This window comes from Haliotis rubra, unplaced genomic scaffold (genome assembly GCF_003918875.1).
Source record: "Haliotis rubra isolate DU_JTF1 unplaced genomic scaffold, ASM391887v1 Scf207, whole genome shotgun sequence".
NCBI lineage: Eukaryota > Metazoa > Mollusca > Gastropoda > Lepetellida > Haliotidae > Haliotis > Haliotis rubra.
Genome location: NW_025766081.1, coordinates 430,662 through 574,840, shown reverse-complemented (window position 1 = coordinate 574,840; position 144,179 = coordinate 430,662). Strand labels below are relative to the sequence as shown.

Sequence of the window (144,179 nt, the reverse complement as noted above, 5' to 3'; positions counted from 1 at the left end):
TCAGTCAGTCAATAGTCAGTCAGTCAGTCAGTCAATAGTAAGTAGTCAGTCAGTAGTCAGTCAGTCAGTCAATAGTCAGTCAGTCAGTCAGTCAATAGTCAGTCAGTCAGAAGTCAGTCAGTAGTCAGTCAGTCAATAGTCCGTCAATAGTCAGTCAGTCAGTCAGTCAATACTCAGTCAGTCAGTCAATAGTCAGTCAGTCAGTCAATAGTCAGTCAGTCAGTCAGTCAGTCAATACTCAGTCAGTCAGCCAATAGTCAGTCAGTCAGTCAGTCAGTCAGTCAGTCAATACTCAGTCAATCAGTCAATAGTCAGTCAGTCAGTCAATAGTCAGTCAGTCAGTCAGTCAGTCAATACTCAGTCAGTCAGTCAATAGTCAGTCGGTCAGTCAATAGTCAGTCAGTCAGTCAGTCAGTCAATACTCAGTCAGTCAGAAGTCAGTCAGTAGTCAGTCAGTCAATAGTCCGTCAATAGTCAGTCAGTCAGTCAGTCAGTCAATACTCAGTCAGTCAGTCAATAGCCAGTCAGTCAGTCAATAGTCAGTCAGTCAGTCAGTCAGTCAATACTCAGTCAGTCAGTCAATAGTCAGACAGTCAGTCAGTCAGTCAGTCAGTCAATACTCAGTCAGTCAGTCAATACTCAGTCAGTCAGTCAGTCAATAGTCAGTCAGTCAGTCAGTCAATACTCTGTCGGTCAGTCAATAGTCAGTCAGTCAGTCAATACTCAGTCAGTCAGTCAATAGTCAGTCAGTCAGTCAATACTCAGTCAGTCAGTCAATAGTCAGTCAGTCAGTCAGTCAGTCAATAGTAAGTAGTCAGTCAGTAGTCAGTAAGTCAGTCAGTCAGTCAATAGTCAGTCAATAGTAAGTAGTCAGTCAGTAGTCAGTCAGTCAGTCAGTCAGTCAGTCAGTCAGTCAGTAGTCAGTCAGTCAGTCAGTCAGTCAGTAGTCAGTCAGTCAGTAGTCCGTCAATAGTCAGTCAGTCAGTCAGTCAGTCAGTCAGTCAATACTCAGTCAGTCAGTCAATAGTCAGTCAGTCAGTCAAGTCAGTCAGTCAGTCAGTCAGTCATACTCAGTCAGTCAGTCAATAGTCAGTCAGTCAGTCAGTCAGTCAGTCAGTCAGTCAGTCAGTCAGTAAGTCAATACTCAGTCAGTCAGTCAATAGTCAGTCAGTCAGTCAGTCAGTCAGTCAATAGTAAGTAGTCAGTCAGTAGTCAGTAAGTCAGTCAGTCAGTCAATAGTCAGTCAGTCAGTCAGTCAATAGGCAGTCAGTCAGAAGTCAGTCAATAGTCAGTCAGTCAATAGTCAGTCAGTCAGTAGTCAGTCAGTCAGTCAGTCAGTCAGTCAGTCAATAGTCAGTCAGTCAGTAGTCAGTCAGTCAGTAGTCAGTCAGTCAGTAGTCAGTCAGTCAGTCAGTAGTCAGTCAGTAGTCAGTCAGTCAGTCAGTAGTCAGTTAGTCAGTCAGTCAGTCAATAGTCAGTCAGTCAGTAGTCAGTTAGTCAGAAGTCAGTCAGTCAGTCAGAAGTCAGTCAGTCAGTCAATAGTCAGTCAGTCAGTCAGTCAGTAGTCAGTCAATAGTCAGTCAACCAGTAGTCAGTCAGTCAGAAGTCAGTCAGTCAGTCAGTCAATCAATAGTTAGTCAGTCAGTCAGTCAGTCAGTCAGTAGTAAGTAGTCAGTCAGTCAGTCAATAGTAAGTAGTCAGTCAGTAGTCAGTCAGTCAGTCAGTCAATCGTCAGTCAGTCAATAGTCAGTCAGTCAGTAGTCAGTCAGTCGTCAGTCAGTCAGTCAGTAGTCAGTCAGTCAGTCAGTCAGTCAGTCAGTCAGTCAGTCAGCCAGTCAGTCAGTCAGTCAGTCAGTCAGTCAAGTCAGTCAGTCAATAGTCAGTCAGTAGTCAGTCAGTCAGTCTGTCAATAGTCAGTCTGTCAATAGTCAGTCAGTCAGTAGTCAGTCAGTCAGTCAGTCAGTCAGTCAGTCAGTCAGTCAGTAGTCAGTCAGTCAGTCAATAGTCAGTCAGTCAGTCAGTCAGTCAGTAGTCAGTCAGTCAGTAGTCAGTAGTCAGTAGTCAGTAGTCAGTAAGTCAGTCAGTCAGTCAGTCAGTCAGTCAGTAGACAGTAAGTCAGTCAGTCAGGAGACAGTCAGTCAGTCAATAGTCAGTCAGTCAGTCAGTCAGTAGACAGTCAGTCAGTCAGTCCCCCTCACTGATTTGAGAAATGGTAGTCATTTAGAAACTACACTGTCCATATTAACGAGGGTGAGCTGTAACCGCGGTATCTGTTACAGTGCATATTTGTCCAACGTATTTATACACACGTGACATAGTTACGTGCAGAAACTGTTAGCTGTTATGGCGGAGGCGCTTTGTTCCAAGAACACAAAGCATTTCTCGTTCAAGTGCTTTCTTCCCAGTGTAAACGTGCTCACGTAACAATTCCTATATTTACTGGCAAAACACAATATAAATGCATGTACACAATGACAATATCTGATAGATTTTAACTATTTCAGGAACAGGAACAAATGCTGTGACCTTAGCGAGGTTGTTTAGGTTCCCCATTCAGATAACCTTAAAATCCACCGACTTAAAATGAACACTGACCTTAGCAAGGCTGTTTACTCTCCTATTCAGATAAATCCACCGACTAAAAATGAATGCTGACCTTAGCTAGGCTGTTATTTAGAGCTCATTTAGATAACCTAAATTTACTTCCAGATATTTAAAAAAAGTGCACTTGACATATATAAACGTTATTAACAGAGGATCGATTCTTGTCCTCTCACACACAGGTGTGACTGTTTAACTTTAATTCAAGTGGCTGGGTACACATTGTATCTCTGCAGTATAGATTTCAGCACGTATATTCTATGCATCTCAAGTAATGCTCTGGATCCGTGAAGATCCCGTTAGAATTGGTCTTCAGCAGCCCATGCCTGTCGTAAGAGGCGACTAACGGGATCGGGTGGTCAGACTCGCTGATTTAGTTCACACATGTCATCGTATCACAATTGCGTAGATCGATGCTCATGCTGTTGATCACTGGATTGTCAGGATCGGGAACTTGGTTGATGCATGTGTGCGTAAATCGATGGTCATCATGTCAATCACTGGGTTGTCTGGCCCAGGCTTGCTTATGTACAGGCTGCCATTATATACCTGCGATATGTCTGCGTATAGAGTTAAGCAACACGCAAACAACCAAACACAAATACTTTGAAAAAATGCTCTGAAACATTTGCACGTAATCTGTGATATTCTGCTTCAGACAAACTCTTTTTCAGACCCGTGAAGATCCGGGGTAGAATAGGTCTTCAGCAACCCATGTGCTTGCCATAAAAGGCGACTATGTTTGTCGTAAGAAGCGACTAACGGGATTGGGTGGTCAGGCTCGCTGACTTGGCTGACACATGTCATCGGTTCCCAGTTGCGCAGATCGATGCTCATGCTGTTGATCACTGGATTGTCTGGTCCAGACTCGATTATTTACAGACCGCCGCCATATAGCTGAGTGCAGCGTAAAACTAAACTCACTCACTCACTCACTCAAACTCTTTTTCAAACACGACATGTCTGGAATATCCCCATGAGTATGGGTGTGTCTGGAGGTGATATTTGGCTGCTGGCTAGGACTTTCTTGAGTCATTGTCTCAATAGCAATTCCTTCTGCACCCCCGGTAATCACAAGTCGTAGTCTGTATTCAGCAATTTCATTTACCTATGGCTTGTGTACTAATATAGAATTAGATTAAGAGCTGTTGTTTGAATTCAGGTCAGCGTCAGGTTATATTCACTTTAAGAAAATCTCTCGTCAACTCCATATTTCCCGAGTGAGGTGGAAAGGGGTAGGGGGACTGGCTGATGTCGGTTTGAAGGTGTAATTAATCATAGCATTAAATGAATAAATTAAAGTTGATTTGCCCTATATGAATGCCCAATACGGACACTACACCGAGTTATATCATAACCTAGGGTATACACTAATTCCAACACTCTCAGTACACAGTATGATACCACCACTCACACATTGTACCCATGTGGGGAATCGAACCCTGGTCTTCAGCTTAACGAGCGAACGCTTTAACCACTAAGCTACCCCACCGCCCCATACGAGAGTATACGCAGCACAGAATCTCCAACATATATCACCATCGTCACGACATATTATGAAACGAGTTACAAAATGCACCCATTCGTAGTCGAGTCAGCAGAGGTAGATTATACAGATGGCGTTTCGTATCACAGTTGTTGATCGGCATGTATGACAGATTATATAAGTGTACTGGGTAAACAAATAGGCCCGAGTTTGTACAGCGTTGATTACTGGCAGGATGTCAGCCAAAAAGGGGGCACATTCTCAAGGTATTGATTTCGACCAGGAGCGACACCGATTGGATGAATGCATTACCCAATCAAATACACTCTGGTCGCCGACACAGTTACCCATTATTGTTCGTTTCACGAAAGGCGTCTATTTAAAGATTCTGGTATTTCCAGTTGAGTGCACTATATAAGCAAGTAGCCCTGGAATAGACGACTTTACATCAGAGTAAACCTCAAACGCATGTGGCATTTTGTAACACAATAGATCAGTATAGAGATATGTTGAACAAGGTAGTGTACCCATCATTACCACGGTGACTTGGTGATGACAAGATGGCATTCTATCAATACATTCTCAGAAGAAGGCATGATATTTGTGGAGATTGATGAAACTTAGTGGATTGTTAGTGGTTGATAGAGAGCACTCTTACGTGCGTGTCATTGGATCAGTGCCGTTCTGGACCTGTTATGCTTGAGTCTGGATAGTTAAACTTGGTATTGGAGCACTGGGAAGTGCGGACCAGGCACTGGGGACTGAAGATAACTGGTAGGCAGACGGAAGTAGGAGTGAAGAGTCATTACGTCGTAAATCTGAGCAGCAGTCTGGTGGAATGAATGGATAAGTCGATGAAGGAGAATGGAAAGTTGGATGTGCTGATAGCAATGGAGACTGTGGATAGATGGTTTGGTGAAGACGTTGTTTAAGAATGCTGGTGAGGGTAGATGGAGGTAAAACTAGGGGAAGTGGTTAGGCAGACGTGTTGATACAGGTAAGGATATATGGATAGATAGATAATAGGGGGTGTTGACGGAAGGATTATGCAGGTAAGGACAGATAGATGTAAGGTTATACACCGATTGGTTAATACAGGTAAGGACAGATAGGTGTAAGGTTATACACCGATGGGTTTATACAGGTAAGGACAGATAGGTGTAAGGTTATACATCGATGGGTTAATACAGGTAAGGACAGATAGGTGTAAGGTTGTACACCGATGGGTTAATACAGGTAAGGACAGATAGATGTAAGGTTGTACACCGATGGGTTAATACAGGTAAGGCCAGATAGATGTAAGTTTATACACCGATGGGTTAATACAGGTAAGGACAGATAGGTGTAAGGTTATACACCGATGGGTTAATACAGGTAAGGTACAGATAGGTTAATACAGGTAAGGTCAGATAGATGTAAGGTTATACACAGATGGGATTAATACAGGTAAGGTCAGATAGATGTAAGGTTATACACCGATGGGTTAATACAGGTAAGGCCAGATAGATGTAAGGTTATACACCGATGGGTTAATACAGGTAAGGACAGATAGGTGTAAGGTTATACACCGATGGGTTAATACAGGTAAGGACAGATAGATGTAAGGTTATACACCGATGGGTTAATACAGGTAAGGACAGATAGATGTAAGGTTATACACCGATGGGTTAATACAGGTAAGGACAGATAGCAACTGAATGGTAAGTGACAGGTAAGACACACCGGATGGAATACAGGTAAGACAGACATTAAATGTTATACACAGATGACACAGACAAGGACAGATAGACAAGGTTGGCCACATGAATACAGGTAAGGACAGATAGAGGTAAGGTCATACTGACACAACACAACTGGGTTACACTACACAGGTACACACAGTAAGGTTATACTGATGGCTTAATACAGGTAAGGACAGATAGATGTAAGGTTAGACAGATGGGTTACAATACAGGTGACAGACACCGAGGACAGACAGATAGATGTAAGATAAGCACCGATGGGTTTATACCGGTACGGACAGATGGAGACACAGATGGCTACATGATCAGATAGATTACACAATCGACACACATGACAGATAGATGACATACAATCGACAGACACATGACACAGGTGAGGACACAGGCCTATAGGACAGATAGACAACCTGGACATCACAAGGCCAGACATGGACCATACAACCGATGGGTCACACAGGCAGACAGATAATGGAGGAACACATAGTGACAGACAGGACTGGACAAGACTGACACAATGGACAGATAGATGGAGACAGGATAACTGACCACACAGATAGACAACCAGACCATGACAGCAGAACTGACAGACACAAGGACAGACCGACACAGACAGAGACACAGGACAGACACACAGACAGGACAGAGGTACTGACACACAGGTGACAGACAGACAACCGACAAGGACAGACACACAGACACACACACACCAGGACACACACAGGACAGACACCGACACATGACAGATGGACACTGACACAGGACAGACAATCGACAGAGGACACACAGAGACAGAACTGACCGACAGACAGATAGACACACCGAGACACAGAGAAGATGGACACACACTGACAACACAGACAGACAACTGACACAGACAGACAGACACAGGTGACAGACACACAGACAGACACTGACACACAGGAAGGACAGAGACCGACAGACACACACAGCACAGATGGACCCACACACAGACAGGTAGACACTGAATCGACACACACAGACACACTGATGACAGACTGACAGGACAGATGACAGACAGACACACCGACACACAGGACAGATAGACCGACACATGGACAGAGACACCGGATGACACACACAGGTGACAGAGGATGGAGGGACACCGACACACACAGACAGATAGTGACAGACAGACACTGACACACAAGCACATGATAGACACCGACAGCACATGGACACAACTGACACACACAGGTGAAGAGAGTAGATGCACAGATGGACAAGGACAGAGACAGACACCTGAGACCGGAAGGACAGACAACTGACACAGGACAGACACAGACACATGGACAGACACAGAGACCGACACACAGGACAGACACGGACATGACAGACAGAGACACCAAGCACACACAGACAGACACACACACAGAGGACACAGAAAGACAGACACACTGACACAGACACAGATGGAGACAACCACAGACACACAGACACTGACAGACTGACACCGGACACACAGGCACTGAAAGACATAAGGACAGACACAGGACACACAGGTGGCAGACAGACAGACACACACAGAACACAGCACATAGACAGACATCGGACCACACAAAGACAGAGACAGACAGAGGAAAAAGGACAGACACAAAGACAGACACAGGACATGGAGGGACACACATAAGGTGGTAGATGGACACATGCACAGAGGAAGACAAAAGGATGGAGCACACAGGGTGGACAACAGGTAGGACAGATAGATGTAAGGTTATACACCGATGGGTTAATACAGGTAGGACAGATAGATGTAAGGTTATACACCGATGGGTTAATACAGGTAAGGACAGATAGATGTAAGGTTATACACCGATGGGTTAATACAGGTAAGGACAGATAGATGGAGGTTATACACCGATGGTTAATACAGGTAGGGACAGATAGATGTAAGGTTATACACCGATGGGTTAATACAGGTAAGGACAGATAGTAAGGTTATACACCGATGGGTTAATACAGGTAAGGACAGATAGATGTAAGGTTATACACCGATGGGTTAATACAGGTAAGGACAGATAGATGTAGGTTATACACCGATGGGTACAGGTAAGGACAGATAGATGTAAGGTTATACACCGATGGGTTAATACAGGACAGATAGATGTAAGGTTATACACCGATGGGTTAATACAGGTAAGGACAGATAGATGTAAGGTTATACACCGATGGGTTAATACAGGTAAGGACAGATAGATGTAAGGTTATACACCGATGGGTTAATACAGGTAAGGACAGATAGATGTAAGGTTATACACCGATGGGTTAATACAGGTAAGGACAGATAGATGTAGGTTATACACCGATGGGTTAATACAGGTAAGGACAGATAGATGTAAGGTTATACACCGATGGGTTAATACAGGTAAGGACAGATAGATGTAAGGTTATACACCGATGGGTTAATACAGGTAAGGACAGATAGATGTAAGGTTATACACCGATGGGTTAATACAGGTAAGGACAGATAGATGTAAGGTTATACACCGATGGGTTAATACAGGTAAGGACAGATAGATGTAAGGTTATACCGATGGGTTAATACAGGTAAGGACAGATAGATGTAGGTTAATGACAGATATGCATAATAATCGATGGCTAATACAAGCAAGGCCAGATAGATGGAGGGCCATACAACCAATGGGTCAATACAGGGCAGGTAGACGGGACATACCAATCGAGTTGGCCACACAGGCGACAGATAGATGTGGGCACACACAATCGGATGGGTTAATCACAGGCACAGATATAGGATGTATTATATTAACCGACATCACAGGTATGACAGATAGGTATTATCACACCGACAGAGGTCCGGATGGACAGACAGATAGAATCACACACACACTGATCATCACAGACACAGATAGGTCATACTAACCGATCGGCCAATCACATAGTACCGACAGATAGATACATATACTAACCGGATGGCCATCAGTGACAGATAGACACACACAGATGGCTAACACACATAGACAACTGACACACACCGGACACACAGCACAGACAGATGGAGTGGCCCCTAGGTGGAAGCACTGACAGATCCAGGTAGACACACAGACAGAGACTGGACACAGCACAGAGTATGGACAGATAGACTGACAGACACAGACACTGACACAGATGACAACTGACATGACAGACAACTGAGAAAGAGACACACACACAGACACAAGGAGGATGGACACCACATGGACCGGAAGGACAGATACCGAGACAAGGAGGGAGACCGAGACACTGACACAAGGACAGATAGAGACAACTGACACACACAGGCATGACAGGAGGAAGACACTGACACAGGTGACAGACACAACCGACACAGACAGATAACCGATGGACACACAGTGGTGACAGACACACTGGACAGCACAGCACAGGAGGATGCACACACCAAGCACAGAAAGACACTGAGTGGAAAGAAGGAGGATGCACACTGAGCACAGCAGGCAGAGATGGAAGAAAAGAAGAACACACAGACAGGACAGGAGACACTGACACACATGGCCAGGAGGATGGAGAATCCACACACAGGTGGTAGACACATAACGGAGGAACACACACAGTGGCACAGATAGACACACACAACGGATGGAAGCACAGAAAAGGAGGAATCGACACACAGATAGGACCGACACACACACATGTGACAGACAGATAACTGACAGACAAGGACAAGGATGGATGACCGGACACAAATAGAACTGACACAGGACAGACACACAGATGACATGACAGATAGACACAACTGACACACACAAGGACAGATAGATGGAGGGACACAGACACACATATGACACACACACACAGACAACCGACAAGGACAGACAGAGACCGATGACAGACACAGGACAGATAACTGACACACAGACACGAAAGATGAAGACCGACACAGATAGATGGACAACTGAACAGATCAGACACACTGACACACAGATGGCACAGATAGACCGACACTGACAGATATGCACTGGATGGACACGACATGGACAGATAGGTGGAGACCGACACACACAGAAAGATGGGACAGACAGACACCGATGTACTGAAAAACAGGACAGATAGTGGCACTGGATGCACACAGGGATGGACAGATACACTGAAGAAACATGGATGGACACAAGGACAGATAAACTGGACACTGGATGGACACAGTGAACAGATAGATAGTGGCACTGGATGGAAACACACAGGATAAGGACAGAGTGGATGTAGGAAAGACACTGATGGCACACAGGGACAGATAGGTGTGAAGAAAAGAATGATGGAAACACAGTGGATAAATAGATAAAGACACCATGGAAACACACAGGTGATAGATGTAAAGAAGCAATGAGATGTGAAGAATATATGGAAGACAGAAGAATGGATGGAAACACACAGTGTGGACAGATAGGTGGAGAAAAGAAACATGGATAATATAGTGGATAGATAGATGGAGGGCTATACACTGGATGGGAAAGAAGGATAGATGTAAGAAAATAACTGGATGGTATAGATAGATGGGTGAAGACATAATGGATGGTGAATATAGAGATGCACTGGATGGCACATGGGTGGTGGATAGAGATGGAAGGTGCACCAATGGCATGGCAGGGTGGAGCAAAGAATGGATGGATTAATGGTGGTGGACTGATGGATAGGGAGGATGGTGGACAGAGGTGGTAGAGTGGTGGACAGTGGACATGGTGGACGGATAGATGGATGGAGGTATGACAGATAGGTGTAAGGTTATACACCGATGGGTTAATACAGGTAAGGACAGATAGATGTAAGGTTGTACACCGATTGGGTTGGATACAGGTAAAGACAGATAGGTGTAAGGTTATACAACGATGGGTTAATACAGGTAAGGACAGATAGGTGTAAGGTTATGGATGGTGGACAGATAGATGGAGGGCTATACACCGATGGGTTAATACAGGTAAGGCCAGATAGATGTAAGGTTATACACCGATGGGTTAATATAGGTAAGGCCAGATAGATGTAAGGTTATACACCGATGGGTTAATACAGGTAAGGCCAGATAGATGTAAGGTTATACACCGATGGGTTAATACAAGTAAGGACAGATAGATGGAAGGTTATACACCAATGGGTTAATACAGGTAATACAGGTAAGGACAGATAGGTGTAGGGCTGTATACCGGAGGATTAATGCAGGTAAGGACTGATGGATATGTGGAGGATGGTGACTGACAGATGGCGGTAAGGGCAGATGTATATGTGGAGGTTGGTGACTGACAGATTCATGGAGGTAAGGACACATATATATGTGGAGGGGTTTTGACTGACAGATTGATGGAGGTAAGGACAGATGTATATGTGGGGGAAGTTCACTGACAGATTGCTAGAGGTAAGGACAGATGGATATGTTGAGGGTGGTGACTGACAGATTGATGGAGGTAAGGACAGATGCACATGTGGGGGAAGTTCACTGACAGATTGATGGAGGTAAGGACATATGGATATGTGGAGGGTGGTGACTGACCGATGGATGGAGGTAAGGACATATAATTATACGGATATGGAGGAAGTGGACTGACAAATGGATAGAGGTAAGGGCAGATGTGTATGTGGAGAAATGTTAACTAACAGATGGATGGAAGTAAGGACAGATGGATATGCTGAGGAACTTCATTGACAGATTGATAGATGTAAGGTCAGATATGTGGAGGGTGGTGACTGACAGATTGACGGAGGTAAGGACAGATATACGTGTGGAGGGGCGTTGACTGGCAGATTGATGGAGGTAAGGACAGGTATATATGTGGAGGGTGGTGACTGACAGATTGATGGAGGTAAGGACAGATACATGTTTGGAGGGTGGTGACTGACAGATTGATGGAGGTAAGGACAGATGGATATGTGGAGGGTGGTGACTGACAGATTGATGGAGGTAAGGGCAGATGGATATGTGGAGGATGTTGACTGACAGATTGATGGAGGTAAGGACAGACATATATGTGGAGGGTAGTGACTGACAGATTGATGGAGGTAAGGGCAGATGGATTAGTGGAGGGGTGGTGACTGACAGATTGATGGAGGTGAGTGAGTGAGTGAGTTTAGTTTTACCCCGCACTCAGCAATATCCCAGCTATATGGCGGCGGCCTGTAAATAATCGAGTCTGGACCAGACAATCCAGTGATCAACAGCATGAGCATCGATCTGCGCAATTGGGAACCGATGACATGTGTCAACCAAGTCAGTGAAACTGACCACCCGATCCCGTTAGTCGCCTTTTACGACAAGCATAGTCGCCTTTTATGGCAAGCACATGGGTTGCTGAAGACCTATTCTACCCCGGATCTTCACGGGTCAGATTTATGGAGGTAAGGGCAGATGGATATGTGGAGGATGTTGACTGACAGATTCGTGGAGGTAAGGACAGACATATATGTGGAGGGTAGTGACTGACAGATTGATGGAGGTAAGGGCAGATGGATATGTGGAGGATGTTGACTGACAGATTGATGGAGGTAAGGACAGACATATATGTGGAGGATGGTGACTGACAGGTTGATGGAGGTAAGGACAGACATTTATGTGGAGGGTGGTGCCTGACAGATTATCGCAGTGAGTACAGATGTATATGTGGGGACTGTTCACTGACAGATTCATAGATGTAAGGTCAGATATATATATATTAGGAAGTTCACTGACAGATTTATGGAGGTAAGGACAGATATATATGTGGAGGGTGGTGACTGACAGATTGATGGAGATAAGGACAGATGGATATGTGGAGGATGATGACTGACAGATTGATGGAGGTAAGGACCGAGGTATATGTGGGGGAAGTTCACTGACGGATTGATGGAGGTACGGAAAGATGTATATGTGGAGGGGTCTTTAATGACAGCTTGATGCAGGTAAGGACAGATGGATACGTCGATGGTGGCGACTGACAGATTGATGGAAGTAAGGACAGATGGATATGTGGAGAGGTGTTGACTGTCAGATTAATGGAGGTAAGGACAGATGCATATGTGGAGAGTGGTGACTGACAGATGGATGGCGGTAAAAACATGGATATGTGGAGATATAAATGTGTAGGGGTGTTCACTGAAAAATGGATGGAGATAAAGACAGATATATATGATTGGGTAATTGATCTACAGACCGATCGATGGAGGGGTGTTGACATAGGTGTGAATAGATTAAGGAGAGATTCATAGGTGGTGGGAGATGCACGAGTGTCAATAGATGAACTGAGGGGCAGGAATATTGATGATAGGTGGGTCAGCGGTACAATGGATGAACACTGCTGTTGCACAACACATTCTTGTTTACAACTTTGTTAAAGATCTGGTTCTTTCTTTCTTCACTTTGCAGGTATTCGATGGCGAAACAAGAATGGTTTCAAGTTGATCTTTCCAGAGCCAGCTCAAGTGAAATGAACATATTATCACCCATTCACCATGTAACTAGAAGCATGTTTGAGTATATATTATATATATAAGCAATGATGGCGTTAATGGAACCAGACGATAGCAAAGAGTCGGTCAAACCAGAACTTGGAATGTTTGACGGACCAGGCGAAAAAATGGCATCTGAAGAACAGCGCCACGTCCTGGAGATTTCCATCTCCGTATTGTCTGTCATCGTTGCAGTCTTCGTGATCTGGTGGATCAGACGATGCTGTAAGAAACGTCTCAGCACACCAACACCTGTCCCAGCTATATATGATCCTTACAATCTTCCCGCCCCAGCAACATCTCCTGCCTTGGTCCCCTCGTTTAGAGCCCCATTGGGTTCTATGGAGGTGTTCAACGACTTAATCCCCTTGCTGTTGGTTACGAATCTAGTGACCATGCTTGTCACCTCCACCAAGGAGAACATCATCCAGGAATTCCTGATACAGTTGTGTGTGGTGAGGGCAGACATGGTTTCGAAGACCAAGGGGAGGCCAATGCAAGATATGATAGTGGATATCCTGTGAGTGAACAGAACACAGATCACGATTCTCTTCACATCGATCCACTACTGTTTGAAGCAGGAATACAAGATCTGTTCATTGTAACTGAAAGAAGTATCATGAAAACTGTGGCTGATAAGCTGGTGGTAATGGTAGCCCATCTGGTTGACCACAGAGGGGATGTTCTTATTCTCGACAATATGGGTATATCTCTACGTGTTCCTCCTGGTGCCATCCCCAGAGGTCAGAAGCAGGTAATGACTCTAGTTCTCGTTTGGGACTTGGGAGACAGTCCTGAAATGGAACCATATCAAGCTCTTGTTAGTCCTGTAGTGTATTGCGGGCCTCATGGTCTAAAACTAAATGAGCAATGCATCCTATCGTATAGACACTGTGCGTATGATCCGGCAAGCATCAAAATTATGGTGAGTGAAACCGAGCTGACGCATCAGAAGGAATGGAACGTTTTGTGTGAGGCTAAGGAAGAGGCTGGCAAATGTGTAGTGACTCAAGACGAGTGTCAGGTGAAGCTGGACCACTTCAGTCTGCTGAGCAGCATACAGTGTCGTCCTGATTCACACTTTAGCAAGAAATGGATCCAGATAGCTGTGTTCAGCAGTCCACTGCAACCGGACGTTGACCATTACCAGATCAGGGTATACTTTCTGAACAAAACACCATGTGCGTTGGAGTGGGCAATCAACAATGAGTCTCAGTTTGGTAGTAAAAAGTGCTGTCCTGAGAAAGTGTTCCTATACAGTGGTAATGCTGAGGATATGTTACTGTCAATTGCCTACTTATCTGAAAGGTGGGCATGCATTGACGGATGTGAGACCCAGAGGGTCCCATTTATAAACATTTGGCACGGGAAGTGCCCTCACCTATCTATGTGTTTCAAAAGAATTGGCGACTACAGCCTGAGAGCTGAAGAAATCAACATCCACCTCCTCGCATACCAGGACGGGCGCGACAACGAAAGCGAGAGGTTAATCATCCATATGACTGAAATTCATAAAGGATTATCGGAATCTGGTCTCAAAAACGTCACAATACGGATCCCTGGATCCAACCCATGCAGTACCGGAGCATCGATGGTTCAGGTGAGTAGAAAAAATCACAACGGAACTTCCGTTGATGTCAGGATCGACAACCAAGAACCCCACTTCAGTTTGGACGAAGTACAGGCCTCTATGGCTCAGAGGAACATTTTTTTCCCTGATGACCTGAAACGGGATTTAATGATACTTCTTGACCCACGAAGTCCGTTGGGCAACGACTGGAGGGCTTTAGCATCTCAGCTCTCCCTCGACCAAGTCATCACGTTTCTTGAGTCAATAAGGACAAGTCAAACACTGGCTCTCCTCCAGCACATGGAGCAGAAGGGGGCGTGCATGGTATATCTGCAACGGGTGCTGACTGATATAGGGAGGCTAGACGCATCGAATTTGGTTGCAGAGTACATCAATAACTTGGGAACACAGCAGCAACGTGACACAGTTCCAAAGGTCCCTGTTGAATCGGAGCTCGTGACCTGAAAGTCCTATAATGGTCCAGATGCTGTGACACTATGAATCACAGTTCATTCGTTGGTCATGATCAAATGTCCAGAAACTTAATGAAGCTCGGAAACACAGAGAAACTGTCCTTGGAGTATATTCTTCTCATCAGCAAATATGAAGATCTGTGATCCTCGTGTTGTAGACAAATGACGCAAAATGTTTTTTTCTGAAGAAGACAGACGATTCTGTTCGTCATGGTTATGTGATAGTTGGTTCCTGTGAAACTGAAGGAACGACTATGTACGTATAAGGGAATACGATACAGTAAATAACATGAACACTTACATTTAAACAACTACTGTCGTGACCATGCTGACTACAGGAAAGAGTTGACATTCTTCGAGTTATCAATAGTTCGATACAGCAATTTCAATGTGAATGTTCCTTGCATAATAAAGCGCCTTGAGGTGTGTAGTTAAGAGTGGAGGTTTTTCACTACTGCCTTGTTTGGAGACAGTACCCGCTGAAGCATTACACACAGATGTAGTAATATTAGAGGAAATCTGTTTGTGTCTTTCGAAAAACTGCACCCAAATCAGCTGACACAAATCATGAGATTAGACAGTTAACACTTGGATAACCAAGAAACAGTGTACCGTTAAATTGGACTATATTCTAGTTTCTGCGAAATTCTACTGTTACTAGAAGCTGCGAATTCACTGTTTTATCGTGAATTCAGTTGGTACGGATACATAATCTGAATTGCTACGTGTTATCTATGGTTTTCATGGAGGGCGGATGTGTGTGTTTTTATGTTTGTTTGTTTGGGTTTGTGTTTTGTTGTTGTTGTTGTTGTTGTTTGTTTTGTATTTTGACTTTATTTGTGTTTAGGGATTGTTTTTTGTTTGTTTAAACGCCGAGCTCAGTAATATTTCAGCTGTAATTATGATCGTAGTCATATTTTGAAACTTAATCCAGTCATTACTCTCTTCTACGCATCGTATACGGTGTCGTACATTACCCATGTCAGTGAGCCTAACCAACTGGTCCCAATATTCATCTCCAGCGAGATATGATTTGCTGAAGATCTCTTCCGACACGAATCTCAACGGGCATTTTTCCACATAGTTTTAATTAGGTGTTATAACAGTTCAGTAACTGCCTTGTAAATAAATTAGTATTGAATGTGATACCTAAATAGAACTTGATGTTTGGTGATATCACAAACGTGGAATACAAAGACACTTTTATTTAGACCAAAGCAGTATGTTGACTAATATTCTTAAGAAAAATTTTAACGTAATCCACTGTGGACGTTAAGTAATCCTCTAATCTGAGGTGTTTTCAAGACTCCTGACGGAAAGAAAATATATAAAATTATTAAGAAGAAGAACGTTCGCAATTTAACAGAGAATACTATGGTTTAACAACTCATAGATGCATTTGTTGTACGATTGCATTTCTAAAATCGCAAAGCATTTTTCCTCCAAACCGGCATCCTATTGGGTATCCATATCAGGGAACTGAACAAACAGGGATAAGTATTTATTCTTTACAAACAAATTTTAAATACGGGATATTTATTTGATTAGACTTCAGAAGGACAAATATCATATGACAGCCTGAGGGTATTATCTTTATACCTGTTTTTCCCACAGCAATCCATTTCCACCCGCGCAATACAGGGGGCATGGGAGAGACAGACTGACTGGGGTGTTATTGGTAGTTGGATGTTCAAGTGTTCGCTTTGAGAGCTTCCTTGATTCGTTCTACTTGAATCAATGCGTCGTGATGTTTTGTTGTCTGTGTAAGGGTAAAGTAAATGACCAACGTAAGTCTAAGATGATGAAGTAGCAAGCACACACTCGCAAGCGTCATGTTATTCACAATAAAGAAGTTGACATCCATAAACCTTGCTTTTCTTATGAAATACCCTTCAAAGATTTCAACAACAGTCTATTAACGAACTCTGATTTTCATTAATAATTCAATGAAAGTTTTTACATTAATTTACCTTTCGAGACAAGTGAAATAAGTTTGGATTGATTATTTTTTACGTTGACATCTTATTTTTTATAAATACATTTTGCGTTTGTGCGTCATGTATGGAAAGCTATTTCACATTTGTCTTGTGTGTTGTGCATGTAACATAACAGCTGTTTCGCACTGATTGTTATCGACTGTCACTCAGAAGGGATATTGTCGTAATCACCGTTTGCATCGAAATGTCCATGGCCTCGCTGTTAAATATATGAAAAGGATCCGGGTTAGAATTGATATTCAGTAACCCATGCTCGTCGTAAAAGGCGACTAACAGGATCGGGTGGTCCGGCTCCTTGACTTGGTTGACACATGTCATCGTACCCCAATTGCGTAGATCGATCCGATCACTGGATTGTCTGGTCCAGACTCGATTATTTACATACCGCCTTCATATAATATTGTAATATTGCTGAGTGCGTTAAACAACAAACAAACAAACAAACAAAATATGTGAAAAGCGGAAAGTGTTTACAATAACAAGTGGCGTAAATGGGAATCTTAAAGAGTTATGCATGTTAATCTGAGCTTGACGGTGTGTAATATTACGCTTGCAAATATTTATATGATGTTCAGACACTTTTTAAATATAATAGTGTTTATATATTCACGGGAGTTTATATTTGTCTCTAGACGTATTCATGATTTTGCTAGTCCCAGACAATTATATCGTGTTTATATACTAGTCGCGTGCTTCTACAGATGTTAAATCAGCCCCGTGGTTCGGCACATGACATGGGGAGAGAGAGGGAGATTTATAAGTGCCTCAGATAATGTCTCGTACGTTCAATGCTGAGTGACTGTTTTATAATTGTTTATTTCGATAAATATTTTGTGTGTTTTTGCAGTGATTATGTATATGGCCATAACATGTTTATTGGCAACATAAGGTAGTGATTGGGTGAGTGAGTGAGCGAGCGAGTATGGTTTTACGCCGCTTTTAGCAATATTCCAGCAATATCACGGCGGGAGACACCAGAAATGGGCTTCACACATTGTACCCATGTGGGGAATCGAACCCGGACATAAGGTAGAGATATTAGAGTATGCAAGTGTAAAGTGAACCACGGTTAGACAACGACGTATCACATAAACTGCCTTACACGACAGACCTGACACGTTATAGAATGAGAATCAAACACGAGTTTTAGACGTGACGAACGAATGCAATGTCTGCTAGGCTAACATTAACTAGTTAACTAAGTTAAAAGAATACTCGACGTCTTGTATATAATGACTAAAGTTAATCTTAACTCTATAGATTAACTTCATTTATATGAAACAATCCTCGAATTTCGTAGCACATTGAACATGTATGTGTATTCGGGTAATATGTTAACTCTTTTGACACGAATGGACTCTGTTGTCTCGATGTGAAACAAAATATTCTTTTGTTTCTCTAAATACAGGATTATACCGTCTTATTGAGAATACTGGAAGGCAGTATTGTAAAGGAACTGTTTCCATTTCTTACATAACTCATTTTATTTTTCTAGATAAATCAGATGTGTAGAAGTTTTAACGTGTATGTCAGAGCTTTATTTTAGCTGGTTTTTGTCTCGGTACGTAATTATTCTTGCTTAACTATTTCCTACATATCCCAGTTGCGTAGATCGATGTTGATCACTGGATTGTCTGGTCCAGACTGGATTATTTACAGTCCGCGACCATATAGCTGGAATATTGCTGAGTGCGGCGTAAAACAACCATCGATCAATTAATACCCAGCAAACTCATGTACCGTACACGAGTCAACTCATATTACTAGCTGACCCGTGAAGATCCGGCTTAGAACTGGTCTTCAGCAACCCATGCTTGTCGTTAGAGGCGACTAACGGGATCGGGTGGCCAGGCTCGCTGACTTGATTGACACGTCATCGGTTCCCAATTGCGTAGATCGATGCTCATGCTGTTGATCAATGGATTGTCTGGTTCAGACTCGATTATTTACAGACCGCCGCCATATAGTTGGAATATTGCTGAATGCTGCGTAAAGCTAAACTCACTCACTCACTCACGCACGCATGTTACTATACACCAATACATCGGCTTTGATACAAGAACATACATCTTTGAAAATGATAAAGGTCACACCACTAGATTATCATTCAAGTATTGATATCGTTTTATATCTATGAACAGTGAGACCAAGAGTATTAAACCACTAAATGTACTTTACTTTCTTTTTAACCCTTAGATTATACATTTACATGAGATGTGTTTTTTAAGTTGGTAATTATTGGGTTTGTTGATGTATGTTCTGTTTTTATATGGGTCGACGGTAGAGCTGGTGATGATAGGGTATTTTTTCAGAAAACATTCCATGTGCTTGTTACGATGTTTTAATGATCAGTTTCGCAGAGGTCTTATTAGAGGGCGTGGGCAGTAGCTCCTTGTACTTTTCCTTACGTTCCTAGAATACTGGAATATTTTTGGGTAAAACACGTGTCTGTTACAAAGCATATTGTGATATATTGTGATAGTTACGTTTTTGGCAGAACAGAATTTGAGGTAGCGTTATTAATTCCACTGTGTCAGTTGTTCTGTATTAATGTTCATATTCGAGTAGCCTATAATGCACAACCCCAACTCATTATTCTGATCATGTTTTTCTTTTATGACGTTTTGAATAATGCATGCTGAATTTCAGGGCAGTGGGGTAGGCTAGTGGTTAAAGCGTTCGCTCGTCACGCCGAAGACCCGGGTTCGATTCCCCACATGGGTACAATGTGCAAAGCCTATTTGTGGTGCTCCCGCCGTGATATTGCTGGAATATTGCTAAAAACGGTGTAAAACTAAACGCACTCACTCATCCACTTCATCTCTCAACCCCGTACATGTACAAATGAGTTTTTGATAACCACTGATGTTTTCAATCACCTAACGTGGACACCATTCTATTGTGCGAAAGGGTTATTGTAAAGTGCAGTTATATCTGAAGTTATATGTGTTGGTTGTATTTTCAAATGTATTACATTTAAGTCTGTAGAAACTGCTGGTCAGATTAACTAAACCGCCGGGCAAAAGAAAACATGCGCATTTTTTATGCTGGCTAAACATTAATCTAACACGAAACGGCCATACGATTATGGTGTCTTTGATACGGATAGCATTCTTGTGTCTTGTGTCTTGAATGTTTTGGTCAAGTCAAATTCACAGGTGCATTATTCCTTAACCCGGAGGTTTAGTCCTACAGAATGTGATTTTATTTGAATGTGTTTGATAAAAGATTATAATTATTTTTGATACTACCAAAATATACCCTGAGCGAATATTCGCAATAAAGCCATGGTTGTGATTGTTGCGTTGTGTTTGTGTACAATGTCGTGAATAGTAAAGCTCCCATAAATCCCAACATCCCCTTATATTGCCTGGATTAGTTTTGTTCACACTTCCGATTCGTTTTGTTCGTGGCATTATTCGTATAACTATCTGTCGAACGGTTTGTTGTTTTGTTTTTTCTAACAAATCGAGCCAAACTTCGTTGTGTCAGAGCGGCAGGGACCTGCGTGAACATTCGGGTTATCCGATGTTCGACACAACCGAGAAATTATGATTAAAGAAGGCATACAAAGAGACAAAACTTCTTTTTTTTCGAGAAGTTCGACTCATCAAAGTGTTTCACTGCAGTGTGTTCGACAAGATGAAAACCCTGAATATAATGATTTGCCTTCCTTTCAGACGATACATATGTGGTTTGAGGTATTTACTGCAACCTATTCTGACGAAGAAACTATATCACTCTTATTTGTCCACATAGAATTAGAACGTGTGTTTTTAAATAGTTTTGTAATGAAAGTTGCGATTATATATTTTGGACCATTTTATGAACGCTTCTTTCATTCTGTATTTCTCTGGCACGAGAATTTAACAGCTGAAGAAAGGCGAAGCATAGTCTTAAAATAACCTAAACTTACTGATAATTCTGTCTGGTATGGTATATTTCGAGTCATTGAAACTAAATATAGTGAAAAGAACTAGTTCAGCCTAATTCAGATTTCGTACATGTTTTCTGTGGGTTAAACGTTTTTCTGTCCTTTCTCCCGTCGGTTTACAGCGTCCAAAATAATCCAGTTTGTTCTAAATATAGAGACAAATACTCGTTCAGTCTAATTTATATTTTGTACATGTTTTCTGTGGGTTGAAACATTTTTTCTGCACTCACTCCCTAAGGTTCGTAGTATTCAAAATTATCCAGTTTTTCAATATGTTCATCTTTCCACTTACCCGTGAAGATCCGGGTTAGAATGAACCTTCAGTAACCCATGCTTGTTGTAAGAGGCGACTAACGGGATCGGGTGGTCAGACTCGCTGACTTGGTTGATACATGTCATCGGTTCCCATTTGCGTAGATCGATGCTCATGTTGTTGATCACTGGATTGTCTGGTCTAGACTCGATTATTTACAGACCGCCGCCATATAGCTGGATAATTGCTGAGTGCGGCGTAAAACTAAACTCATTCACTCACTCATCTTTCCACTTGTTTCAATAACATTTGCTCTTGCCAATCTAATGTACGCGGGAATATTAGTTTCCCCTAAATACAGGCTCACTTTGTTCTCCTGGATAGAGATGGCACCAGGGATGAGAAATTATAAAAAGTGCTTTCCTGAATGCACATCCTTTAAAATTGCTCCCGTACTTAACTATATTATACGATTCGTTGTCATTTCCCCAAACCAGTCTTTGACACAGATAAATCTAGTAACAACTGTTTTATCTGATTAAACAAGCCTAAACCGGAGTCACTGCCACGAGAACAGAACATGCGTGACATTGAAATTATACCTACATGTTGAGGGGTCACAGATAAGAATATACTTCACTTCTTTCGGTACGACACCGGGATCATGAAGTGGTGTTTCTTTTTATTCGTGGTCATCGCAGTTGTTGTCGCTGTCGACTCGGTGTTTCTGCAGAATTATGGTAGTGTAGAGGACAGCGCGGTCATTGGTTTGGGGTTGTATTTTCTAGATATGTTTCTGTAAATATAACCATGACGGCTCCTGCTGTTTTAATACGTCGAACGTTTAATACGCGTGGCCTGTTTGTCGCAGTCCTGAAATCACTTCCTTGAAGCCAATTATCCCGATTACGATATCGAAAGGTTTCTGCCCGAATATGTTTCTTGTTCTGTCTTTGTTTGTTGTTTAACGCCACACTCAGCAATATTCCAGCTATATGGCGGCGGTCTGTAAATAATCGAACTTGGACCAGATAATCCAGTGACAGCAGGAGCATCGATCTACGCAATCAGGACGATAATATGTCTCAACCTAGTCAGAGAGCCTGACCACCCGATCCATTAGTTGCCTGTTACGACAAGCATAGGTTGCTGGAAAAAAACATTCCTAGCCCGGATCTTCACGGGTTCTGGTTTGCCAGAACCATAGTTACCCAGACTGGTGGGTTTCACCAAAGTTCTTAGACCGACATCACTCTGGGCTTTCTTCCATAAGGCGCCGTGATGGAACTTCAATACTGTTCAACGTGCGTTATATCCCAACTCGCTCACATTATCTGAACAGCGAAAGGCGACTCTTCCGTTACACAGAGATCCACCGTCACTGACGCCGTCGGTCACTTACACCGTCGGTACCCGTGAAGATCAGGGTAACGATTGGTCTTCAGCAATCAATGCTTGGGGTCAAAAGGCGACTAACGAGATCAGGTGGTCAGGCTCGCTGGCTTCGTTAATGCATGTCCAAATTGCGCACATCGAAGCGCATCATGATAATCACTGGATTATAAGTCCCGGAGACGATTATTTGCCAACCGTCGTCGTCTTATAGCTAAAGCATTGCTGAGTTCGGCGTTAAACAACAAGCAATCGAACACAAGCATACCGTTTGCTTCTTCTTTTGATTATTAGCAACTCATGTTACTATACAAACATAAGCAATAAAACACGAACGAACTATCTATAGTTATTTGAACGATTTAATGAGCGTGCTCATAATGCCCCCTTCATACGTGACTATCGTCATATTAGGCACATTGCTTGAACATGTCCAGGGTATATTGGTGGTATAGTGTACCCATTAAGGACTGATTAATGGTATCAATGAAATCAGACCTTAGGGAATTTATCCATGAAACATTTGACCAGGAACCTGCCAGCATCGTTGTTACACGCCGAGCGACTACATCAAGCCGTGTCAGTGCGACTCCGACTGCGAATCTTTCAACAACTGCTGCAACGACTTCTGGAGACTGTGCAGAGGTGGGTACTTTAGGGCACAAATTGAACCATGCTGTTGATTGTTTACAGATGGTTAGTGCTAGATTCAAGAAGGTCTGTAACCGAAGATCTTCGAGCATATATCTTACAATGACATCTCCCTTTGCGGAGGATTTGCCCTTTCCATACTCTAGAAAGGGAGTAGCTTTGTCAACAACCGAGGTTTTTGGATCATTTATCTGACCATCGTGACAGGTAAGTTTACAGCTGATTTACACTTTCCGAGACTGTGCAAGGGAGTAACGCTTGTCTGCAGCTGCTACTCGTTTTGTCTGACTGAAGCAAGCCAATCTCTTAAAGCCATAGACGAAATTCTTATTTCACTACAATACTTGTTTTATGTCTGTATAAGAAACACCACTTCAAATTCACACAATTGGTACGTAAATTAAATATTTATGTATAATTTAAATAATAATATTTGTTTTTACACCTATATAAAAAGTATGGCTATCCTGCAAGGAACCTGTGGGAAATATAAAAAATCACTTAGTGAGGTAACATACCCTGCAACTAGGGACGCTTAATGTAATATGAATACTACTGAGAAAAGAATGAATATTTTCCAGGATCTGAGATTGGGCTGGTGGTTACCCAAAATGAATTGAACACATTCGCCCAACAGCTGTGGGACAGCGATGACAACAGAATAAACAGCTCCCTCTACACACTCAACTACCAGGGGAATACAACACAAAATGAAGAAACGGACATGGCAACGGACAAGTAAATGCTTTCTGTTTTCAGTGACTGCCCCTTGCTTTGTATCTTAATTTGGATGATAAAATGTGCAAGTTAAAACATTTGAATCATGGTGAATCCAACGACAACTTTTTTGTTCAGTATTAACTAATGGGTTGCGGTTTTTAAATTAAATTACGGATTTGCTATGAACAAGTGAAGTTGTGTCTATCTTACTGGAATATTTTGTTTCTTGAATTCGATTTACCATATAACTGTACATGTTCATAGTATGAAATGTCTCATTATCGAAATTGAATTCAAAAGTTTACGAAAATTTGTTTACTTTCCCATGAAGTGAATGAGTGTGGTTTTACGCCGCTTTTAGCAATATTCCACCAATATCACGGCGGGGACACCAGAAATGCACTTCACACATTGTACCCATGTGGGGAAACGAACCCCGGTCTTCGGTGTGACGAGCGGACACTTTAACCACTAGGCTACCCCACCGCCCCTTCACACATACAGTGTATGTTAAGAATGAGGTCAGATTTTATATATACGTTTCTGGCATGGCAGCGTATACAATAACTGAGAGTATGTTTTGAACAGATTCCTCACGCCTGTCGATGGCCAGCTGGACGCCTTGCTGTCCAAAGCCAATTCTACATATGCGTTGTTTATTCAACTACTGGACAACTACGAACTGAATGTCCATCAGTCTGAACACCGCCCTCTGGTGGAGATTCAAGAGGAGGATGCCTTCTGGGCCGTGGCGTCCCAGACAAGGGTCATGCAGCTTGCCGCTAAGTTTCTCCTTGATAACGGTAAATTTTGTCAGAGTTTATCGATCTTGTAAAATGTCATCTGCAGATTTATCATACGAGTGACATTTAATACACTTTAAAGAGGCATTATGTTCCAGCATCTGGTCACTTTTCATCACAATTCCGTGATATTGTTGGATAATTGCTAAAATCGGCGTTAAACCATACTCACTCACTTTTCAATATAAATCTTGACGTTGTTGTCAATGTTTTGAGTGAAATAGGACACTGTCTCACTGTAATGTAAGTAATTCATTACTTGTTCACTTTGTAACCAACGTTTGAAGTCAACATTCACAAGAGTCGCCTGTTTCCCATCTGTTGTGACTATTAATGTTCCAGACTCTAGTAGGGGCGGTGGGGTAGCCTAGTGGTTAAAGCGTTCGCTCGTCACGCCGAAGACCTGGGTTCGATTCCCCACATGGGCACAATGTGTGAAGCCCATTTCTGGTGTCCCCCGCCGTGATGTTGCTGGAATATTGCTAAAAGTGGCGTAAAACTAAACTCACTCACTCCAGGCTCTAGTCCATGCTTTAAAAAGTATAAATGATCAATCATCCACAGTACCATTGAAACAAAAAACAACATTTTGTTGTTGTTTATTCTTACGCCAAACTTGAAATATAACTTAGCTGATCTAATAGTTGATGGGTTATTTGGTTGCGCTAATTTCGCTGTCACTTCAAATAAATGTCCTCTGATGTACACGTTTCAGGACAGATGGTGTTTTTTTATAATTTTATTATATTTAACGTGTGAATTGTCATAAAAGGTAAGGGGAGGTGGGAGAGGCTAGTGGTTAAAGCGTTCGCTCGTCACCCCGAAGACCCGGGTTCGAGTCCCCACTCACTCATTATATCACGCGGATTTGCTTCAAGAAAACTGCTAAAAGCGGCGTAAAACTAAACTCACTCATAAAAGGTAAACCAAGAATACGCCTTGTTGTTGCAGAGTGAATGAAGCTGGAGTAGGCTGGTTGTAATGTTTTTACGTGGTCTTGTTTGACGTTTCAGGCCACATGCTGTTGTTTTTAAATTTATACTTAAAGTGTGAATTGTCATAAAAAGTAAACCAAGAATACGTCATGACCTGGTTATTGCAGAGCGAATGAATAGATAGAGTGACTGTAATGTTTTAACGTGGACTTGTTTGACAAGTCTCGAGCTCCGATTCTTTCCTTCAGTTACAGAAAAAATATTGCTGAATGAGGAGTAATTTAATTAACATTCAATCATCATGGCCCTGTTGATATATTTATCTCTGACTCTGACATTCTCTTTTGCAATTTCTCAATTAACCTACTAACACCACACATCATCTTATTTGCGAAAAAGTACATCCATATATCAATTATCTAACAGAATAAGTTGTCAATTGAAAGTTTTATCAATATTGTTTATGTTTAAAGTTGAAAAAATCATTGCCTTCATTTCATGCTAAATGGAAACAAACAGCTGAACAATATATGGCACTCCTCAATGTGTCGTCATGTCAATAATATTTTACGTACGCTTCAACTGTTTTATGAGACCAATGACATTGCTGACATTAATGTACACCTGCTGAACAGAAATGAATAATAGAAAATTAAGAACAACAAAAACACATTCAATAACTCATTATGGTCTTGTATACTAATTAATATTCACTCTTCAGGGTTCATCAAAGCAGATCCGCACGCCTTCAGGACGGTTATTAATGAGATGTGGTTCGAGATGTACAGCCACTATTCCGTGCAGCTGAAGAGTCACAAAAACAGCGGCTTTGAGCATATAATGATTGGAGAAAAGTCGCAAAACACGCATCAAAATGCACATAACGTCTCCAATCACATCATGGGGTTGAACAACTGGATACAGTTCTACCTGCTGGAGAAAGCGGAGACTATTGACTACCACGGTTATCTGTCCTACCTACAGGTGGGTGAATGTGGTTGTAGGCCTCCTTTATGAATATTCCCGCTACCGCGTATATCACCGTGGTGGACACCAGAAATATGCGGAATATATTCTGGACATCGACTTGACGCTCGAAAACTAGAAACTCTTGACGATCCCATACCATACATCCCTAGAATTTCTTACATTTCTCTTTATATATGCACGAAAAATAGTATTGGCTTTAAAATGGACTATTTCGTTCTGAATTTGGTATAGAAAATGTATTCTGTCATAATTAGTTACATTTCTCTTTATATATGCATGATAAAAAGTATTGGCTTTAAAATGGACTATTTCATTCTGAATTGGGTATAGAAAATGTATTCTGTCATATATATGATGACGAAAGCTATCTCCTTTTGAATTTGTATTTGGGTAGAATTGACAAATTGTGGATGTGTCACACATTGTATCATTGAACAATTATCGGATGTTTAAATATTTAATGTGATTTTACTGGACGTTTTCATGTGGTCAATCATTGCATTCAGTTTCTGTTTAAATATTCCCTCTGTTGTTGTAAACTTAAGTCCTCGTTTCCATGGTTTCAGGACCCTCCTTTGGTGAGTATCCAGTTCCAGTGGAACGATGCCATGGGAAGGAAGAAAAACTTCTTTGTTGGAACAAGTCCCGAGTTTGACATGGCGCTGTACACTGTGTGCGGGCTCGTCCACCCTAACAAGCCCTGTCACGTGACAATCAATGGACAGAACATCACCATCAAGGCTACGACGTCACGCTACCAATCCACCCTTCAGCTTACAGGAGCTGCCCCTTCCTTTACAGGTAGCGTCTGATCGATGGTGTCAGATCCATATCGCTTTTGATGATAGCGAAATAAATTTTAAAACATGTTGCATTGTTGTGCTTATTTTCGTCGTTTCACTGTTTGTACAATTTATGATACTCTAAACGTTTTAAGTTAAAAGTGTTCCAATGGAGCACTAAAAGAGTCTCTTAACAATCTACATTCATAACAGACCTGGGACAGTTTGGTTTCCTTTGGTGCTCGTAATGCTTCATCTTCAGTAACCCAATGCATTCCATGTTTGCTAGTCTGTCTCACAGTCCCTGAACCACATTAATTTCCCTACTGCCAAGCTTTCTCTGCAGTGCTAAAGCCCTAAAAAAAGCAAGTCTAGATTTCCTCAGGTTCAGGATCTCTGGTCTCCCTAGGGCTCCTTATCAATATAAATGGGTTTGTTTGTTACTATCAAAATTATATATATTCAGAGACTAAGCCTTAGTCTACATGTTTGCTTGCATTGTGTTATTGTCTAACGCCGCACTCAGCAATATTCCAGCTATATGACGGCGGGTGTTGCTGCTTAATTTGTGTCTTATGTATGTCCCTGACGACAGGAATGAGTGGTCCTTGGAACTATTTTACTTTTGTTTATCAAAAACAGCAGTAATCTTCATATCAGCAACACACCCCAACCACTGCAGCTCCACATGTCCCAACCCGTGAAGGTCCGGGTTAGAATATTGATCTTCAGTAACCCATGCTTGTCGTAAGAGGCGACTAACGGGATCGGGTGGTCAGGCTCGCTGACTTGGTTGCCACATGTCATCGGTTCCCATTGCGTAGTTAGATGCTCATGCTGTTGATCACTAGATTGTCTGGTTCAGACTCGATTATTTATAACGATGCCGTTAACGTCAAGTCACGTTGCCCCACTACACGTCAGTTGTACAGTGACGCAACCGACCTGCTAGACATTCCATTTTACGGCATAATGTCAGTGGTTGAATTATTAAAACAGCTTCCCGATGCAAGGGAGGTAACTGGCTGTAATAGTCCAAGTTTCCACCCTTGCAGAACTAGGCTGGAATTATGGAGTTAGGCTTGACTAACTGGTCTGTACATAGTGCAGTCGAAATCACATAACGAATCCGACATCCGACATCCAATACTACCGTAGAGATGTCGGTGGATTGCAGGCTTCGCGGGGCAAGTGTACCGTCAACATGTTTTGGAAATCTTTTCATGATTTAATCAAAGAGGTCAAATTATTCGATGCCTTTCGCAAGGTACGACCCGTTTTATTTCGATAAAGATATTGATTACCTGTCACGTCATCTTGACTGGGCTCCGTCATTTTACTTGAAGCAAATCCTCGTGATACAGTGAGTGAGTGAGTATGGTTTTACGCCACTTTTAGCAATATTCCAGCAATATCACGGCGGGGGACACAAGAAATGGGTTTCACACATTGTACCAATGTAGAAAATCGAACCCGGGCCTTCGGGGTTGCGAGCCAACGCTTTATCCACTACACTAGGCTCACACTAGGTGTGGTGCGGGCAATTTGATGGAATTATATCATGACATGCCGATTAACCCAATACATGATCTGTACGACAGTTCCACATATAACACACACACAAAAAACTTGGAACTGAAAAGCCCACTTTTCGTCTTACTGGAAATAGTCACTTCAAACGGAACGTTGGCAAAGGAATGGACAGTGGCTCAGAATTGTTAAGAGCTCTTTTCTTATACAACCAGATGCAGTTTTCCAACAAGAACATCCCCAAGAACGTAAGTGTAGACGTACATGCCATCTGGCTGATTCAAGAGTATCAATAACAATATAGCATATCAGGATTACAGACATACAGATATGCCGTAGCATTGTAGCGTTCTTGCTGAATTACTTACGTTCACAATCCAAAGTCTGTCTTCACCTGCTCTTTATCAGTCTACCACACAGGCCCTCTTGTCTTTGCGACACATGCACTCCACTGGGAAGCATTTGGAGGTGGGGACCATCACAAATATTGGTTTATCTTTTTATAATTCTTTAATCCTCGCAAAGACACGAGACCTTTGGTCTCCCACAGCTCAGTGTACATGTGTCAGCTCAGTGTACATGTGTCAGCTCAGTGTACATGTGTCAGCTCAGTGTACAAGTGTCAGCTCAGTGTACATGTGTCAGCTCAGTGTACATGTGTCAGCTCAGTGTACATGTGTCAGCTCAGTGTACATGTGTCAGCTCAGTGTACATGTGTCAGCTCAGTGTACATGTGTCAGCTCAGTGTACATGTGTCAGCTCAGTCTACATGTGTCAGCTCAGTGTACATGTGTCAGCTCAGTCTACAAGTGTCAGCTCAGTCTACAAGTGTCAGCTCAGTGTACAAGTGTCAGCTCAGTCTACATGCGTCAGCTCAGTGTACATGCGTCAGCTCAGTGTACATGTGTCAGCTCAGTGTACATGTGTCAGCTCAGTGTACATGTGTCAGCTCAGTGTACATGTGTCAGCTCAGTGTACATGTGTCAGCTCAGTGTACAAGTGTCAGCTTAGTGTACATGCGTCAGCTCAGTGTACAAGTGTCAGCTCAGTGTACAAGTGTCAGCTCAGTGTACATGTGTCTGCTCAGTGTACAAGTATCAGCTCAGTCTACATGTGATTGCTCAGTGTACAAGTATCAGCTCAGTGTACATGTGATTGCTCAGTGTACAAGTATCAGCTCAGTGTACATGTGATTGCTCAGTGTACAAGTATCAGCTCAGTGTACATGTGATTGCTCAGTGTACAAGTATCAGCTCAGTGTACATGTGTTTGCTCAGTGTACAAGTATCAGCTCAGTGTACAAGTGTCAGCTCAGTGTACTGGTGTCAGCTCAGTGTACAAGTGTCAGCTCAGTGTACATATGTCAGCTCAGTGTAGAGGTGTCAGCTCAGTGTACATGTGTCAGCTCAGTGTACAAGTGTCAGCTCAGTGTACAAGTATCAGCTCAGTGTACATGTGTTTGCTCAGTGTACAAGTATCAGCTCAGTGTACATGTGTCAGCTCAATGTACATGTGTTTGCTCAGTGTACAAGTGTCAGCTCAGTGTACAAGTGTCAGCTCAATGTACAAGTGACTGCTCAGTGTACAAGTGTCAGCTCAGTGTACAAGTGTCAGCTCAATGTACATGTGTCAGCTCAGTGTACATGTGTCAGCTCAGTGTACATGTGTCAGCTCAGTGTACAAGTGTCAGCTTAGTGTACATGCGTCAGCTCAGTCTACATGTGTCTGCTCAGTGTACAAGTGTCTGCTTAGTGTACAAGTATCAGCTCAGTCTACATGTGATTGCTCAGTGTACAAGTATCAGCTCAGTCTACATGTGATTGCTCAGTGTACAAGTATCAGCTCAGTCTACATGTGATTGCTCAGTGTACAAGTATCAGCTCAGTCTACATGTGATTGCTCAGTGTACAAGTATCAGCTCAGTGTACATGTGATTGCTCAGTGTACAAGTATCAACTCAGTCTACATGTGATTGCTCAGTGTACAAGTATCAGCTCAGTCTACATGTGATTGCTCAGTGTACAAAGTATCAGCTCAGTGTACATGTGATTGCTCAGTGTACAAGTATCAACTCAGTCTACATGTGATTGCTCAGTGTACAAGTATCAACTCAGTCTACATGTGGATTGCTCAGTGTACAAGTATCAGCTCAGTGTACATGTGATTGCTCAGTGTACAAGTATCAACTCAGTCTACATGTGATTGCTCAGTGTACAAGTATCAGCTCAGTCTACATGTGATTGCTCAGTGTACAAGTATCAGCTCAGTGTACATGTGATTGCTCAGTGTACAAGTATCAACTCAGTCTACATGTGATTGCTCAGTGTACAAGTATCAGCTCAGTCTACATGTGATTGCTCAGTGTACAAGTATCAGCTCAGTGTACATGTGATTGCTCAGTGTACAAGTATCAACTCAGTCTACATGTGATTGCTCAGTGTACAAGTATCAGCTCAGTGTACATGTGATTGCTCAGTGTACAAGTATCAGCTCAGTCTACATGTGATTGCTCAGTGTACAAGTATCAGCTCAGTGTACATGTGATTGCTCAGTGTACAAGTATCAGCTCAGTGTACATGTGATTGCTCAGTGTACAAGTATCAGCTCAGTGTACATGTGTTTGCTCAGTGTACAAGTATCTGCTCAGTGTACAAGTGTCAGCTCAGTGTACTGGTGTCAGCTCAGTGTACATGTGTCAGCTCAGTGTACAAGTGTCAGCTCAGTGTACAAGTGTCAGCTCAGTGTACATGTGTCTGCTCAGTGTACATGTGTTAGCTCAGTGTACATGTGTCAGCTCAGTGTACATGTGTCAGCTCAGTCTACAAGTGTCAGCTCAGTGTACATGTGTCAGCTCAGTGTACATGCGTCAGCTCAGTCTACATGTGTCAGCTCAGTGTACATGTGTCAGCTCAGTCTACAAGTGTCAGCTCAGTCTACAAGTGTCAGCTCAGTGTACAAGTGTCAGCTCAGTCTACATGTGTCAGCTCAGTGTACATGCGTCAGCTCAGTGTACATGTGTCAGCTCAGTGTACATGTGTCAGCTCAGTGTACATGTGTCAGCTCAGTGTACATGTGTCAGCTCAGTGTACATGTGTCAGCTCAGTGTACAAGTGTCAGCTTAGTGTACATGCGTCAGCTCAGTGTACAAGTGTCAGCTCAGTGTACAAGTATCAGCTCAGTCTACATGTGATTGCTCAGTGTACAAGTATCAGCTCAGTGTACATGTGATTGCTCAGTGTACAAGTATCAGCTCAGTCTACATGTGATTGCTCAGTGTACAAGTATCAGCTCAGTGTACATGTGATTGCTCAGTGTACAAGTATCAGCTCAGTGTACATGTGTTTCCTCAGTGTACAAGTATCAGCTCAGTGTACAAGTGTCAGCTCAGTGTACTGGTGTCAGCTCAGTGTACGTGTCAGCTCAGTGTACATATGTCAGCTCAGTGTAGAGGTGTCAGCTCAGTGTACATGTGTCAGCTCAGTGTACAAGTGTCAGCTCAGTGTACAAGTGTCAGCTCAGTGTACATGTGTTTGCTCAGTGTACAAGTATCAGCTCAGTGTACATGTGTCAGCTCAATGTACATGTGTTTTGCTCAGTGTACAAGTGTCAGCTCGGTGTACAAGTGTCAGCTCAATGTACACCAAGTGACTGCTCAGTGTACAAGTGTCAGCTCAGTGTACAAAGTGTCAGCTCAATGTACATGTGTCAGCTCAGTACGTACGTGTCAGCTCAGTGTACATGTGTCAGCTCAGTGTACAAGTATCAGCTTAGTGTACATGCGTCAGCTCAGTCTACATGTGTCTGCTCAGTGTACAAGTGTCTGCTTAGTGTACAAGTATCACCTCAGTCTACATGTGATTGCTCAGTGTACAAGTATCAGCTCAGTCTACATGTGATTGCTCAGTGTACAAGTATCAGCTCAGTGTACATGTGATTGCTCAGTGTACAAGTATCAACTCAGTCTACATGTGATTGCTCAGTGTACAAGTATCAGCTCAGTGTACATGTGATTGCTCAGTGTACAAGTATCAACTCAGTCTACATGTGATTGCTCAGTGTACAAGTATCAGCTCAGTCTACATGTGATTGCTCAGTGTACAAAGTATCAGCTCAGTGTACATGTGATTGCTCCAGTGTACAAGTATCAACTCAGTCTACAATGTGATTGCTCAGTGTACAAGTATCAGCTCAGTGCACATGTGATTGTTCAGTGTACAAGTATCAGCTCAGTGTACATGTGATTGCTCAGTGTACAAGTATCAACTCAGTCTACATGTGATTGCTCAGTGTACAAGTATCAGCTCAGTGTACATGTGATTTGCTCAGTGTACAAGTATCAACTCAGTCTACATGTGATTGCTCAGTGTACAAGTATCAGCTCAGTGTACGTGGGATTGCTCAGTGTACAAGTATCAGCTCAGTGTACATGTGATTGCTCAGTGTACAAGTATCACCTCAGTCTACATGTGATTGCTCAGTGTACAGAAGTATCAGCTCAGTCTACATGTGATTGCTCAGTGTACAAGTATCAGCTCAGTGTACATGTGATTGCTCAGTGTACAAGTATCAGCTCAGTGTACATGTGATTGCTCAGTGTACAAGTATCAGCTCAGTGTACATGTGTTTGCTCAGTGTACAAGTATCAGCTCAGTGTACAAGTGTCGAGCTCAGTGTACTGGTGTCAGCTCTGTGTACAAGTGTCAGCTCATTCCGCACATATGTCAGCTCAGTGTGTAGAAGTGTCAGCTCAGTGTACATGTGTCAGCTCAGTGTACAAGTGTCAGCTCAGTGTACAAGTATCAGCTCAGTGTACATGTGTTTGCTCAGTGTACAAGTATCAGCTCAGTGTACATGTGTCAGCTCAATGTACATGTGTTTCCTCAGTGTACAAGTGTCAGCTCAGTGTACAAGTGTCAGCTCAATGTACAAGTGACTGCTCAGTGTACAAGTGTCAGCTCAGTGTACAAGTGTCAGCTCAATGTACAAGTGTCAGTTCAGTGTACATGTGTCAGCTCAGTGTCCATGTGTTTGCTCAGTGTCCATGTGTTAGCTCAGTGTACAAGTGTCAGCTCAGTGTACAAGTGTCAGCTCAGTGTGCAAGTGTCAGCTCAGTGTACAAGTGTCAGCTCAGTGTACAAGTGTCAGCTCAATGTACAAGTGTCAGCTCAGTGTACATGTGTCAGCTCAGTGTCCATGTGTTAGCTCAGTGTCCATGTGTCAGCTCAGTGTACAAGTGTCAGCTCAGTGTACAAGTGTTAGCTCAGTGTACATGTGTTAGCTCAGTGTACATGTGTCAGCTCAGTGTACAAGTGTCAGCTCAGTGTACAAGTGTCAGCTCAGTGTACAAGTGTCAGCTCAGTGTCGATGTGTTAGCTCAGTGTCCATGTGTTAGCTTAGTGTACATGTGTTAGCTCAGTGTACTGGTGTCAGCTCTGTGTGCAAGTGTCAGCTAAGTGTACATGTGTTAGCTCAGTGTACAGGTGTCAGCTCAGTGTACATGTGTCAGCTCAGTGTACAAGTGTCAGCTCAGTGTACAAGTATCAGCTCAGTTTACATGTGTTTGCTCAGTGTACAAGTATCAGCTCAGTGTACAAGTGTCAGCTCAATGTACATGTTTTTGCTCAGTGTACAAGTGTCAATTTCAGCGTACATGTTTCAGTTTCAGTGTACGAGTGTCAGCTCAGTGTACAAGTGTCAGCTCAGTGTACAAGTGTCAGCTCAGTGTACAAGTGTCAGCTCAATGTACATGTGATTGCTCAGTGTACAAGTATCAGCTCAGTGTACATGTGTTTGCTCAGTGTACAAGTGTCAGCTCAGTGTATAAGTGTCAGCTCAGTGTACTGGTGTCAGCTCTGTGTACAAGTGTCAGCTCAGTGTACATATGTCAGCTCAGTGTAGAGGTGTCAGCTCAGTGTACATGTGTCAGCTCAGTGTACAAGTGTCAGCTCAGTGTACAAGTATCAGCTCAGTGTACATGTGTTTGCTCAGTGTACAAGTATCAGCTCAGTGTACAAGTGTCAGCTCAAAGTACATGTGTTTGCTCAGTGTACAAGTGTCAGCTCAGTGTACAAGTGTCAGCTCAATGTACAAGTGACTGCTCAGTGTACATGTGTCAGCTCAGTGTACAAGTGTCAGCTCAATATACAAGTGTCAGCTCAGTGTACATGTGTCAGCTCAGTGTCCATGTGTTAGCTCAGTGTACATGTGTTAGCTCAGTGTACAAGTGTCAGCTCAGTGTGCAAGTGTCAGCTCAGTGTACAAGTGTCAGCCCAATGTACAAGTGTCAGCTCAGTGAACATGCGTCAGCTCAGTGTCCATGTTTTAGCTCAGTGTACATGTGTTAGCTCAGTGCACAAGTGTCAGCTCAGTGTACAAGTGTTAGCTCAGTGTACATGTGTTAGCTCAGTGTACATGTGTCAGCTCAGTGTACAAGTGTCCGCTCAGTGTACATGTGTCAGTTCAGTGTACAAGTGTCAGCTCAGTGTCCATGTGTCAGTTCAGTGTACAAGTGTTAGCTCAGTGTACATGTGTTAGCTCAGTGTACAAGTGTCAGCTCAGTGTACTGGTGTCAGCTCTGTGTACAAGTGTCAGCTCAGTGTACATGTGTCAGCTCAGTGTACAAGTGTCAGCTCAGTGTACAAGTATCAGCTCAGTGTACATGTGTTTGCTCAGTGTACAAGTATCTGCTCAGTGTACAAGTGTCAGCTCAGTGTACAAGTGTCAGCTCAATGTACAAGTGTCAGCTCAGTGTACATGTGTCAGCTCAGTGTACATGTGTTAGCCCAGTGTACAAGTGTCAGCTCAGTGTACATGTGTCAGCTCAGTGTATAAGTGTCAGCTCAGTGTACATGTGTCAGCTCAATGTACAAGTGTCAGCTCAGTGTACATGTGTCAGCTCAGTGTACATGTGTTAGCTCAGTGTACATGTGTCAGCTCAGTGTACAAGTGTCAGCTCAGTGTACAAGTGTCAGCTCAGTGTACATGTGTCAGCTCAGTGTACATGTGTTAGCTCAGTGTACATGTGTCAGCTCAGTGTACAAGTGTCAGCTCAGTGTCCATGTGTCAGCTCAGAGTACAAGTGTCAGCTCAGTGTACAAGTGTCAGCTCAGTGTAAATGTGTCAGCTCAGTGTACATGTGTCAGCTCAGTATACAAGTGTCAGCTCAGTGTACATGTGTCAGCTCAATGTACAAGTGTCAGCTCAGTGTACATGTGTCAGCTCAGTGTACATGTGTCAGCTCAGTGTCCATGTGTTAGCTCAGTGTCCATGTGTTAGCTCAGTGTACAAGTGTCAGCTCAATGTACAAGTGTCAGCTCAGTGTGCAAGTGTCAGCTCAGTGTACAAGTGTCATCTCAGTGTACAAGTGTCAGCTCAATGTACAAGTGTCAGCTCAGTGTACAAGTGTCAGCTCAGTGTACAAGTGTCAGCTCAATGTACAAGTGTCAGCTCAGTGTACAAGTGTCAGCTCAATGTACATGTGTTTGCTCAGTGTACAAGTGTCAGCTCAGTGTACATGTGTCAGCTCAGTGTACATGTGTCAGCTCAGTGTAAATGTGTCAGCTCAGTGTACATGTGTTAGCTCAGTGTACATGTGTCAGCTCAGTGTACAAGTGTCAGCTCAGTGTACATGTGTCAGCTCAGTGTACATGTGTTAGCTCAGTGTACATGTGTTAGCTCAGTGTACATGTGTCAGCTCAGTGTACAAGTGTCAGCTCAGTGTACATGTGTCAGCTCAGTGTACAAGTGTCAGCTCAGTGTACATGTGTTTGCTCAGTGTACATGTGTTAGTTTCAGTGTACATGTGTCACCTCAGTGTACATGTGTAGCTCAGTGTACATGTGTCAGCTCAGTGTACAAGTGTCAGCTCAGTGTACAAGTGTCAGTTCAGTGTCCATGTGTTAGTTTCAGTGTATATGTCACCTCATGTACATGTGTCAGCTCAGTGTACAAGTGTCAGCTCAGTGTACATGTGTCAGCTCAGTGTACAAGTGTCAGCTCAGTGTACATGTGTCAGCTCAGTGTACAAGTGTCAGCTCAGTGTACATGTGTCAGCTCAGTGTACCAGTGTCAGCTCAGTGTACATGTGTCAGCTCAGTGTACATGTGTCAGCTCAGTGTACATGTGTCAGCTCAGTGTACAAGTGTCAGTTCAGTGTACATGTGTCAGCTCAGTGTACATGTGTCAGCTCAGTGTACATGTGTCAGCTCAGTGTACAAGTGTCAGCTCAGTGTACAAGTGTCAGCTCAGTGTACATGTGTCAGCTCAGTGTACATGTGTCAGCTCAGTGTACATGTGTCAGCTCAGTGTACATGTGTCAGCTCAGTGTACATGTGTCAGCTCAGTGTACATGTGTCAGCTCAGTGTACATGTGTCAGCTCAGTGTACAAGTGTCAGCTCAGTGTACAAGTGTCAGCTCAGTGTACAAGTGTCAGCTCAGTGTACATGTGTCAGCTCAGTGTACAAGTGTCAGCTTAGTGTACAAGTGTCAGCTCAGTGTACAAGTGTCAGCTCAGTGTACATGTGTCAGCTCAGTGTACAAGTGTCAGCTCAGTGTACAAGTGTCAGGTCAGTGTACAAGTGTCAGCTCAGTGTACATGTGTTTGCTCAGTGGACATGTGTTAGTTTCAGTGTACATGTGTCAGGTCAGTGTACAAGTGTCAGCTCTGTATAAAGTGTCCGTTTCAATGTACATGTGTCATTTTAATGTACATATGTGAGTTTCAATGTACTTGTGTCAGCTCATTGTAGCTCATTGTAAATGTGTCAGCTCATTATACAAGTGTCAGCTCCGTGTACGTGTCAGTTTCAGTGTACATGTTTCAGTTTCAGTGTACATGTTTCAGTTTCATTATACATGTGTCAGTTCATTGTACATATATGTGTATATACAACATACTGTATGTCAGTTCATTGTACATATATGTGTATATACAACATACTGTATGTCAGTTCAGTGTACATATATGTGTATATACAACATACTGTATGTCAGTTCATTGTACATATATGTGTATATACAACATACTGTATGTCAGTTCATTGTACATATATGTGTATATACAACATACTGTATGTCAGTTCAGTGTACATATATGTGTATATATAACATACTGTATGTCAGTTCAGTGTACATTTGTCAACCCAGTGAACATGTGACTGCTCCAGTGTGTGAGGCGTAAGGAACGGCGAGCTGATTATGAGGATATATAAAATAAATACATTTCTGCTGATATCAGGTAAACACGGAACAAAATGCATCAATATTCTGCATTTACTTTTGAAAAATGATAAAATTAAAAATTCCAAATTGTCATTCTGCACACTCGTACATAGAAAGATAACCAAACAACGTTGCGTAACCTCATGCATTGCCATGTGTCATATGCATGTGTTACCTATCCTAGTCCTGTAGCTCACCTGGCAAAATCACGTCTTTAAACACATAGTGTTTCATATGGCTATTACAGGTTAGGGGCGGTGGGGTAGTCTAGTGGTTAAAGCGTTGGCTCGTCACGCCGAGGACCCGGGTTCGAATCCCGACATGGGTACAACGTGTGAAGCCCATTTCTGGTGTCCCCCGCCGTGATGTTGCTGGAATATTGCTTAACGCGGCGTAAAGTCAAACTCAGTCAGTCAGTATTACAGGTTAAGTCGCATTATGCCAGATTGTTAATCAACACACAAAAAGGAATGTACTATGACTATCAATACGCAAGACTATCAGCCGGTGCACATATAAAACGCACCGCGATGGCCATATAAATGGTGTATGTGCTGTTGCCCAATAACATATAGTCGTCTACTGTGTATATGGGACAGTGACGACCACCAAGATCAGCAGCTGTGCCGATATCCACTGTTTTTCTGAGATTGTCGCTCAGCTATGATTCTCGGTTTGAGTGAATGAGTGAAGTTTTACGCCGCTTTTAGTAATATCACCGCGGGGAACACTAGTGTGAGTGAGTGCGTTTGGTTTCCTGCAACAACGCCGACCCCGACACCAACGCCAACTCGGAAACCATCAGCTATGACAAAAGGTAAACGAAGACCATGATCATAAATTGGGATAATGCGAGGTTATCCTTTCTAGAAAGTAAAAAAATCCATTTGTATTTTCCTGTGAAACGCAATAAAATCATTAAAATGTAATACGTTTTTTCATATTCTGCTTGAACCAACTACAAACTATATATCGTTGACGAGTTGTTCGTCTTTTTGGGGAGTGAGTGAGTATGGTTTTAGCAATATACCAGCAATATCACGACGGGGGACACCAGAAACGGGCTTCACACATTGTACCCATGTGGGAATCGAACCCGGGTCTTTGGCGCGACGAGCAAACACTTTAACCACTAGTCTACCCCACCTCCCCTCCTCGGATTGAAAACACCATGCCTGAAGCGTTTTACCTTACTCAGTATGCCAGCAGTGATTTTTGGACATGAACGTTCTCATCCCAGTTAAAATACAGGTGAGACCAGTCTCAGTGTGGGGCTTTCGTCCCATGTCAAGTTGACACGCCGTTATATAACAGTTTCTGGAATACTGTTCAAAACGTCTGGTGTTAAAGCAAACTCACTCACTTACTCGACATTCATCCAAGCATCTATTGCTGATGTTACCGCCACTGTAGTACTGTAAAGAACCCATTCAGTCGTCCGGGCTGTCCCTCACTCACTCATCCACCCGTGACGATACAGGTTTGAATTTGTCTTCAGCAGCCCATGCTTGTCGTAAGAGGAGACTGATAGGATCAAGTGTCCACACTTGCTGACTTGGTTGATACATGTCATCGTTTCCTACTTGCGTGGATCGATGCTTATGTGTTGATCACTGGATTGTTTGGACCAGACTCGATTATTTATATACCTGGAATATTGCTGAGCGCGGTGCTAAACAACGACCAACCAGACAAACAAATTATGTGTTGATCAATGGATTGTCTGGTCCAGACCCAATTATTTACAGACCAGCAGGACTTTTGCTGAGTTCTTCTTTAAAAAACAATCAAACCCTCATCCTCGTTTACTCCAGACACGTACCTATATTGCTTCAACAATGATCGCAATCCCACAACTTCTTCCAACCAGGTGAGTTACTCGTCCTGTCTCTTGGCATGTATCTTGCTCTCAAGATAAGATAGTTCTGTGTCGGTCTTCGTCGCCAAGTCGCCAACAATGAAGCTGTGTCTGCTGTTTGTCGTCTTTGTAGTCGGGGCTCAGGGCCAGTTTCTGTTTAAAGGCGGTAACTTACAATTCTATATTTGTTTTGATAACACGTTCTTGATCGTTCGTATAATTACATGGATTATATATTCAAGAAAGTTCTGATATCATAGCGTTTGACATAAGTTTATTGTTAATCAAATGGTATTATAATTGTATGAAAGAAAATGAGTGAGTGCTTGGTCTAGTGGAAACAGCATCTTAACAGAAAGCGGTAAGTGAATGGTTCGATTCCCGGGCGCATCATATGTTATATTTTATGTTACCCTTCCTGGCACACGGCATTAAGGAATAAAACTGGTTATAATAGGACTGGTCGTCTCTGTACACGCACAGGCACGTACACGCACGCGGTCATTCGCAATTAGTCTAAGTGAGCGCCTAAACACCAGATACCTATTCTAATCACCACAGCGCAGAGTGCCAGAACTACTAAATCGAACTTGTACACCTCCATAAAGGTGTTCACTGCATACGAGTGTGTCTTGTTCTTACCTGGCGTCTTGCAGGATCCTGCGCGAACCGATGCTTCACCAGAAACGACTACGCCCAGACGTGCCAGTGTGATTCGGACTGCGAGACCATTGGGAACTGCTGCAGCGACTTCTGGACCAGATGCAGAGGTCAGTTACATCCCCATCCATCTCGATGATGAGGTGGTTGCTATGGCTGTTTTAGGTGTACAGGAAGTTGACTACAGGCATAGATGTGGTGCTTCTGGTAACGGAAGTACCAATGGTATCGGGGTAGCAATGGTCCCTGAAGTTACGGTCATTTCTTTGATCGTTCGTTCGTTCGTTCGTTCGTTCGTTCGTTCGTTTTCGTTTGTTTGTTTGTTTGTTTAACGCCGCAATATATACAAGCTGTATGAAGGCCTTTCCTTTAACAATCGAGATGGGACTAAACAATCCAGTGATTAACATCATGAATCTACTCATCTGGGATGCCACTGACAGCAATGACGACCCAATCACGACAAGCATGGGCTGCTGAAGACAAACTCAAGCCCGTTACTTCTTTAGGAGTGTTATTGGTAGTGTTAATGGTAGTGGCTCTGGTACAGGAAGGTATTGGTATTGGTAGTGATCATGGTTGGTGACTACTGTGGTATAATAATAATAATAATAATTAATCCATTTGTATTGCGCTAAATCCACACCGACAGCATGCTCATAGCGCAGACAAGATAGAATTTAGGAGTCACTTGTAAAACATAGAGAAAAGATATGTCTTTAGGTTTGCTTTGAAACATGTGACTGTTGGGTATAAGGAATACTGGTTGTCTCTATAGTACTGGCAGTTACAGATGTAGTTGTAATGAGAATGGTCGTCGTCGCTATGGTACTAGCAGTTACGAATGCAGTTGACGATAAAATGGTCGTAGTTTGTATGTCGCTAGCAGTTACAGATGTAGTTGTAATGAAAATGGTCGTCGTCGCTATGGTACTAGCAGTTACGAATGCAGTTGACGATAAAATGGTCGTAGTTTGTATGTCGCTAGCAGTTACAGATGTAGTTGTAATGAAAATGGTCGTCGTCGCTATGGTACTAGCAGTTACGAATGCAGTTGACGATAAAATGGTCGTAGTTTGTATGTCGCAAGCAGTTACAAATGTAGTTGTAATGAAAATGGTCGTCGTCGCTATGGTACTAGCAGTTACGAATGCAGTTGACGATAAAATGGTCGTCGTCGCTATGGTACTAGCAGTTACGAATGCAGTTGACGATAAAATGGTCGCAGTTTGTATGTCGTTAGCAGTTACAGATGCAGTTGTAATGAAAATGGTCGTCGCGGCTGTGTTGCTAGTAGTTACCGATGTTGTTGTCATGACAATCACCGCCGCTGCTACGGCACTGTCACATACAGTGGCAATAACTATAGTGACTAATCAAGTGGTATATATCGTTAATAACTAGAGTCTATATAAGCATAAAGTAAGGTGATGGAAAACACACTCCCCTTATCATCAACAGGGTCCGAGTACGGCCTTGTTGTTACACCGAAGGAACTGAACACTTTCGCACAAAGTATCTGGGACAACGACGTCAGCAGAATCGACCCCAGCCTCTATACACTGAGCTACCAAGGACAGAGAATTTCTCCCGATTTTACTGATGGCTCACCGGATAGGTCAGTAAACATACTCTCTCTTCACTGTTCCCAGCTGGAGAAGCGAACACAGGTTTTCGGTGACAAAGGTAACCACTTCAACCATATAGCCAACACAGAAAAAAGTTCCGCGAACACCAGAGATGAGCACGCATATGGCAATTTGAACGTCTTGAACGTGAAATTAAACCCTATTTCATTTCAAACCGTGCATTATCTTGACGAGTTATTGTATATATTTTAAAGGTTATGGTATCACGTAAACAGAAGAAATTCGAAAACAAACTAAAGTGAAAATTGAATTTGAATATGAATATGAATTACCTGTCGTGGGAGGCGTGGAATGAAAACGCATGCTAAGGTTTTTAAAGGTTACGCTGACCGACTTTACCTTACCCTTCAGAAAATTTCACTTCGGAGCATGAAATCAAACATGGTCTTCTACAACTCTTCTGTGAAACTTCTGATCGTTTACAGATCGTTGTCACTGGTTGCCTTGACGTCAACTTTAAATGACGTCACTAGACACGCTACCACTGAAGCTGGTTCGCTGCTGTCTCCACACTTTAGATGCTGGTTACTCTTCATAAACTGAAAACGTTGGCTACGATGGGTGTCCCAAAAGTAGTCGGAGTCACTTTGAAAATTATACAAATGCAGCTGTTTTTATGTTTATTTTTCTACATATTATCTGTCAACCTCAAGCAAATTGCTTTTGCCATGTTCCAGCCTCACGATCCGCATTTTGTTTGACTCTTTTTCTTGGTACCCCAAAAACCCGCAAAATCTGTAATAAATGCATCACAAACTTCAGGAAACAAAATATGCAAGAGACATTTTATGTGTTTGAGACAGGCAGAAGTCCTCTAGAATCAAACGTAGATATTAAAGTGCATAAAAATGCAATTTGCAACTGCAACCGCTTGTTAAAGTGACTTCCCCCATGATGTATACTGAAAGAGTTTGTTTTGAGACACTACCTAACCCCTTTCACATGACGTAATCATAAGGACATCATTTATTCTTATGTTTATACTTACTCATACATGATGCCAAGGGTTCAAACTAACTAGTGAATGGTCACACAAGTGTCAGCTCACAATATATTGTAAACAGTGCCAGCTTGAATATCTGGACACAATGTTTTTGAAAGATTAAATGGGGGTGTCCTTTAAAAACAGCCCCGTCTAAATGTAAATCAAGCAATATAAATCTTTGAATGTTGACTATGACGGGAAGTCATCCAATACTATACTGAACATATTTTATATAATATTATCTGAGGATATACCATTATCCAAGATGTACAAATGACAGATCGCTTTATACTTTTAAAGAAATACTATAACCCAATGTGTTGTGATGACTAATATCTAGTTAAACACATTACCCACATATGTAAACTTTGGGATATGACTTTGCTGATGATTCCTTCAAAATAATATGGAAGCTTTTCTAACATTGGACATCGAGAATATAGTTAGGCCGATTACTTTGGGGACGCCCCTCGTATAATGTCACCAATGTGTCATTTGAACAATTAAAAGTTCATAATTTCTTGGCGATTTATTATGGGGTTTCAGTCACTTACGAAACATTCTTTGTAGTACCCCTCTGATAATTGTAAATCGGCACGGTTCCCACGGCCGAAAGTTATGAATACACATTGCCGTTTAGAAAGAGGTACACAAAGTCCGAGGTCTAGACTACCAGTTGTCCGACTTCCATTTTTGTTGAAGCCGCGGTGGCTGACTGTGTTAAACGGCTGACTTTGTGTGCTGGCGATAGGTGCCTTACTCAAATGGTGTGAGTTCGAATCCCGGATGGGACTCAACCTGACAAAAGTACCAGAATCTGTACAATACTGCGAAAGTGTAATCCCCAAAAGTGGCATTGAGTGTTCAGTGTCTATATAACGCAAAACCTATGACCCGGCGATGTTGCTAACTATTCCTGTCTCTCTATGTCAGTGTGCTTTACACAATCATGTACAGATTCATCCAGCCGGTGGACACACAACTGGACGGCATCCTCAGCTCCTCCAACTCCACCTACGCAACCTTCATAAAACTCCTGGACAACTACGAAGTCAACGTGCAGCACGATGAGCACCGTCCGCTGCATGAGATTAGAGAGGAAGAAAACTTCTGGGACACCATCATCCAATCGCAGGTCATGCAGCTCACCTTCCAGTTCCTGGTAAATAATGGTACGAACACGTTGGGTATATTCCAACATTTTTATGTAGATGTCAGCTCTCCTGTACGCCATATGGTCTTCTAAGGGGCCTTCATCGATAGTTATGCAAGAACTGCTGTATACCAAGGTAACTTCGAGGATCTTAAGCGATACTTGCGTAATATATGTGACTTGAATCGCCTTCGTCGAGAATTGCACTATGACAACCTTTAACGTAAGCGACTTAAAGGATCTTCATCAATCTTTGCACAACGACAACCTTTTAGGTGAGTTACAAAGATGATCTTCAACATTAATTGCGCCACTACAGAACACGTAAGTGACCTGGATTATCTTCAACAATAGTTGCGCCACAACTGTCGTATGCGTATGTTAATTGGAGGATCTTCAACAATAGTTGCGCCACGACTATCGTACACGTAAGTGACCTGAAGGATCTTCAACAATAGTTGTGCCACGACTATCGTATGCGTAAGTTAATTGGAGGATATTCAACAATAGTTGCGCTACGACTATCGAATACGTAAGCTAATTGGAGGTTCTTCATCAGGCGTTTCGCCAAAACTATCGTACACGTAAGTGACCTGGAGGTTCTTCATCAAGCGTTGCGCCAAAACTATCGTACACGTAAGTTACCTGGAGGTTCTTCATCAATAGTTGTGCCAAGACTACCGTACACGTAAGTTACCTGGAGGTTCTTCATCAATAGTTGCGCTACGACTATCGAACACGTAAGTGATCTGGAGTATCTCCATCAATAGTTGCGCTACGACTATCGTACACGTAAGTGACCTGAAGGAACTTCATGAACAGTTGTGCCACGACTATCGTACACGTGAGTGACCTGGAGGAACTTCATCATTAGTTGTGCTACGACTAACGTACACGTAAGTGACCTGGAGGAACTTCATCAGTAGTTGTGCTACTACTGCCGTACACGTAAGTGACCTGGATGATCTTCATCAATAGTTGCGCTACGACTATCGTACACGTAAGTGACCTGGAGAAACTTCATCAATAGTTGCGCTACGACTACCGTACACGTAAGTGACCTGGAGGAACTTCATCAGTAGTTGTGCTACTACTGCCGTACACGTAAGTGACCTGGAGGATCTTCATCAATAGTTGCGCTACGACTATCGTACACGTATGTGACCTGGAGAAACTTCAGCAATAGTTGCGCTACGACTACCGTACACGTAAGTGACCTGGACGAACTTCATCAATAGTTGCGCTACGACTATCGTACACGTGAGTGACCTGGAGGAACTTCATCAATAGTTGCGCTACGACTATTGTACACGTATGTTAACTTGGGGAACTTCATCAACAGTTGTGCCACTGCTACCGTACACGTTAACTTGAGAATCTTAAGCAATAGTTGCGCCACAACTACCGTGCACGTTAGTGACCTGGAAGACCTTCAGCAATATCATTGTATACGGAATTCGTACCTGACGTGGGATATCTTCGCTGCGACACTTCGCTAAATGAGACAGTTTAGTTTTACGCAACTTTTGTCAATATTACAGCAATATCACGGCTGGGGACAGAAGAAATGGGCTTCACCTATTGTGCCCATGTGAGGAATCGAACCCGGGTCTTCGGAGTGACGAGCGAACGCCTTAACCACGAGTCTACCCCACCGCCGTTATATGCAATGAAGCCATGTATATGTCCGGGAGTAATAGCTGCACTATAACCTCGTGGAGGTATTACACTCGGTTTACCAACACAGCCTACATGTCATAATTACTGCTAGACTAAGTAATTCCAGTACTGTTTCAGCTACATCACTTCTTGAAATGATTTTACTTTTACCAAACCCTTTGAACCCTTTAAAAGCAGACACATTCACTAAGTTGTTTGTTTCAGGCTTCATAAAGAGCGACATGCACGCATTCCGCACCGTCATCAATGAACTGTGGTTCGAACTCTATCCAAAGCATCAAGCTGCTGCGAAATCGGACAGTGGATTCGAACACATCATGATAGGCGAGAAGACTGTGCATCATCAACACACCCAACAGAACAAACCGCCACCATCGGCGGCTTCGGCAACTGGCTACAGTTCTACCAGGAAGAGAAGGCTGGGAATCTGGATTACTACGGTTATGTCAAGTATACCCAGGTATGTATGTAGGTATAACGAACTGGTGCCTTAAAGAAAGGAAAGACCATTTAATATTAATGGTTCGGTTCGCACTGGTAATTTGGGATGGAGTCAGGCATTGGTGGGTGAGTTTGTCAAAAAAAACCCATAAAATCAGGGTGGATGTCCTACTAAAAACTGTTATTCGATTCCTGTTTTTATATCGAAACTGTTTTCGAGCTAGTAACGAGACAAAATCCCTATCTGTAACAAACCTTCACAGCACTATTCCCAACATCCCAAACATTATCGACCGCCTCCGTGGTGTAGTGGTTAGAGCGTCCGCCCGGAGAGCGGAAGGTCGCGGGTTCGATCCCCGACCGCGTCATACCAAAAGACGTTAAAATATGGTACTTGTTGGTCCCTGCCTGGCGCTCGGCATTAATGGGTACAACAAGGACTGGTAGGCTCGGAGTCAGTATAATGTGTCTGTGTGGGGTATTCATGCTTCACTGCGGCATGGTATCTCAGTGAGCTAGCACTATAAAACCAGCTTAAGTCTGGGCTAGTACAAGCAGCCGCACTTACACATACACACGCATGCACGTCGTCATATGAGCGAAATATTCTCAAGCACGACGTTAAACCCAATTTCACCTCACCTCACCTTACATTATCAAATGGTGGTTTAGGTATCAAATAACCGGTACCTTAAATGAAACATGTCGTCATAGTCCAAGAATATGCATTTATTGAAGTAGATTGTCGCCATTGTTTGGCAAGTGCCATTACGTATGATTTCATATAATACTGATGCAATCTAGCAACATTGTGTTGGCTTAGTGTAGAAAATATTACTACTTTCCTTCGTCATATCTTCGGAGCTGCTGCCTCTACATTTAATGTTGGTTCGTCTTGGCTCCATTTTGGGTCGCATGTCTTTTTGTGTTCAACATCATCATTAATAAATGACGGCAATGATACTAGTACATGATGGAAACTGACTGACTGACTGATTGAGTTTTGGTTTTACGCCGCTTTTAGCAATATTCCAGCAACATCGCGGCGGGGGACACCAGAAATGGGCTTCACACATTGTGCCCATGTGGGGATTCGAACCCGGGTCCTCGGCGTGACGAGCCAACGCTTTAACCATTAGGCTACCCCACCGCCCCACATGATGGAAACATAAACATATTAGGCTTGGAAAACGATACCACATGCATAAGTGTACATTCTGACTGACGCGACCTTCCCTACCAGCACGGTCAAGGGTAGCGGCAGGACAATGTGAAGGTTACCGTAGGAACAATTATATCTGATACTGAACAGACTAACTTCTAGTTTCAGAGAAAAACTGTTCTTAAGTTATCTAAATAAAAAATAATACAAAAGAGACCAGAGACTAGATACGTACTTCATTACCCGAAACCGAAACTGCAGTAATCTAGACTTGCCAAGTATATTAGGCCATCACGGGCTGTATTGGATATACCCGTCGCATGGTTCGTAGGACAGAATAGTCAGACAGACAGACAGACACTTTATTCGGTAATATACGGCCTTATGGCCCATTTTACAGTTGATATATAATGTGGGGTTTTTTTAATGTCACGTGAGCACAAATTGAAATAGTTATCTAGCAATCAATATATGTTTTAACAATGTTGCAACTGCATGTAAAACAAGAGGATTGTGAGAGTTTAATAAATTTACCATTAACATATTGTTTTTATGGACAATAGTCCCAGACATGATGAATGAATCCAAGGGGGTTATACACGCGTTTAAAATCTGTTCCAGAACCCTCATGTCGTGGACGTTGTCTTCAACTGGAAGGGTGCTCTTGCTAAAGGGAAAGCGTTCTTTGTCGGAACAAGCCCTGAGTTTGATCTAGCCTTGTACACCGTGTGCGGTCTGGCCTTTCCAAACAAGGCTTGCTCTTTTGTCATCAACGGCCAAAACTACAGAGTAACGGCTACCTTGGCGCGACACCAGGAGGTAGAGCAGCTCACGTCAGTGGGTCTGGCTTTCAAAGACCCTTCAGCAGTTACCTCCCCGGCACCGTACTAACTGTAAGAAGTGTATTGAATAAACACTGCGTGTAGTGCTATTTTTTCATTCTTCAGCTCCGCCTTTTATATTATGAACACGTATGAACCGGGATCATCATTACCATAACAGGTATTTAAAACCTCGTTAATCGTACAATATACATTATTGTTAAACCTTGGGAATCTGGACATTTTCTATACGAAAATATTGACGTCGTCCAGATTAGTAGCCAGAAAGCATCACTGATTAACGAAAAAAGAGTTCATAAACCGTATCCTTTAGTTTTGTAGAAAGATTCGAAGATAATGAAGATGAAGACGGTCCGGAAGATGGGTTTCCAGGTTTGCGGGGTTCCGACTGATGAGTTCACTGTATTTTGATTGGTTTGAAGAGAGTTTTCAGAGACCTGGATCTATTCATGATAACGTACACTATTCCGTGTCAATGGACTAATTTGAGAAACGATGACAATCAATTAATATAAATATGAGTTTTATTAAGGACACCAATGAGACCGCTTCATGTGTACATATTTAGATCTGAGTAACTATAAAGATTTAGAGAGATAAAAACTCTCCACAGGGTTGTATGACAAGAGGGGTGGCTTCAGCTTCCATAGTCAACTTTCCCTTTATGCAATATTCCAACACATTCAACCTTTGGAGTTTACATTTCACAACTTTTGGGGTACAATTGAGCACGCTCTATTTATCACGTTTTCAAAGAGCGCAATACGACTTTTGTTCTGTATAACAGATATAGAGAACATTTCGAATCAGTTACAAAAATTCTGTCCTGTTCGCTTCAATATTTTGACTTGTATCATACGCTCCCGTGTTTGTTTTCAGGTGAACAACTGACTATCGTTTGTATTTGTTTATGACGGGTGCTTGGTAATACATACACACACGATCATGATATAGTCGGAATTATACAATCGACTCTGAGATTTTTAAATGGATGTGGGAAGGGTTTTGATGCATTATCTGCAGTACGTTAGAATTACTTTAGGGCGATTGAAGACAATACTATGGGTGCACTTCAAGACTAACGCTTAGTCTCTGAATGTATATAAATGTTTTTAGAAACAAATAATTCCATTTAAATTTAAAAGGAGTCCCAGTGCGATGGAGATTCATCACCCGAGGGAATCTAGACTTGCTTCATTTAGTACTTTAGCATTGCGGTAAGGGCTGACAGGGAAGTACTGTGATACTGTTCAGGGACTGTGAGACAGACTTGTGCACTAGGTCTTCGTATACTCTTAATTCAAATACAGAGAGGAAAATTTATTTAGATACGTTACATTGAAACCAATGGACAGAGCTCAATAAACCAAATATACAAATGTGAAAATAACGCACGTATTGTGTCAGTTGTGTAAGGTTTTCGGGTCACAGACAGGTGTCTGGATATTAATCTAATCTTGTACAGCACAACTGGAAGTACATGTGATCATGACCTAGCTATCAAGCGTTCGTGACATAGGCATAGCATGACATAGGCATAGCATTATTTATATGGCGTATTTATCTGATATTGTTGTGTGTTTGTTTGATGTTTGTTTCACGTCGCACACAACGATATATATATCGGCGATCTTGATCCTTAACCGGACAATTCAATGGCTGACATCGTTGACATCTTACACACAATTGACAAACGCCATCAAACACTCAAAGGCCGGGCTAGACCACTCAACCCATTTATGGACCTCAAACGACAGGCACATGTTGTTGGGGACCAGGAGGTGTGTTTAATGAGTCAATTATTATGAGCCAGTTATTCATGATCTATCAACTTATACTTTTTGTCATAAGTCGTAAGTGACTACATTCTTTTCTAAACAGGCGCCATTTCACATAAAAGGGTAGCCAGACATAATAGGGACGTTCGAACGCCGAACGATTCAGATACAAAATCACAGTTTTTGTAACCCTTTGGAGACAAACTCAGCATCTACCATTAAATCAGCTTGTGCTCTCGGATTAGCAAGAAGCTTTAGTTATAGACAATTCGTATCATTATTTTAGGGAATACCTAAACTGGACGATGTTTCTGAGAAAAGGCCAATTTGTGTGCAATATTTTCAAAGCCATGTTTTTGTAAACATGGTTATTTCCGATGTCGTGGCCCAATAAGAAACAGTAACTTCAGGACTGGGTTTGAGAAATGTATGAGTTAGGATTGAATGTATGTAAAAATAATTGATATGAACCATTCCAAAAGGATGCAAGAGTACGAACATAAACAATCACATTTAACTTCAACCATACATTATGTTCACGTAAGTTTCTTTACAAGAGCAATGAGCGATACTCACACTATATAAGGGCATTCAGTAATCAAGGCATTCCAGTGATTGACATCATGAGCATCGATCTAAGCAACTGGGATACGATGACATACATCAACCAAGTCAGCCAGACCACTCGATCACGTTAGTGGCCTCTTAAGACAAGCGTGGGTTGCTGAAGAAACAGCTAACAAGGATTTTCACGAATTCCTTGGAAGAAAAGGCAGTCGTGCCAAGCCATTGTGTTGTTTAGTTGTTTAGTTGTCAATATGTGCCATCGATCAGCCAGGTATGATACTGCGACAATCTAATCCTCATCTGATGCCTTATAAGGAGATAGTTCTATAAGTAGAGCGGCAAAACTGACAAATAGTCACTTTAATGATAAAAGCATAAAACTTTGCACATTTATTGACCGATGCATAGTGAACATTTTCATGTAACATATGTTATATTTGGGATTACACTTTCTTAGTAAAGTACAAATTCTAGTACTTTTTGAGTTGAGCCCCATCCGGGGTTCGAACTCACACCCTCAGGCACCTAATCGCCAGCACACAAAGTCAGCCGCCTAATCCGCTCAGCTACCGCGACTTCCACAAAAATGTAAGTCGGACAACTGGTAGTCTAGACTGCAGACTTTGTGTACCCCTCTGATAAGTGTTAATGGGCACGGCTCCCACGGCCGAAAGCTATGATTACACAATGCCATTTAGAAAGTGCTGAAATGTAACATATGTTATATTTGGGATTACACTTTCTTAGTAAAGTACAAATTCTAGTACTTTTTGAGTTGAGCCCCATCCGGGATTCGAACTCACACCCTTTTCAGATGTGGAGGCACCCAAAATTATTTGTTGCGCATGCGCAGAAGGTTGTTTGGTGTTAACAAACAGCGATATTCCTGCTTCCTCCTGCTAAATGGAAGCGGTCTGTAGATAATCGACTCTGGACCAGACAATCAAGTGATCGACAACATGATCATCGATCTACGCAGTTGGGATATGATGGCATATGTCAACCAAGTCTGACAAAGTCTGACCACCCGATCCTGTTGTCTAACCTGAATCGTCATGGGTCTAAAAATTGACATCAGCCTCCCACAAACCCTCGAGTTACACAAACGCGCCGTCACACATAGACCCATGGCAAGCCTACAGTAGAATAGTACACTCAACATAAGGAAACGTGCTGTATTCGCTTTAAGAGGATGTGCATTGCTGTGGAGCAGCGTTCTTGTATCGGGCCGGCAGTTTCAAATATTTGTAGGCCCTTGTGGCCTTCAGTAAATTATCTGTCTTTTTTTCCAACAGGAATCTTTCCCTTATTTATTTTCTTTATTAACGTTTGGGAATCATCCATGATTCACCATGTTACGATAACTTACAGTTTCACTTCCTGGTATTTCAGCGCTTTGTGCATAGGAATGTCAACATCAGTTTTTAACAAATAAAAACGTCTCTCTGCGCCATAGGCTTCGCTAACTGATTTTGTAGAAACAGTGTGAAACTGTGTACAGTGTAGTTTATTTTGTTTTTATTGGTTTGACTTTAACAAAATGGGCCTGCAGATTTCATTCAGGGCCTATAGATTTTAAAGCCTGCAGGCGGCAGCAGGCCCTGATGGCCAACCGGCAAAGTAAAGTAGTGCATACACTACTGTGTTAGCGAGAATGACCACCCGATCCCCGTAGTCGCCTCTTACGACAAGCATGGATTCCAGAATACCAATTCAAACTCGCATCTTCACGGGCGTTTGCAGAAGGTAAATAATGCTTTGCCTTTGCTCGCTACTGTTTTAGCTTTGGAAAGGCCATCAATGCATTACAGGGAAAGTTTAACCAAAATAGTAATTGCCCACATATTCTGGTTAAATGACTCCAGTGCATTAAAGTGACGCCTGTTGCTCTTGCATATGTTGTTGCACCCCTTTCTGCAGCCACAAGAGACCATCTCCTGACAAGACATTGATGCTTGGTGAAGTGTTGTCCATTAGGGAACATATTTCCTGCTGTATCCAGAGTTAAGGCTGTGAAAGAAGTGACTTATCCCCTTTATGTCCTGGTAAAGTGTTTATACATGCAGTACAGGAGCTGCATGAGTTGGTGGGGTGACAGTTTTGAGCGTTAATGCAAGGACTACAGCATCTGCAGCTACTGTTCGTAACATAATCTTTTCATGGCCATGTACTATGATGTGAATATCGGTTTCTTGGTGACTGCAAGGACAAATGAAGTCATATTCATCAAATGTTTTGACAGCATCAGGTTTTAACTTTAGAACAGTGACAGTTGGCTCTTTTGATATTGCTGTAACATGTGGTTCTCTATGTGCCAACAGGTCACGTTTCGTACCAGTGCGAAAGCATCCGTTTTCTAATAGGGATGGTGTCACTTGCAGATCAAAATCATCTAAATCTAAATGACTGTCGCCTAGTGTACACTCTGATAAGAGTTCCACGTCACTCTTAATTGTTTCCAGCTCTTCTTTACCCCTTACACGGCCTTTATCAATCAAATTTAAAATAATAGGTACAAGACACATACTGTTACTCGGCTTTTTTCTGTCCACAAACTTTCCTTTGTAAAGGTCTCAAACTGCTCTTTTCCCATGATGCCATGTGGTGCATACATTTCAAAATTGCAGTATGTGCGCTACAATTTCCTGAAATGATTTAAGAGACGGAAGTACTTGACAAGGCAAGACACAGACGTTCTGAAAATACATGATGGCAAGCTATTGGCTTACATGATGCAGGGATGTCCTGTCGTAACATTGGTGCTTTACCACAGCTGTTAGTCCACATACGGATAATCTTGTGGCCCACGAGGAACCAGGTGGCCACCGGTGAAGTAAAGTGTCGTCCAAGTCCTGGCAGACTGAGGAACACCAATGACCATGATAAACGGGTGTAAGTTCGTCTGACAAGACATCAGTATGATAAACCATGTCGAAGAACTGCAGGGAGGAGTGGAAGTCTCTCAGACTCCCCATCATTACCATCAGAAGGAGGATGCGACGTCTGAGTGTACGTCGTCCGATCAGACGTCCCTTTCTCACAGGTGGGAACAGGCAGAAACATCTGGTGTGGTGCAAACTTCAAGAACTGCAACCTGAGGAAATGGCGTAGGGTTCTTTGGTCTCATGAAGGTGGCTTTCTTCCACAAGTTGCCCACGGCCGTTGTCACTATACAGACGTCGTATCATCAGGAGATGCAGCTGAACCCAACAGTGAGGGTGTGGGGTTGCGTTTCGTATGGCAGCCAGTTGGATCTCATTATAGTACCTAAGAAACACAAGGGTCAACTTTTTCAACAGGAAGTACTGATACGGCCATGGGGCCACATTGTTGTTAACTTTGTCAATCGTCAGATATTCATGGATGACAACGCTTGCCATGGCCGTCTCGTGCCCTCATCGCCCTTGTTAGAGAGCATTCCATCGAAAAATGGCCATGGCCCGCAAGGAGCTCCGATATAAACCTCATTGAACATTTTTCGGACTATGTTAGATGCCAAGTTCGAGCTGGACGATATCCTGTTTGAAGTGATAGTGAAGTGAAGAATAGGGAGTGCCTCATACACTGTATCTTGAATGGCAGAGGAATCAGATGCTGAGTCCGAGGGATGGCTACACATGATACTGGTGTGGTCGTCTCTGGTGGTTCATACAATCAGAACAACCATTGTCTAAAAACTGTGCGACAGTCAGATTTCTGGGGTAGTCATGGTGACCATACTTTCAAGCATTGTTGATGTTCACGTTTTGTGTATACTTCTCAGATTGCAGTAATGTGTTATCATGTTTCAATTTCAGTTTTGGTTTTGTTGAAATCAGAGTAAAATGTGTTACAGTTACCATTTTAATCCGTGTAATATAGGCTTTCAAAGCATATGCACCAACATGTGTCTTCGTACTCATGTTAAATAAGTGGGTTATTGCACTATTAATGTTCATGGATATATTTCATTATGCCCTTGAGCTTGAAGTCCAAATTTATTATCGTAACTTGTCATTTGTATAACTGCCACGGGGCCTGTAAGCGAAGACGATTAAATGTGTCACTATGAGTTTTCAATTTCTGATAAAATATTCTATGAATATAAACTTAATGTATTATCATCAACCATCTTGAAAACCAAAACCTCACAACTTAATTATGCTGAAATGGTATTTTCTCAAGGAAACGTATGGAAAATATTTTATCGGACATTTGTAAATTCGAATTAGACAAAATTGTAACTGAATTGCAATAATTCAATTGGTGTTGTTTTTTTAAATATTAAACAATAAAAGTGCGGTTTAGTGATGTTTACTGGAATAAAAAAAATGATAAAATAGTGACTGCTCCCTTGCGAAAGACAAATCTGGCTTTATCTGCCACACTTGCCCTTGAGTCTAATAACTTAAAGAATTTATGATTAAAAATATCCAGAAACTTTAACTTATGAATTATTGTCCTGGAGTTCTTTTGCCAAATAGTACATGCATTTTCAATTAGTATTGATGAGATGAAACCATAACATACTTATCTTTTGTCATGGAGCTCCATATTCGAAAAGCTGTCTGCTACCTGCCATTTTAGATGGAAGGAACATTTGTATTTTCTAGATATTTTTATTTAATGTAAATTAACTAATTCTCTTCTTTTCCAGTACCTTTAAACAATTAATTGTGAAATTATTGGTTTGTAATGATTGCCTATGCTGACTATGTAATAGGAAACAATAAAAACAGTACGACATTTTTTGTCTACTGCACATGCGCACACGGACATAAAAATATGTGCCTCCATATCTGAAATTATTTTCAAATTATGTTCTTGAAAATGATGACCAATATTTGTGCTTTTATCATTAAATGCAAACTTTTAATGGAAACTTGATCTTAGCCGCTTCACTATATGGATATTCTTTGTTATTACAAGGAGTGCGGCGAAACGAAGAGGTTGTATATCCATAGAATTATCTCTTGTTTATCATACCAGTTCCAAATGTTATGTCATTGGTAAGGATGAAAAGATGATGTCTCTTCAAGCATTGGATATCGTCACGATATGGCTGAAATATTGCCGATGTGACGTTAAATAATAACTCACTCACTCACTCAAGCATGGGATGGATAAGTGGAACTTAGTACTGAAACCAAGGGCAAACCGTGCTCGTGACAAGATGCATGATGCTGTTTCACTGTTTTGCAATATTCCAGCAATATCACGGAGGGGGACACCAGAAATGGGTTTCACTCACTGTACCCACGTGGGGAATCGAATCCTGGTCGTTGGCGTGACAAGCGAACGCTTTAACCACTTGGCTACCCCATCGTCCCTCACTATGGAATAGGTATGGAATATGCCTTAATTCCTGACACGTTGCTACGTAGTACAACAAATCAATATATATACCGCGTATGATGAGTGAAGGAGTGAGTGAGTTGGGTTCTATGTCACTCTTTGCAATATTCCAGCAATATCACGGCGAGGGACACCAGGTTTGGGCTTCACATTTTGTGCCATGTGGGGAATCGAAACCGGGTCTTCGTCGTGACGAGCGAACGCCTTAACAACTAGGTTATCTCACAAGGTAAGAGAAAAAACAAATAACTTGTAAGAGATGTAAACGTCTTTGGTAATAGCCTCAAGCAACTGTTTTCGATATCAAATCAAGAATCATTTTGATTCATATCGCAGCAGTGTCCAGTGATACTACATAGCACAGGATGAAGTCCATGTGATGTGATGTTTGAATAGTTTTAAGATGTTTATGTTTCTATTGTATCCATTGTCCGGGTGTGCTGTCAGGTTGCTGTCGTGACGTTAGGCACTATTCACATGGTCACTCATTCTTGTGGCACGTCACAAAGATGCCTGTCGTCAAATCTCAACAAAGTCGCAACCACAAATAACGGCACAAAGTCGAAGTGTACACAGGTTTAATCTTCACTCAGACACACTCATTCTTGTGGCACGTCACAAAAATTCCTGTCGTCAAATCTCAACAAAGTCGCAACCACAAATAACGGCACAAAGTCGAAGTGTACACAGGTTTAATCTTCACTCAGACACAAGCATGGAACTCTTCAGGCGGACTCTAGTCGATTTACCCCCAACAACAGATGATGCACATAGTTGCACCATAGCCTATAGGTATTTTGCAATGTAAAACAATCTTTTTACGTTCAGTCTGCACGTGTACTGTGTCAAGGCCCTGGACGCCTTGTTATTATGGATATGGTGCAGGCTGTGTTCAGAAGCCTTGGCATTAGAAATAAATACATTTTAACATATTTGGTATCAGGTGTTGTTATAGGAAGTACATTCTTACTGCAATGACAAAAACTTCAGTTGACCATTGCAGCATAGCATGTACCGGATACTGCTTTTTTGAGAGTCTTTCTTAGGTGGACCAATAGCTCATAAATATTGATACATAGTTTTTAAATAACTGAATTACCTAAGTCATCGATGGCTTGTTGGACGGGAATTTAACATGACCTATATCATAACCCAGGACACATGGGGCGATAGGTTATCTGACCTGTGCTTGGGAAAGAACACATCAGGTAACCTTTACTACTCCGTCTTAAATGTCTGTACGAATAAACACCTAGTTTACGCAGGTAGTTTGAGTATGTTACTTTCATAATCTGGTTAATAACGCCAGCAATGATCCAAAAAGGCATTCCAAATCAAAAAATGTATTTTCTTATGTTTTTGTTGTTGTTGTTGTTTTGTTTTTGTGAAACAGTTATATGAAATAGTATCTGATGAGACAACCAGTTTCTTTGAACGGAGCAGTATTTGTTGTAGGAATTCTCTTATAAGAGTCCAGATTCTTGTTCTTGATCTGTTTCACACGTCCGTCATGAAGCTTGGTGCGAACCTTTTGGTCGTCGTTGGCATCGTTGCTGGGGCTCAAGGCCTGTTGCTGCAGCGTCAAGGTACATCTACATTGACCATTCCGTACTCATTCAATCCTTCTTCTTATGAACTTGTCACTGACTGATTGATAATGATTGACTATCACTATTTTAAATGCAGAAAACGTGATTGTTTTGTTTATGTATTCTGAACCAGGATTTAGTGTTGTATAATATGTATAATATATTTGTATGAGCGAATGAGTTTAGTTTGACGCCGCTTTTAGCAATATTCCAGCAATATCACGGCGGGGACACCAGAAATGGGCTTCACACAATGTGCCCATGATATATTTGTATTATATCGAACACTGAATGTATTCATTACAGCATGCAAAGCACTTCAAAAAGTCTGGTCAAAGTTTCATTTAATCTTTTTTTTTTTTCCAATTCGAAAAAGGTATAATATATGCAGCAATTCTGCTAGGATCTGCTGATTGTTAAATTTAGTTCAAATCCTTGATTCACATATGGTCAATGGATTAAATGCACCATGTTGAATTAACTAAACTAGTTAACATGTCATCTGTATGGGAAAATTCCAAATAAACACAGGTGGCAGATCTTTACCACATTTATGAAACCGAATATTATACCGAGGCAAACCTGAGACACATACATATACCTATACCATGAATGGATTCGATATAAACCAATGTGCCTATCATTACATCAGGCGTTCGTGTTCATACACTGTCGTCTAACCTTCGAACCATACACACGTGCAATATAAATCTTCACATCTTCTTTATTGTTTCGTATTTCTCTGTATCAGGAACCTGTGCAAATCGTTGTTTTACCTCCAACGACTACACTTTCCCCTGCCAATGCGACTCCGACTGCGAAACCATCGGTAACTGCTGCGGAGATTTCTGGGCCAGATGCAGAGGTTAGTGTCAGATGGTTACCAATATGCTTCATGATCAGAGGTACAGGGTCAGTGTGCGAAATAGCCACTGGCCCGATAGCCCGTGGCTAGTAAACATCCAAGAATGCAAGATTATGGCCTGATAAAAATGTTCATCATATTAGCAGCTGAATGATGAAACCCGTGTCTACATTCAAATTTCGGGCCAGTGAATTATTTTGTGGGCTAGTAACTTACAGGCATAGCTAGCCCTTCTATCTAGCAAAATTTGGAAACTATTTCACACACTGTACAGGATTGGTCTTGTATTACAAGTGAAGTGTAGCAAGTAGTAGTTAGTCTTTATTCAACACTCAAAGGCCACACGTCTAGTGTACAATATATAGTAGTACAATATAGAACAGTTTATATATGATATTGATAATTATTATGTTTTCATACAATTACGGTACTTGTTGGTCCCTGTCTGGCGCTCGGCATTAATGGGTACAATAAGGACTGGTCGGCTCGGAGTCAGTATAATGTGTCTGAGTGGGGTATTCATGCTTCACTGCGGCATGGTATCTCATAGTGGTACAATAGAGCACTATAAAAAACAGCTTCAGAATGGGCTTGTATTACAAGTGAAGCAGCAAGCCGCACATACACATACACACGGATGCACGTCGTCATATGAGCGAAATATTCTCAAGCACGACGTAAAACCCAATTTCACCTCACCTCACCTCACCTCATACAATTACGACGTTCAGACGATGCTCGATGGTGATTATTCGTTTCTGAGTTTCATAGCGTGATGTATAAACATAGCAACATTCTGAATCATATCATGGTTGTTGCAGTTTAATATTAAGGGAAAATAGTATCTATAGATGGATGGACACAATAAAATTATTTAAGGTACTTTCTACGTAGTTTATCATATAATGGACATACGAGTAAAAAGGGTATTCATTTTCTAAGACATTAATATTGCATGATTTACATAATCTATCTTCTCTTTTTATCTTCATAAATCTACCTTTATTAATCCACAAATCACGTGATGAGCAGCGAAAACGTGCTAAACTTATATTTCGTAGAAAAGGGAAGTTTTTCAAGCCAGTTTTGTTGGTATATATCTTTCAGTCTTTGCGTTAATAGACCCGTGAAGGTCCGGGTTAGAATGAATCTTCAGTAACCCATGCTTATCATAAGAGGATCGCTTGCTTGGTTGACACATGTCATCGGTTCCCAATTGCGCAGATCGATGCTCATGCTGTTGATCACTGGATTGTCTGGTCCAGACTAGATTATTTACAGACCACCTCCATATAGCTGGAATATTGCTGAGTGTGGTGTAAAACTAAACTCAATCACTCATTCACTTTGGGTAAATAAACTAAATTTAACAAACGTCGAGGGAAACTCAACAGACTGCTCATACCACATGCGATTAAAACCTGTTGTTAATGTAAGATTCTTTAATTCTGAAGGACCGCCTCTATGGTCTAATGGATAGAGTGTCTGCCCAGATCACGGACGGTCAGTGGTTCGAGTCCGTCAGCCTATAACAAGAAACGTTAAAGACGTTTCCATGCGTGGCGTTCGGCATTAATGTGACCAACCAAGGCCCTGTCGGCTCAGAGTGTACAGTATCTGGCATTAATTCATTAATTCAACCAGTACAAGCAGCCATGCGATTACGCGTTGCTATCTGGGTGCAATAATCGTGACATTAAACCCCAGTTCACATTCACCTCAACTCAACTCAGTTCAACTAAAGTTCAATATAACATCTATCACTTATGTCAAGGTCCTGAGTACGGTCTCGTGGTAACGTCCAAGGAACTGAATACCTTCGCCCAGAGTATATGGGACAGCGACGTAAACAGGGTGAGCGGCTCTCTGTATACGCTCAACTACCAGGGGATGACCACAGGCAAAGATACGGGTGATGGAGCAACCGACAAGTAAGTGTAATGCATTGCTTCACGTTTCAACAAGATTTAACTATCAAAATGTTTGATTTTGTGTATTTACGCCACAGTCACTCATGCTCCAGCTATATCAGCTCTGTCTGTTAAATAATTGACTCACCGTTTAATAATAAATATGAGCATTGTCCTGTGCATTGTGGTCACTGAAAAGGGCGGTGGGGTAGCCTAGTACTTAAAGTGAGTCATGCCGAAGACCTGGGTTCGATTCCCCATATGGGTACAATGTGGGAAGCCCATTTCTTGTTATCCCCATCGTGACATTGCTTGAATATCACTCACTCACTCACTCACTCACTCACTCACTGGTCACTGAACTTGACCACCCGATCTATTTGGTTGCCTCGAACAAAAAGCACTGCAATTATCCAGCAAGGGGGCGATGATATGATACAAATGAAAATATAGATGGACAAAACTTTGAAGAGTAGATAGATATTTAGGCCGCGACAGGAACCAATCTCATGATTAGATGTGACTTTAAAACGGGTCAGTGCTGTGGACAGAGCGTGAAAATGAACTAAAATTCGTTTTTTTTAACACTTAGTGACTTATCTATGACGCGGATCATCAACATATCACATCTGCAAATTTGCAGACAGTTTAATGCTATGGAAGCTTAAAACATCACGTTGTGTTGCCACTCACAGACTGATCAATGCAGTGGACAGTCAGCTGGACAATGTCCTTGCTGACCACAACACCAGCTATCCCTCGTTCATACACCTGCTAGACAACTACGCAACCAACGTCAACCACGCAGAACACCGACCAAGCCACGAAATCCAGGAGGAGAATCGGTTCTGGGACGCCATTTCCCAAACACAGGTCATGCAGATTACCTTCAAGTTCCTGGTAGACAATGGTGGGTCATGTCACAGAATTATCAGTATTTGTCCACCATGTTGTCCAGTGTTTCTTTATGTCAACGTCAAGTACCTAACGTCATTTGACATAGCTTTATGTCGTGTTTCCTTTGCTTAACTGAACTGTATATTTTTTATACTTTAATTTTCATTTATTTGTTTGTTTGTTTGTTTGTGCTTTGAATGGATAAATCCTAAGCAATATCTACCCTCCTCGATTCGAACGTTGCAGTTTGACATTCTATGCCAATACAGCCTGTGATACTAGCTATGTTTCTTAACACTTGTAATATCATGCATGCTTGTAATGGTGTGAGAGATTTTGGAGTGAGTGAGTAAAATATGACATTGCATCGGCACTGTATCAGCCATATAGCGAGGAGAGATTTCAGGAACACAGGCGGATACAGTATCAGCCATTCATGCTTGAATACTTGGCACTGAATGATTGGAATGAATGTGAGTTAAACATACATATATGTATTTCAACTCCTGTGCTTTTATCGATAGGTACAATTTGTAACTCTACGTTCATACAAACATTCCGTCTAAGGGACTCCCATATAGATTCTGTAGAAAGGGATTCTTTTCTTGAATGTATGTTAGTGTATGCATGAAACTCGTTTTTTAAAGAATAACGATGCGCATCAAACGATTTATTTGTGGGTTTTTTTCTTCCAAGAACCAACAACAGAAATTACACTCTTGGTTTTGTTTCAGGCTTTATGAAGAGTGATATGAAAGCCTTCCGCACCATTATCAACGAAATGTGGTTCGAACTTTATCCCGTGAAACATCACGCCTCAGCAGTGTCCGACAGTGGATTTGAACACATTATGGTCGGTGAAACGTTAACACACAAAGCAGGCAACACCACAGTCAGAGGATTTCATAACTGGGTACAGTTCTACCAGGAAGAGAAGGCTGGGAAGCTGGATTATGATGGATTTATCAAGTATGCACAGGTAAGCTACAGTGCCTATAACGATCACAGGTAAGCTACAGTGCCTATAACGAACACAGGTAAGCTACAGTGCCTATAACGAACACAGGTAAGCTACAGTGCCTATAACGAGCACAGGTAAGCTACAGTGCCTATAACGATCACAGGTAAGCTACAGTGCCTATAACGATCACAGGTTAGCTACAGTGCCTATAACGAACACAGGTAAGCTACAGTGCCTATAACGACCACAGGTAAGCTACAGTGCCTATAACGATCACAGGTAAGCTACAGTGCCTATAACGAACACAGGTAAGCTACAGTGCCTATAACGAACACAGGTAAGCTACAGTGCCTATAACGAGCACAGGTTTGCTACAGTGCCTATAACGAGCACAGGTAAGCTACAGTGCCTATAACGACCACAGGTTTGCTACAGTGCCTATAACCAGCACAGGTAAGCTACAGTGCCTATAACGGTCTTCTGGAAACAGACAGGGAGTGGGTGAAATACATGTATGTATGTCGAATAGGGGCGAGTAATGGTTCTGAGCCTGTGGGTTTATATAGTGTATATATAAGGGCTTTTGGGGGAGCGAGTCTCACGTAGTACCTCTGGGCGCGGATGGTGTATCGCAGTTGGTTGGGATAATTGTCTTATCAGGACATGTTTTTGGAGAGTAAAGGGTAAGGGAAAGTTTTGGGCGGGTGATGTATCAGGACCTGTGAGACGGGTGATGTATCAGGAACTGTGGACGGGTGATGTATCAGGACCTGTGGGACGGGTGATGTATCAGGAACTGTGGGACGGGTGATGTATCAGGAACTGTGGGACGGGTGATGTATCAGGACCTGTGGGACGGGTGATGTATCAGGAACTGTGGGACGGGTGATGTATCAGGAACTGTGGGACGGATGATGTATCAGGAACTGTGGGAAGGGTGATGTATCAGAAACTGTGATACGGGTGATGTATTTTTGCTGCCCTTAATCAACCATTTACTTAACAGGATCCCGATCTAGTAGACGTCCGTTTCAATTGGAAGAATGGTATTGCCAAGAGCTCATCTTTCTTCGTTGGAACAAGCCCGGAGTTCGATATGGCTCTGTACACAGTGTGTGCACTTGTTCACCCAAACAAGAATTGTCCCGTCACCATCAACGGCAAACACATCAGCATTATGACAACTACAGCACGGCATCAACAAATTCAACAACTGACATCAGTAAAGCCAAACTTCCACGGCACCAACGCCACTGCAAGCACTCAGTAGAATAGTCAGTCATTAAACTAAATTGTTCCTCTAGTCATCTCTTTGAGAATGTGTATGCCTTCACTGACTTTAAATATAGATTCTTATCTACTGTAAATCACGAAATCTTTGCGTCACGATATTTTGGGGAGTGGCGACCAACAGACGTTTCTGCGTCATGATATTTTTGCGACTTGCCTAATTCTCAAAAACCAATTGCAACTGAAAGTTCTGCCTAAGTAAATACAATCACAAAATATAATTAAAAGCAGCGATGTGGGCTCCATGGTTTATTTTGACATTATAAGTTATTGGCCATTTAGAACTACCTCAGTTTTCCCTTTTCCAGTCAAACGATTATCCTTTCAATAGTCAGTATTTCATCCTTATCAAATCCTTATCATTTGGAAATTGGTGTACAGTGAGGGCGGTGGGGAAGCCCAGTGGTGAAAGCTTTCGCTCCTCTATATCGACAGCCAGTCCTAATGACAATTGTTAAAAGCGGAGTTAATTCGGTTTCTGGTTAAACAAATCCTTACCCGATATTCAAATGAAACATCGTTAACTCGAATCCCTGACCATAAACGCAGATAGGTAATCGTCTTAAACGGTAAATCGAGTCAATGACATTTTATGTATCGGATTTATCAATACTTTGAAATGAGTGTTTTCACTCATTGAACTGAAAGGATCGAGGCCAGTACTATTCGAGACAGACGGAGTTTATTGCATGCCTCAATGGGAAGATTTACTGAGCTTCAGTGTTCTCTAAAGGAAATGTTCTGCGTTCTGGCCTCCGGCCCGTGACGTTGGAAGGAGTTGGATGTAGCGTGGACTTTTTGTCAGTATATGCTGCCTCCAATTTATCTTTTTTGGGGTGTGGTATTTTGTAGACATGAATACACTACTCAAATTACGGAGCACCTACAATTGGAAGGTTTTGCTGCGAAATTCCCATCAACCACGAACCGTCTCCGTGGTGTAGCGGTCAGAGCGCCCGCCCAGAGAGCAGAAGGTGGCAGGTTCGATCCCCGGTCGCGTCATACCAATAGATGTTAAATATGGTACTTCTTCTTCCCTGCCTGGCACTCGGCATTAATGGGTAAAACAATGACTAGGTCGGCCTCGGAGTCAGTATAATGTGGCTGTGTGGGGTATTCATGCTTAACTGCGGCATGGTATCTCAGTGGGCTAGCACTATAAAACCAGCTTCAGTCTGGGCTAGTACAAGCAGCCACACATACACACGCATGCACGTCGTCATATGAGCGAAATATTCTTAAGCACGACCTTAAATCCTATTTCACCTCGCCCATCAACCACGACATTCTTCAACTTCTTTGGATTAGAATAGTTTTAGATCGGATGGTCAAAATGACAAATCATTTCGACTAATGAACCGGATTAAACACCTGGTCCATCTATCATCAGGACCCGTGAAGATCCGAGTTGATCTTCGGTAACCCATGCGTGTCGCAAGAGGCGACTAACGGGATCGGGTGGTCAGGCTTCGCTGACTGTGTTGACACATTCCTTCGTATCCCAATGGCGTAGACCGATATGTTCATGATGTTGATCACTGGATGGTCTGGTCCATATCCGATTATTTACAGACCGCCGCCATATAGCTGGCATATTTCTGAGTGCGGCGTAAAACTAAACTCACTCACTCACTCTATCATCAGATCCATATTGTACCCGAGTCGTGCTCCAGCTCACTTCAAGTGATTCACCCGATCCAGGATCACTTGAAGTCAGGCTGATGTGAATGAATAGCATTTACCCATCGCAACACCGTCCTTCTTTCACTCATTCTTCCAATGTATAACAACAGCTTGATTAAAATAAATAAAATTTATTGCTATCATTTAAAATACATCAGAAAGATTAATACATTATTGATCTGCGATCATAATTCTCTTCAAATCAAAAGGCACATGATAAGTTGTCAACGTTCTCCTCATACGGTTTGACGTACGTACGCAGACAACAGAACGCCAAAGCAGCACGTGGCAGCAGCTATACTTCCACCGCAGTTGACAGTTCGCGCATAATCACGTGACATTCATCATTTGATCGTATGGACATTTTGGTTCCCACAGATTGGTCTTAAAACCATTTCAAAATATGAAAGATGCGACCATAAATAATTTTGATGACGTATGCTTTTGAACTCAATGCTGGATCAATTCTGAAATTCACGTAAGGGGTTTCATCAACCACACTTCAGACAAGAGGCCCAATTATTCATTAGGAATAACGGAACACTTTGGATAATCGTATTTTTTCCAAAAAGGCTAAATATGACTTGAAACTATAGTTACCTGAACACCAAATGGATACTCCACACTGACATGCTTGGTAGGGGCCAAACTATATTTAACAAAAACCCTAACTATGTACACACATAGGCTTACACCACATCTTTTCCCACTTATGTCTTTAACAGAAACAGAAATTTGATTATTTACACATTTTCGGTTAAATCCCCGAGTTAAAAATTAAATAAACACCTCGTATATTTAAAGGTCCCTGATCTAGACCGACACCTAAAATAACGACACCAATTAACATTAGTCCTAAAGGTCTGATATGTCTAAAAATAAACAAAGGGGTGTACTCACACATTGCATTCATGTCAATCCTATGTTAAGGAAGCATTAATTGACGGGTAAAATAATCCAACTACTAATTATTGACACAATGAAACGATCTGTTCACTTTCACCATTAACACAAAACGTTTTACGTTAGGGCATTTTCAACAATACTTATTACAAAATTTCCCTCCCCCATTGAAATGAAATCACAATTCCATGGCCTACATCGAAACACGCGACCTGAACTGGCCGCTATTGAAATATATCCACGAATACTTGCAGACCGTATATATATTGTAGAGGTGTGACGATACAGAAATTTCACGATACCATACGTATAGCTATATCTTACAACGATACGATTCATATCACGATATGCCATCTTTAGTTATTTTCTTTTAAAAAGTATATTTTGATAGCAAGTAACAGTGCAAATTTTTACATAACCGTCAATTTCTAGTGAAAAGTAACAATTTTAAGGTCAACAATTCATATCACGATACGGAAAAAAGTATCGATATATTTATCGTTAAATAAAGTATTACGATTATCGATACTAGGATATATCGTCACAGCTCTAAGATATATGATAGCATGATACTCGTTGATCAGTGGTAGTTAGTTTGCCTGCGAACCAGGCGAAACAACAGAATAAAGTGCAGCCGGTCATCTATCAACACAATGGGACCTTGCGAATCCAGACACCTTTATATTCGGGACAACAGGTGTGAACTGTAACACTTATTTCACAATGTTCTTGTTAATGCGGATACCTTAACATACGGAGTTCCCCTTGATCCTGGTGATTGCGCCCTTCCCCCCGACGATACATCACCCACAAAATCTAATACAGTTAGCAATATTATCTTATCACAAGTCCAACGGGAAGAATCTGATTGCGTCAATTAAACATAGAAGAATATGATATACAAGGCACATTGATATCATTATATCCACTGTGATATCATCCTATCCACATCGACATCATTACATCCACTGTTTATATCACGTTGTAACTATACACAAATATATATCTCAAACAATTCATATTTCTACAAAACCACAATGTTCTGCCATAATAAAAACGTCCCTTTCCGCAAAAAATAGCGCCAAATTTGTGAAAGTGACGTCCCATTTCGGCACGGCCCTGGATACACGAATGCGATGAAATAGCACTATTTGACGTTTATCTGTGTAGTATACAGTTACAAAAACATGCCATTTATTACACATTATGCTGCAAAACATGATAAGGTTATGTTAGTGTTTTAACTGTAAATCCATTTTCAACTATATATGTGCCCATCAATCTGGCTGCCATTGTACATAGCAGCCTTAGCGCTTTACGCCAGCCGTAAGTCTGTGCTAAGGTATGGGAGTTACGATCACCTTAGCGCTATACGCCAGCCGTAACTCTATGCTAAGGTATGGGAGTTATGATTACCTTAGCGCTGAGATCGCTTTGTACAACGGCACCCTGGTAGGATTGTCTGGGTTTTTTTACTAAACCAAATTACATAAAGGGTTTCATTTGGCCACACTGGATTTGTCAAAGGTAAATGACACGAGTCGGTTTACAGTAATAATCAAAGTAAATAACTAAAAGCAAAACATAAGTGCTTAAAAAAATAACCAAGCAGGACGTTATCTGTGAACGAGAAATCCAAGTTTCAGTCCCTATCTATCACAAATAAAGCATAAAGCTTAAATTGTCAAAATCTTTCCAAAATATACTCTAAAAACAATTATAAAACAGATTCGACCCGCATAAAACAGGTAGTTTCTGGTTATTTGAATAGTGTCTGCCTCATTGAATATAACAAGTATAGAATTCTTGACATATGATATCTCGAAGTGTCTGCTATCGCCTGTCAAGAACCGAAGACATATGCTATCGACAGAACCATTACGTTCAAATCAACACGTTCAAGGACACTTCGAAATATCATATGTTTTATATACATCTTTACCAACGTTCCAAAAGAGTTCCAGTCCAACATAACAAACCTGCATTGATATGGCAAGAACTGATATAGAAGAATATCAACAATATGTACAGATGAACACATTCTTTAACAATCTCAGGTACCACATTTACAACATGTAACATTACGTTACCAAAAACAACGATACATATAGATATAGATATATATATATTTATAGATATGACCTTATATGGGCAGTGACAACATGTAATGACATCCACGCATCCGAACCAATCACTCATGCAGTGCTTCTCATTCTCGTGAAAAGGTTATCCATTTTAGGGGCGCTATCACATCCCAGCCAGCCCTGATCATGGACAACAGTCTTAGAGCGTTCTACGTGCAGGTGCACGTGGGGACATTCTACGGACCAAATTACATTGTAGATGATGTGAAAAATTAAGCTTTACTAAGATTAAATAACGTCATGAACACAAAGGACACCAAAACACCCCTGTTGGTGGTGCACTTTCCAACTTTGCCTCGTTACGAATAAAAAAACAAACAAACTCTACCCGTTATAACGCGAAATGAATCTCGCTATAACAGCTGCACTAAACAGAACAGAGTCGGAAACTAGTTGTACAGTGTTTCCTAAATGTACAGTGCTTCTGATATTGACAAATAACACTTCGTTAACTCGAACTCTTTTAACTCGATTTGATGTTTACCACGAGTTCTTTACAGGAAGTGTTATTGCCAACATAGTCTAACATGGACAATGTTGTCTGAGACTATGGCTAACTCGACACATATTCGACCATCCCTATTATCGAGTAAACGAGATAAAGCACACATCAAGTGGCAAAACATAAAACCAATTCAAATGTGCTTTTGCAAAATGTGCTTATCATCATTCAGTGTGAGGACAAGTGCTTTTTGATTTCTAAAAGAATTTAAAAGTATATTTGAGCTCATTCATTTTGCATCGCTCTCACAATATCATATTTTCCCCAAAATAGGATTGTTTGAGGATTAAAAAATAGCGACGTTGAGGTTTGTGTATTGCAAGGGTATATTGGAAGCATTTGCTGAAGAAAATATTAGGTCACTCATATTGCGTATGGTAGGCTTGGAAGACCTTACACGGAACCATAACTTTATAAAAATTTAAATTCATGAAATATATGTCTGAGTTTAAAAATATCGTATCACAAAGTAGAAACGCTTAGCAAACCTCTTGGAGATGAGGGATTCTTATAAAATATCTCAACTTGTCACACTGTTTAGTCTGAAAAAATACCACACAAATAATTGCATGATGATGGATACAAAATACCGTGATGGAAGACTGCATATATAAAAGAAAAGATAATTCTGCATCATTGCTTAGAAATGAAGCAGCTAATGGATGTCCACGTATAACAGCTCACGTTGTTTAAACGTCACTTTAAAAGATGTGTTTATCATCATACTGTCGGTGTGTTGGGGCTGCATATCTCATTCCAACTGCAGATGTTATGTTGAGAAGCTTCGACATTTGACGTAAACATCCACTCCCACAACAGAGGCTTGGTAGAATACTTCAACAGTCGACCTATATATTCCCAAATTCAACAGTATGGCGAAATGCTTCAAAGGTCGAGTGATCGCCTATTCCCACAACAGAGAATTAGGATAAAAAGTTTCAAGGGTCGAGCTATCCATACCATCTAAAGTGTGAAATGTTTCAACAGTCGAGCTATCTATACCATCCCACATCAGCATTAAGGGTGAAATGCTTCAACAGTCGAGCTATCTATTTCATCCCCACAACAGAGAATTGAGACAAAATGCTTCAACAGTCGATCTCTAAATCCCATTCCCAAAGCCGAGAGTGTGGATGCTTCAACTGCCGAGCTATAAATCCCATTCCCAAATCTGAGAGTAGGGATGCTTCAACAGTAAAACTGTACATCCCACCCCCAACAGTAGAGAAGACCGGTAATTCCTACAGCTGATGGTATGACTGACTGACTGAGTTTGGTTTTACGCCGCTTTTAGCAATATTCCAGCAATATCACGGCGGGGGACACCAGAAATGGGCTTCACGCATTGTACCTATGTGGGGATTCGAACCCGGTACGTCGGCGTGACGAGCCAACGGTTTAACCATTAGGCTACCCCACCGCCCCTGATGATAAGAGGAAATATTTCAACATATACCATCCCCAGAGCCTCATTCAAGTTGTAACACTTCCACTAGTAATAACATGTTCCACAGCTTCAACGTGTCACACGTCCCTATTATTCTTCCCAACAGCTGTTCAGCAGTCCCATATAACACGTGTGAGCACACATCCATTTTCTAGCACACCATACCCGCGGTCTTGTACCTTTTCAACTGTCAACAGTTGATGTTTAAACAACCACTTGCTCAGTAAAAGACAATCATTCAACAACCGAGGTTACTCGTAACACTGCAACAGCTTTAACCTTTCTTCTACATCCCCACATTGATGATACAACATTTCAACAAAACACTATACAACGGCATTCAACACTCAAGGATATACAATAATATTCCAATACATAACTGCATACGTATCTCATAACAGAGCAGCATCGTAAACAAGCCAGGCAAAACAATATAAATTCTGTACATCATGATACATTCCAGTAATGAAAACGCATGATACATTCGTATATCCAACAATGATATGAAAAAAATCAACAGCGGTTATCTCCTTTCATCATCACTCCGAGCAATCTCCCTTAACAAAGGTCAGTAAGAGTTGCTTCCCTTTACTATGATTGAACTCCCTTGGGTATGATTGGCTCTCTCACGTCACTTTCAACATCGTCCTTGGCAACAGTTTCTTCTGTTTTTGGCGAGTCCTCGGGTGTGTCTGGGGGTCTGTACAAACGCAGCGCCAAGACGAGGAATATCCCGAAAAGATACATGTTCCTATCATCAACAGGAACAGGTTCCTCGCCATGGTGTTACTGTCGTACACCCAGCAGGAGAGGCGACTGTCGCATTTCTCTCGCCACACAACGCACGACTCGTCAAGCAAACGGCCGTACAATATTGGACCGGGAACTGTACCTGTTGGAAATGAAACACTCGATAATTAAAATAAATTATTATAGTTAACAACACAAATGTACAGTTTAGCCTCCTGACGTCGAACTCAAGCGTACTTGCCATCTATTTGGCTTTGATCGACATTGGATAGTCAGCGTGCACTCAATGACGTCATAATGCATGGCGTATGTCATTACGCAAGCGAATACAAATACGTTGACGACTAAGCGAGTGAAGTTTTGAAGGTCAGTAACAGATTCTAAAAATACCTTAACTGTCGGACAAAAGGAAAGAAACTGGGTTTGGAAACTGGAAATTGGGTTTAGCAAAAATATAACTGAAGTCATCAACACGTTGCTTGGACGAGAGAACTGTTGTCGAAACAGTGTACATTTTCGGCCCAGAAGAAAACTATGACACCGGAAGCAAATACGCCACCATCGACATATCGAATATAGATGTTTGGCAGCCAACAGCACCTTTTTAGACAGAAGACCCATTGCCCCGAACCTCTCAATGCCTCCCCTCCTCCCAACACACAAACACACTTCAACCAAGACAAAAGCCCGAAGCTATACACTTACCTAGCAGTCTCACAATCAGTAGTTTCACGCCCTGGGCAAACGTCTTGTGTTCTTCTGGTACGCACCTGGAGAGACGGAAGCGAATGAGAGAGTTAAAATTTAAGCTGCGATCGGCAAGCATTTAGTCATTCCGACAAATAATGAAATATTGAGACGTACAGATCACATTATGGAATGGCAATTACTTGAGTACGTTTAGTAATATCCTTGTTTGGGTCAGTGCTGATTTTTGTAATGGTAAGTTTTATAATCGTCCATTCAAATGGCTGACAACAAAGGATTTTACATTGTCATGAGGTGTAAAACGTAGCTAGCGAAAGCCCCGACCCCTCAATAAAGAACTAATCCTTAGGATCATCTTCTGTACAGAGTGAGTGATGGAGTAAGTTGGAGTATACCTCCACTAAGGGGCGGTGGGGTCGCTTTGAGGTTAAAGTATTCAGTTGTCGCGCCGATGAACCGGGTTCGATTCCCACATGGGTACAATATGTGAAGCCCATTTCTGGTGTCCCCCGCCGTGATATCGTTGTAATAACTCACTAACTCACTATACTTCCATTGTAATTGGATACCTTGCTCTACAGGCTGACATGATACCATCTCATGACAGAATGATTGCAACATCCAAGGCTGCTGGGTTTACCTGAGCTGCACTGAGTCGCCGGGCGCCACAGGGATGAAGACGAAGAAGATGAGGACGAACATGAGAGCGAGGAAGACATAGAGGATAGAGCACGATTCCCTGCAGCCCTGGCTGGTCACCTGGACACTGGAGTTGGGGAACGTCTGGCCCGCCACGCACCCACACCCACTGTAGTTCTGTAGGACAACACAAAGCCATGAAACCCTCTTGATCATAGCATAGCAACCCTCTTCGAATGAGTGTTTGGTGACAGTTACAAGATAGATACTACTAACACAACTAATAATATATTGAGGGAAACGCAGAAAGGTACACAACTTCATCACTGTGTTCCTTTAATATTCTCAGATTGTCAGCCACATTGCAATACAACGTTTGTAAAGAGGTCTGCAGAAGGATTGAGGAACACTTACACATGCGTGTGTTCCTTAACTCTTTTCCCTGAAGATATTTCACCAAAATAATCATACTAAACTTGAAATATGTGATCACAGAGAGTGCATGTGTGATTTTCGATGTGTGATTTACAACGTGGGGTGAAATAGTTTACTATGATTATACTACAGTGACATTTTTAATACAGGTTACAAATTACAAGTTGAACCAGGGACACGTTGGACTACAGAGGGCAGAATATCATTAAAGGGAGACAATTCAGTGAAATAGTGCTAAGGGGCGTAACTCTGTACAACGCAATATGGAAAAACTGGTCATAATCGCAGGGAGTGTGGGAAAGAAATATCTGATGTACGATCAATATACCTGCAAAAGAAAGCGTAAACTAATAGTAAGTGATCTTTATATAGGTGTCGGCACCAGTATGGCGTAAAACTAAACTCACTCACTACAGAAAGTGACAAGTAAAATTCAAATGTCTATCAGACGGGGTAATTTTACTAATCCTTCAATCCTACATGATTCATTCAACATTTGTTGTCGGCTGATGGTCTTTAAGCAGACTCTGTAACATTGGATATCACATTTGAATATCAGCCTTACCCCATTTCCCAGATCATGTGCACACCCGGCGTGACACGGCGTGAAGTATACGTTCCCTGTGGGGTCGCACACCGGCTCGAAGACGTCAGTGCTGCACCGGCAGTGGGCGTTACAGGCAACAGTCAGCTCTACCGTGTAGGGCGTGTGGTTGAACCTGGTGGACAGGGGGAAAATGTAAATATTGGGGAATGAAGATGAAATTTGGCACGATATGAAAGTCAAATCACAGTTCTTCTCTATGCCACACTAGGAACAGTTGTGAGGAGTCTACAAGACGTCCCTCGAACTAAGGTTCCCAAAGAACCCAGAACATGAGGTCTTGTAAACACTCAAGTGGACAGAATCCAAATATACCAATTTAAGGGTCTTCCTCGTGTTAGTCCTTAAAGTGCTTCTGTTGCTATAGGTACTGAAAATCTATAGAATCCAGCTCGAAATTGGCAGCCTGGCTCCTGAGAATTTCAGCTGCAAAGGTCCTGCTCACTCTGGAGAACATGTAGCGCATGTGGTATCTCCGTAGGCTTGTAATTGTGTTCACCTAGCAATGGATGGGTACCCGGTAGGATGATCTGGTAATGATGGTGGTTACTGTTAATTTTAACGCCTCACTGACAGCTTAAGATGGATACTCCCCAGGAAGAAGAGAATAAAATGTTGAGTCAGAGAGAGAGTACTCATCATGATGTCTCTGAAACTCATACTCTGCGTAGCCGACTGGAATATTGTTCAATTAAACGTTCAGGTATTACTTGGCCATATAGATACTTACCCCGGGTACGATTTGTCTATGCCAGATATGATTTCTTTATCACATTTGAGCCACAAGACGGAGCTGGACACGAGGGCCCCGAACACTCCCACCATGCAGACCTTCATTGCCCCTCTGATGTCCAGCTTCAACCGCCGGGTTATGATGCCCCCTACAAACTGACCACCGGCGGCGCTAGGCACTACTGCTATACCTGGACAACATAGACGTACCATATACAATGTGTCTGTTTTTGTTGCAGGGCAACTGAAACAGGGGCGGATATAGCTTTTTGAGAAAGGGGGGTGCACACTATTGAGAAAAGGGGGGTGCACACTTCATTCAAGTGTCATTTAATGTCGTTTCAATGGTCATTTAATAAACGTTCAGGACAAAACGGGGGGTGCGCACCCACCCCCAACCCCTCCCCCTCTGGATCCGCCTATGTGAAAATATTCTCAAAGCTATAACAACTGCACGTTGCGGGAAGAATTTGAAAAGTGTAATTTTATAACATATTTATCTGGAAGTTGATGGTAAAGATTAGACTAATTATTAGTCTCTGAAAGCAGTTAACTTGGACACAAACGAATAACTATATTTCGAAATGGATCCCCAGTGAGCTCGGTGATTCAGAGCCTGGGGTAATCTAGACTTGCTCTATTTTGGGCTTTTACTTTGCAGAAAGGGTACACGGGAAAGGAAATAATATAGTTCATGGACTTTGAGACAGACTAGAATATATGTTTTTTATTGTGTACCTGTCAACATGGCGGCGAGTGACGCAGAAATTTTGTATTCATTCTCTATAAACTTTGGCAGGAAAGTGGCGCTCCCTGCTATCACGAGTCCCTCCATCAACATGCTCAGCGTCATGAAACAAAACACTGGATTCATCAAGAGGGTGTAGAGCACGCGGAGGAGGTCAGTGAGGGACCCCTTCTCCCCGACCCTGGCTGCAGTGTGGCTGGACGAGATATGAGCCTGGGATCTCCGGGTGGCACTCACGTAACGGGCGGCTGGAAGGTCAAGGACGAAGGTCAATTTTAAATTTGATAATTATGTTAGAGTTCTTCTCTCTTGCTCTTTCAAGGTCGGAAGTAAAATGAATTTTTGACAACTACGGCAATATATGGGTTCCGATGTATGTAATTACATTATTTTGATGAGTCAAACATAACTCATTTATAACTGTTCTATTCGGAAGAATCGTTATATCACAATTAAGCTAAGCGCCTTCGAACGGCGTTTAGAAGTGATGCACATTAAAAAATGAATATTTATCGATGTCTACCTCTTTATTAAGAGGAACAAGACGTTTCGGAGAATATTCATACTCCTTGGTTTTTAAAAAAGACAAAAAGCGCCGTGTTCCTCTTAATAAACAATTTGAACGTTAAACTAATTTATTTTATTTTTTAAATATTATTTGTGTGGCTTTATAAAATTGAAAGATCATACAGTTTGTGAGTGTGGAAGCTGGTAGACTTACAAGGCAATTCTTTTCCATATGCGAACAATGGTAAGGACACGACCAGATTCAAGATGGCGCAGACGAGGAACGTGAACCACCAGGCACCGACCCATCTGGGGTCGTCCGTCGTGATGTTCAGGCTAAACACAAATAAGGCATTAAATCAACGAGGGTTGGTTATTGAACAACAGTGCGAGCACACGTGATTGGGTTTTCTGATGAGACTTGGTGTGTTTAAATGTAGCCTATATTAATATTATGATATTATTGCTATGCCTACTGACCTTGAGGTGTTAACTGTGTCGAAGTCGACGTAGTAGCTGAGGAACTGCCCGCCGATGACGAAGCCGAGCCCAGGGCCCAGTACCGAGCATCCGTACAGAATACCTGTGAAGGAGTGAGTGATGAGTTTAGTTTTACGCCGCACTCAGCAATAGTCCATCTATATGGCGGCGGTCTGTAAATAATCGAGTCTGGACCAGACAATCCAGTGATCAACAGCATGAGCATCGATCTGCAAAATTGGGAACCGATGACATGTGTCAACCAAGCCATCGAGCCTGACCACCCGATCCCGTTAGTAGCCTCTTACACCTGTGAAGGAAGAATATGTGTCAAGTATATTGGACATTGTTATTAAAGAACATGGGGACGGGGTAAATGTCGTCGCTTTCGTCGCGAGGTAGGGTAACAACAAAGAGCATTATATAACGTCTGGGAATTGAACTGCTGAACTTCTGCTCTCCGGTATACGGCCTTCACGCTGTGTACAGAGAAAGGTGAGGTGAGGTGAAATTGGGTTTACGTCGCGCTTGAGAGTATTTCGCTCATATGACGACGTGCATGCGTGTGTATGTGTATGTGCGGCTGCTTGTACTAGCCCAGACTTAAGCTGGTTTTATAGTGCTAGCCCACTGAGATACCATGCCGCAGTGAAGCATGAATACCCCACTCAGACACATTATACTGACTCCGAGCCGACCAGTCCTTGTTGTAGCCATTAATGCCGAGCGCCTGGCAGGGACCAACAAGTACCATATTTTAACGACTTTTGGCATGACGCGGTCGGGGATCGAACCCGCGACCTTCCGCTCTCCGGGCGGACGCTTTAACCACTACACCACGGAGGCTGTCTACAGAGAAAGGAATGTGATACAGATGAGTGTAGGAATGTCGAGATTCACCAATGTCTACACCGCACATCACCGATCTGTGATCCAGTGGTCAGCATTTCTGGTGTCCCCCGCCGTGATATTGCTGGAATATTGCTAAAAGCGGCGTAAAACTAAACTCAGTCAGTCAGTCCAGTGGTCAGTCAGCCACTGGCACACCACGACCACTCAGAAGAGCCCTTGACCCAAGCAGGTATCGAACTACGGATGCCATGAAGAGCAGACTTACCTAAATACAGTGGAGTAGACTGGGACGGGAGACTGTCGTCTAAGAGCGCCACGCCCACTGTGTATACGGTGGTTCCCCCCACACCGTGCAGCATCTGACCCAGGATGAACACATAGAGGTAGTTGGATAGGTGGGTCTCCGTGTCCTGAGCGCACGTCGTGGTGTTCGAGGTCCCTGCAGAAGACGTCACCGTTGCAGTATCGCATAAAGACATACCGAAAACAAACTGATACTCCCCAACGGTGATAGCAAGGAAGCCGGTTCCCCAGTTGATCTGTGTTGTCAGTTTCAAGCATATATATAGTTAAACCGCTTTTGTTACGAATTTGGTTATATTGAAACACAAATAACAACGTTATGCATATGATCAATGTTAATGCAACTTATTGTTTGCGCTTTTAAAACGTGATCGGGAAGGGAGACAACTCCTCCCGCCTTGAGTGACATTAAGCGCAATCCCCATATGGTCTATCGCCAAAGGCGATATCATCTATGCTAACTAAGACTAATTTAGACTGCATATCCATATTTGATGAACAAAATATACATCCACAGAATTGAGACGTCAGTTATACCATTGTGTTCACAGAAGCTTTGATCGAGTTCCCCCAGCTCGTACGCCCCGGTGGTGAAGTGGGGTAGGGACATGACTAGTGACCCCATAGCCATAATGACCCCCGCCCCCGCCACCCATCGAGCCTTGTTCCTCCCCGACCCATAGTAGCTGACAAACACGCCCAGGATCCCTGCGGCAATGTCGTAGGCGCTGGAGATGAGGCCGACTTTGGCGCTGGGAAGGTTGAACCGGCGTTCAATAGACGTCGTGTTGACATTGTTGATGCCGTTCACGACGAACCCTGTGAAGCAAAAAAATAATAAATGTTTATATGTACATGTATTTTATCCGACACTACTTGGAAATCCCTGAAGAAATTCGAATTCGGAAATATCTGTCAGTCCTTTAAAACATCGCAAACTGATACTCCCCAGCGGTGATAGCAAGGAAGCCGGTTCCCCAGTTGATCTGTGTTGTCAGTTTCAAGCATATAACAAACAAGCGGCTGTCAAAACTCTGCGGTGAAATGAGTTGTATGTATTGCATCTTGTAACTAAGACACGTAAAGATCCGGGTTAGAATTGGTCTTCAGAGGCAACTAACGGGATCGCGTGGTGAGGCTTGCGGACTTGGCTGACACGTGTCACCGTGACCCAATTGCGTAGATCAATGCTTATGCTGTTAATCACTGGATTGTCCAGTCCATACTCGAGTATTTACAGACCGCCGCCATATAACTGGAATATTGCTGAGTGAGGCGTAAAGCTAAACCCACTCACTCTCTAAAATGAACATTTTTAAGAAAAAAAACCGGTTCATAAATTATCATAAAATATAATAAAGGAGGAGCCCAAAGACTTTCATTTTCATTTTCCTGAAACTGTGGTAATCTAGACTTGCCACATATTCTAGACTTGCATGGACGTTCTTGGATGTATTTGTTTCAGGGTCTGTATGACAGACTAGTAGTATAGACTTGTGTTGGGAATTGGTTCAAATCTCATAATTGATGATTGGTTCATTACTACCGATCAATCATCGAAAATAAGTGGTTAGCGTCATTTATTAAATTTGTTCATGCACATAAAAATAAGGAAAAAAACATGTAGTTCTTTCGGGGGTTTTTGGCAAAATTTCACATCTTTAAAGGATGACTAGTATGCTGGGAACATAAATTTCTTGGAATCTTGAAGATAAATTCAATCATGACTTGAAACGAGATTGTAGTGCTTACGAAATGTAACAGACAAAACCAACCATGTGAAAAATATTGTTAATGAAAACAAGTGTTCCAGAATTGTTTGTGTTCGATTATGAGAAATTATGATCGATTGCTTGGTCGTTTAGTCACTACGACCAATTTTCGATTATTTCAATTAATCGGACCACCACTAGTATAGACGTAGCCTTCACAGTTGCAAATGTAAATCAGAATTGAGACGCGCTTAACGTATAGATGTGTCATAGTCATGATCATGTTCTAAGGGCCATGTTCATGTTTGAACAGCCAATTTCACTGCGGTCCTTTCGCTAAAATACCTTCGTGGAACTGGGCCTGTGCTATTCAGCCGCCATCACCGGCCAATCAGCAACGTTGTACATTGCAAACATGTCAGTCAGATCGTGGTCCACATTGCAAATATGTCAGTCATATCGTGATGTACATTGCAAATATGTCAATCAGATAGTGATATGCACATTGCAACCGTGCCAAACAGACAGTGATGAGTACGGCTCAGACAACTTCAATGAATTTAGGTCGTTTATCCCATTACTGTGATCACTCAAATTTACCACGACGTGTTATAATTGTAAATATGAATATTCATAAATGTCACGATGTAGCGGCAATTTCCCTAGTGCCAAGTCTTGGGACACATGAGTACGAGAGAATTTGTATGACAGTAGCATCACTTTACATTATTGGGGTCAAGGGAATAGGCATCTCAACGGTAACCGTCAACCACGACCAGTGGCAGATATCGCTATTATTATGAGTGCATAATTAATGTATTTTATCAAAACAATTTTATTCCATTTCTCACGTATATAATGAACAACATTGATATGGTCGACGGGTACATACAAATGAAACAGCTGGTATAGAAAGGCGGTTATTGTCATTTAGATTATTGCGATATCTGTTTCATTGAATACTAAATTAATGATCAGTTGTGAGTTTCCCTCGCATATGTTGATGTCAAACCCCAATGATTACCTCAAAAACACATTTTAGCATAAAACAAAACATTACGGATCATCTGGGTATGTGACACGAGTGAAATCATATTGAAAGTTCCGAGATTTCAAGATTATTTAGCGAAAAAACCCGGATATTCCATAATTCCCTGTGGGCTGTTTCCTAGCGGTAAATATGCATCAATGTTTAATTTTCCACTCTACCCTTGAAGATCCGGGTTAGAATTGATCTTCAGTAGCCCATGCTTGTCGTAAGAGGCGATTAACGGGATCGGGTGGTCAGACTCGTTGACTTGGTTGACACAAGGTAATCGGTTCCCAATGGTGCAGATCGATGCTCATGATGTTGATCACTGGATTGTCTGGTCCAGACTCGATTATTTACAAACTAAACTCACTCACTCACTCACAACATAGCAATAGCGTTATCATTTGGGTCGGCTTGAAACGACACGAATAAATGAGATTACTAACTGTTCTCACTCAGCTGCCATTGTGGCCATCTGATACCCATTTCAGGTAAAGGGTCTTGCTAAATATTATCCCATTTAAACAAAGAACGTTAGTGCTAAAGGACACCCAGTCCGGTTCTACGTACCATAAGCGGGGTGACATAATACGAGACAGCATCCATTTCGGTGACATTTGATCTCCATTAATTATATTTACATTGGCGAACATGGCTGATTAAGATAAATCGACCTTTCAGATGTTGAAATGTGAGTAACACGAATGGATCGAGGTACAGATAAGCTGCGTATCTGCTTAAATTACGCAAATATTTATGTGAAAACTCAATTCCTATTCAGTCTATTGCGTACAAGTACGCTTGAATTTTTGTAAATACTCAATGAATGTCATCTTACATGCGTACACACAAAAATGTCAAATGTTAGCTTGCGTACCAGTGGATAGATAAAATAACTGAAGTATACTGAGAGGTTCTATTTCAGGACATGAACTTGACAACTTGCAGTCTTTCTTATCGTTTCTCATATTACAGATCAAATATAAATAACATTAAACATTAACATTTAAACTTTACTATTTTTTCAAAAATGGAAAATGGCAAAATACCCACTTGCGTTTGAGTGAGGTGAGTACAATTTATTTGGTTACTCAAAATATTAGGATACCCAATTGAGATGAACACAACTCAATGACCCAAAAAGTTATCTGTAGCTCTGGATCTTAGATGTTAGGTGTGATATCACATAGTTAGGTATTACAGAATGTGAGATATCGTTCGCGGGCCGCAACATAATATGAGACTATACAAACACAGGAATATGTGTTTCTGAAATATGTCTGTTTTGCCACGCGGATACGGGAAACGAGTTGTTTCAATGGCAGACATAACAGTAAATTCGATCAAATCCTTTTAACTTCTGACACTGGTATTTCAATATCGCCACACCTAACAGACCGCACGTCAATAACAACATCTACCAAAACATAGGTCGTAATATGCCGAGTAAATCGTCTCCTCATAATACATGTTTGGTTCCAAATTGGTGTGAGTGAGTGAGTTTAGTTTTACGCCGTTTTTAGCAATGTTCCAGCAATATCACGGCGGGGGACACCAGAAATGGGCTTGACACATTGTGTCCATGTGGGGAATCCAACCCGGATCTTCGGCGTGACGAGCGAATGCATAAACCATTAGGCTACCCCACCGCCCCTCCAAATTGGAGCAGATTTTGATAAAAGCTGGTGCAATATGATTGAGCTAGGTTGAAATATATTCCGTCATTGTGCCAAGTTATCATCTTTTATATCAAGTGAGAAATATGTTGATCGTTATCAGGCGGTATGTATGGTGGATGTATCATAGAATGGACCAATAAGGATTCGAACCAGGGAAGTAGGTGTGTAGGGTCATCACTCGACCCACGTGGCTAGATGTTCATTACGTGCAAATGTATTAAAAGATGCTTAACTCGTCTTTAGAATTTCATAGCGGTTACTCAGAGTGCATGTGCACTAAGAAAGCGTGCCAAGATTGAGAACGACCCCAATCTTCTTCAGAAACCAGTGTACTGAAAACCATCCTACGTCAGGATGGTTCCGTCAGTCGGCTGCGATTGCGAGTGCTTATCCTTCGTCGTCTAGGGTCACTTCATTATTAACTTGCTACCCGTGATGGTCCGGGTCAGAATTGGTCTTAGCAACCCCTGCTTGTCGGAATAAGCGACAAACGGGATCGGGTGGTCAGGCTCGATGACTTGGTTGACACGTCATCGTATCCCAAAAGCGTAGATTGATGCTCATGATGTTCATCACTGGATTGTCTGGTCTAGAATCGATTATTTACAGACCGCCGCCATATAGCTGGAATATTGCTGCATGCGGCGTTAAACAACAAACAAACGCTGACATGCCGCGATATAACTGGAATCCTGTTAACCCCCACCCCCATCCCCACACACCCCCACCCCACCCACTATCAAGACTGTGCGGAGTACATAAATTCCACATGGTTCGTGTCCTTCATAAATACTCATTAGAATAACAAAACAGAGAATAATACTAATGAAACGATAACCCGGATGTAATCGTGTTAAGAAATCTTGTATTAGACCTAACGAGGGAGGATGGTGTCAAAATCAAATTGAGTCCATTACTAAGGAACTGGAATGGCGTCAGTGTTTTGTCGGTATGATCGCGTTATCGTGCCAAGGCGTGTCCGCGTATGCATGTATAATTAATGACACTTAATTGACGAGTAGATCAACATGCTTAATAGTACTTGCATTTATACAACCCACTAACCTCAATAACGAATCCCGTACTAGTAATCATTCAGAAGCACATATTCAGCTCACCGGGGGCCGTTTATAATATCCCTTACAATACAATAACGCCATACTCAAGTATCCCCATTCGTTTTGAGTCACATTGTCATGCTCAGAGAGAGCTTGTGTTGCAGGAGCTGGTGGGCGATAATGACGGGGGGTGTCAAATCACCTACATCGATCTGGAAATTGGGGCAGCTGATTCAGCCAGTAAGTTGGAGTATGAATAACAACATATTACAATATTACAATATTACAGTATTACAATCCAATAACGAGGGCGATTACGGTTGTCATAGAACACACACATGGACGGAGCTGGCGTGGGCAGCTTGTGTCACAATGAGCGGGATGACCGATTTATTTCAGCTGAATCAGCGATTTCAGTAAAACCTATTTGTCTAGACTGTCGTTCCTGTTTTAAACATATGACATATATTCATGGTGTGAGGGAAAACCGAATGGTTACTGGGTGGGTTTTATTTAATTCTTCCCTGTCCATTATTTGGCGATGAATCTGTCGTCATTTACAGTGAAACTTCGTTGACTTCAAATCGTCGAGTCGAAACGCCAAATGCTTTAATTTGAGATATAGGTAGAGTCTCTATTACACCAAAATGTTCAATGATTCTTTAGAAAATATATCCTACTATATCATCTTACCAAATAAGCACCAATTACCATTCGACGTTGAAAGATTGGCATCCATTGTTCACAAGTTCCAGTTCATCTACTCCATCATATTTTTCCAAAGAGACACCATGAGGGAATTAGGGGTTAGAATTATTTGGTGCCTAGTAACCCCCTGCTTGCTTAAAACTCGACTGGATTGATCGAGTGCCTGAACTCGGTTCCTTATAAATGTTACCATTACTTGAGGAGCATGACACACTAGACCCAACCTTCCAGATAATCTTCGAAAACATATCTTCCATTGCTGTGGTCCAATCACGACTACGCCTTCTTTGTTCTGATAACCGTTTCCGCATCACGGCGAGGTCACCAGTAAGTTTTAAAAGACGAAAAGCGGTACTGCGATTTGTATATTCTAGATGGGGACTACCAACGATCCTATATTGTAGGTTACAGTCGGCTCACGTCATCCAAGTCGTGACAAAGAAGATGGTAAACCGTTTAGAGAATCACGTTCACAATCGACCATAGACTAACGCTTAGTCTCTGAATATATACAATTTTGAATGTAACAAATAAACCCACTTAAATTGAAAAGGAGCCCCAGAAGCTGTGGAAATCTAGACTTGCTTCATTTGGGGCTTAAGCATTGCAGTGAAGGCAAGGCTGTATGGACAATAATATGGTTCAGGGACTGTGAGACAGACTAAGTATAGAACATTAATATTCTGACACAATTACCGGGACTGATTCGTTCATACGTAAAAACCCAGTAAAGTGCATGCTGACAAAACCCCTCACTCTGCAGAACCATGAATATAACGATTACCAACGTCTCTCCATTTTAACCGAGTAAGCACACACATCTGTTGCGCAAGACAAAAATACACAGCCTTTTGCCAAAAAATTAACAAATGTTTACTGTCTAAATGAATGTTAATTTAGGAAAAGGAGCCCCAGAAGCTGTGGAAATCTAGATTTGCTTTATTTAAGGCTTTAGCATTGCAGTGAAGGCAAGGCTGTATGGAAAATAATATGGTTCAGGGACTGTGAGACAGACTAAATCGACCAGTGAACCCTGTGTATCCGTGATACCGTTTAAGACGATGTGACTTTGTAGACACAACCTTCATCTGCGAACGTAGTGGTCAAGATGTTTATTCGTTTACGTCGAATAACGAGTTCGACTTCCCACATGTGTGCTGTGTGTTAAGCCTATGGTGTGTACATCTAAATAATACTGGCAGTTTTCAAAAACGGCGTAACAGCAACATAATCGCTGTTTGTCTCCAAATCCGAGCCTTCCACAATGTTTTCACTTGTTTGCTGCTTAACCCCGTATTATTCCTGTAACTATATGATGGCCGTCTACTAGTAATCGAGCCTAGACCATAAATCCAGTGATTGGCATCGTGAGCTTCGATCTCGGCGATTAGCATGCGATGACATGCATCAACTAACCCCCTCTCACACAGGTATGGGTTGCTGAAGACCCATTCTAACCCGGATCTTAACGGTAAGTAGTATTTGGGATTCAGGAATGAGCAACGGGATGTGAAAAATGGCATTCGTGATTCTGGGGAGGACGTTCGCCTCCTCGCCTGTTTTGTTAAAACTCTGCCACGTTCGACACCTATGTTTAATCGACATAGTGATAACAAGAAGAGACTACTTACCTAAGATCATACAGTAAGCACACAAGAAGAAAAGCAGGCACTTTGGGTTATTGAAGACTTGCAGCCAATCAGGACGGTAGCTTCCGAAACCACACCTGACGTCATCGTCAGCCAACGCCTTCGATTGGTTGAACTCAGGTAGGTCCGGTATAGACTGTTTGCCTTTCTTTTTCCCATCATCTCGAGCGGTCAGTTTCAAGGCAGTGCTCCATTCATCTTCGTGACCACTGTTTCGGTTCGTGGAATCCATCATATCGTAAAGGCTATCAAGTCTCTAAAGATGCGGGCACGGTTACTGCAATAGTGGCTGGTCCGAGCTTTGTGTTAAATCCCATCATGTTTTCTGTGCTAATACACGACCTTCCTGCCGAGATCTGAAAAAAAAGACAATCCGTTTGTTCACAAGAGATATCGTAAATTGCTTTGGCACATTACGTCAACTGTTGGAGATAAGAAACGGAGGCTACGTTGGCTCAGTACTCAGGTTCCCGTATGTAAACAGTGCTATCAACTTTTTCCACTTCATCAATTTAATAACCCCACGTTCTCAGCAGATTCCACTGTAAACATCCTGGTACACGCGCTCCGCACCTTCTCGTCACTAAGAAACCAATTTCTAAATCCCATTTTTCATTTTTTGGGGGGTATGCAATAAACAATGTGGCTTAATCTGATCGACGACAGGGCCAAAACACGTGTTGCCCATGATAGCACAACACATTAGATTATGACTTCTTCCATGACGTGAGTTATCCTAACGTCCATGTTAGCAACATGTCCGTCATAGTATGATGTATCGACTTTACGTGGAGGGGCGGTGGGGTAGCTTAGTGGTTAAAGCGTTCGCTCGTCGCGCTGAAGACCCGGGTTCGATTCCCCACATGGGTATAATATGTGAAGAACATTTCTGGTGCCCCCGCCATGATATTGCTGGAACATTTCTAAAAGCAGCGTAAAACCATACTCTCTCACTCACTCACTTATAATTGCCGTTAAATCGTCCACTGTACCCCAGTCTACTTTTTTCTTTTACAACATCCAAAGACTATATGGAAACGTCAAGTCAAAAATTAACGTAAACATATCAATGACATCGAAAACAATCAATTCTTCCCAACGTGCTTTGAATACAAATCCATCATTTGCAAAATGAATGATGTCGATCCTTATCAATCGCAATCAGGCATTGCGATGTTATACTAGTTGCAGATAATTGTAACACCATCTCATCAATTGAAAACGGCCAGAGACAAAATAAAGTCATTATACCGTCCCCGAAGATCCCAGCTATTTTCAAATTGTTTATATAATTGTAGCAAATAAACGGGGCGAGTCCGGAAGGGGCTCTATAACAGTATGACAAGACAATCATGTCAGTTCAGCTACCACCAAATCCCCTCATCTCGCCAAATCTCGCCATCTTAGCGAATATGGTATGTTGTTGTCTCGTCTGAGCAGACCGGAAGGCAAGCTTGTTATGGCGGCAGAATTTCACAGTTCTTCGTGGAAATAAACTGGAACGAAGGGTTTGGTGTTTGTCGATCAATAACCTCGCGCTTTGCTTCATTCTAGGTGAATCGACGAGATTCGTACCAATAGGTGAAGACATAAAGTGGCATCTATGGAACTATCGTCCGTTTTCAACCAAAACCCAAATGTCTGGCCAAGTCGTCAAATGGGCATACCTTGACACGACCTAAAGAACGGCGGAATTTCAGCTTCCAGGAACGATAATCGACTTACTGCGAGCTATCTTTCGGGTATTTGTCTTTCGGATCGATATGTGAGAAGATACTTGTCCGTGATTGACTTTGGAGATATTTCTGGCTCAATTTGGCCTGTTTCGTCTGTGTAATTTAGATGTTCTCGAATCCCTGGCTCATTCACGTCCAGAAATATTCATTTGATTAGGATGTCAATAACCCTTATATTAATTTCATTCACAAACAATTGTTACCCTCAGATCAGGAGTGGAGGAACTGCACAGGGTCTGTGACAGGGTCATATCGAAATGAGATCCGCTTTCGCGCCAAGGGTGTAATCTGATTCTGTACTTGCTTAGTAATATCGTGCTGCAGATTTCGAACGTTCGACTCTCCGTCTCTGTAAGGAAGGCATTCGCCTGGGGAGGTCATCGTTTTGTAAGGATGATTTAAGAGAACACTGGCAAGTAGCGAAGTGCATCGGTACCCACTTCCGCGGGCAGTCGGCCAATCTTCCAGCGTTAACAGGTTTAGATATAGACTAGCGCTTAGTCCCTGAATATATAGAATTTTGATAGTGACAAATAGACCCATTTAAATTGAGAAGGAGCCCGATTCAGGAGATGGGAGAACCTGTGGAAATCTAGACTTGCTTTATTTAGGGCATCAGCATTGTAGGGAGCGCTGGGCATCAGGGGAAATAATGTGGTTCAGGGACTGTGAGACAGACTAGTTTTACATACCGTGAGGGGATGCTAGAGTTTCACAGTGAGAGAAAGAAATATTTTTCATAGATGCAATTGTCTTGTATGTAAGTGTATGTATATAGCTTAAAGTACGTGACTACTTCATGTTGTGTGTACACAAGAACCACACACGGAATCGATTGAATAATATGATCTCAAGAAACCTTTGTAGTCATCTCTTATCTGATCAGACCTCATCTAAAGTCTGGGGCGATGAGGTTATATTGGTTAAAGCGTTCGCTCGTCACGCCGAAGGCCCGACATAGGTACCATGTGTGAAGACCATTTCGGGCGTCCCCCGCGGTGATATTGCTGGAATATTGATAGAAGCGGCGTAAAACTAAACACACTCATCTAACCTCTTGTGAAGACTGGCCATACTTGATTGAATATCTGATATGACATGATCTGATCGTACGAAATGTCTGAACTGAAATGGTTAGATCTAACTGAACATCTGAAGCCATCTGATCATATGGTAAGATATAACAGAATGTGAAGAGGCATGGAATATTCTAACGGAATATTCTAACTGATCTAACGCAACGGGATATCTGAATTGATATTATCTGATTGTAACAGAACATTTGATCTGGTACACTGAGATATATTGACGGATCAGATCTAACGGGATATCCAAACTCATTTGATCTAATATCTGAAACAAACGTATCTGACGGAATATCGTGCGTGTTCGCCTACGAGTAAGACAGGAACATATATTCCTTTCCATGTATGGACATTAGGGGTGACTATTAAGGGGAAGGCAACTATTGCGATAGCGATTGTATATTGCAACATACTATTGTGATAGCGATAGTGTATTGTGACCAACTATTGTAACACTATTGAAATAGTTTTTTTCTCTCCTTGAATTGTCTCATTTGAAGTCATTTCCCAAATAAATGTAGAGTTTATATGAAATAAAATTTAAACAAGTTGAAGTAGTTTCAGTATGTTTTACTAACGTGAAACCCAGATCAAGTTTGTTTAAGAAGTAACAGGGGCGGATAACTCTAAATCAAAGTGAACGAATCTGGTACTTCCTGTATTTTCCGCTGCACATTTATCAACGGAAGTCAATTACTAACCCATCGATAGTCAAACATACTATCGATGCATCAATAGTTTTTCGGTTCTACCATCGATTAATTGCTATCGGAGACTCAACAATTGCAATCCATCTATAGTTCGATGCAATGTTAAAGCCCTAATGGGCACGTTCCGTTTTGTCATGGGACTGTATGAGTCAGTTTTATAACAACCTGAGATTCATGGAGTTAATACACATCACCTCTCGTCCTTCACCCTATCCATCAATGATCACACAAGACCTAGTCTACTTGTTGCATCTCTCGTGTATTTGGTTAATCATCAAAATATATATTTATACCCTATTTACCTTGTGACGTAAATGTACCTATATTTATATGCATAGGCATACCATCGTAAGACGAATTAATTCCTTCCATATGCCGATAGCGGGTTACCATGATCCAACGACAGTCAACCTTGCTGTATCCGACACAGTATTACCAGGAGACTCGGAACCTTCAATCAGGGCACATCACATCTCCAGGCGAATCGGAACCATTATGCCGACGGTCTGTGGAGTTAATATACGGCTTCCCACCCCGTCTGGTTGTACATATTGCAGTAAAACGCCCCTCCCCTCTCCAGACCCCCCATACTGCCTTCCCGAAGGACGCAGGGTCAGAGGGTGGGGGATGAGGGGTCATCCTGGCTTGTCAAAGCATCAAAGCCCGACTCTGCATCACCCACTGATAATCGATGGCTAATTCTATCATATGTCCACAACCTTTGCATAGCGTTGTATTGACTGTCGGCTCGCTTCGTCTGCGTGGCTGGGGAAAGATTGCATGAACTGTTTCGATACGTTCAAGGGCGTAGTTGAAACGCTGGACTCAGCTTGGACGGGTACAACTGGTAATGTTACGTTTACCAAGACATAAAATCCAAACATGCTGAAAAAACAAAAACCCATGTAATATACAGACTGGCATTATTGAATTTAAGAGCGTTTTAAAGAATATTATTGCTCTTTTATTTCCAACACAGATCAAAGTAACCCCACACGCAAATTTTATATAAACGCCATAAAATCATGATTATTACCGCTATCCCTTCAATACAGCATGAAATTACAAGATTATTGGGTCAAACACGTGCATGTTCAAACTATACATTTGAACCACGGTACACTTGAGATAGGACCTATCCTGGTGCAAATCTTTTTAAAAAATGTGAACCGAAAACTGCCTAGCTAATGTTGATAGAGTTCATATAAGATGCATGCAAAAACAAGTGCCAAAATAAAGCAACGCCCGGGCATGTTCGAGCACCTGAGTGTTTTTGAATAGCTTCCTATGCACTAAGTCCTCGCTATTGTGTTAAACGCTGATGACACGGCGCGATATCGTTCTCAGAAATAGACAGAAGCTGGTTCCGAGACCACTTGTGCCAGACCAGAAGCTGTTGGTCATAACGGTGTTTTTGTGGCATGGGACTTCAAACAATTCCGGCAAATTGCGTATCCACCGAGTGATGTGAGGAGTTAAAGGATTGACGGCAAAAAGACGGTAGATCAGTCCTGGAACTTCGTATCTGTGATGTTCCTTCCAAAGACTTTCATGTTTGAGAATCGTATTATGCTACATGGATATGAATTTTCTATCCCATGCTTTGTAGTTTGGCCAGTCTTTTAACAGACTACGTGAACTGTGACTGCAAGTTTGCAATATTCACACTGAATGGATGCCGTTTTACGCCGCAGTGAGTTACGAGTCGAGCCTCGGCCCGACAGGCCTGGAGTTGGTCATGAACAACGTCCCATGCTGTCAGAGAGGAAAATGACGTTATCAACCAAATAAAAAAATGGACACGCAATCCGCATTGTCGAATCGTCATATATCCAGTAGATTACATCCCAACTATTATATTATATACCCCGGACCAATTCACTCTAATAGTTCTATCGAAGTATTGGCTATTTCCAACTCCGCACATAATTTCTCTCGCTTGTGAGAGTAATCTGATTGGATGGTTATTTTTAGCGTCATGCCATACGAATCGGGCTCAAAATGAAACGTCGAATGGGTTAAAGGTGTTTATAATCAACGAATGGAAATAGTATACCCTGCACAAGGAGGGTGGCTCTAACGAAATGTGCAGGCTAGGATAAATTCTGCCTCTCTATCGAAATATCTATTGATCTGATGATAACAACCGCCTCCAATGTATATTCAAAAAATTATATTCTTTTTCGTTTTAGATACAAAAAGTGTAACATTAAAAATGTCTTCGTTGTCTTCAGGACATTCAAATAAATGGCGCAATATGCTGATTTTCGAAGGCTGAATTTGGATTTACGCCAATCCGACTGATCGCACGTATTACTATTGAAGGTTTGTAGGTCAATTCACATGATTTCAACACATATTGATTTACTCACACAAAGATAGTTCTTGACACATCAGGATAATTCTAACGGCAGTCTACAACACTTGTTGTATATTGTTTCAGATCGTATTGTGATATCTGTTTGTGCATTGCCGAGGTGACTCGGTGTTTGGTTCGTGTGGGCGTGGATCCTACATCCACAGAGATCGGGATGTTGGAATTTGAAGCAGACACTTCCTATTTGGTCTCATTAAAAAATATCTAAGCATCGTAATGATTCAGGGCATACAGTAGATCCGTCACCAGCTTCATATTTACATAGAGGATGACCGTAAAATGGGAGGTCACCACTGGACACGACTTACGCTTAGTCCCTAAATATATATAATTTGGATGATTACAAATAAACCCATTTAAATTGAAAAGGACCCCCAGTGACTAGACTTACTTCATTTAGGGCTTAAGCATTGGAGGGAGGGCTAGGCAGAAGGGGAAATTATGTGGTTCAGGGACTGTGAGACAGACTACCACCGGACCTTTGTTCATAGCAGAAGGGGCGGTGGGGTAGCCTAGTGGTTAAAGCGTTGGCTCGTCACGCTAAAGATCCGGGTTCGATTCCCTACATGGGTACAATGTGTGAAGCCCATTTCTGGTGTCCCCCGCCGTGATATTGCTGGAATATTGCTAAAAGCGGCGCAGAACCATACTCACTCACTCACTCACTCGTAGCAGAAATCATTGGTTTGTCTGGAGCGGATCTGCTAATTTACTGCCCAAAAGACACTTTGTAGTCTAACAAGGCCCTGGGTGGGATCACCGATTTGTGCTGCATCTATGTACCCTAACCACTCACTTACACCAACATGACCTTCAGTGGGATCACCGATTCTTGCACATTTTACCCTTAATCTGCAAACTGTCTAACAAGGCCCTAGGTGGGATCACCGATTCGTGCATCGTTTTACCCTCAATTTGCACATAGCTTTCCAAGACACATAGTACCATCACCTAGTATTTCATCCTTATGCAACATACAGTGTACATCTGTTTGTCTGAAGTTGACATCAGCTATCACAAAGGGAGGCAGTCATACATATCTTCTTCATTACAGCTACTGCTGTACACAGATTAGCATACTTGGCGCATCTAGCGAGTCACACACGTGAGTGAATGGGAATTCGTGCCGTTGTCTCCTGTCCTTGAACGAGGCCGTTGTGACCAGCACTGAGATGTTGTTGTTTGAGACAAACATTTAGTCTCTGAGACGAAAATAATATGAAAGAGTCTCTTAATATCTATTGGAAAAGAACGACGAGACTTAGAAACGGACGAAATCAATACTTGCATAAGTCGTGTAGACTTGCATATGAGTTTTGGGAAAACTCTGCGTGTCCCGGTCTGTGGTGAAGGCTAATGTATGTCCATGTGATATACGGGGTGGTGGGGTAGCCCAGTGGTTAAAGCGTTGGCTCGTCACGCCGAAGACCCGGGTTCGATTCCCAACATGGGTACAATGTGTGAAGCCCATTTCTGGTGTCCCCCGCCGTGATGTTGCTGGAATATTGCTAAAAGCGGCGTAAAACCAAACTCAGTCAGTCAGTCAGTCCATGTGATATACAGTGTAGTTTGCCGAATCTTCGTTTAGGGGAATGATGTCACGCCAGTTAAACCATGCCATTATTCAGCATCGATCCCTTATATCCCATTAGTTCTCATAACAGCTGATACCCATCCTAAATCCCGATCCATAAAGCATTCGTAACGTTACGATATGTCGTAACTCTATAGTATATCACAGGCTTACGGATGTCGTAGCCTAACGTTTTGTGAATCGGGACCCCGGTCATCCAGTTTTCATTTTTTCACCCAATCCCCACATGAGCCAGCCAATCCCCATTTCAAAACCTTTTTTGACTTCTTCGGACAATCTTCAAAATCCATTTCATACCTATCTCAAATGGAGAGTGAGCATAATTTTACGCAAACGCTTGGTAGAAGGGAAAATAGTGTGGTTCAGGGACTGTGAGACAGGCTAGGGACTAGACTAATGCTTAGTCTCTGAATAGATATAATTTTGATAGTAACAAACAAACCTATTATAAATTGAAAAGGAGCCCCAGGGAGACCAGAGATTAAGACCTGGGGAAATCTAGACTTGCTTCATTTAGAGTTTTAGCACTGCAGGGAACGCTAGGCTGTAGGGAAACTATTGTGGTTCAGGGACTGTGAGACAGACTAGCTGGGGACAGAAGGGGGTGCAGAAATAACCGTGTGAGGAAACAAACCCCTCCCCAAACCACGAGTGTCATTATCGCGCTGGAATAATCACATCCCCAAATATGTTTGTTGGTATGCCAGTGGATTGACTCGTGACCTTTCGTAGATGGCACGCGAAGCCTGTTTGACGGCTGATTGCGCCTGCGAGGATGGCTTGCGATAAGGTTTGAACACGTGGGGGTTGGGAGACTTGTTTTATTTCCAGAACACAAAAAAAGCCGGGGGGAAATGGAGCAGCAGATTTGTTGTTTGTTTATCTCATGCTGGGTCGGCAGCGGAGCTACTATCGTATCGGGAATGAGCTGGTGATGGTAGACTGAGTTGTAACGTTTTCGTTATGGAAAGATAGGGACGAAATGTTTAAGACAAACGAGACAAACGGAGTCAAGTCCAGTTCTAGTTTTACACAACCCCATCCAAAAGTTCACGAAATTAAACCTTATAATTCCATGTAATAGAGTACGAATAATGTTGTTTAATGCCGCAAGCAACAAACCTGTTAGTCGAATCATGATATGGAATACCATTGACTGAAAGTCTGAACAACGGTCCATCGTGATACGATGATGCAAGCTAATCACAGGGCCTGATTAAGCGACTCCCATTTTTAGTTCAGGAATGAAGTACTTGGAGCCCTCCTGTCCGGGATGCACTGTACGGAGTATTCCACAACAGGTTACCCTGTTATTTGGCATGCGCTCAAGCAATTATCACTATAGACGGAACCTCGTCTAGACCATTCCGTGCGTGACACTACAACGGGGCATTTCCGGTAGTATAATACGACTCATGAACACCTCCCAATACAATATATCGTGCTGAGCCCAAACAACCCCATGGCATAAACTCGGTACAATGTGGCCAGTGAACAAAGGGGAGTCGGCCATGATTGGCGTGTCTGTCTGGAGAGGTATTCCAGCACCTGAGTCAGTATTCTCCTTCTGGATCGTGATAGGCCACCTGACATATTTAACCCATGTGGTTCACATTAGCAAGAGTTGTACAACCAAGGCTTGTGTTAATCCTTCAGCAATAAACCTGTGATCGTGTGAGAGAATTGACACAAGCACTGTGAATTATAGGTCGGTATCTGCCACACAACACAAGGTAACATTATAGGGTTTGAGGGATCACCTTATATGGGCATAATCATCGAACCAGGAAGTCATGATATGCATACATCTCTCAAATGAAAATATTTTAAATATTCTTTTGCAGAACTGTTGTTTAAGAGAAAGGCGTTCAGAGATCTATCAATTCCCAGAAACCTTGAAAACATGACAAATCTAGACTTGACAAAGTATGATTGACTTGCGATTTGGGATTTTTCAGATATATTTCTTTTCTGGTACTGAATTAGACAAACGTTTTTTAGTTTCTGAATATATATGATTTTCATTTAAATGAATAAATAAATTTATTTTTAAAAGGAGCCCCGGTGTGAACTTGTGAAAATCTAGTTTCATTTTGGGCTTTCGCATTGCAAAAAGGGCTGTGACTGTGAGTAAGGTAAAATAATGTGGTTCGGAGCAGACTAGAGCTGAATGAGAGATAAAGCGAAATCTTCCTTAGCTTACTGCCTAGCGTTGTCAGGTTAAACAATCAGAACACTAAAATACTGGTGGCCCCGTTCCCAGTAAAATGTTAGGAAATACGAATGATTGTAACAGTGTCCTTTTATCGAACCGGATAAAGGTTGGTTGGTTTGTTGTTTAACGCCGCACTTAGCAACAAATCAATATACCGCAATATATGGCGGCGGTCTGTAAATGATCGAAAATAATCGGACCAGACAATCCAGTGGTCAACGACATGAGCATCGATCTACGCAATTGGGACACGATGACGTGTGTCAACCAAGTCAGTGAGCCTGACCACCTAGACTAATGCTTAGTCTCTGAATAGATATAATTTTGATAGTAATAATCAAACCTATTATAAATTGAAAAGGAGCCCCAGGGAGACCAGAGATTCAGCATGAACCTGGGGAAATCTAGACTTGCTTCATTTAGGGCTTTATCACTGCAGGGAAGGCTAGGCTGTAGGGAAAATAATGTGGTTCAGGGACTGTGAGACAGACTACTGACCACCCTGTCCCGTTATATACGTCGCTGTACGTTTTAGACGCGTCAACACTAAATTATGAGTCTCGAATTCAGAACAGATATATGCCATGACTGAAGACTTAACATTCGGCGTACATGTAGACTTTAGTAAATTACACCAAAAATATGTGTGTGAGTATATTTTGAAGCCGCCTTTAGCGATATTCCAGCACTATTAAAACTTGGGACACCAGCAATGGGCCTCGCACATTGTACCCATGTGGGGCATCGAACCCAGGTCTTCGGCCTGATGATCGAACACTTTAACCACTAGGCTACTCAACCGCACCAAACAATAAATACTAAAACCAGCATATGCATATAAACACACAGCAGCAGCGTTGATAAATCGTCAAATTCAGAATTGGTTCGTTCTCGAGCTCCTTACCAAAATTATCATCGCGAGCAGAGAGACCAATAATCACACATACGAGCATCCGCCATTCCTCTAGCTTTGCTCCAAGGCTGTAATGAATGCTCAGCCCATGGATATATAGTAATTCTATCCTTTAAAGAGACAAGTCTAGATAAACGGACAGTACTAGGTCTAAGGTCTAAGGTCATTATATATCATTATCATTGAAACTATTAATAATTACCTTAGAGACCTGTGCAAGTCTACCATTCCTTCTATGACCCACCAGCATTACACTACCCAGAAAAAAAAACATTATTTAAAGGAAGAAAACACTAGCGTCACGTTAATCACCGTCGTAATGATCCAGATTCACTTTGCATATTTACACACCCATCATAATCATCGTTACCGTGATCATAATGGATCATAATTAGCTCTATCGGCCAAAACACATGCTGAAACTTCACCTATAACCTCAGTGGAGTCAACCAACATGATCCTTCATCCTTGTGGACGACAAGTGGATACTGAAGTGGGTCCTTAAACTGCCATTACACTCTCCCTGCCGGACACACTCATAATCCGCCGATAGCCCTAAATAATTAAGTTTCCCTGAATATAAGAGGAAGTCTAAATATATGACTGAGCAATCAATGGCAAGACTTCTATTCCACATCGATCATATTATATTAGTCACCTATTACGGCCGTAACGGTACAGGGCCGGGAGAAGGTGTTTGGTTACAAGGAAAATGCCGGGTTTTATGCGACGTAGTAATAGATGTATATAGAATGGACGTAGAAAAATAAATATATTGTGTCCCCTGGGACGCATAAAATATTAACTTTCAAAATCCGTGACAAGAAACACAAAGTTTATGTAATGAAAGTAATCATTAAGCCTTGTACAGTCTGCTACAACATTTAATTACTTTACGAAACACTCGTATTTCCCGAAAAGACCCTTCAAACTAGTAAGTCCTGAGGACCCCTAATCTTGTTGATCGAGGTAAAACCCTGAAATGGACTGCTCTAAGATTATAATTTTTAGGTTTGGCGTGTTTTGTGTCCATCCCGCAAGATCAAAATCTGTTAAATTAAACACAAAATGTCGTGTTATACCAAAACATGTTTACAACGCATTTAAATCCTTGAGGAATACATTAGGCGTGTTCCATCAAAACACGTTAATGGTTCTACACATGCAATGAGCTATCTTTCCACAGTTCAAAAACAACCCAAACTCAACATCCCATCATATTAAAACAAAATTCGATCTAAAACTTGTATGAATTCTAAACATGTTTACTCGAAAGTGTATATCATTGTGAATTATCCAAATAAAGTGAATATGATCTGAAAATTGAAGATGTCAAAATATAAAGCAAACCATGACCGTTTAGTGAAAAATGGATACAATGTCATAAATATTGAAATTCGATGATAAGTAACATTCATAGGCACTTGCATGACACATACTATCAGTATTTACACGAAAACTAGCTACCACATCAATGTCCTATGGTTTCACCACAACAATGTCCTATGGTTTCACCACAACAATGTTCTATGGTTTCACCACAACAATGTCCTATGGTTTCACCACAACAATTATCTATAGTTTCACCACAACAATGTTCTATAGTTTCACCACAACAATGTTCTATGGTTTCACCACAACAATACCTGCTGCACAAATCGTGATTCAAATCTCGAGGTAGCATGCGCATTTAGCCAATTTTCTAAGCTGCCATTCAAAGATCTTGCTGGACTAATGACACCTCAGTAATGGTACGATCTGATTGTATTTTCGGTCGTATAGAAGACATATCGGCAATATTTCCACCATGAACTGAAGAGCAAAAGAAAGTACACGCATATAATAGATGGCAGCTAAGCACGAGTGAGTGAGTGAGCTAGGTTTTACGCCGCTTTTAACAATGTTCCAGCAATATGACCAGAGACACCAGAAATGGGCTTCACACGATGTACCCATGTAGGGAATCGAACCCGGGTCTTCGGCGTGACGAGTGAAACAAGCAAGAAATGGCTATTCGATGGTGATGTCTTTGATACATTAATCATAGTTTTGTCTTTGTTACCTAAATAAACAGTTGATTCAGTGACTGTAGTCAGCATATTAACGTTTTGATGACGTTTTTGGTCGAATTCAATATTTAAGTGTTTTCTCCTTCTGTCCGGCAGGATACACTGTATATACATGTTGTTGTGATGTTCCGAGGAGCGGATGACTCGCTGCTATTACTCACACGATATTTAGCACTGTCATGTTTCCATGATATGAATATCGTGTTACTAATGACGCCATCGTTGCTGAGATGGCGGGCGAGCTACTAATGTGATAATCTAAATATTGATGACCGATGGCCGCCGTACATGACAGTGCGTAGTAAGTGCTGGTGTTTACAGATTGCACTGATGATGGCCGTCACGACGGCGTGACAGTAACCAGAGAAGCACTTCCTCCTCTGTGGACAACCAGTAATCTGACAACCAGTCTCTGAACATAAAACAACACCACGTGTATGTCGCAGAGGTTTTAGTTTTACTACAAAAGTGAGTGAGTTTAGTTTTACGCCGCCTTTAGCAATGCTCCAGCAATATCACGGCGGGGATCACCAGAAATGGGCTTTACACATTGTACCCATGTGGGGAATCGAAGCCGGGTCTTCGGCGTGACGAGCGACGCTTTAACCACTAGGCTACCCCACCGCCCCTTTACTACAAGAACAAAGGTTTATAGAGGCCGGGTATATTTAAAACAGGGTTATAGCACTATCGCAACCGACGGACTGAAGTACCAGCTCTACAGGCAAAATACTGGCGAAAGATCAACCATAGCACGTTAGTGACACTTACATCCGGAGCACTTTGTAAACCATTGATCTAGTTAAGCTGATTGATTTAGTCACAGAAAGCCAAACAAGAACTAAAATACATTATAGCATCTGTTTCCGAGACATATTTAGCCTACGTGTTCAGAAACACATAAAAAGTGGGTTTGTGAGTGCTTTTAGCAATATTCCAGCAATGGCGTGACAAGCGAACACTTTAACCATTAGGCCACCCCGATCACAAAAGGTCAAACACGTGTGGCACGTGTTGTATAAATACACTTGACTATAATTAAAGTTCACCCAGATCCCTCTATAGAATCAACGTTACAAACTGAGTCACATTAACATTTAAACCTGCCTACCTGAATACTAAAGACACTAATAGTCTTACGATGCTAATAATAGTGCCAGTGTCCCATGTGAATCACGGCGCACGCATTTTGCACAACACGTTCTGTCTATTTCGGATGCTGGTTTGGTCAATTCCGCGTTCAAAGCTCAGAAAAGAGACACCTAGCTTGCAACCTGTTAAATTTGCGGTAGACGGTCTATGGACGAGGTGGCAGGTCACGCTGGCCTTCTCGACCCGTGATGGGGTTGTATTAGACAGGAGGCGGTTTAGGTGGTGTTATAAACATCCTTGCTTCGAAGGATTCTTGAGGCGCTAATCATTTGGATTAGGTCCACTGCTGTCTGTAATTTTCGTTCACTTGATACAACGCATTGGCTGGTCAGGAGTGAAAAGTGTTATTTATACACTGTTGGGGCCGATGTGGCAGAAAATTAGACCTGCTTCGGGATAAATACGGGAATTTGGTGAGCTCAGGTGAATGTGGCAGAAAGGGTTTAGTGCTTCAAGACAACGTGGCGTGAAAGGGGATATTGGGCTGGCGTTATTGAGATATATTATTGTAGAACACACACTGAACTTGGGTTCATAACAAATTGGAAATAATATTCGTGAATTCTGAAAAATACAGAATGCAAATTTGAATTGATTCAACGTTTTCCGATACATAATGGTGTTTGTCAAATGATTGCAACGTGAAGTATTGGAAATCAAAATTTACTATGTCTACCAACGTTCCATGTGTCCTCGATATAACGCATAACATTTGACTGACTGACTGAGTTTGGTTTTACGCCGCTTTTAGCAATATTCCAGCAATATCACGGCGGGGGACACCAGAAATGGGCTTCACTCATTGTACCCATGAGGGGATTCAAACCCGGGTCTTCGGCGTGACGAGCCAAGGCTTTAACCACTAGACTACCCCACCGCCCACATAACATTTGAAGGCAGAATTAACAGAATACGTGTGATGTTGGTGAGGATTCGCGATTCGAGTTACAGGTGGTTTGATACCTCGGCTCGTGATACAGCCTTGTTCTAACAGCACATCGACTAAACATCAAGAGGTCAGTTTCATCTAAGTGAGTTGGGTTTCAGCTATGTTTCAGTTAAATCAGATCATGTCGGTTTGGTCAAGGAGGACCGTTATGAGAAAACTACCTATCACCTCTACCATATTGTTTAATCGTCTATCATTAAATATTGACAAGCAAGTTTCCAGTGTCGCTGTGACTGGGTGCGACATTGACTCGTTTAGACACTATATTGTAGGATTACTGATAGTCTGTCTCACAGTCCCTGAACCACATTAATTCCCCTACTGCCAAACCCTCTCTGCAATGCTAAAGCCCTAAATAAAGCAAGTCTAGATTTCCTCAGGAATCTCTGGTCTCCCTAGGGCTCCTTTTCAATTTAAATGGGCTTGTTTGTTTGGGCTTATATATATTCAGAGACTAAGCCTTAGTCTAGATTACTGAAGGAATGGAAGGGCGGTAGGGGCAGCACTTCGCTGTATTGTGTAATGTATATCTGGGACAGTTTGGCGACAACTAACCACAGGTCTACATGGTTTCACCACCGTGTTTTCAGCAATATTCCATGTTCTATGACTTCACATCGCTGTTTTATCATCACACTCATGTTACATGATTTCACCACATTGGTGTTCTATGGCTTCACCACGCCGATTTTCTACGGTTTCACCACATCAATGTCCTATGGTTTCACCACAACACAGTTCTATGGTTCACCACACCTATGTTCTATGGATTCACCACATCAATGCCCTATGGTTTGACCACAACAATGTCCTATGGTTTCACCACACCGATGTTCTATGGTTTCACCACAACGATGTCCTATGGTTTCACGACAGCAAAGTCCCATGGTTCACCACACCGATGTTCTATGGTTTCACCACAACAATGTCCTATGGTTTCACCACACCGATGTTCTATGGTTTCACCACAACAATGTCCTATGGTTTCACGACAACAAAGTCCTATGGTTTCACCACAACAATGTTCTATGGTTTCAACACACAGATGTTCTTTGGTCTCACCAGATCAATGTCCTATGGTTTCACCACATCTAAATGAATGAAACATAGCGGACTCGCTCATTATTCGCATTTACATGTAACCAAACGTATTGGAAGGAAATACTTGCAGAAGACATACACACGTGATGTCCTCACCCAAGCAGCGCCATGTCAAGTAGGAGAGTGATGTGAGCTGTTGCTCGCTGGTGGTCCTCATTATGAAGCGAGACCATAAATGACAGACAAATAGAAAATGATAATGCCGTAGGACTCGCTCAAGCGTTTAACCATGTTCGATTATCCAATGTAATGTACAGCCATTCTATATTGATAAATACCCTAGACAAATTCGCTACGGAGTGGTGGGGTAGCCTAGGGGTTAATGGTTTCGCTCGTCACGCCGACGACCCCGGTTCAAGTCCCCACCAATGTGTGAAACCTACTTCTGGTGTCACCCCCTGTGGCATTGCTGGAATATTGCTAAAAGAGGCGTAAAAGTAAATTCACTCACTCACCCTTTCACAACATCAGCACCGTCTCTACATCCACAGCCCGATTCTGCTAGCGCGACAGTAAAATAACCGGCCAATGAAATTACTCTGATAAGCGGGCGAGATTATGTGCAAACGTGATCATGACGTCACTTTCGAAACGAAAGTACATGTATGGAACCGAACGTGTTCCTGACTGCTGTTTCATATTGTAGCAGGGGCAGCGGGGTAGTGGTTAAACCGTTCGCTCGTCGAGCCGAAGGCTCGGGTTCGATTCTCCACATATGTACAATGTCTGAAGCCCATTTGTGGTGCCCCCGCCGTGATATTGCTGGAATATTGCTAAAAGCCGAGCCAAAAACAACTCACTACATGCGCGGATCCAGAGGGGGGGTGCGGGGGTTTGCACCCTCCCCAAGAGTGTTCCAAATGTACTACATGTTTTAATTCCGAGGATTGGGGTGCACCCCCCAAAAACGAAAATCCTGTATCCGCCCCTGCACTAGCTCACTTATATTTTAGTGCAATATTTCATATTTATCACGTTGGTCTGTAAATAAATATGTGAATCCGAACCAGGAACTGCAGTAATTGGCATACATCAATCCCGTCAGCAAAACTCACCACCAGATCCTGTTCGTCGCCTTTTCTACAAGAATAGATTGCTGAAGATAAATCTAACCCGGATCTCCAGTGGTGTTAGCGAATGGATACATAGCATTTATGATAACAGAATGGAGAAAATATTCCCTTCAATATCGAGGATGACCTTTACTCCTGCTCTCGTGAAACGATTCGTGGTTTGTTTAACCCAGTTCAACGCGACGGAAACAGTTCCGGGGCTAAACTTAGAAAGTCGTGGCAGAAAGCCATTATGTCGTTGTTATATATATTTTAAATCTGCTAATAAACAGGCGTGTGTTTCTGTAATTCCATCACCATGTAGATTAGAGGCATAATCATCATCTCAGATCATGTAATGGGAAAAAAACAATATGGCGTTTATTTCACAAGAGGTTTCAAGAAAAGCATGTGACGCATTTATAAACTTTATCTGATGAGCATGAAGCTGTAACTGTAACGAGAATACATTCTGCCTCTTCGTTAAGTAATCACCATGGCAACAGGTGTGCTTCGTGCCGGGGTATCTGGGACGAAAGTACTCGTTGGCCGCGCGCCTAACACTACAGGAACTACAAGTTGACGTCGCGCGATATGACTTGAGGGTAGTTCTAATGAATTACCACTAAAACAGTTGAATGAGGAAATGACAGTGGCTTCTGGAGACAAAATTAATCTCAAGGACAAGAACATGATGTCTCGATATCCATTATTCATATTGATTTAATGGCGTGTGCTAGTTTATTGTCGTGTTTGTCGTTCGATTTCCAACACATCGGTGAAATATCACTTGTATGACGTCAGATAACAAAGCAGGGTCACGTGACAGTACTTCCGTTTAATCTATGTCGTAATAGTGAAAAGCGTCCCATAAATAACAATAGCGGGGAAATATGCAGTATTCAATTTCTAATCATTGGAAAACCCTAACATATATTTGACAGGAAGTTGATAGAAATGCATAAAGGGGTGTTGATGTCAATGAAGAATAAGAACCCGCGAGTTACGTGATTAAAAGCTCACAATACTAACTTACGTAATGGCGCATAATGTTGAACGCACACAATAGATGTCTTCGGGTCGTGACACAGTTTGCTTTCCATACAAAAATTCCCTGGGGGTCAAGCCAGCCTCAGGATAAAATAAGCTTTTCAAGATGGCTAAGTATTGTCCGACATTGCTCATTAACGGTAAAGCGAATCGTCACGCCTGAAGGCAAAGCAGGTTTCTACACTTACAAGACAACGACACTGAAACAATGTGCGTGATTCACCTGACAAACGTCATAAAATACGGCTTAAAGCTTTGTTTTACTTCAGAGTGGCATTTGGTTTAAATTTGTGTCGGTTTGGTTTGATTTACGATTAGGTGTAAAAGAAAGTGCATTACGACAGGTGATTAAGGTTTGATGTGTCCTTTTGTTTAAGTCATAAAGTTTTAAATATACACCCTTCACCTTACCTTACATCAAACGTGTTTAAGGATTACCTAAACAATGCGATTCTCAAAATTAATTAACCTATATGCCTTTACGTATATTTAGTGAAAATGTACATAATACCGATCCACACTGCACATATTCAAATTAATGCATGACACTCTGCTCTCTCCTTATGCTAAGCTACAGGTCCTCTCCTTATGCTAAGCTACAGCTCCTCTCCTTATGCTAAGCTACAGGTCCCCCCTTGTGCTAAGCTACAGGTCCTCTCCTTGTGCTAAGCTACAGGTCCTCTCCTTGTGCTAAGCTCCTCTCCCTATGCTAAGCTACATGTCCTCTCCTTATGCTAGGCTACAGGTCCTATCCTTGTGCTAAGCTACAGGTCCTCTCCTTATGCTAAGCTACAGGTCCTCTCCTTTAGCTAGGCTACAGGTCCTCTCCTTGTGCTAAGCTACAGGTCCTCTCCTTATGCTAAGCTACAGGTCCTCTCCTTGTGCTAAGCTACAGGTCCTCTAGATAAGCAAATACTCTTATCTACCCTGTACATAATGTTTTTGCGTTAGTATGTACATAAATATAGCTTACTGCCCTACCACCATGCATGTTTTGTTTAAATAATATTGTACATTGAACTTCATATGCCACGGATAGTGGCCTGAAAGTAGTAAACGTTCTGTTCTGTATCCACACTGCACATATTCAAATTATTGCATGATGCTCCGTGAATTGTAGACTAACAACTAGTCTCTGAAATGAACATATTTTACTGAAAAAAGTTCATAGTAAAAGAAAATATAATAAAATGAAAAGAAGCCCTGAGACTTTCTTCATTTTCAGAAGCTGAGGAAATCTAGACTTGCCACATTGTCTAGACTTGCGTGGGCTTTCTTGGATATATTTGCTTCAGGGTCCGTACGACAGACTACGTGAATTGATGCACAACAGTGACGATAAGATACACACAGTCACTACAATCGATGCCAACAGATGACTAGGATTTTATATCAGGGTTACGTAACAAAAGACTAGACATAAATACGAAGACAAAAATCGAAGGCATATCACTTTGACTCTTTTGTCTGGATGTTAGAGTAAGGAATTTCGGAAACAGATACACATTACACATTACATATCAGATATTAGTTGAAGATGGGGACTGAATATTCTACCGCAATACTAAATACATTGAAATACTCAATAGTGAAGTTTTACGTATTGTAGGGGCGGCGGGGAAGCCTAGTGGTTAAAGCGTTCGCTCGTCACGCCTAAGATCCGAGTTCGATTCCCCACATGGGTACAACGTGTGAAGCCCATTTCTGGTGCCCACCGCCTTGATATTGCTGGAACATTGCTAAAAGCGGCGTAAAACCATACTCACTCACTCAGTTTACGTATTCTAACCACTGTGAGCTAAACTTAACTTGTAACTATCAAGTCGTGATCTCGACAAAACAATCAGTGATTTCACTTCTTATAACCAATTATTGTTCAACAATAGCATATTACAGTGGTAAACAATTATGGTACAAAACCCTCACATCATTAGTCAATGAATTGTGTACATTTAATCTATGACCTATCGCAAGGCGTTTCAAAGCTTACAGTAAAACGCATTTGGCATTACTTATCGTGTTTTGTCAATGAATCATACAAGGTTATTGATGACAATCGGCCTTGCTCTTTTCAGGATTACTGAGAAATCTATCCCCAGGATTAAAGACATAGCCGTTTGGCTGCTGCACGACAATATAAACGTGTTCTCTGAATGAATTAAGCATTGAAGAAGTTGGTAAAACTTTTGTCGAGGAATCGATTCGACAATACTTATTTTGTATAATGTGAGGCAAAATAATATTTTGGTTACTCCAAATAATATTTTTTCAAATCTGATGACCTCGTGTTTATATGTAGTCCAGTTGACGTCCAGATATTCAACTCTGAAGTTATCAGAATGACTGATAATCAGAACACTGATAAGATACACGTCAAGTGGCTTACACTGACTGACTGAGTTTAGTTTTACGCCGCTTTTCGCAATATTCCAGCAATATCACGGCGGGGGACACCAGAAATGGGCTTCACACATCGTGCCCATGTGGGGAATCGAACCCGGGTCTTCGGCGTGACGAGCCAACGCTTTAACCACTAGGCTGCCCCACCAAGAGGCTTACACACGTAAACATAGTGTCGCACACACTCTGATGACGTATATAGAGTCCTATACATGTTACAAAATAACAATAATGCAGGCTAACAAATAATTATGATACATGAAACATAATATTAACAATACATGCTTAAAATAATTATGATACATGCTACATCATATCAATAATACATGATATATAATATTAACAATACATGCTTAAAATAATTATGATACATGTTATAAAATGAGTGGATTAGAGCATACTATCATTCATAAACTATCTACTGAAACGATATGAGACGCCAGCATTCTGCGCATAGTATTTCCTAAATACCTTACAGGTAATACTGAAATAGACTATGTAATCGACGTCAAGGTCAACGTGGCAGCTGCCATCAATCATCACTGGGTCTCACCACTGACGACACCGTAAGGGCAAGGAGTTAAAGGACAGATCGCCGCGGGAAATAGTATCACGACGAGGCGAAATCTGTCCAGTGTTGGCTAAACTAGTGGTTGATACAGTGAGCATCTTACAATCCCTGTAATACTATTCCACATACTGTTCTGATTGTAGTTACAAACGGGGCGGTGGGGTAGCCTAGTGGTTAAAGCGTTGGCTGGTCAAGCCGAAGACCCGGGTTCGATTCCCCACATGGGCACAATGTGTTAAGCCCATTTCTGGTGTCCCCGGCAGTGATATTGCTGGAATATTGCTAAAAGCGGCGTAAAACTAAACTCAGTCAGCGTAGTTACAAACCGCACCAGTGAACTCACAATGGAGACGAATCTATGAGGAAATCTTCCTCTTTGTCCAATTAAGGATCTTGCAAGCCTACCTAGACTAACGCTTGTCTCTGCATATATATAATTTTCACAGTATCAAATAATCCCATCTAAATTGAAAAGGAGCCCCAGTCAGATGGTAAATTCCTTGTGAGAAGGGAGATCCTGAACTTAGGGAAATCTAGACTTGCTTCATTTACGACTTTAGCATGGCAGTAGGGACAATGGTGCAGTTCAGGGGCAGACAAAAGCCTACCATACTGTAATGTGTACGAAACCCACAATACAAACACATATGTAATGTTACAAAGAACATCAGGAAGTGATTATAACTGACGTATATATGACCATGAGTACTAAAAATCAAGTCTAAAATGTATGAAATACTCGTGGACTTAAATTATGTAAATTCTAGAACAATATACAAGGTACCATTGTTGAAAGACGTAAGTAATCCAGTTGACCATCAAGTTGCCTGTAACAGTATAGACTTACCCCATGGTTGTATCTCCGATGTGTAATCCGTCTCCGTTGATAACAGTATATTCTGTACGTTACAGTCTGTACATAGAGCTTCACAACACACACACGCGTTAGCTTCCCCGTATGGTCACTTTGTATTGCATGTCATACGCTTAACGAGGGAAATATGAGACTCACGCCCCCGGGGTCGGGGTAAGGAGGGTTGGGGGAGAGATTTAGTTCCGTGTCTACCTAAGGCAGGATGACGTAATAATCATCCACAATAAGGGCGTTGGGTTGCGCCTACCGGCCCTGATTATGTGTAATCTAAGTTGGGTCACGCTGCATATTAATCTCGTTTGCTTGTGGCCGGCATGCGATAGGTGTTATTTTCCTCACGCTAACTTCATGTTATCATAAACCTTCTGCTGGAACAGAGGATATGAATTAACTCACTGTCATAAATCTAAAACCGCTCCGTCAGCTGGTTTTACAGCACATATTCGAGGCACGATATTCACGGCTCGTGGTTTATTCAACATGAGTTTCACACAAACAAACGTCATATATATTCGTTTACTACAGCAAACACTGGCACAGTTATTTTCCTAGAGGCGTGCCTCTAATAATGTTTTCCGAAAGGAAGGAAAAAAGGCGGTGCATTGTAAATACAGTTTTCAATATATACACAAAGAACTTAGTTACGCACCCCTGACATATGTCATGGTGGTTACATTCGGTATCGACCATGAATCGTGTAAGACACGAAAACTGACATTTTGAATGTTCAAATTGACCAATAAAATCAACATTAAACATTCCAGGGCCATACTTGAACAGACATGGTTTTGTATGAAAATCAGTGGGTTTTTTAAATGGGCAATTATCGTCATGAAATCAACATAGATTCCAATCATTTTGTCATTTTTTTGAGAGAAAGGATCATACAGGTCGGAAAAAATCATGTTTTTCCATCGTGGTCACCACGACCGGTTTTATGTACGTGATGAAAAGCTATCATTGCAAATATACAGGGGGTGCTTAAGTAAGATGTTTGTGTATATATATTATAATTCGGGAGCCGGTTGACATTTGTAAGCAAAAATCGGGCAATCAACGGTTATTTCCACTGAAAACATATCAACAAATTTAATGATTTAGTTTGAAGGCTTGTCATAAACTGCCGGGCAAAAGAAAGTATACAATTGAATAGTACATTAGATGAAAAATATACATGCACATGAAAAATATAAACATACAAACGTTGCATATTGGTTGTCTGCTGAAAACCGTCGCCAAAACACTTCATACGCAAGGTCCGAAACACAAGTATGATAATTCATTAGATTACGCCAATCTGCTGCATTCCACTTTTTAAAGCGCTGCCTAATCCCGTGGTTTATTTTTCTACATGGGTTAGTTGATTGTATTCCGTACTGTACTGTAAAAATTCACAACAATAACATGACTAACAATATCATATTGCCAACATCCAGTCAGCGCAATGCAGACTGCATAAACACTAGCAATGAATAATTTCAACATTCATCTATAGGATTCTGTGAGACAAAATAAATACCACGTTGGGAATTCAAGGTTAGATAAGTCCCCAGCGATCTATGCTATCGACAGAGCTGACTAAATTGGTCGGGGATCTATCTCGCCGACGTATGCATAAGTACGTCTCATCGTACCCTCCGTATGGGACTTTGCTCATGCTATCAATCACTAGTTGGTTGATTATTGACAGACCGCCATCATATAGCTTGACTGGAATTTAGTGCGGAGTTGAACGAAACTGCAGGGTGTGGCTTACACAACAAACAATAACAAATCTACAAACATGCACGTCATTATTCATTTTCAGGGCCTCCTTTCACAAAGCACTAAGGTGATCGTAAGTCACTAAGGTAACCTTAGTGCAATGTTAAAGAATAGCAGTTAAGGTTAACCTTAGAAAAGGTTACTTCGTGAAAGGAGCCCCAGACCATAAGCCTTGAACTCAACATATACACAAACATATTTCATTACGATATACCCTATTCTGCTCTTGTGTACAATTGCTTGAGATATATATACCTAAACGTATTACATGAGTAATTTTATCTTCAAGAGGGCTCTGAAAATGCGTCTTATTACAAAAACACTCATTTAAGTAATAGTTTAACAGCTAACTTTCAGAATCTATCACTGCTTTCTGAATTACATGTCACGAATTACCTCGTCAGCGTACGTACAGCTAAACCCGGCGAGCTACACCGCCTACAGCATATATACTGTTAATGAGAACATGCAGACATTAGAAGGAAATCAACGGGTCCCTTTCTTTCCCGTTTGATAATAGCCACTTCAGTTCTCACCGCACGCTGCTGGCGGTATTAGAAATAAACATATGAACCAAGGCGAGATGATGACGTCATGACGGACTAATTACAAACTATATTTGGATTTATTTTTAAATGTATTCTAAACGAGAAAATTGTATGAGGCTGATGAAATATGAAGAACTCGAGCGAGAGCCAATTTTAGAAACGTGTTTGTGCAAAGACTGCAAGGTTTTCGCTACCAAGCACCCCCTGAGACTGGGGTAGAGAAACTAAAGCCTGTAAATGATTAAACATACAAGTGACATAGCAACATGTAGTTGACGGTCTGCCATGGTCACCCCAGCAGGATCTGTCGGTCTCAATGGCACCACCACTTCCCCTACTCACCCCCCGTTGAGACGTACCATCACATTTTACTGAATAGACTTGTCATTCGATATGAATACAGCTCTACTGGAGAGTGAGAGCGATGTGGACAGGGTGACATCGGAAACAACTCCTTGAGACGCAGTATACTCTGTTTGTAATAGTTCAGATTAAACGGCACGTCTTGGTACAAACATGGCCGCCTCGTAACCGCCATTCGGCACCACTCGCCCCTTTCCGTTACCTGCAATTTGCCGGAATAACCGGTTACCCTCGAAAGCTTAACCACGTGATGATCATAAACCAATCAGTTGTCAGTATTAAAATTGGTTCTGTCTTGGTGGTCTTCAGCTGGACATCTAACTGAAACGATTTACTGAATGTGGTTCAACGGCCTGTCAGCAAGATGTGAGAGGAAAGGCCGAAGTGAATTAGGTTTTAGAAGTGTGCCACGTTTGTTGAAACCTTGAAAACGGGGATGTTGCTGACAAACGTAGAAACTAAATCAGGGCTAATTTGAGACGTGAACCCGCCACCATAGGTTTCTGACATGCCAAAAAGGGGAGGCAACTCTGGACTGTAAAGCGTGGCACCTTAGAAGACAGAGCCACCCGTGACCCCGACAATAAACTCGTGATAATGAATGCTCACAATGCATCTTATCTGCAATACGAACTAGGGCTATGTGAGTTAAAGCCAGTCCGCGTCAGATATGTATCGACATTTGGTATTTTGTCTGTCAGTGTTGCGAGACACTCATGGGAGATCTAAAGTAGATATCTGATCGGAGCCCATAACATGGATATGTGATTTACCACACCGTGAAACAACCGTTAGGATATCATCGATATCGCCCCTCACATGTGTCACTTGTCACCAACAGGCACGACACTTGTGCCATCAGTGCGGTCTCATCCGTCATGCGGTACCCGTGTAAAGCACTTAACATATATCCGGAACTAGCTAATTCGTGTTTGCCATGCATGTATACCGCTTCAGAGCCCGCCCTAATAAATTTGATGAGTCTCCCATATCGCTGAAGTCAATGGCAACAATTTTAAATGTCAAAAAGCGTATGGACTTGATGATGTACGAATAATATTGAAATCAACACTGCAGTGGGGACGGGGTATCACGAGTCGAGTTTTTTTTCGCATTCCATGATTCCGGAAATTTACGACTAATTACGAGTCTATGAATTCGCTCTGTCGTTCGGCTCCGAGTCGAGGTCGCACTCAGTACGCTAATTATATATGTATGACGTGTATAAATTCTCGTTTCATAAACCTGTTACAGTACACGGATTGACAACTTGCCCAATGTAAAAAAACTATGTGATTCTGGCAAATACAGCATGGAAACATATCCTAACGAACCGTTTTCATATTTAACATATTCACATTAGTTCAGCATTGCTTTTCTTGAAACAAACCATAATCTAAGTGCACTTGTACCTAATACGCAAAATTTAGAACAGACTGTAGGCAGTTATCAAAAATTACAAGTGATTATACACGATATCATAAGGCCAAAGATCGTCAACGACCAGTTAACCTACAATGATAACCGAACTGCATCAACGAACGCTTCTAAGGCGTAAGTTCGTACCTATAACGCGGAAAATTCCGCAAACGTGCGTGTTGACGCTGAGCACGGTGCAAATGGAGATAAACGCAATTAGCGCCATATCATTTAATACACGCCTACCCTTGGCATTAAGTGATAACGTCCAGATATATAACCTGCTCATTTGATGGCTAATCGGTCCCTACAACAATCAGTCCTTGTCTGTTCGGATAAAGCTGGTAATTAACATGTCAGAACACGTATTATGTTTTTGTTAGACTGCGGAACTACTTTTGGAGTGAGTGAGTTAAGTTTTACGCCGCTTTTAGCAATATTCCAGCAATATCATTGCGGGGTCACCAGAAATGGGCTTCACACATTGTACCCATGTTGGGAATCGAACACGGGTCTAGTAGACCCTTGGCGAGACGAGAGAACGCTTTAACTACTAGGCTACCCCACCGCCCCTATGAAACCCTTGAGCATGGAGCTGACAAGTCTACAAACAATGTCGGTTTCTGGAATGTCCACGAGACGCAACCCTCCACAACGATTTGCTGGCACTCTAGATGACAGGGCCCCGTTTCACAAAGCTCTCATAAGCCTAAGATCTCGTAACTTTTCTCGTAGGATTCGTACTTCCTATACTGTAACATTGACTTACGATAGTCGTAGCGCTACGAGAGCTTTGTGAAACGGAACCCTGGTCCACAAGTACATTCCATACTGATGGGGAAGAAAAGCCGTTACCAAATAAGGGAAAGTAAGTATAATTTATAGTCATATCGGCAGAATACCAAACAAGAACAAAACGATGAAAACTAACGATATGCATACAATGAGTGTAAAGGACGGGGAAAAAACTTGTTTGTTTGTTTGTTGTTCGCCATACTCATCATTATTCCAACTTTGTAAATAAACAAGCCTGGTCCAGTCAAACCAGTGGTTGACATAATGAGCATAGATCAACTGAACCTGACTACGACTCCTTGAGTCTTATCTTACAAGCGGCACCATATGCGCGAAGAAACCTTAACACTCCTACGCCAATAGTTTCACATAAATTTAACGTCTACTGTTGATATTACTGGCAAATAAATGAATTTGGTGGATCATTTCCTCACTCAACACTTTAGCCATACAACGGTCTCTAAAACGACAATGGAACTGGGCACAAGTGCAACATCTGTAACCGCCGTCCCAATGGCGGGGTCAGCGGGAATGGATTTTACACCAAGTAACCATGTGGCAATTGAACCCGGGGATTCGGTGTGACAATCGAACGCTGTAACCACTGGACTATACCACCGCCCCCATAATTCAAGACGATGCAGCTTATCCTACAATTTACAACACTTGCCACCTGCCAATTTAGCGACTGTGGTGCTTTCATTAGCACAGAGAGGGCAAAATTGCATAATACTTCGTCAGCAAGGGGCGTAACTCAGCATTCTGAGTGCTTGCATGCCCTGCCGATCCCTCTCTGCACTTACGTATAACATGCATGTACATTAATAGCCACTAATTACAGACAGTCCACAATTAGCACTAATTATCGTCATTGACGTATGCTGACTGAATGACACAAGCACCTTCAACAAATTAGGGTTATAAATGGCTAACTTCAACAAACATTGGTATTTAAATGGCATTTACAAAATGATAAATCACGTCTTTAGTCTCACAATGTATAAGGGGCGGTGGGGTAGCCTAGTGCTTATAGCGCTTGCTCGCCGTGCTGAAGGAACGGATCGAGTCCCCACATGGGTGTGAAGTCAATTCCTGGTGTCCCCCGACGTGATATCGCTCGAATATTACTAAAAGCAGCGTAAAACTAAACTCACTCACAAACAATAACTGTAAACCACACCATTCCTAATATTAGGACATTAGGACGAAGTGTTATGACATTCTGGACAAGTCTGGACAACCTGGGATATTATAAAAACGGCGTAAACTAAACTCACTCACAAACAATAACTGTAAACCATACCATTCCTAATATTAGGACATTAGGAAAAGTAATGACATTCTGGACCAGTCTGGACAGCCTGGGATATTAAAAAGCAGCGTAAAACTAAACTCAATCACTCACAATGAACAGTGAAGTCAGGGTTGCCAAGTGGACAAACTTTAACTGTAAAGAATTCCATTCCTCACATTTGTAAAGCGTCATGACATTCTTTGTGAGATGGCTTGACTATTGTTTAAAGTCTGATCAGCCTTCACGCTCACTCAAGCACAACCACCAAGTCCCAGAAATAGACTTATCTTATTCAAAAACATATAATTATTAACAGAAATATAAAGTAAAATCGAAAAAGGGCCCAAGGCAATGAATAATTTCTGGCGACAGCTGAGGCAATAAAACTCGCCTGTTCATGCTAGACTTGAATTGGATTCATATTTTTATTTATTCTGTACGGTCAAGGTAGAGACTCGATATCCCTCTATCGAAGAGATCATATGTGTTGGCTCTATAACAGTACCCTGAACTCAAGGAACTGACCTGAACTCTTTTCCGACATTACGTCATAAACATGGACGACTTCAACGTCCGATTATTTCCGGTCTGTACGGAAGGGTCAAGTGTTATATAGAAGCATCAAAACCCTTTCCACCCCAGAAGGAATCTCTGTTGATAGCAGCGTCGATTGTACAATGTGACTACACCATGCACATATACTAGTATTTGTTTCAGCAGTATTACAGCTGTACGATGTTGTTTGTAAATACATCGAGTCTTCGTCAATACACCGAGTCTTCGTACAATGTATGACAGACAGACAGACAGACAGATTTTGTCTCACTTGTTTACAAAACCAATCGCTTAGCGATTTATGGGAGACACTACTGCATACAAAGTAGAGGTGTGACGATGCGGAAATGTCACGATACGATACGTATCGTGATATCTTGGAACGATACGATTCGATTCGATGCATATCACGATATGCTACCTGTAGTTATTTTCTTTTAAAAAGTCTATTTTGATAGCAAGTAACAGTGTAAATTGTTATATAACCGTCAATTTCTAGTGAACATTAACATTTTTTAGGTGTACGATACATATCACGATACGAACAAAAGTATCGATATATATGTCGTCAGATAAAGTATCACGATTATCGATAGTAAGATATATCGTCACAGCTCTAATAAAAAGTAAAGACATATATAATATAAAATATAAAATATATATATACATAAATATTATACATATTATTTGTATAAAATATCACGACCTATATTAAGAATGTACAATGTATGGAAACAGTGCGCAAACGCATTCGATTGTGGTTATCTTACGATTCTTCCGCGAAGTTAAGGGCGTTTTGGCGATCAGACATCAACGTGAGTGAGCGACTTTGGCTTAATGGAGCTTTGTACCGTGTGTCAATTACATCGCACCGTGTTAGTTGGACCTGGAAGGAACTCCCGTGGTAATACAGGTTTCAGTCGTTTACCAATTTGGTGCAACTCCTAGGCATGTGTACGGTGTGAAAATGCGAACCCTCGACCGGAAGTTTTTAAAACCACAAGGGATGCAACTCTGCATAGTGAATTATTGAGCCCAGGGCCCCGTTTCACAAAGCTCTCGTAGGCCTAAGATCTCGTAACTTTTCTCGTAGCATTCGTACTTCCTATGTTACAGTAAAGCAGGTACCAATGCTACGAGAAAAGTTACGAGATATTAGGCCTACGAGAGCTTTGTGAAACGGGGCCCTGGACAATATGGCCGCTCGATTCCCCGAACTGGGATGAAACCATTAGGAGCTTCACGGACTGAAAACCGTACGTTTCCCCTTGGTAGAGAAAACCAAATATTTACATTCTTTAGTCACTTCACTGACTGACTGACTGAGTTTAGTTTTACAAAACAAATTCAAAGTCACAGAGTAGTCTAACGATGAGTCTCTGAATCGATATGACGAGCCAACGCTTTTGACCCCACCGTAAACAAATCAAAGTCACATCTAACATGAGTCTCTGAAATATATCATTTTGACAGTAACCCCCAGTGAGATGGGGCCCCAGACCCAGTGAGATGGGAGATTCAGAGCCTGTGGAAATCTAAACTTGTTTCATTTAGGGCTTTAGCATTGCAGGGAGGGAAAATAATGTGGTTCAGCGACTGTGAGACAGACTAGTCACAGAGTTCTGCGATGCTTTGCAGGGCTGTTTCTGGTTACTCTTGAAGGCAGTGATGGGGTCTCAACTGTTGAAGTATAGATTGTGAATAATAATTTCAGAACGCTTCCTATCATCACACGTATCCAGCTGTCATAGGAGAATATATTCACGGGCGCCAGAAGTCTTGCCATCATCCAAACAGGCTTTCGGAATAAACATCAATATATTTTCAACCAAAACCGTAACACGGGGCTAAGTAATTTAAAAATGTTTAGTCCCTCTTCCATAACACAAACTTTTAAAACAATTGGAATAGTTAGGAAAGCTACGGTATTATCATTACGACCTGGGAAATCAAACTTTGGCGTGAACTCACTAAATGCAATTGTATACTAATTAGATCCACATGCACCAGAAAAAAACTCATCCGGACCTCAGCGTCTGGTATACCGTCACTCTCGTGCTCCATTCGTGAATGTCATGACTGTACAGAGAAGCATTTCCGACGGATGTCGTGTGAATGTCATGACTGTACAGAGAAGCACTATCAACGGATGTCGTGTGAATGTCATGACTGTACAGAGAAGCACAATTGACGGATGTCTTGTGAATGTCATGACTGTACAGAGAAGTACTACCGACGGATGTCTTGTGAATGTCATGACTGTACAGAGAAGCACAATTGACGGATGTCTTGTGAATGTCATGACTGTACAGAGAAGTACTACCGACGGATGTCTTGTGAATGTCATGACTGTACAGAGAAGCACAATTGACGGATGTCTTGTGAATGTCATGACTGTACAGAGAAGTACTACCGACGGATGTCTTGTGCATGTCATGACTGTACAGAGAAGCACTATCGACGGATGTCTTGTGAATGTCATGACTGTACAGAGAAGTACTATCAACGGATGTCCTGTGAATGTCATGACTGTACAGAGAAGTTCTATCAACGGATGTCTTGTGAATGTCATGACTGTACAGAGAAGCACTATCGACGGATGTCTTGTGAATGGCTTAAGTTTCATTGCTGTCACTTCCTGCACGGTTAGTGTATTACAGAAAGTCAGATATTTAACTCTCACTGAACAAGTAAAACGCAGGCAGTTGATTCACAAACAGTAGAATATGTAGGTGTGCTTGTTTGAGAGAGAGTGAGTGAGTGAATGTGGTTTTACGCCGCTTTTCGCAATACTCAAGCAATATCACGGCGGGGGACACCAGAAATGGGCTTCACACATTGTAGCCTAGACTAATGCTTAGTCTCTGAATATAATTTTGATAGTAACAAACAAGCCCATTTAAATTGAAAAGGAGGCCCAGGGAGACCAGAGATTCAGACCTGAGGAAATCTAGACTTGCTTTATTTAGGGCTTTAGCACTGCAGAGAGGGCTAGGCAGTAGGGGAAATACTGTGGTTCAGGGACTGTGAGACAGACTAATTGTACCCCTGTTGAGAATCGAACCCGGGTCTTCGGTGTGACGAGCGAATGCTTAACCACTAGGCTACCCCACCGCCCCGTCTGAGAGAGAGACACAGAGAGTGTAATACCGATGAAAAAAGCTGTAAATAATGCATGTATCACAAAACTACTTGTTATACCAGAATAGATCAGATTCAGAAGGTGATCGTTTTTATTTGTTTTATAATTTTAAACAAATGTGAAGACACTTAAATCAATGAATTTATGTTAATATGTTTTGTATCTCTCTGATGCGTTAGTAGCTCATGAAAAGGCATTAAAGTATTATTCTATTCTATTCTATTTTATTATGTACATCTTTCTTCTCAATGGTTTCTTCTAAATTACATGAAAATAAACGTATTAGAAGATGCTTAACACGTCTTTAAAATTTCATAGCGGTTACTCAGAGTGCATGTGCACTAAGAACGCCTGCCAAGATTGAGAACGACTCCAATCCTCTTCAGGAAGCAGAGTACTGCCAACCATACACATCCTGAATCCTACATCAGGATGGTTCCATCAGTTGTTTGCGGTTGCGCTACATGGCCTCAGTGCTTATCCTTCGTCGCGTTGGGTCACTTCATTGTTAACTTGCTACCCGTGAAGGTCCGGGTCAGAATTGGTCTTCAGCAACCCGTGCCTGGCGTAAAAGGCGACTAACAGGATCGGGTGCTCAGCCTAGTTGACTTGGTTGACATGTCATCCTATCCCAATTGCGCAGATAGATGCTCATGTTGTTCATCACAGGATTGTCTGGTCCAGACTCGATTATTTACAGACCGTCGCCATATAGCTGGAATATTGCTGGCGTAAAACAAAAATCCAACCCAAAATATCCTGTGTACGTGTAACAATGATTTAGGACAGTCGTAGCGATACGATATCTTTGTGAAACGTAGCCCAGAACCGTAGGATGACCATGTAGGTAGAGTAAATGCAAATGACCAGTTACTCTTGAAGTGACCTTTATGCGATGGTAAAGATGTCCATGTATGTGTGAGCGTCACTTATACGTGTTCACTGTGTATGTGTATATATGTATGTTTATCTTACCTCACACATAAATGTCGCTTTCTGATTGGCTGAGCGCTCTTTTATTATTTTCAATGTACCCCGCTTACAAGCGAGTAACATTTCAATGTACCCCGCTGTCAATTGCAACTCATTTGGTACTTCGTGGTAGTAATTCTTTTTCTCGAATTACATTGAATCACGTATATGATGTACGGACATTACCGATGTTTTGCGAATGCAAATCGATGGAAGGGAGATAACTATAAATCTGTTTTTCTTGTCAGCAAAATCTAGCGATGGGTACAAATCTTTTTGTAGCCATCGCTAGATTTTGCTGACAAGAAAAAAGAATTTTCGCACTTCAAAGAATTCAAAATTAACATTAAGGTGTTCGGTAAGATAAATACGTTGTTCACTGGTCCCTCGGGGCCCATGGGTTGGTGAACAACTTATAATGAACTCTGTTCTACAACCGCTAAGGCATTCGACATATTATTAAATTACTTTGGCAGTTTTGACTGTTGAACTGTAGTTGGATGTCTACATTTGAGCATTTGTTCTTATAGTCAGTGACAGACACAGCTAAACCTCGTCACCCCTGAGATCCATCTTTCTGGTGATTTCTAACAAAATATTTAAAACTATCGTCAGTCAAAATGCGACGCTCCAAATCAATCGACCACGGAACAACAATCAGAGTCCTTCGAAAATGCTATCCTGATAATTAGGTTTTCGTGCTAACCGAGTCAACACACACTGAATACCAAGGTAAACTACTTTTTCTTTCTTAAAGAGTCTAGTTAATCGTACACACATGGTCTTAGCGAGAATTTCACAGTCCGAAGAATTTTTTCAGTGTATTTTACAGTTGATATTTCTCACATTTCTGACTTTCGAATTATCAGTTGCGAACAACCTGTTTGTGCACATGAATTTGAAAACACATTTGAAATAGGAACGGGAAACGAAAACTGAATGGTCTGCAGTGTGTAAAATATATTAAACCATTCATGTGCAAGTTCTCCATATGTTATGCATCCGGAATGACGCACAAATCACAGCGTTGCCCCAACCCCAACATCGAAGTTGATGAGAAGCACAAGTTGAAATTTTCGTAATGATCGAAAACCCGTTGCGTGTCTTCGTGGTGTTATTTCGCACGACTATAATCTCATCGCGTGCGCGCAAACACATAAATACAAAGCTTACCCACTTGCAGTCTCCCTACATTAAGGGCAATGATTTCAGATAGATCGCAGAGCATTAAGCATGGCTTAGCGACCGACACGCTGTGAAAGTGCACCAAGACCCACTCTTGTGGAAACACCGGAAATATTTTCAAATGAAATCATGTCACGGTTGTTTTAAACGAACGCATGGCTGAGACACAAGACTGGGTCTTTAAAACAATTAAAACTAACTAAGACTGAAATAATTCCAGCGAATAAATTTCAGCCGCCATTAAAACTGACCTTGGCCAATATTTTTTAAACAATGATAAGGAACAAGTCTATTTTCGTTTTACAATGGATTTTTGAAAGATTATGTAATAATTAGTAGTAGTAGTAGTAGTAGTAGTAGCTGCAGTAGTAGTAGTCTGTCTTACATTAAACGCATTGTTTTCCCCACTACCTAGCCACCCCTGCAATGCTAAAGCCCTTATTGAAACAAGTCTTGATTTCCTTTGTTTCTGAATCGCCCATCTCACTGGGGTTCCTTTTCGATTTCAATGTGGCCAGTTGTTGCTATCAAAATTATATATATATTCAGAGATTAAACGTTAGTGTACAGCAATAACAACAATAGCAGTAGTAGTAGTAGTAGTAGTAGTAGTAGTAGTAGTAGTAGTAGTAGTAGTAGTAGTAGCAGCAGCAGCAGCAGCAGCAGCAGTAGTAGTAGATGAAATCGCTTTTTTACATTTAAGTTAGTCAGGGATGATGAGTGGAATGTCACTGCCTCAAACTAGTAGGATAAAAGTTAACTAGAATTAAACCATTGTGATGGAACTATATATAAACCAATATGATGACGTCAAGCCATTGTTCTTGCAGTTTATTCTGAACCGGGAACACTTAACGCGCATTTCCCCAGGTCAAACTGACGCAACAATTAGTCATCGTCCAATATGACAAAGAAGTTATAAATCAACCAAAACGTGGGAAGTAGAAGACACATAGTTTCACAAAGTCTCCATTCCATATTACGCAATAGTTTAGAAAGTTAATAAACCCAGAAGACTTGTCCCGATTAGATGACGCGATGTCGATTTCACATCCCACGGATACCGCTTTGAGTTGTACATTTCAACCATAAACAATAACGTGTCTGACAGTGTTATGACAAGTTGATACTGACATCAAGGGTGCACTAAGTACTTTGCATATCTCCACGGGGACAGAAAGCAAAAACCTGTGAATGTAACTGCACAAGTAGCATTTATATCATGTTCCCTGAATAAATCTCCTCTTTCGAATAACAATATGATTAAGTCCTTTGTGGCCCAAATACAAAATGTCAGTTTATTATCGTTTAGAAAAAGCATGATCGGCACTTCAAATCAAACCAATTAAGTTGTTCTAAGTTCATCAACATGATGTTTTTAAATACCACTGTAGAACGTTGCGACCTTTTCCCAATTACGAATGCAGTATTACGCAATCAAGAATCGGCAATATGTCGACGTCACATGTGAGAGATTAATTACATCCAATGTGGCGTTGTATCAACAAAGCGTTTGATATAAGGCGACTACTTGTGCCTCGTCAGTGGTATCGCTATAGCAACCATTGCTCCTTAAACTGGGAGGGTGGTTCCAAAGATCTGGAGCGCCTCGCTACCACCAGCCTCTGAAAACATGCCCCTTATCCGTTTTAGAGCCAAACAGGTCGTTTTACCAACGCGGTACAACTGTAGTTGGGGAAACGGTAGAATATTTCCACCTACACATAAAGACGTTCGCTTTCTCAAAATATAACGGCTAATCTTCGTCTTCCCCAAACTAACCCTACAACCCTACCAACTGTGGGAGGTCCCCATATCTAGCGGCACCGCATCGTACTTGGGGATTTACTACAGCGGAGAAACGGTATTGCACTTTAAGTACGATGACGGGTTCTCATGGACGGGTCAACGATTTAGTGTGCCGTAATTAAAGAATGGAGTAACTTTCATAATTCGATACCCTTGAGAACAATTTATGCCCCTTGGTAACTGACGTAACTAGGTTTGTTTATTTTCTACCAGGCCCGATTAGGTGTCAGACTGACATTCCAACAACTTCAACAAAAGGAATTCCGCTTCGTGCAACAGGTGCCTGTACTGAATTATTGACACGCCGCACACATTAACAATGACATGACACGTTTTGTTTTAGATATTTTAAAAATAGTTAAATTTACATGTCTTCTGTGGTCCAGTTTGATTGATTTACATATTTGTGACTATTTTGATAAATAATAAAAACATAAATAAAAACATCAATACTGATTTAGAAACTACTATGTATATCATAAGTAAAAAATTTCATTACAAACATAATTTCGTATGATACCGTTATGTTCTCGTTATTAACAGTTAACTTAATTCAAATTAAGAAAAATGAAAACTTTATGACAAACATGGACTGTAGTCTGTCTCATCGACCCTAGAGAATACATATCAAAGGGAGACCAGCTCAAGTTAGAACGATTTGGCAAGATTGCCTCAGCTAAACAATTCAGCATTGCTGTGCTTCCATATGGATATATTTTATTTTTTGTAGATATATATTTTAAATACGACAGTTTTGTTTCTGGGGCTAAATATCAGTCCAATAAACACCGAGCACGATACACCTTACGGCCATTGACTGCAAATGAGGTTTTGGTTTGGGTTCCCCTGTTCCGTGGCATACAGATGGAGGCTGTTAGACTCGCTCGGTAACACTTGGCAGTGGCAAAGAGGCCGCTCCGAGTTAAGCCCTGATAATGTAACTTCCGTCTGGAAAGTAATTATTTCATTCCAAGGAGTCCTCTAAAAAGACGTGCTGTGTCATAAATAGACCTACAGTCTCAATGAAATATACACACGTCATTCAACACGTGTTTAGCACAGAAAGAGGGCGGTGTTGTTATTCGAAATCTCAAAAACGACTTTTCATTTTTACGTCATATGTTTAGAATACAAAATGTCATTCCCGTTTGACTTTCCGTTTGTACACATATACAGACATATACAAGTCGTATATATTAATAACAAAATTGAATTTCATAATTTTAGAGTCGTGCCATCGGTTTCACAAACGATTTCAACACATCTGAAGAACAGGCTGACTTAATGAGACGAACGCAGGGTACCATCGAATAACCGAAAGAAGAAAGAGCCATTATTACATCAAAACGTGAATTTATTAAGCTTTATCCGGGCATGAACGATATACATGTGTAGCCCCTAACCAGCATGAACAAATACAAAGCCAAAGTTCGTTAACCATGTGCAGACCCTCCGGTCAAGTCATCAATGTTTACGAGGGGCAGGGAGATTGATATCTCTGAAGTGACCGGTACGATGGTCCTGAATGTGTTTATGGAGGAGCCATGCACTTAAGCCATGCTTCTAATCAACACGTGGAATATGGACGCGTTGTTTAGTAGGCCTGTGAACGCGAGTGTGTAATGTTATACATGTAGTCAGTGGGTAACGTGCGATCCTCACGAAACACTGGGAATGTATGTAGATTTCATGGCGTAGGTCAAAGTAATTACTAGTAAACTCTTCGTTCCTCAATACAGCAGGAAGGGTGAGAGTAGTGGTACAAAACCACGATGCAAAATTATCCCGTCACTGAGATGCTGAGGGAATATCCCCCGACCCTCCGCCCACTACGAGTAACCCCTCACCCACCCCACCCCCAGATCACCCTACGAATACGCAACTATCCCATTTAATCTCTGCACACCTCACTATCAATTATTATCTTCTTCACACCCACTATCCCCAATCACCCCCTCACCCAGCCACTACCCTCCTATATCGTCCCCACACACCTCGCTATCCCCCTCATACCCCAGTATCCCCATCCTCCTCCACACACCAGATGTCCCTTCCCCAACCCACATCAACACACCTTCCCCCCCCCACACACCATTGCCCACTATCCCTCACAAAACAGACCCGCCCTATCCCCTCGACAAAGATCAGCCGTGATTTAGTCTGCCACACAGACATTGAAACAAATATATCCAAGAAAACCCTGAATATATACCAAGTGTAGATTACCATTGTTTCTGAAGAAAGTCACTGGGCTCCTTTATTTTGTAGTTATGAATATAATTGAATATAATTTAGAAACCGTATTGTCTGAATATAATAGACTTACGTTTAGTTGAATATGTAAAATATGTAGCCATTAAACCCATTTAAATTGAAAAGAGTGAGACCAGAGATGGCTGAACCTGAGTCTAGCTTGCTTTATTTAGGGCTTTAGCATTGCAGAGAGGGCTAAGCATTGGGGAAAATAATATGGTTCAGGGACTGTGAGACAGACTAGTAAAATATGTTCATTTCAGAGACAAGATGTCAGTCTAGCCGGGTTTCAATGGATAGATTTACGTGACACGTCAAAGTCATTGTAATTGACATTAATTGCATAGATTACGTCTAGAATAGATGTAATTGCACAAGCGTGTTTCATCACATATTTAGCAACACGATGTCTTAACATGTTCTCTGACACTCACCATCGTAATGACATTTCTTATACGATTGCCATTCAACACCATTACATCCACCGCTAAGCCGTTTAAGATACTTAAGTGCTCATATGAAAAATGATAATGAAGTATTTGGTATACACATGCAGCAACTTCATTTAAGGAAATATTCTAGAGGTAGGTACAAACATCTGAAATGCAACCCTGGCTAGTCATGACATTCAATGAATCATGATGGGATCTGTTAGTGAACAATAAACAAACATAATGAAGCGAACATGAGAACGTATCAGCTAAATTCAATGGTACTAGTATACATTTTCATGAACACGTGTCCAAAGTGAAAAAGAAAATCAGTAAGCCTCATAAGCCTATATTATGCATTTGCTTACTAAGCATTTAAGCCACACTGTCTTCATGTTTACATAACCCGAGATGCAAGTGAATGTCTGAGACAAAGGTGAATGCACTGCAAGAAACCGCTCGATCTTTCCCAACGAAATCACGCCAACATCTTGATCGATATTTGTGATCGATAGATAAATCCCGTAGTCATCATTGTATTCATTAGTCAAAATCACTCGTCTAATTATACCCAAATGAGCATAACGACAATCTTCGTTGTGGTAATAAGAGAGTCTGGAGCATTCACGTGTCACTGAATTTAGATAGTATTATTAACATTCTCAACGCATGGGCGCGTTTGTAAAACCCCGTATTTACATCAGACAGAGCCTGTTTGGTGTTTACTTAAACTCCAACAATTGAGTAAACATCGTCTTATCTTGAACAGATCGCGCAATAACGAGGGGGTGGAACTTTCTTGAAAGTTGACATTGATGTCGTCCAGTGCCTATCGCTGGTGCAGGTCTGCCACGGTGACGTCTGATAAGACAACTGTTGCAACTAGCTGTGTGGCTGGTTGACTGATGGTTTGGGCAAAACAGGTCCTGGTGTAAGATTTATTTTTGCATCTCGGGAGAAAGTTTGCCAGTACCCAATATCTCGGGCAGGTTCGCGCGTTACACGTGTAGGCTGGGAAACACGCCTGCAGGATGTGCAGTGACGGATATTGCGAGATCATATGCTGTATACATAAATCTACAGAGTAAACACATGTTGTATACAGACCTGCTCACGAAGGACCTTTAATCCGGCATCGCTAGTACTTGAATAACAGTGACGTGTCACGTGACGTGCAACACTTCCTGAAGCCTTACCTTTGACCTTGAGGCTGTTCCAGACTCCTCCCAAGGTCCCAGTATGGAGAGGGGTAAACAGGAGCCATATGGTGTCAGTGGGCGAGAACTGACCGCTGTGATCCCACGTGCACGGCCTCATTTCCCGGCAGATCGTAGCGAGCTGTTCATGTATCTTCCATGGCGGCCGTTCTACTAGCAGCTGAGCGCTGAAGGCAGACTGCACGGACACGAGGCCTGCTTGGGGTTTACAATCGATCGACTCTTCGTGAAGCGTCGTTTTCCAGCCTGGTAATACAACACAACGCGTTGCGTTCTCCCGTACTTGAACACGCCTGTTCCTTCACCCTAGTTACGCGACGATGACGTCAGGCATGTGACGTCAGAAGCCGATTAATTATGAGGTCGCTAACGTCTCTATCGATATGGATTTTCTCAAGCCACTGATTGACTCCATTTCGACGAGAACAGCCGCGGGCATAGACCTGACCTGGGAAACACATCTTGTGTATTACGTGGACCTATGGCATCGTCAAATTAGCATCCTTGGAGTTGTTTGTGGAACTATTCGAGAGGCAGACCATATTTTTACCGTTATCTGACTAATGAGTGGCTTGATTGCGGAGCTAGTGTGACATAAGCAGCGGTGGAATAACGCCGGTCAATAAAGATCGATATCAACTGATGGCGGGCCCTAATCGTTGCGCTTCTTAGTCCTCACACTTTAACCTCGCACTGAGATCGATGAAGACTAGCTGAGAGCTTAGCGTTTTCACTTGAACTTCCATTACCTCCCCTTCGATAAAACTTGTTGCGTGGAACCAGTTCTACAGCATTAAATAGCACTACAGAGGAGTGCAATCTTGTGCCAAAATTTTATCGGCAAAACAGGTTCCAATAATGTGATACTGTGTGTAGAATTTTGTGGTATTGACGAGGAAAAAACAAAACACTCTAACCTGTTTCAAATATAATTATGTGTAGTGAGTGAGTATGGTTTTACGCCGCTTTTAGCAATATTCCAGCAATATAATGGCGGGGACACCAGAAATGGGCTTCATACATTTTACCCATCCGGAAAATCGAACCCGGGTCTTCGACGTGAAGAACGAAGGCTTTAACCACTGGGCTATCCCACCGCCCCTAATTATGTGTAAGTTGACACACTGAAGTGAGTGAGTGAACTTTGTTTTACACCGTTTTAACGGTATTCACGTTATATCACGACGTGCCAGCTTAATGTGAGAGAAAAGCCTGAAGTGATGCAAGTTTTAGACATGGGGCGCTTTGTTGAAACCCACAAACACGTCTATGGCGCTGGCAAACCGAGAAACACAACAAAGGCTTTGAGGGATTCAAACCCACGATCATAGCTTCCGGGCGCGCCAACGGTGCCTGAGACGAATGGCCTAACCACATGTGCGTTTTGTGTGCGTCCGTGCGTGTGTGTGTGATGGTAGGGTTGAGAGGGAGAGCACTTGGAATGACAACAATGCTTTATGGAAAGATACCAATTATCGGGGGAAAACGCGTAAGTGAATATTGCATAAAAATATACTTCGTGGCAACGAATAATGGATGTGTTGTTTTTTTCCATCTCCAAACAGCAGCCAGTGTTTGTGGTTACACGTTATATTAATGGACCCGCCTTACGCTAACACACCAAGCGAGTTAACGCGTCCAGTATACACTCATATATTCCTGCAGGAACGTGTATTGACGGATTGTAAGGTGCGTGTTAATGAAAGAGAAAATAACTGAAAAATATAATATGTATAAGGTAGTTATTCTAACGGCGATATTAATCGTGCAACACATGTTATAGCCGCTATACCATCTGCTCGAGATATTATTTCGATAGAAAGCAACGATAGGGTTAACACAACGTTCATGCAGGGGGGTAGACACATTTGACACGGCCCAGTTTCGTTGCACAGCTTTCAGATAAGATCGAGCAGTCTTATGCGAAAATTTCGACGAGCTTCATACCTATCAGGGTTGTACAACATTCAAAGCTTCAGTTAATGTTTATGATAGACATGTAATGGACATTTCCAAATTGACAAAAAACAACGTCCCATACTATTCCCAACCCACTCATGTCATTAGTGCCACATGCATTTGTTTCCGTTTGGTCCAGTTCCACAAATAATACTAGCGCTAAGACGATCGTAGGTGTACACAACGCCGTGAATCATTTACGATGATTTGAAATTGATTTCAAGGATACATGTACATGTATTTATACCATAGTCGTAGAGTGAGTGAGTTTAGTTTTACGCCGCACTCAGCAATATTGCAGCTATATGGCGGCGGTCTGTAAATAATCGAGTCTGGACCAGACAATCAACTGATCAACAACATGAGCATCGATCTGCGCAATTGGGAACCGATGACATGTGTCAACCAAGCCGGCGAGCCTGACCACCCGATCCCGTTAGTCGCCTCTTACGACAAGCATGGGTTGAAGGTACATTCTAACCCGGATCTTCACGGGTCCATAGTTGTAGAGGTAGCATACTACTGTGAGTGATATTTGTAACAAACAAACAAACATTGCTGTTACGGGTGTGGTGATTGTTGATGTATTTAGGCAGTACTCACGCATCTAAAAACCAAAACGTCAACGCGTAAAAATTTAAACTTACAAGCTCCTTAGGAATTGAAAGTATAATTCAAAACCTAGACCGGTACACCATGGCACACAAGCCTTATATGTAATAAATACATCCCAAAGAGGTAAAGGGACTTACATGTATACCCCTATCTCTCAAAAGACAAACCCGTGAAGATCCAGGCTAGAATTGGTCTTCAGGAACCTATGCTTGTCGTAAGAGGCGACTAACGAGATCGGGTGGTCAGGCTCGCTGACGTGGTTGACACATGTCATCGTATTCCAATTGCGTAGATCGATGCTCATGCTGTTGATGACTGGTTTGTCTGGTCCAGACTCGATTACTTGCAGACCGCCGCAATATAGCTGGAATATTGCTGAGTGCGGCGTTAAACAACAAACCAACCAACCAATCAAAAAACGAAATGTATCTGCTATGGTTCCTTAACTTTCCACCACCTGTACATATGTCATGCCGTTGTGAAGGTCACGTCCATTGCTGTTTATGCGAATGACAATTTGATGAGTAAACATCATATGTTTGTTGTTATAAGCTCGGCAGATGGATCACCGGAGTCAGATGAATGCTCCAGCAGACATAAAAGCAGGCGGGTTCTTTTGAACTGGTGAAATGGCCCCCTTCCGACGCTTTGTGGCATTCAGGACTCGACGTCTACGGAAAGCCATTAGGTCTGACCCAATACAAGACCTTCTGACTCAAACTACAACACAGAGATGGACTTGGACTGAGGAATAAACGACCCCGCAGCTACATTCTTAGTCTGTCTCACAGTCTCGAACCGCATTATTTTCCACCTGCCTTGCCCTTCCTACAATGCTGAAGCCCTAAATGAAGCTAGTCTAGATTACCTCAGGTTCTGAATCTCCCATCTCGGTGGGGCTCCTTTTCCATTTGTTTGTTGCCATCAAATCTGTTATATATTTAGAGACTAAGCGTTAGTCTACCGCATTCTGAGAACGCTAGCATAGAGACGTGACGGTACGATGCCAATGGGAGTAAAATAGCCTATCTGTCATTGTCGACTGCAGATAGAGATTTGTCACTGCCCAAGCAGAGACAGACACCTTCATGGACGTATCCTGCTACCCAACACCGACACACGATGTAACGATGATACCATTTACACTTAACGAGTAGTAATTCTATATTTATCGTGTTTATCACATAGGAACATGTGTAATATCACAGACTGATAAATCGACAATAGTTATACAAAATCGCGGCAGGTATCAACTACACCCACATGACGTGCATGTACATCTCACAGATGTTCAATGAGGTTAAGGTCAGCGTATTTTGTCGCCCAATGTAATACATATACCAGATGTTTCCATTCCTAAACATACCAATTGATACACGAGCTGCGCGTTGGCGGGATCGATCCGTTTCGACTTCTAGCTGATGACCGAGTTACGTCAAGATCACAAAAACAAACTCATCAATATCAGCTTTATGGTTGGGAACGGTCCGGAATTTCGTTCGAGCACGTCTTCAACCACGACTCCTGCCCTCTGTAAAGGCGACACTAAACACATAGGGACACTTGTGACGCACTATGACGTCGTGACGGCGTTGGGACACCCATGACGCACTCTCACGTCATGGCGACGTTTTGACACCTATGACGCACTTTGACGTCATGGTGACGATGGGACACCTATGATGCACTCTAACGAGGTGTCTCATCGTCGCCATGACGTCAAAATGCGTTATAGGTGTCAAAACGTCGCCATGAGAGAAACATTTACAACGCACACACCACACTTCACATATACACAACAAAAATACACCACAGTACACATACAGATAACATACACACCACACTACACACATACAACACACTACACATATACACAATATGCACACTACACATATACACAATACACTACACATATACACAACATACGCACTACACATATACACAACATACGCACTACACATATACACACCACACACACAACAAAATGCACATATACATAACACACACAGCACAATACACAATATACACACACACACACACATACACTACACACATACACACACACATACTACACACACACATACACACACACTACACATATACACAACACACACATACAACACACACACACACACACAACACACACAACACATACACACACACACATACACACACCACACTACACATATACACAACACACTACATATACACACACACACTACACATACACACAACACACACATATACACACACACACACACACATACACAATACACAACACACACATACACACACACATACACAACACACACATACACATACACACACTACACATATACACACTACACACACACACACACACACACACACATACACACACTACACACATACACAACACACACATACACAACACACTACACACATACACAACACACATACACATCACACTACACACATACACATCACACTGCACATATACACACCACACTGCACATATACACAACTCACTACACACATAAGGAACTACACACATACACAACACACTATACACATCACACTACCCACATACACACCACACTACACACACACACACCACACTGCAGATATACACACTACACACATACACATCACACACGCCACACACATATGCACAGACCTGTGAAGGTCCGGGCTAGTATATTGATCTTCAGTAACCCATGCATGACGTAAGAGGCGATTAACGGGATCGGGTGGTCAGGCTCGATGACTTGGTTGACACATGTCATCGGTTCCTAATTGCGCAGATCGATGCTCATGCTGTTGATCACTAGACTGTCTGGTCCGGACTCGATTATTTACAGACCGCCGCCATATCGCTGAGTGCGGCGTAAAACTAAACTCACTCACACATATGCACACCACACCAAACACAACACATACTACACACAACCACACAGCTCACACAAGACTAACATCCAGTCTCTCTGAAATGAACATATTTTACAGAAAAGAAGGTTCATAAACAAATAATCATAAAAAAATAATGTAATGAATAGGAGCCCATAGACTTTCTTCATTTTCGGAACCTGTGGTAATCTGGACTTCCCACATATTCTTGACTAGGCTAATGCTAGTCTCTGAATACATATCATTTTGATAGTAACAAATCAAACCCATTTAAATTGAAATGGAGCCCCAGTCAGATTGGAAATTCCACGCGAAAAGGGAGATGCTGAACCTGAGGAAATCTAGACTTGCTGCATTTAGGGCTTTATCATTGCAGGGAGGGCAAGGTAGTAGGGAAAATAATGTGGTTCAGGGACTGTGAGATAGACTTATTCTTGACTTGCATGGGCTTTCTTGGATATATTTGTTTCAAGGTCTGTATGACACAGTACATGCACCACACACACCACTCACACTAACAACACACACAATTCTGAAGGACGTCTTAAACACTGATTAACGACAACACCTACACAATACCGACAGAAAAGCAACTCGCCTCCATGTTGCAATGTAGTGGCATCATCCAAAGTACTCGTCACCCCTCCCCAAGCCCCCCGCCCTCACCTGAGTTGGCCTTTTCCGGGCGGATGCGAGTGGCTGTCACCAAGTGTCTCAATATTTCATCAACATCGCTGTGTTGTTTCATTCCAGGCCACGATTTGTATCAGTTTTGTTGACATGCATTGTATTCAAATGGATGACATTTGTGGTGATCATGTTTAAATACAATCAAACGCCAATTCTCTTCCCCTGGTCTATATACACACCTGAACTTGAATAATCTCATAATGCCTATCTATCACTGGATTGCCTGGTCCAGACTCGTTTGATTGCAGAGATCAATAGAAATGCAAATTATTCGAAGGGTACCATTGGCCACCAGACAGAATACTCATGTGTGATTTTATAAAAATAGGTGTGCCCATACCTTAACGAACCTTAACTCCCATTCTTTAACAGTGCACTAAGGTTACCGTAGTGACTTACGATCACCTTAGTGCTTCGTGAAACGAGGCCCTGCTCGTTACATTGCCTCCCTTTGAAATGAGGTCAACCTGAAGGTCACACACACCTGGGCCGGAAGGGGACTCCCAAAGGAGGGTGGGGCTTAAGTGTTCAACAGTCGATTAGGTCACACAAAGGTCACACCTATGTGACGTCATAAAACAAAATAGCCAACCAAAAAGGTCTAATCCCCCAACCCCCCTTACAACAGATGAATAAATCAGTAAACGTCCTGTAAACCTGTAAACCAGGATTTCCTGAGTACTATCATGACTGCAAGAATAGTTCCGCTTCGTTTGTCCTTCACCCTACCCACAAAATATGTTATCATCCAAACCCAGACTTCCTGTTATGTTCACCAGCTTCAGCATTCCAAATGGATGACCCATGTTAAGATGTGAGATTGAGAGTTCCACTGAAATGTAGTGTGATGGGTGCAAAATTCATTTAAATGATTCTGGGTTCGTAATAATTTTTATAATTTTAGGTTGCCGCCAAGGGACATTGAATTATTTCATCCATGCTCTTCAATTTTTACCGTACCATGGCACACAAGTTAAGGACTATTCCGATCCCTGGGTGGAAGGTGAAAAGCTGCAGACTGCTAGTGAATGGTATTCTTAATTTGAGCACTTGACCATGTGTACAACACACTGCTGAATGGTACGTTGGTGGCGGAGAGTAGTTGCATGGGTAAACCGCTTGACCCCTGGCCGGTGGGTACTTAAAATTAGTGGTTAAAGTGTTCGCTCGTCACGCCGAAAAACCAGGTTTATTCCACACATGGGTACAGTGTATTAAACCAATCGCAGGTGTTTCATGTCATGATATAAATGGAATTGTGCTCAAAGCGGCATAAGAGCATACTCACTTACTCTGACAGAGACAATTTTATCGAAACAGTCCTAAGTTCAACAAAAGTTGGACGGGAACGATGCTGAAAGAGATGGAATTGTGACTGTCAAAAATCTGTCGTCTCAAACTCCAGCTTGACTGGACTATCAGTGGCGCTGAGAATGAAATTTGATTGCACATTGATCCAAATACCTGGGTAATTTATAACGTAGATCCATGAAGATTCAAAGTTAATGGAATTATTACATATAAAGCACGTTCTAATTTCGAATACGACTAACCGACATTGTAACTAGGAAATGCATCTTAAAGTCTTCAACGACAATGCGGCCAAAAAAAAAGAAATTCTGCATCAGCATTTGTTTTTGTAATGACCTTTTTTACCCATATATCGTAAATATTTGATTAATGAATTGCCGGTTAAGCTTCAGTTAATCTTGGAAATAGTTCACATACATATATCGACTTCAGTGGTAACACCTTGCTCGAATATGCTGGAATGAAAGTACGTGACTATTAATATGTATCATGTATTTTTGAATGTTGTACGTCAAACACGCTACGTAGCGTATCACAGATGTGACAGGAAAATCACCATCCTTGTTTGCAGCTGTTACACACTCTGAGTTTTTAAGAGTTTCAAACAATAGTGTTATGCGCATATTGAACTATTTGAAATCTGAAATAAATAGTGCTGACGGGTGAAAATATTTGAGAACCACCTTATCGCTGGTCTGTTATAGAGACCTACAGTCTGTCTCATAGTCCCTGAACCATATTATTTTCCCTACAGCATAGCCCTCCCTGCAATGCCAAAGCCCAAATGAAGCAAGTCTAGTCTGACTCTCTGGTCTCCCTGGGGCTCCTTTTCGGTTTAAATGGGTTTATTTTGTTGCAATCAAAATTATATATATTCAGGGACTAAGCTTTAGTCAAATACAGGCCCTGATACCAATATACCCAAAATAGCCCATCTAAGTCCAGAATATGTAGCAAGTCTAGATTACCGTTGTATTCAAGTCTGAAATTGTAGAGTTTCTGGGCTCTTTTTTATTATATTTTATGAGTATAATTTAGCAACCGATTTTCTCTGTAATATCTGTTCATTTCAGAGACTACATGCTAGTCTATCTTATCCGTTGCAATCCTGAAATCACCACTTGCCCTGGGAAACGATTTACATTGCTAACGGGCCATACATGATAAGCACATGTGAAATAACGTTAACTCACCGCCAGTCTCAAAAAGGGAAGTGAACTCTTGTTTTCTCGACAGTTCGATATACTGCTCTTATTGGGGGACGAAAGCCTAAAGGGATACAATAGTCTCAAAGTCCCTTAACCACATTATTTCCCCTTCTTTGATCGGGTAGTCAGGCTCGCCGACTTGGTTGACACATGTCATCGGTCCCTACATGCGCTGATCGATGCTCATGCTGTTGATCACTGGATTGTCTGGTCAGACTCGAATATTTACAGACCGCCGCCATATAGCTGGAATATGGCTGAGTGCGGCGTAAACCTAACCTCACTCACTCACCTACCTTTCTGTAATGCAAAGACCCCAAATGACTCTTCAGGTTCTGATCTCCCAGCTCACTGGGAATCCTTATCAATTTAAACGGATTTTTATTTGTTTGTATCAAATTTCTATATTTTTAGAAGCAAAGGGTTAGTCTAGTTACTCTGGTCCATTTAACACCAAGAGCAAGGGTATGCTGTTGACAAGCTAATGACCGTTGTCAAGGTTTATTGGGAATTCGAACTTGCTATCAGCTGGTCGTAGCATTGGCACCTTACTGAACTAGGCTATCAGCCCATCTAGGAGAGGACTATAATGTTATTCACATGTTGATTAATGCTGCAGTAAGCTACGACGGGGGCGCCTGGGTAGCCTTGTGGTTAAAGCGTTCCCTTGTCACGCCGAAGACCCGGGTTCGATTCCCCACATGGATGTCATGTGTCCATCCCATTTCTGCTGTCCCTCGCGGTGATGTTGATGGAATATTGCTAAAAGCGGCGTAAGACTAAACTCACTCACTAGATCGCGACGGTCTGGGCATGTAGCAACTATCCCTGGCATACCCTGGCATGTCTCCTTTTCAATTTAAATGGGTTTATTTGTTTCTATCAAAATTATATATATTCAAAGACTAAGCGTTAGTCTAATTCCTACATTCATTTGTTAAAACGACCTCGAACGCTGAACAGTAAAACCTTCAAAAACCGATTCCAGATTCATGTCAAGAACAGATCAAAATCACGGTCCCGAAAATATAATGTTCCTTTACGATTTAAATAGAATCTAATTCGAACTTCACTCCCTTAGTACTTCCGGACTGACAGTTCCTGAAGTGAACTAGGGAGATCACAAGCTGTTTGTCAGCTTCCCTCCTCTTTGGAAAAGATCCCCATGAGGATTCCAGATTAAAATAGGTCCCAGGAACTCATGCCTGTTGTTAGCGACGAAATAGATCGGCGTTCAGCCTCATTGACTCAGTTGACAGCGTGTCACCGACCCCGACGGTGTGCTGTTTACACCAATCACCGGGTCGCCTGGTTCAGACCATCCTCGATAATCTCCAGGGTATACGTTACGATCACTCTCCACTCTACCCTGGATGCATCCACGGCTTGGCCCGATAATTACATTACCTCCCTTTGCTGGCTCCGCATTCTCACAGTAGCCAATCAGCTAAGCCGCCGTTACATCCGAACTTGCCAGTGTCAACAAAGATAGCGGTCGCAGTAGCGAAGGTTTGTTCGCAGCGCCACTCAGATGTTTGGGGAAATCATACAGACATATTGACAGATCTGAAACTTATAAAAATATATGAAAGAACTCCTTCTACGTCTTTCAGAGTACCTCTGCATTAATTGTGTTGCCAACTTTAACGGTTAGATAATTTAAGAAGCGAAAGTGAGTTGTGATTGGTTCGCTCAAGTTCCCAGCGTAGACACGTGATTGGATAAAAAGTCAGCAAAGGGAGAAAATACAACTATCGGGCCAAGCCGTGGATGAATCCAGGGTATACACTAAACGCCAAAAAAAACCCGTTACCCTCCTGCGTGGACGTCCACTTCTTGGTCTGGCTACGGTGACTCCAGTCTGTCTGAACCCCTACATAAGTTTTATAACCATGATACGGTGGCATCTGAGGGCGTTGGCAACAGCATTGTATGTCGACCCCATCTGCACCATCCCAATGGCTTTTTTTCTCTCTTTCAGCTGTTAATCGTGGCATATTTCTCGTACTTGTGTATCATATCATCTTTTCTAGGCTCTCTTCATACCCTATAGAATCATTCTACATGTGAAATGGATGCAAATACTGCTTGAATATTGCTGCGTTTTGGCGATTGATATTGCTATGTGTAAACAGAAAATGGAAAAATGCTACTTTGCAAGCAACAATGTTAACAAAGATCAATGTAGAAGTTCCTAAACATTTTTTCACAATATCAAAGACACGTTTTACTTGTGTCCAAGAGCGTTCGTCGGGGTCGCTCTCGGATGGTAGTTCAGGATGGTGGACAAAATATGGAAGACAAGTCAGGTGTGTGTTGAAGACAGCAGCAGCCATGTTTATTCTGGTTGGGGAACAATGGTTAAAGCGTTGGCTCGTCACGCCGAACACCCGGGTTCGAATCCCCACATGGGCACAATGTGTGAAGCCCATTTCTGGTGTCCCCCGCCGTGATGTTGCTGGAATATTGCTAAAAGCGGCGTAAAACCAAACTCAGTCAGTCAGTTTATACATAGGGACATTACGCCAAGTTATGCAAGGTCACTGACCTATGCACATGTACATACGTAAGATCCGCTGACGTAGTGAGGTGGTGATTGGCATTTACTGATAGCATTAAGAATTTTAAGGGTCCTGTCCGGATGGTCGTTTATGATAAGAGGGCTACACCGAATGATTGCTGAATACATTAAACAGACAAAGAGGCTAGAATTTCGGTGCACTTTGGATATATATTGAAACAGATATGTTGTTTGAATATATGAAGTTTTACAGAAACTTATTGAAATGGTTTACTCTATGACACTTGTTTTCACTATTGCAAATCAGCAGAAAATGTTTTAAAGGACTGAAATCATAGGAATGATTATTTTACAATTTTACACACTCAACAACAGTTGTTTCTTGTTTTAATAGTTGGAAAATGGTGATTTTAAATGGTTTATCTTTATCAGAAAGCAGAATTTTATTTCAACCTGAAGTTTCCTTTGGACATCTAAATTACTGTTATTGGTTTATTTCGGCATGGACGAAAATGAGACAATTTAATTCTTCTGAAAAAGATGCATTTCACCTAAATATGAATGCATTTGAGAATTTATTTTCGTGATTTGCATAAAGCTGTGTTAAGCTTTCTTGTAAACTAATACCTTCTACCATATCTTTGATAGGTTTTAAGTAATTCATAAAGGTAGGAGGGTAACGTTTCTTTTGGCGTCTAGTGTAGTGGAGAGTGATCGTAACCTATACCCAGGGCGTAGATTTTCGAAGCTCTCTTAGCGCTAAGATAGTCGTAAGTCAATGTTAATGAATGACGCTTGCGACTATCTTAGCGCTAAGAGAGCTTCGAAAATCTAGGCCCTGGAGATTATCGAGGATGAGTTCAGACGCGAAAGTGCAAGTCGCGCATGTACCCGAAATGTTGCGGCGTCAAACAAACAGTGAAAAGAAGACGAAAACACATAATTAGGACACTCTACTTCGGCTCTCTCAGCTGTCAGTTTAAGGAGGTTATAGAGTACTCGACCTCCTCACAACGATGCCTCCATTAGAGTCTTCCGACGATGTCGACAGAGCAAAGAATATACAATTCCCGTGATAAGGGAAAGACGTGTGGTTTAAGATAACAGCCTCAATATTTTTTTATCTTGTTGCGTGAGTGTTGCCGGTTTCAAGTTTCACAAAATAAGAAAAAAACAACACCTGTTATATCTCTCTTTACCCAAGGCGATTCGTTTTTTGAGGCACTAAAACGTAAACAGCTACAGAGGTGTTTTCTTATATCATTGTTACCGGAGTCATCGGCTCTCTACATCCACAAGCTGGTCCAAACTAAAGAAGACAGGACAAAGAAAACACGGGTATATTTTTGCCGTCTATTTTACTGTTAAAGTGATCAACAGAACAGTTCTATTGAATATCAAAGCTTTCTCAACGAAATCAAAGGCAAAGTTTAACCTTGAGATTATAAATGTAACAGTACGTTAACCCGACGACAGGTTGTAAGATTTTGATATATTAAGGTTCTGTTGTTATAGAAATCTTATCCGTGTTGCGCATAAAATCCGTTCACTTATTGCGACTTAACTCTTGAACACAGGGTTTTTCTTAAATTCCTGTAAAAGGCATCTGAAAATATACGCATGCTAAATCGTGGTCTGTCATACAGACCCTGAAGCAAATATATCCAAGAAAGCCCACGCAAGTCTAGAAAATGTGGCAAGTCTAGATTTCCACAGCTTCAGGGCTCTTTTTCATTATATTCTATTTTTATTTACTATGAACATTTTTTCTGTACAATATGTTCATTTCAGAGACTAGTTGTTAGTCTAGGTAAATCGTTAAGCTAACACTTTTGTCCTGGCTAGATTGAACGAAATATAGACTAACGCTTAGTCTCTGGATATATATAATTTGGATAGTAATATGTAACCCAATTTAAATCGAAAAGGAGCCCCAGTCAGATGGTGCACTCAAATGTAACAGACAGCAAGGTGTGCATTAGACTAAGGCTTAGTCTCTGAATATATATAATTTTGATAGTAACAAACAAGCCCATTTATACTGAAAAGGAGCCCTAGGGAGACCAGAGATTCAGAACAATTTGAACGAAATATAGACTAACGCTTAGTCTCTGGAGATATATAATTTTGATAGTAATATATATCGTAAATTTAAATCGATCGTAACCCCATCAGATGGGAGATACGATTACGACTATCGTAGCGCTACGATTGCTTTGAGGAACGGGGCCCCGTTTGATAGTAATATATAACCCAATTTAAATCGAAAAAGAGCCCCAGTCAGATGGGAGATTCAGAACCTGAGGAAATCTAGACTTGCTTTATTTAGGGCTTTAGCACTGCAGAGAGGGCTTGGCAGTAGGGAAATTATTGTGGTTCAGGGACTGTGAGACAGACTAGGTGCGCATGTACATGCATGGTAACCGTTATTCAGGAAGACCAGCTGTATTATAGCATCCCTGCATATATAACTTCAGTACTGTACGTTATGTCTCCGTGCTTGGTCAGTGCCACCTTATGAGCCTGTCGAAGGTCCGGTTAAGAAGTGGTCTGCAGTAACCCATGCTTGTCGTGAGAGGTAACTAATGGCATCGGGTGGTCATTCGCTCTGACTTGGATGACACACATCATCGCCAATTGCTTAGATCGATGCTCACGATGTTGATCACTGGATTGTCTGGTCCAGACTCGATTATTTACAGACACCCACAATACAGCTGAGATATTGCTGAGCGCGGCGTTAAACAACCAACCAACCAACCTTATGAACCAAAGATTTCTTTTAAATCACTGGTCAAGATAATACCGTAAAACTATTTGTATTTTACCCCTAAGAAAGATTTGTTCAGTGAAATGTTTGTCGAGGAACCACTTGCACAAAGCGATCTGAGCGCAAAGATGATCGTAACAGTATTAGGGATAGACTCCAGTATAAACTTAAGGCGGCTTTTGCGCTAAGGCCGATTTGTGAAACGGGACCCAAATGCCTCCTTCAGAGAAACCTCCCAGCAGATACAGACAGATCACATTTGTTTAACGGGCTCTAATTGAAACCCACGACATTTGGCAGCAAGTTATCTTGTGTATAGTTGTGTTAATTATGAGGAAATATACAGATGGAGGAACTCACATACGTTTCGTCCGTTCAGACTATACCGCGAGGGAACGTGAACAGTATTAACGATAGTATATATGTCCAGGGAAAGTTACTCTGACAATTTATCAAGACTGATGAGAGATCCTCTGCATTCGAGGTAGATTACTGGTCAAAGCGTTTATAGTCCCGCGAAGGCCCCGTGTCCAAAGTTGTCTAGACTAACGCTTAGTCCCTGAATATATTAATATTAATTTTGTTAGTAACAAATACACCCATTTTGAACTTGTGAAAATCTAGACTTGCTTCATTTAGGGCTTTAGCATTGCAGGAAGGGCAAGGCAGCTGGGAAATATTGTGGTTCAGGGACTGAGAGACATACTACCAGTTGCAATATTGCTGGAATAGTGCAAAGCACTATATTTGTTCGATCATCCAAATTTTAGGAGGTGTATGACTGGAGTCAATGAATACTCTAACTTAACAGAGGCTGTGTTCCAGTCTCTGAAATGTCACTAATTGTAACGACCAAACTTTATCTTGAAACGGAGCAGATCCCTCGGCCCAGATCAGTGTATTAGCACACAATGCTATCTCGTTGTTAATGAACTAGCTGATAATATCTATATTCAAACAGACTTCCATGGTACGACAAAGGATATATTCCTCATTAGATTCGATACGAATACACGAATATATATTCGCCCTGAAATGAAATATATTTCAGATAACATTAATGAAACTGTCAGCCAAGCAGTCAGTCGGCGCTTCATCATATCATGCTACATATTAGAGTAGTTCACAGCTGGTGTGATGGATACACTGAATAAGTTTCCCACTTTTTTTGTGCAGTACAAATACAACTGTTCTGTAATCACAATGCTTTATCTAAATAGGCGTTTTCCATGTTTGTAAGTCGGATGAAAGGGCATTTCCCAAACCAATATCCGTTACGAGATCCGTTTGGTGATATCAGGCCCAACAGAAAACGGACATCTGTTATTAGATACATTTGGGGATATCAGGCCCTCTAGAATCTGGACGTCTGTTAACAGACCTCTTTGAATATATCAGGCCCTATAGAATACGGGCATCTATTAGACACCTTAGGTGATATCAGGCCCTCAAGAATACGGGCATCTGTTACCAGACACTTTTGTTGATATCAGGCCATGCAGAATACGGGCGTTTGTTATTAGACACCTTTTATTGATGTCACGAATTCTATTATCCGGGCGTCCATTGCTGAGAAACGATTGATGATATCAGGCCATATAGAATTCATGCATCCGTCGCCAGACACCTTTTGTGATATCATGACATCCAGCTTCCAGGCATTATAATCTATAATCCAAACACTTCTGATATCAGGTCTTCCGGTATCCTGGTACCTTTGCTGATACCCGTATGTGCGCCCATAGTTGAAAACGTAAATGGATCTATACTGTAATCAACCGCACAAAATCTAGGATACCCCAGATGAACTTTGACCTAAACATTTACAATCAGCACTAGATGAGTGATACCGTAGACTAACACTTAGTCTCTGAATATTATTAATTTTGATAGAAACAACTTAATTACATTTAAGGGGCGGTGGGGTAGCCTAGTGGTTAAAGCGTCCGCTCATCACTCCGAAGACCCGGGTTCGATTCCCACATACTTTATTGTGTACACTGTGTGAAGCCCATTCCTGGTGCCCCCCTCCGTATTGCTGGAATATTGCTAAAAACGGCGTAAAACCATACTCAGTCAGTCAGTAATTACATTTAAATTGAAAAGGAGACCAAAATCTGAGGAAATCTAGACTTACTTCATTTAGGGCGTTTGCAATACAGAAAGGGCAGTGCGGGAGGGACAATCATATGGTTCAGGGACTGAAGTGTCGGAGCAGCCAGCTGTGCTGACAATACACATCTTCTAACAAACGCGAAACGCTGAACGAGTGTTGTGTATTCATCGAATGACTTTGGTCAGTCCCTGTATGCACATCATTGCCTTACTCAGTATAGAACAGGGGTGTTTGGGGTAGGCTAGCGGTTAAAGCGTTTTTCTTCACGCCGAAGACCCGGATTCGATTCCCCACATGGGTACAATGTGTGAAGCCCATTTTTGGTGTCCCCCGCCGTGATATGGCTGGAATATTGCTAAAAGCGGCGTAAAACTAAACTCAGTCAGTCAGTCAGTCTTCCCCTGGGCAATACAGGGCCGATCTTCATGCTTGTTATGTACATATAAAGGAGGAACTGTTTTAACGAACAATGGTATGTATTTTTTATCAAGCAAGTGACGGAAACTGTCAGCCAACAGGACGAATTTCATGTCCTGCAAAATCTGCCACAATACTTGTCTCAGTAAAGGCAATTAAAGACACTATATACAGTTGTTGAGGCCATTTTGCTTGATTAGTTTCTTCAGTGGTTTTCACATTTTTCATGGTCAAACTGGCCGTGATATTGCTGGGATATTGCTAACAGCGGCGTAAAACCATACTCATACTCGCACAGTACAGAACTAGACTTACGCCTAGTCTCTGAATATATTTTGATAGTAACTGATAAACCATTTATATTGAAAAGGAGCCACAGGGAGATCAGAGATTCAGAATCTGGGTAAATCTAGACTTGCTTCATTTAGGGCTTTGGCATTGCAGGGAGGGCTAGACAGTAGGGGAAAATAATGTGGTTCAGGGACTGTGAGACAGACTAAGTATAGAACATTAATATTCTGACACAATTACCGGGACTGATTCGTTCATACGTATAAACCCAGTAAAGTGCATGCTGACAAAACCGCTCACTCTGCAGAACCATGAATATAACGATTACCAACGTCTCTCCATTTTAACCGAGTAAGCACACACATCTGTTGCGCAAGAAAAAAAATACACAGCCTTTTGCCAAAGAAATTAACAAATGTTTACTGTCTAAATGAATGTTAATTTCTGGCATAAATACGCACAATGTAAACAAAGTTCAGAGATAAGTCAATAGGACAACCTTGGATGACGTCATTCAAGCATCCATGTGGTACTTAGGCAAGGCGCCATGCTCAGATACCGACAGTTTGCAAGTGGCTCTTTCCCTGTTACTGGATTCAGGAAGGAATTTAGAGTTTCAGGAATAAATATTTGTCCTGACTTCAAATGAGGATACATGTTAAGACTGGGGAATCTTTACTGCAGTGGTTCTGTCTGACATGGAAAAGGTTAATTGGGAACCACCCACAACGTTTTGTAGTCTACAAACGTTCTGAGTAGACACTGAATTGCTTCAGGTGATATGGCTACTATTTGTATAATTGTAAGCCTTGTCTTGAGTAAAATCAGGAAAGCTGTATCACCATAAGTTTGCAAGCCGGGGTAACTGAGACAGGTATTTGACACAATATTTGGTCTGCAGTAACGATGTACCAAATTTCATTACAATATTAATCAAAATAAAAGCGACAAAAACGTTTCCATATATATATATATTTATATGTAATCTCAGCTGAAAGAAGACTGAGTTGATTGGACATTATGACAAGCACGTGTTAATGAACCACCATAAACAGAGTTGATGCTCGATGTTTTCGAAAAAATGAGAGCATCCTGTCCCAAACACATGCAAGGGCATAACGGTACTTCATCTGAAAGTAAAATGGGAATACGGTGCAACTGAAAATATGGAATTTCATTGCAAATCATTCATGTCACTGTTTCATGTAATAGACCCGACACGTCGATATCTTAGTCTGTCTCATAGTCTCTGAACCACCTTATTTTTACTACAGCTTAATTAGTCCTCCCTGAATTCATGGAATTGCTAAAGCCCTAAATGAAGCAAGAGTAGATTTCCTCAATCTCCCAACTCACTGGGTCTCCCTTTCAATTTAAATGGGTTTATTTGCTATCAAAATTATATATATCTTCAGAGACTAAGCGTTAGTCTACTCGATATCTATACGCTCCTGGCGAGTATTTTAGTCTTCTACAATATATGCACATGAGTGGGTTACTAGACGTGCCTTTGTCGGTCAGCTATATTCCTCACCAGTGACTGTAACAATTGTTTCTTGGACATATTTGCTTCAGGGTCTGTACGACAGACTAGCAAAGTATTAGCTCGCAGCGTTATGGTACGATAGTACACCATCCGTCAGGTTTTACATCGCATTAATTCTATTTACAAAGATTGTTAAAATGGAAAGGGACCACTGTGATATTTGCTGCGTCCCTCCTCTGTCACATGTATACTTAATACCTAATACATACTCCAATCCCTTTCTCTCCCAAAAAAAAGAAATTGGGAGCTTTGCCCGGCCCATATATTCAATATATTAACTTTATCTGCATTTAATCTACCATTACGGGGAAGAATAAATTGTATCGTCCAGTCTTTGCAAGGGGCCTCAAGAATAATCGATCACAATTCACATACTATTTCACCCCAAAGACTCAAAAACTACTTACTGGCAATTATTGATAAATACTTAGTGTTTAGTTTAAAACAAACGTGTAAATATGTGTTGTGCGTTTATTGTATGTGTGTTCATAGTTTGGGTATCTTGCAGAATCTCTTGGTCACACCTTTAGGTACAATTCCAGGCTTGTACGGTCATTATCATGGATAACGGTTACGCGGCCCCCTCACTCTAGCCGTACATGTTATTCAACAGACCCAAATGAAGCAAGTCTAGATTTTCCACTTGTATATCTATAAACTTTACAGCTACTGACGTTGTTTGGGAATGGCATAGTCTGTCTCACAGTTCTGCCTAGCCCCCCTTTCAATGCTTAAATGAAGCAAGTCTAGATTTTCCACTTGTATATCTATTAGCTTGACAGCTAGGGGCGGTGTTTGGGAATGTCTCAGAAGAACCACCTGTTTGTTGACATTGATA

General features: G+C 41.8%; 5 protein-coding genes and 1 long non-coding RNA gene across 8 annotated transcripts; 5 read left to right on the top strand and 1 right to left on the bottom strand.

Annotated features, from left to right (window-relative positions):
- The first annotated feature begins 12,232 nt into the window (after positions 1-12,232).
- On the top strand, positions 12,233-13,173 carry LOC124276208. Its single transcript, XR_006898448.1, has 3 exons — positions 12,233-12,281; positions 12,527-12,624; positions 12,823-13,173. It is a non-coding gene; the product is annotated as an uncharacterized LOC124276208 (long non-coding RNA).
- A 146-nt stretch (positions 13,174-13,319) lies between these two features.
- LOC124276232 (UNC5C-like protein) lies at positions 13,320-17,892 on the top strand. The gene is made up of 2 exons (XM_046711902.1): positions 13,320-13,442; positions 13,595-17,892. Exons 1-2 carry the CDS (start codon positions 13,320-13,322, stop codon positions 15,302-15,304), a joined length of 1,833 nt encoding a protein of 610 aa, XP_046567858.1. The 3' UTR covers positions 15,305-17,892.
- Positions 17,893-21,710: 3,818 nt separating this feature from the next.
- Positions 21,711-27,856, top strand: LOC124276207 (poly(U)-specific endoribonuclease-like). Its single transcript, XM_046711867.1, has 6 exons — positions 21,711-22,236; positions 23,420-23,533; positions 24,121-24,277; positions 24,848-25,062; positions 26,719-26,981; positions 27,554-27,856. The coding sequence occupies exons 1-6, from the start codon at positions 22,161-22,163 to the stop codon at positions 27,797-27,799; spliced, it is 1,071 nt and encodes a 356-aa protein (XP_046567823.1). The 5' UTR covers positions 21,711-22,160; the 3' UTR covers positions 27,800-27,856.
- Positions 27,857-40,399: 12,543 nt separating this feature from the next.
- Positions 40,400-49,046, top strand: LOC124276206 (uridylate-specific endoribonuclease-like). The gene is made up of 6 exons (XM_046711866.1): positions 40,400-40,543; positions 41,034-41,147; positions 42,499-42,655; positions 44,629-44,843; positions 46,709-46,964; positions 48,729-49,046. The coding sequence occupies exons 1-6, from the start codon at positions 40,477-40,479 to the stop codon at positions 48,820-48,822; spliced, it is 903 nt and encodes a 300-aa protein (XP_046567822.1). The 5' UTR covers positions 40,400-40,476; the 3' UTR covers positions 48,823-49,046.
- A 5,176-nt stretch (positions 49,047-54,222) lies between these two features.
- On the top strand, positions 54,223-64,153 carry LOC124276231 (uridylate-specific endoribonuclease B-like). The gene is made up of 7 exons (XM_046711901.1): positions 54,223-54,303; positions 58,022-58,214; positions 58,969-59,082; positions 60,857-61,013; positions 61,688-61,902; positions 62,624-62,868; positions 63,857-64,153. The coding sequence occupies exons 1-7, from the start codon at positions 54,223-54,225 to the stop codon at positions 64,118-64,120; spliced, it is 1,269 nt and encodes a 422-aa protein (XP_046567857.1). The 3' UTR covers positions 64,121-64,153.
- A 1,785-nt stretch (positions 64,154-65,938) lies between these two features.
- On the bottom strand, positions 65,939-125,272 carry LOC124276205 (solute carrier organic anion transporter family member 4C1-like). Of its 3 annotated transcripts, none has more exons than XM_046711864.1 (13): positions 124,991-125,272; positions 85,399-85,772; positions 78,115-78,396; positions 77,540-77,713; positions 76,423-76,525; positions 76,157-76,278; positions 75,426-75,683; positions 74,686-74,878; positions 73,917-74,070; positions 72,918-73,093; positions 72,275-72,339; positions 68,143-71,711; positions 65,939-68,087 (listed from the first exon to the last, which is right to left on the bottom strand). In XM_046711864.1, exons 2-12 carry the CDS (start codon positions 85,649-85,651, stop codon positions 71,446-71,448), a joined length of 2,046 nt encoding a protein of 681 aa, XP_046567820.1. In that variant the 5' UTR covers positions 85,652-85,772; positions 124,991-125,272; the 3' UTR covers positions 65,939-68,087; positions 68,143-71,445. The 3 variants fall into 3 exon arrangements, with proteins under 3 accessions (XP_046567820.1, XP_046567821.1, XP_046567819.1); XM_046711865.1 differs by lacking the exon at positions 124,991-125,272 and adding an exon at positions 124,902-124,978; XM_046711863.1 differs by lacking the exon at positions 124,991-125,272 and adding an exon at positions 107,238-107,433.
- Positions 125,273-144,179: the final 18,907 nt, after the last annotated feature.

Bases quoted from the DNA above. Each gene is read 5' to 3' on its own strand.
- LOC124276206 (XM_046711866.1), top strand. From the start codon at position 40,477: ATGAAGCTGTGTCTGCTGTTTGTCGTCTTTGTAGTCGGGGCTCAGGGC. The intron at 40,544-41,033 runs GTAACTTACAAT...GGCGTCTTGCAG, and splicing joins CCAGTTTCTGTTTAAAGGCG to GATCCTGCGCGAACCGATGC. The intron at 44,844-46,708 runs GTACGAACACGT...TGTTTGTTTCAG, and splicing joins CCAGTTCCTGGTAAATAATG to GCTTCATAAAGAGCGACATG.
- LOC124276231 (XM_046711901.1), top strand. From the start codon at position 54,223: ATGTCGAAGAACTGCAGGGAGGAGTGGAAGTCTCTCAGACTCCCCATC. The intron at 54,304-58,021 runs GTACGTCGTCCG...TTTGTGAAACAG, and splicing joins GGAGGATGCGACGTCTGAGT to TTATATGAAATAGTATCTGA. The intron at 62,869-63,856 runs GTAAGCTACAGT...TTTACTTAACAG, and splicing joins GATTTATCAAGTATGCACAG to GATCCCGATCTAGTAGACGT.
- LOC124276207 (XM_046711867.1), top strand. From the start codon at position 22,161: ATGAAGTGGTGTTTCTTTTTATTCGTGGTCATCGCAGTTGTTGTCGCT. The intron at 24,278-24,847 runs GTAAATGCTTTC...TGTTTTGAACAG, and splicing joins ACGGACATGGCAACGGACAA to ATTCCTCACGCCTGTCGATG. The intron at 26,982-27,553 runs GTGGGTGAATGT...CCATGGTTTCAG, and splicing joins GTTATCTGTCCTACCTACAG to GACCCTCCTTTGGTGAGTAT.
- LOC124276205 (XM_046711864.1), bottom strand. From the start codon at position 85,651: ATGATGGATTCCACGAACCGAAACAGTGGTCACGAAGATGAATGGAGC. The intron at 76,279-76,422 runs GTCAGTAGGCAT...ATTTGTGTTTAG, and splicing joins GACACAGTTAACACCTCAAG to CCTGAACATCACGACGGACG. The intron at 75,684-76,156 runs GTAAGTCTACCA...TTGACCTTCCAG, and splicing joins ATATGGAAAAGAATTGCCTT to CCGCCCGTTACGTGAGTGCC.
- LOC124276232 (XM_046711902.1), top strand. From the start codon at position 13,320: ATGGCGTTAATGGAACCAGACGATAGCAAAGAGTCGGTCAAACCAGAA. The intron at 13,443-13,594 runs GTATTGTCTGTC...CCCCTCGTTTAG, and splicing joins TCCTGGAGATTTCCATCTCC to AGCCCCATTGGGTTCTATGG.